The 140,530-nt window shown below is 37.8% G+C and overlaps 3 protein-coding genes and 1 long non-coding RNA gene across 17 annotated transcripts in view; 3 read left to right on the top strand and 1 right to left on the bottom strand.

Moving 5' to 3' along the window:
* Window positions 1–7,900, top strand: part of SPI1 (Spi-1 proto-oncogene) — a 20,098-nt gene extending 12,198 nt beyond the window's left edge. The window contains exons 3-5 of the mRNA XM_026093276.2: window positions 1,857–2,044; window positions 6,347–6,503; window positions 7,197–7,900. Coding sequence (XP_025949061.1) covers window positions 1,857–2,044; window positions 6,347–6,503; window positions 7,197–7,513 — 662 coding nt within the window. The 3' untranslated portion in view covers window positions 7,514–7,900. The remainder of the gene's footprint in view (window positions 1–1,856; window positions 2,045–6,346; window positions 6,504–7,196) is intronic.
* Window positions 7,901–19,126: 11,226 nt separating this feature from the next.
* MYBPC3 (myosin binding protein C3) lies at window positions 19,127–81,689 on the top strand. The gene is made up of 33 exons (XM_026093232.2): window positions 19,127–19,151; window positions 28,627–28,893; window positions 31,571–31,666; window positions 31,930–32,016; window positions 32,166–32,314; window positions 33,645–33,762; window positions 35,134–35,182; window positions 36,709–36,753; window positions 39,159–39,215; window positions 39,913–39,915; window positions 44,236–44,259; window positions 45,006–45,172; window positions 45,952–46,084; window positions 46,338–46,340; window positions 46,796–46,920; window positions 47,511–47,616; window positions 51,661–51,827; window positions 52,230–52,395; window positions 53,348–53,454; window positions 53,786–53,815; window positions 53,976–54,112; window positions 55,644–55,721; window positions 56,928–57,087; window positions 58,491–58,595; window positions 61,634–61,822; window positions 63,857–63,991; window positions 65,186–65,353; window positions 66,729–66,817; window positions 72,118–72,313; window positions 77,125–77,264; window positions 77,927–78,086; window positions 78,662–78,798; window positions 81,450–81,689. The coding sequence occupies exons 1-33, from the start codon at window positions 19,127–19,129 to the stop codon at window positions 81,687–81,689; spliced, it is 3,858 nt and encodes a 1,285-aa protein (XP_025949017.2).
* A 1,374-nt stretch (window positions 81,690–83,063) lies between these two features.
* On the top strand, window positions 83,064–85,002 carry LOC135328654 (uncharacterized). The gene is made up of 2 exons (XR_010389616.1): window positions 83,064–83,154; window positions 83,899–85,002. It is a non-coding gene; the product is annotated as an uncharacterized LOC135328654 (long non-coding RNA).
* Window positions 85,003–97,233: 12,231 nt separating this feature from the next.
* MADD (MAP kinase activating death domain) overlaps window positions 97,234–140,530 on the bottom strand; it is a 73,710-nt gene continuing 30,413 nt past the window's right edge. For 3 of the 14 annotated variants that reach the window (XM_064512699.1, XM_064512701.1, XM_026093179.2), the window contains 24 exons: window positions 140,234–140,514; window positions 139,467–139,606; window positions 138,243–138,344; window positions 136,242–136,301; window positions 135,677–135,779; window positions 134,370–134,556; window positions 134,033–134,183; window positions 132,572–132,772; window positions 127,473–127,526; window positions 124,350–124,447; window positions 123,915–123,998; window positions 122,822–122,980; window positions 120,583–120,691; window positions 119,947–120,009; window positions 119,450–119,570; window positions 118,252–118,357; window positions 117,361–117,471; window positions 115,034–115,141; window positions 114,785–114,949; window positions 113,381–113,453; window positions 110,976–111,082; window positions 105,361–105,430; window positions 100,534–100,580; window positions 97,234–98,775 (listed from right to left, as the gene is read on the bottom strand). In XM_064512699.1, coding sequence (XP_064368769.1) covers window positions 98,668–98,775; window positions 100,534–100,580; window positions 105,361–105,430; window positions 110,976–111,082; window positions 113,381–113,453; window positions 114,785–114,949; window positions 115,034–115,141; window positions 117,361–117,471; window positions 118,252–118,357; window positions 119,450–119,570; window positions 119,947–120,009; window positions 120,583–120,691; window positions 122,822–122,980; window positions 123,915–123,998; window positions 124,350–124,447; window positions 127,473–127,526; window positions 132,572–132,772; window positions 134,033–134,183; window positions 134,370–134,556; window positions 135,677–135,779; window positions 136,242–136,301; window positions 138,243–138,344; window positions 139,467–139,606; window positions 140,234–140,514 — 2,808 coding nt within the window. In that variant the 3' untranslated portion in view covers window positions 97,234–98,667. The remainder of the gene's footprint in view (window positions 98,776–100,533; window positions 100,581–105,360; window positions 105,431–110,975; window positions 111,083–113,380; window positions 113,454–114,784; window positions 114,950–115,033; window positions 115,142–117,360; window positions 117,472–118,251; window positions 118,358–119,449; window positions 119,571–119,946; window positions 120,010–120,582; window positions 120,692–122,821; window positions 122,981–123,914; window positions 123,999–124,349; window positions 124,448–127,472; window positions 127,527–132,571; window positions 132,773–134,032; window positions 134,184–134,369; window positions 134,557–135,676; window positions 135,780–136,241; window positions 136,302–138,242; window positions 138,345–139,466; window positions 139,607–140,233; window positions 140,515–140,530) is intronic. The other 11 variants (XM_064512700.1, XM_064512705.1, XM_026093178.2 and 8 more) reach the window with 7 other exon arrangements.

Genomic DNA, 140,530 nt, shown 5'->3' with positions numbered 1-140,530 from the left:
ATCTATATATAGTCCACAGAAAGCACTATATAACAAAGCAATGAAATTACAAAGTCAATGCAATAACTCCCTGAGCACTTTTAAAAACACCTTTCTATCCCTTTCACATGCAGTGACTTGGTTTATCCATGATACAAAAAAGTAGGAAGGACAGAAAAGTAAGCCCTAGTGTGGAAATGGTCTGATAAAGCCTCCAACAAGTACATTTCTACAGGCCTGAGCCCTAAAGGCAGCAAAAAGAGCCTACAACTTCCCAGGTATAAAAGTGTATATTATGAATATGTCATCTTGAGACATCAGGTTCACTCTGAGAGAAGCCAAATTCAGAACCACTTTCCTGCTTTTCAAAATCTTCACTGGGTTAGGCCTAAATACGTGAAAGATAAATGGGGGAAGGGTGAGGAGATAGAAGCTGAGAAAAAGAATGAAACTGGTATTCAAAAACAAAAATATTCACAGCATGTCAGTATCCAGATAACATCACACACAGTAGCATCATATTACAGAATGAGACAGTTAGTCGTCCCTTTGCATCTTCAGTACAAGTGCACTGGGAACAACATGTTCAGTTCTGTCCATCATACTATCAGAAGGGTGTCAACAGATGGAAGGGAGTTCGGACAAGAGCACAAGTATGATTAGGGGGTCGAATGTACTGATTTATATCGAAAGACTAAGAAGGTAAACATGTACAACTGGATTAAGTGTAGTTTGTGAAGATACATAATAGCAACCTGAAAATATGTGAAGGGTGAGATAGAAGTAAATTAGAATAATAAAAGGGGAGAAAATGAGGAATAATTAGATAAAAATTAGAAATGTTACACTGAATATCATAAAGAACTTCTGACTATGCATAAAATGATGCATGAAAAGTTAAATTACAAAAGACTAGTTCCAAGCTCTGTCAGAGGAGAGTGCGTGATGCTGATTTTGGTTTTAAAAAACAGAGTGCACACAAATATGTGCATAATTATGCAGGCAGACAGAGTTTGCAAACCTTTAAATTTCCTCTAACAGATTTTAAATTTTGAGCAGAAAATATGAAATTCTGAAAATTTAGAAGAGGTTTATATAGAAAAGAAATCTAAAAATGAGAATTGTATGGAATTTAGTTTCAAAGTAAATATATCAGGAGACAGTATACTGATTATCTGAGTGCTTTATTATGTCTTTGAAAAGAATCTAAATTTCTCACACATTTCTAATATAATACAGAGATAAAAATAGTTGAGAAAGATTCTGCATCAGACATTTGCCCCACTGTACAAGAGTGTACACAGGACATTCCCAACAGTTTTTATCTTTTTATTCTCTGATATTGGTACTGAAAAATGTGTAACATAACACAAGATTAGAGGAAAAAAACAAGCAAAGTCCCATGCCTTTTCTGTAGTATTCCTGAAATTTTGATACCAGATTAAAACAAACGATGAAGATAATTAATTGTTAAAAGTGCTGTAATCTTCCTCACTTCTATACCATGAGGAAGACTCTAATGACAATCTGACTATATATAAAACAGCGGAATTTGTTGCCTCAAGAAGGAAAATGTAAGATTGACAGGGTCTCCTGTTGAGAAAGGTGCCAGCACTAGCCCCTTTGGCACTTTATGCTATATTACCACTGAAATCTATCACGGTTCCATTGAAGAGTATTTTCCTGGTGAAAGTTGCCTAAGTATCACTTGTGAGTCATGGGCATTTAGGAGATTAGGAAAAGAAAACTCTATAGGGATATCTATGGATTGTGACAGGGAGAAAGGACAGTAACAGGAGTAGGAGGCAATGAAGGACAGATAAATGCAATGTTTCTTACTTTTGTAATGACATACAAATTGTTTTTATTTTCCTTAGATCATTACTGGGAATATCATCCACACCACATGCACAGTGAGTTTGAGACCTTTGGAGATAACCATTTCACAGAGCTGCAGAGCGTACAGCCTCCCCAGCTGCAACAGCTCTACAGGCACATGGAAATTGAACAAATGCATGTCCTGGATTCTGCAATCCCAACCACACACATCGGACTCAACCATCAGGTATGGTTACCAGTTCTTGCTCAGAATTTATGACGATAGTTAAGGGCGGAGAACACGGTGCATCAGGAAGCGCATATTGTTATGACAAAGATGTTGATGAAATTAATTATATGAATTGTTACTGCACAAGTACTTGATATAAAACTCCTCATTCTGAGGACAAGTGTGGCTTAAGCATTCTTTTCATCTGCATAAAGGTTCACAGGTTGCCCCTTATTAAATGGGTCGTGCTCCTCAAAATGTGCATCAAAAGACAATTACATTTTGTGGAGGGTTTTGAAATTTCAAAATTTTGTTGAATTTGGAATCAAAATCAGCAGTTTTGAAATTCTGCAGAGGAATTGGACTTGAGAAGCTGTGCACTGTTATGGCAAAGGTATCCGTGACTCTCAAGAAGTACTCTGAGCCCCAAAATAGTAGGAAAGCTTTAAATATTTCCAAGCAGCCCTCACAATTTCACATGCACAGAATCGTACATGAAACACAAATAAAGACAAGTCACGGATAATTTTATCACCATGAAACATTTTGAGGGCAATCTACTTATGTTTCTACCTAAAAGTAGATAAGTCATGAGATAGAATGCACTGCCTTGTCACTACTCAGTTTTTAAATGGAGACAATCATCTCCCAGTAAAAAAATGAACTCCATTTTTCAATAAAGATAGTCATGGAAGTGCCACTGAGTACATACTAAAGCTGAAATTATAAGGGGTTCCCTGGTACTGCAAATACGCTAGCACAAAGTGGCTGTGGGAATCCCTTTTAACCGATGGGCCCACAAGAATATGCCCAAACTCATTACAGGGAACAATGAGAGAGCAATGTGATCTTGTGCTAAGGAGTTTCCCAGGACAGGCAAACTACTGATAATTTGCTGAATACAAGACATACAGTAGGACCGAGATCAGAGAAAGACCTGTTTACTGATTACAGTGCTGCTTATAATGGTGCCGTGGCTGAAGTTTTGTCAGAGAAACTGCTTTCATGCAGTTGTTATTTTGGATTTCTTTGTTCAAAGCAAACTGAAATTGTATACAAATACATAATTAATAAACAACAAATATGGAAAAAAAATCAGTGATTAATTTACACTATCAATAGGAAAATGACTTACTGAAAGCCTGCAAACTTGTCACCTTTTGCTGGGTGAAAAAATCAGCAACAGAATATAAGATGCAGATACAAACAAAGAATTAGGAACAGAAAGTTACAAATATAAAAAATGTTTCATGGAACAGCAGTCTGTGGGAAGCTTCAAGCCTTTTCAGTTGCTCAGTGTAACTGCTAGTACGTAATGACCAACCGTTACATCCAACCCAAGGCCAAGAATAAAACTAGCCCCATTATGGATTTCTTTGGAAGCACCACCAGAAAAAAATGGTTTTACTTATCCTACTTTATGCTACTCAGTTATTACCTTTCATTTCAGGATGAAAGACAGAATAAAGAGCCCTGCACTCCCTCTCCCATACCCCATGCCAAGCTGTAGATGATATGAGTAGTCAGTTCACCACTAGTCTCCTCTTCCTCACCAGCTGGGGATCTTTGGGTTTTTACTTTAACCTATAGCAACTCATGCAAGTGGTACTCAGCATGCTCTGAGGTTCAGACTCTGGTGTGTCTCAGCCACAAGCCTAGGCAACACATACTATTATCCAAGGCATCTTCAGGGAAGCAGAAGCAGGAAGCAAGCTTTAATCCTCGGCTGAATTTGCCAGTTACTAACTGCATCCATGGCTGTCATGCAATATCAGAGCTGCAGTTTGCAAATAAAGGAAGAACGTGCAAAGATATTTCTCCAGTTTTCTGTTGATACCACATTATTTTTCAAAATCAAATTTGAGCCTCAAACTATCCCTGGACAAGATTTCTTTAAAAAGTTTTGATAGCCGGCCCACAAATACTCTCACAAAATAATAAATGAAGAAAAGAACAGCCATTCTGACAGCAGAATGAAAGAAAAGGTAGGAAAACTGCGATGAGAATTAGAAACAGGAAAACCACAGATAGATGCCACAGAGTCTGAGACAGCATCAGAATATGGAAAGTAGCTAGCAATTTCTTCAAGTTTTCCCTTTCCAGAATTGTATTAATAACCTGGTCTTTTAAGCACACTAGCAGGTCCCTTGCAACTCTCTGTGTAACATTCTCAGGACGCTGTATGTATTGACCTACACTGAGTTTCAGACATTAGGAAAGTAAGTGTAGCCAAAAATGCAGCAGGTAAGGAAAGCAGGGACAGTGTGGGTGAAGCTCAGTCAGCTCCCCAGTTCAGTATCTGCACCCTCCTTTGCTCAGGAGTCACCATTCCTCCTCCCTCCTCCACAGCGCTCTCCCACCTTACCCTCCACCCTAGAAGAATCGTTCTCCTTTCTCCCACCCCACCCCTCAATGCACCGAGTTTCCACAACCACCTTCTTTCCAGAGGCCAATCTCTGTCCCTCTCCCCTGTATGACATTGTCCCACCGTCTCACTCCCCTTCCCCCACATTGTCTCTCCCTTCCTTCCTAACTCTGAGGCCACAGCTTTCTTAACTGTAAAATGCTAAAGGTGACTCTGTGGTGAGGGCTGAAGTTTCGCTCTTGGGGATCTGACAGGAAGCTTACACACACTCTTACCCAATCCTGGCCTTCCTGCCATGTTCGTCTCCAATCTGCCAACTCATTAACCGCCAGCTGCTGCACCCCTAAACCAGCCCTTTGCACACTCCTTATTGGGACATTTTAAGCTGGTGCAAAGCTCACCTAAAAAGCACCACCGAGCTGGACCTAGTATCGGGTGGGTAGTGTGAGTCATGAGGTGAACACCCACTCCCCGCTTTAGTGCCTAAGCTTGCATGAAGGGAATCATGCTCAAAGCATCCTTTCTTGATGGAGGGAAGAAGAGCAGTTCAAAAGGAGTTTGCCTTCCAGGACTACTGATCTCGGACATTTCATGAGAACCACATTTTATATTTGCTCCTGGGTTTGGAGTTATTTTTTCTAATATAGGAAGAATTGGGTTCCTTATTCCCCTCTCCCACAGGCTGATCTGTTTCTGACTCTGTAATAAGGAGCTGCAGTAACTCATGGCAACTAGTTGTGATCCCTAACAAACCAGAAAGAAATCGAGAATTTACAGAGTGGAGGTATACTCCACATTGTTCCTGACATGTCCCCTATAAGAGGGTGAGAGAATCTAGCACAGAAGATGGCTTGTAGCTTTCCAGATGAGAAATCCCCATCAGTGGGGAATTTTCAGATAGCTACATAGGAAAAGAGAACGCGATCCAGTATGATGTATTCTTTATCTTAGTGGGAAACCTATTCCCCTCCACAGGAGGGAATTCAAGACAAGAAGCTGACAGATCTGTGTAACCCCTGCTCCAGAGCTGGATGCAATCCTATAGGGATTCAGTGCTGGCAGAAGGTATTATATCCTAGAAAGAAAAAGAAGACAGTAGATCCAAAAGCAGTCAAAGTGGCTATGCTAGGGCTGAGCTGCTCAGCTCTGCCAAATTTAAAAGAGTACTTCCGGAAAGCTCCTATTAGAAAAAAAGTTGTTGTCAAAAGCAGTTTTGCACAGAGGATAGGTAACAGGGATCAGAAAGTCATTGGAAAAATGCTGTCTTGGTATACAATCACTGTACAGCAGGAATCTTGCAATATTTTGAAAGCAATTACAGTATTTTCAAAGCAAGTATTATCAATATAACTTTTTTTTCCCCTGAATGCCTGCCTACAAAATCTCATTTTAGGAGAATGTTCATACAGTAATCCATATATCAGGCAAAGGCACCTGTTAAATGAATAAAATGTCTGCGACTAGAAAAAAAAGTGATTCACAACCCGTTAGGAAATCTGGTACTATGTGTGACCGTTATCACCTTCTTCTAGGGTTCTCCTACATAAGCAGCACAGCTATCTCCACCCCCCAACAAGAGGAAATGCCATCTAAATTAGAAAGAGAAGGTTACTGCACTGGGGGGGGAGGGGGCAATATCACTTGCATAGGATGTAACATATGGGAAAGTTCTGACTTTCACAACCCTGTTCCTCCTTCCCTCTTGTAAAGACTTATTTAAGATGCATCCTTATACATGTATAAGTGTTAACTGTTAGCTGGATGGGTTTCTTAGCTGCCTAGTATTTATTTTAAAAGTCAACAACTAAGTTACTAGCTATTACCCTAAATAATTCCACATACCTGTTACTTTCTCCCCCTTTTTCTCTGTAACTCCATGACATCTCCTTTTTTCTTTTGATGTCCCACTCTCTGTCACTACCTCCTCCCTCCACTACTACTCTTCTCTCCCAAAGGTTTCCTATTTGCCCCGGATGTGCCTACCATACCCCTCTCCACCTCAGCCCAGTTCTGATGAGGAAGACATAGAAAGGCAGAGTCCCCCACTGGAGGTATCAGATGGGGAGACTGATGGTGTGGACCCTGGGCCTGGAATTATGCATGGAGAAACAGGTCAGTAAAAACTGTGGGACTTGACTGAGCTGTGTGTTGAGCAGCTGTTATGTCACTATGAGGATAATGAATAAAGCTGTAGAACTGCTGTGCCAGTATTTTGCCTTACTCCCAAAGCTTCACTTTCCCTGACTCCTTGCACTTTCCTGTCTTCAGGATCGTTTATGAGCATAACTGTGTCTAGATTTCAAATCTCATTTCTTCAAGCACTCCCACTTCCTTTTTCTGCTTTGCTTATTCAGGCTTCCTCTCAGCTATTGCCATTTCCACTCCCATTTCCATTAACAGATGGGAAAACCAAAGCAAGGAGGTCAAGGAACTGATTTTTAAACATATTAAGCTCTGTTTGTTCAGTACCTGAAAGTCAGGTTCTGTACAACCTGCCCAAATTAGCTTCAGATTAGCTTCAAATTAGCAGTGTTTTTCAATTAGCTTCAGATTAGTAAATTAGTTTCAAAACAAGGTTTAGGTCTTTGGAATTCCTTATTATCATTTTTCTCCTTGGTAACCAAACCCATTTTAGGTCCTCACAGCGTAACACTGTCTATTGTTATAAATGTTGCAGATTGAAGGAGTTAGGTGAATTCACAAGCCAGCTGGAAGTTATATGAACTATATAAATTCCCCTCCTTCATCAGAGACTATACACTAACACTTCTGTTCCACTGCCTTTCTCCTCTAACTCTCACACAGGCAGCAAGAAAAAAATCCGTCTGTATCAGTTCCTTCTGGACCTTCTTCGCAGTGGAGACATGAAGGACAGCATCTGGTGGGTGGACAAGGAAAAGGGTACTTTCCAGTTCTCGTCCAAACACAAAGAAGCACTGGCACATCGCTGGGGCATCCAGAAAGGCAATCGCAAGAAAATGACCTACCAGAAGATGGCACGAGCTTTGAGAAACTACGGCAAGACAGGGGAGGTCAAGAAGGTCAAGAAGAAGTTGACCTACCAGTTTAGTGGTGAGGTGATGGGAAGGGGGGTCAGTGATAGGAAGCATTATCCTCACTGAGGCCATGGGACCCTGAGCAAGAAAAATTTTAAGACCTCCTGGCTGGATATCAGCAGAGGAGATGGACACAACTTTCTCTTTGCTTCCTGTGCCCTCTTCTCTACCTTTAAAGGGCCTTTACCATCAGATGTTTCTGGTACGAATTCCCTTCTTCAGCATCTGAGAATCCTAAAGGTGACAGAATTCTTTGCTTCCATCCTACAAGTTGGACAGAGTTGGGAAATTTAAACAATGTACAAATATATTATTGTCAGGAAATATTTTTGATTGTTTTGTAACTAAAGAATACAGCTGATGAAGTTTTGCCTTCAAGGGTGGTGCTGTGTCATTCACAGTGACACTGCATGAGCTTACAGCTTTCAAACTAGCATTAATACAGGCTCTGCCGCAGCTCTCAAAGCTAGAGAGAAGTTTGCAGATCTTGGAATGATACTTGTTCTTTTAAATAGTAATAACATGTACATATTTAATAAAATTTGATATAATGAAGTCCTGGTGTTTGCATAATAAATGATTACTTCACAAACAAATCTTGTGTGCTTTCATTTATACAGATACAGCTTATGTTATGTGGACAGAAAGCAAACGGGGCTACGGGGCCTTATCTGTATTTCATCTGTCCCTACTTTTCAATTTACTTAGAAACATCACCAGCGCTATCGGACCAAGTAGCAAAGATAATAGGTGAGATGCATTACTGTAAAAGAGGCTACAATACTTAATCAATTTTATAATATATATAAGTTGTCCTTATTTTTGCCTGTGCAAATAAAGACCTACCCAACTGAATAATTTCTGTTCACTTATACCAAGGAAGTCATTTACAGCTCTATCCTGTTTAGAAAACAACAACTAATTCATTTTCTTCTGTGGTTTCACTATTTTTCCTGCTCTTGTTCTTTCCTCTTGTTTGTTACCTCCACAGTGATATCTTGCCTTTAGCTTATGAACCTTTCTGGGAAATAACTATTCTGTAAACATGTCTTTACAGAATTCTAGTACCAGAGGTTTTTAAGTTTTTAACTGTGGATTTTAGGCCTTACTGTAAAGCAATTAATAGTAGCTAATAACAGTTGCATTTTATAAATTACACCCAGAATGCAAAATAAGAGAGAATTCAACACCTAAGATACAATGGTAAAGTTACTCAGTGCAGCTGAACACAGAAAAGAAAATAAAGTCAACTGACACTGATGAAATTAACATTTTAACATTTAACATAATTTAACTTTTCTTGACTGTAGTTAAACACTATGAAATCAGGAAACGTCACCATGACTGAAGGAATGAAGCTTTCTTTCGCCATTTCTACAAGTACTTTGCAATAGTGTAGTTACACAGTTACAGACCATCAAAGAAACCAACACAATATTCACCCTGAACTCCAGCACACATCTGAAGTACCTGACACATAATTCACAAGCTATTTATACTCATGACATGCAGCGTATATTCATAGTGTGTGACCAATACTAATAGAAGAACTGTATTTTTGGAAGCCGTAAAAAAAATCAGTAAGCTAGCTGGGAGAGACTGAATTCCAAAATAGATGAGGCAAAATGAGATAGACAGGTCTGAAATAAAGAGAAAGTTTTTATTTAACAATATTAAATAGTAACAGAACATGCCAAATACAATGATGTGAAAGAAATGGATTAAGTAACTTGGAGCTTTTCTGAGCTTGCTCCTAAGAGTATTCTCCACTGAAACCATAAAGAGTTGAAAGTGATAAGCAGAACTGAGTTCTCTAAGTTACATCTAAATGTAATCACTTTTACCTACACTAACCATCTCACTGTGGAATTAAAAGTCTGGTGACATCACTGGGCTACCATGACTCCTTGGACCCAAACAGCAGGAAGCTCCTGCTTTAAAAAAATTCACAATGTGGTACTTCCCAAATCTAATTTATGAACATAATAAATACATCAGCCAATGCCAGGAATCAGCTGAGAATTAAAACTAGGTAAGGATTTCAGAACTTTCTCTATCAAAAGCAACAGTAATAAACAGAAATTTTCTTTCCCTCTTATAAAAAACCTTACAACCCCACAGCTCTATTAAAGAAGAAACTATTAAAGAAAAAATTTTGTTTTTAAAACTGTACAGTGACAAGCTACTTCTTATACTGTACAATGTAATACTCACAAATCAGTCTCTTATAAACTCCATATGCATCCATATTGCAACTGTAGGATGGAAGGTGAAGATGCTACTTCTTTTGGTCCTAAGACAGCCCTCAGAAGAAGATAAGAACAGCACTCAACTCAGTCCTGACATAGTCAGAGTTTCTTCAGTGCTGAGCTATAAACTCAGGATGCTGAGCTAGAAACTCAAGATTTTTCTGCTTGATTGTAAAGATGATTCTATACTACAGACTTGCTACTAGCAAGGGATAAAAGATATTTGCCCTTACCAGACTTGCAGACTTTCATATTCAAGAAAACTAGATGATTAATTCCCCTCTTCATAAAAAAAATCTTTATCACAAATGCAGTTTGAAAAGCAGAACTAATCATTCTCTGGCACTATTAATTCAGAGGAGAAGGATCATTTCCTCTTGCAGGAAAACTATGATGACTGAAAACAGCTAATTAGTGAGCTAATTGTGAAGATGTTTAGGATATCATATGAGGATAACTCATTTCAAGCTTGTCAAAGAGCCTTCTTAGATATCAGAGACCTCATCTCCTGCTTTCCTAGGAAGTCTGACATAGAAAGCAATAAAATGTTGGAAAAATAATACAAAATTAAAATAAATGCTCAAGCAGAAACACCAAGAACCTTTAAATGAATGATCTGACGTCTGTGCATTATTTTAAAATACTACTTTAGAGCAGCTGCTTGTATCTGAATTGAAAGCTTTTCATCGTATACCGGTTTTGGCCTCAAGCAACATGGAAATGGAAACGGAAGAATCTGAGGAAAAAATTTTCTGGGGACAGTATTATTTATGATTAAAACATTTTTACAAATCCTATTGAATGCACTTTAACAAGTAAGTTTAAAATTGTGTTTATTTCCAAAGTTGAAATCTTTTTCTCTTCCTCTTGTTAACTTTGAAATACTGTTTCTAAAAATATTCCACCTCCATCTGTTTCTGGTTAGGTTTTTCATCTGTGGCATAAAGAGTCTGAATAATCATGTGTCACAGCTGTGAAGGAGACCAAATGATGATGCTCCTCAGCCACAGTGCCATTTGTATCTCATCCAACTGAACTGTTCTGGAAAGTAAGCTGTCTAATCAAGCTGAATTATCGCCATTCAGTTGTACATGCAAGCAGAAGCTGTTTGGCTATTTTAGAGAAAAATACCATAAGAAATGTGACAAAACGGTTCAGGAAAATTACAGAGTACCAAGAATACCATCTTCTCTGTAAATGGCCCAGTCACAGACAGGCAGAGCTCGAAAAACATAGGTCAGGTCATTATCTGGAAAGATGACTCATGATTAGTACAAGCTTGCTGGAACATTTTGTAGCCCACTAATGTTAGAGATCATCAATCCCTCTCTCAAAGCAAGCATTCAAACTACAGCTGTATATTCTACTTACATATGACCTTTGCTACCTGCTTTAAAGAAACCAATGAGCTTTACTGGCTGCTGACGAGCTCCTGATCAATCCTTGCAGAAAGATATCATTCAGAAAACCATTACAGAACTAAATCCAAAATACTGAAACTCCTCCAGTATTTTAGACTCCCTCCAACCAGCTATCAGAGGTGTGGAAGGTAGCAAAATTGCACTTGCTTGTACTGAGGGATCATCTGCTTATAATAATACACAGAGATAGCATATCTTTATTAGTTCTACCCAGCCCAAGAAAGTTTTAGGCATCTTCAATTCTAAGTTGCTACTCTTCTGCATCAGACAGAACTGCAGTTAAAACCATTTGTTTTCTGCCTGATAACCCATATTTATCACATCCTGAAACCTCCCTCAAAAACACATATAGGCATATTCTAATATTTACTGTTTTTTGTCTCCTCCTTGACTAAATTTTATCTCCATAGTCTCACTTTCAGATCCATACACTGCCAGAGTCCTCTACTAAATATGTATCCCCATTTTCTATTACAGCAGGACTTGTGCTCTGTAGTTTGCCAGCTTTTTTTTTGCCTCGGCAAACGTTCTGCCTCAGTTTTTTTACTTGTATCTCTTGGTCTATTTTTTCTTTCTGACAACTCTGTCTATAGGGTTTTTTTTCCCTCATTCAAATCTCTGCACAACAAAAATCACTTCATAATCATCGAGCTTAATTCACCTTAACAGCTGTAACTTTATAACAAGTATATTTATCACATGACACAATTCAATTCAGTTTATTTAATCTATTCCCCTAATTTTGCTTATTATCTAGCTGCACATTATAAATTCAGAGAAGAGACTTCATCATTCATGACAATACAATAAATTCATATTTTTCTCTGACAAAGCCCAGAACAGTATCTTCTGCTTGGGGATCCCACTCTTAAGAATCTAAAATATATGGATTACTGGTTAAAGAGACTGTGATATGACACAAGCTACAGCAGTTAGTCTATGGGCACAGTCTGCATTTTCTAAGAATTTGCACTTATTTCTCATTTATTTTGTGTGTTAACTTTCTCCCTCACCTTTCCTTGTTCTAATCAACACTCAAAACAGATTTACATAATTTCACATATCCATATAGCTAAAACACTAAAAATGAAAATCTCCAGTAAAAAAAGTAATTCTATGGAAACCACTAATCTCATCCTACACTCCAAGTAAACAAAGCTCTCTGCTCCGGGAGGCCATGGTGACACAGCGACTTCACTAAGCTGCACCTTTCTTCTCCAGCAAATTTGCATGTTGCAATTCAGTTGGTTCAGTTGTGCCTGTAGTATGAGGGAGGCCTGTATATAACTCAGGTCTCATCACAGTCCTGTTCTGCAAGCTGGGGAGCATGAACTGCTTCCAAAGAACACGAAAAGAGCAGTGGGCTGCAAACACTCTTCCTCATTTTCTCTCTTAACTCAGCTGTGTCTGCTTTAGCCCCACTTATTTCCCTCACAACCCCTCACATCAGAGTTGCAGAATAACTTAGGTTGGAAGGCACCTCTGAAGGTCATTTCATCCAACCCCCTACTCAAAGCAGGGCCAATTAGATCGGGTTTCTCAGGGCAACTTCCTTTCAACTCTGTTTTTCTTTCCATTCTCTCCACTCATACAGCCACACACCCCCATCTTTATGCTTCTGGTTCCCCACAGGGTTACTTTTTACGCTTGGGGAGCCAAAGGAGTACGTGAGAATGAGCAGAGCAGTCTATGGACAGGAGAAGAATGAGGATGTGGTAGAGCAGATAAGGTTTAGCAGGAGGTGGTGGAGGAGAAGGAAGGGTGGGAGGAGGTGTTAGGGAGACCAAGGTTATGCAAAGGATTGGGGAAGCGGCTTTGTGGTAGGAAGGAATGCAGTTTCTGTGCTTTAAAGGCTCCCTCTGAGCTTTTGTTTCAGCTCCCCAGCAGCAGAGCAGTAGCGCTCTTCAGTGAGAAGCCCGTTGACCACTGATGCCTTTGTGCAGAATGCTCGGATGCCTCTGCTTTATGCAAAGTCAACAATGTTTGGGTGCTGAGCTGGGCATTTGCGTATACAAATCAGTTTGGGTTTCTTTTAGGTTTAACTAACTAATTTCCTGAGTTTTAAGTGCTTGCTTTTGGAAACATAATTATAGAATTCTTCTTTAGACATTCTGTCTTTCACTTTTTTCCATCCACCATCACTCTGTTCCTGGTTCCTTTTTCAGCTCCCAGTTATCCACTCCCAGATCTTCACTCAGCTTTTCTCTGTCTCTAGACCCAGCCACCAGACAGCTCCCTATTAGATCCCTGTCGCCTTATCCTCAAGGTCAGCTTTCAGCTTTTGTCAGCTAGTCTTATTTCTTCCTCTCATACCAACTTTTCTCACATGTGCCTCCTCTTGGCTTCTCTTTATGTGAATGGTTCTCAGTTCCAGTACATTTATTCAGCCATTTCTAGTTTTCCCATCTCACATCCCCTTACAGTTTCAGTCTCATCAGCTACTAACTCCCAGTTCTCTTCCCTCCCTCCCATTTGTACCCCAGCTTCCCACTCAATATTCTTGTTCTTTGAAGATACAGTTCAAATCCCTCCCACAACCTCTAGTCTCAGTTTTCTTCTTCCCACCCTTACCCTTCAATCACATATTGTTATTTCCTTGTCCCACTCTATCACATCTGTCCCCTTCTCTCCCTGAAGGGCCAATTCTTTGCCCCCTTCATTCAGATCAGACAGCTTTCCCTTCTATTTTATCTGAGACTGAAAGAGATGTTATTTGGAACACAAGACATATATGCTGTGTTCTCTCAGTTCAAATGTGAGGCTTTAACTCAAACCCCACAACAGCCCGGAGACAAATGCAGGGAAAAAACTTGCTGAACCCTATAGTGGACCACAACTGATACAGTCAAAATGTTCAGAGGATAAAATCTAAGAAGTTTTCACTAAGCATGCGTAAACTGCCTTTTTTTCTGTAGTTTATAATGTGGAGCAATTCAGGTTGATTTTCATGTAGCCAGTCAAAGGTAAACCCCTGAACTAAAAGCTACTTAAGCATCAAATGTCCAGAAAGATCCAAAATATAAGATGTACAGTGTAGGGATATAAAATGGCTGTGCAGGAGCAAGCTGTAATAAGCAGGATCAGCATTAACTCAGGTCTAGAAAGTGCTTAGAGACCCTTGTTCTGTAATGAGGTCAAGTGCCTTTGCACCATATGCCCCAGAGCTTCGTGTTTCAAAAGCACGGACTAAGCACTACAGCACTACTAAGCACAGACGGCACTAAGACACCAAGTTCTTCCTGGAAACACTCTGGCTGGTTTCATGGGGTGCAGCACTTGAGCGAATGAATCCTGCTAGAGCTGTGCCCTGCACACAGCCAGCTCAGCCATCCCAGCGTTTGTACCACTAAACCGGCAACGCAGAAAACTGCAAGTTAATTTTACTAACCTTGTCCTCAGACACTACTGGACTGCTGAGGTGGTATTTTCACAAAACAAACTTAAAAGGCAGAAAGACAGAGACAAAAAATCAGATGGTGTGACAGAAACAAAAAGCTAAAAATGCCTGAAGTAGACAAGCAGTATATATATTTTCTGCCTGAATAGCTAAATTTGGTCAAAGTAGTAACTATCTAAAAACATATTATTTTAACGGGAAGTTGGGTAGTCTTATTAGAAGGAGGTGCTGCTAACTTTGTCTATAAATAATAAATCCTTGTGTTTCTCTGTGTAAGCCATGCTGTACCTCTCCAAAACCAGGAAGATACATCACACAACCTGACACTGCAGGTCATCTATTACTGTCATTTTTAAACTTGACTCTGAAATACATGACGAAAGCCACTGTCTGAGGCACAGAACAATAGTTTCAGACTTGTAAAATTGTTCCTCTCACAAGAAAGGACACCCTTTTCCCTTTCATTAACTGTTCTAGCAAACCTTCAAAGATATTTATTACATCTTTCTTTACATGTTTGTATATTAGTTTCACTTCAGTAGAGGATGAATCTTCATATACTTTCTTAAAAATTGTTTAGTGTTGTGGTGTACTGATAAGAAGCTATCACCATCCATTACACACATGGATCTATTTTTGGGACAGCAAAGCAACCCCTATCATGTATTTCATTTGCATAGCAGTTTTGTTATTAAAAGTGGCCACATAAATAAATAAACAAAATATAGAAAATGCTAGAAAAAAGTTCATTAACACTACAACGCTGCCACCTGGTAACCAAAAGTGTAATAGCAGGGAAAATATTCGTTTTGCTCTGCCTTGAACAAGACATATTTTAAGTAAGATATTTAAAATCACAAAAACTGTAAAGTTATAACCGTGGAACAGGATCATTTCCCTATTTCAGATGAAATAATCTTGTTGCTCTGTTTCACTAGGAGAATAAGTAACTCATACCCTCTCAAAATTAAACTTGATTCTAAAACCTGGAAAGTATCTAGGGAGAATACCCAGCTAAGGGACCGAGTCAGCACAGTACTTGTATCAAATATGCCTAATTCTGAGCACAAAAGTAGTAAAAATGAAGTCCACATTGAAAGTTATTCAAGCCCTTCAGTAGCTTGCTGAATTAAAACCACACCCACTAAATGTTTACAAAGAGAATCGAAGATATGGAATAGATTAAATGAAATCCTGAGCAGAGATCCAAAGAGAATAAGATGGAAGGTGTTTTACGTAGGTGAAAAATCCATTTCTGAAAAGGAAAATGATATATTCACATTAAGTAAGGAATAACTATTTAAACACAGATATACATATTTATAGGTTGGGAAGCAAGAAAGGCATTGGGAAAGGGTTCCCAGGCACACACAACAGTCCATAACTCTTCAAACCTAAAAAAGTTTCTAAGCATCTATCATAAATAAGCAAGAGAGATTATGAAACAGAAAAAATCTATTTACAAATTCCCAGAAAGCACCACAGGGATGAACTCCTGTACACTCCACTCCCAGCATTAACACAGAAATGCAGAGTATATTGTTTAGCTTTCCATTCTAATACACAGTGGGAATACTCCATCATCTTATTAAAATGCAGAGTATATTGTTTAGCTTTCCATTCTAATACACAGTGGGAATACTCCATCATCTTATTATATATCCTTGGTGACCTATTATTCTATTATACTTTATTTTTAAGATTAGTATAAACTTCATTCAAATTCCCTAGGAAACAACGGCTTAATGACAGTTACTACCCACAAATAACACACCCTCAGAATTTAATCTAATGTATGACTGTATTGCCTTTGAAAGGAAACATGGTTTAGAGCACCCTATACAACTCCAAAGGGGAACACTCACATGCAATTCTTCTATCAGCCATGAGGCGGCAGAATTAATTCCCCATCTACCCTAGGGGACCCTTACATCACTTTGGAGGTGAGGCAGTGATCTCTTTTACATACACACTGTCATCAGAGGTTAAAGTGTTTTATGTAGGCCTACACAGCTTTATTTTTTTGTCCTAAAAGAATAGGAGGTGCTATGATAAAAGTACAGACAACATTCAGACACTGAACGACAAGTTCTGTTCCCCCAGAACAGGAGGATATTCAATTTAAAGGTTAAGACATTCAGAATCAGCAATGGAATTCCTATTTTTACAACATGTGTTTTGACAGCGGAATCACCACAATTGGAAACTGCTGAGGAAGAAATAAGTATCCAGGTGAATCAAGAATACTGAGACTTCCAAGAATTTCGAAGAAATATTCAAGATGTAATTAAGCCAATCTCTCCTAGCATTCAGGAGGAGATTTGTGTTAGATATGAATTGACCCCCACTTCACTACTCCAGGGTCTCAATTCTTGCTTTAAAGCATCTCTCACTGGACATCCCTACAGAAAGAATACAGGTTTGGAAAATATGCTAAATCCTACATGCTTGTATTTTAAAGATGTTGTGTATAACTATGTATTTCTTTTCAAGCCATATAAATGGCTTTATTTCCACTTACATTAATTTAGTCAGTGCTAATAAAGGCCTATGATGCTAACTGTAAAACACCTTGATGGCTGAACAATCTCTTGAATCCAGATCAAGCAAAAAATTTCAGTGTATTATGTATTTTATCAATCAAGAACCTAAGGCATAAGCATGTAGGCTTTCAGTAAAAATAATTCCTCACTTAGGAAGATAATTATATTCTGATGGCGATTACAAAAGGTTTAAGTTTTAAATATTGCAGAGGTGGCTTCCAGTCAGCTAATTTTCCTTGTAAACATTATTTCAAGGACACATACTAGAGAGGCAAATAAATTGACCTCTGACCACAGTCTAACTCTGGATACTCTGTATTGTTTCTTTCTTTCCCTTTCTATCAAGTGGTAATAGTTGTGTCTCCATTGTCTAAGGCTGTAAGAAGCCAGCTCTCTTTAATGAAGGGATTTTGATGGGGTTCCAATAGTACGATAGGGATCAGCTCTGGAGAGAAGAAGGGGTTAATGGCAGCTCTCTAACAGGGAGAAATATTTAAGAAAATAATAATAATCTTCATTAGTCAAGTGACAGATTTTTCATACTCTGGCACCCAAGCTCTCAGAAAGAGTTCAAGACAAAGAAAACAGCCTAGATTTCCTGATTCTCAGTGAAATGCCCCAGGACAAGGACAGTAGGTCAAAACTATACCACACTGAATTCTGCTCCTTGAGAAACAGAGGCAATGGAAAATGCACACAGGGCACATCCTGCCCATCTTCCTTACTCATGTGTAAAAAGCTCCTTATATAAGCAAGGGGAGGAAGTATTTGGCCCAAAATCAGGAGAGGAATAACAGCAGTCATTCTTGCATGTTCACATTTATCCTATCAGTCTACCCAGAGAGTCAGATGTGAAGGACGAAGTGCAATGAATGATGGGCTGCATGCAGACCCCATCCATTCTGAGCTCCTTGACAAAAGCAGAAATCCTGCAGATTCATTTTTGTACAGGTTAGTACAACAAGAACAATTAAAAACACAATTAATTTTTTTTTCAATTCCAAAGGCAGCTAAAATGTGCTTAATGCAGGGCCTACAAAGTTTCTCCATAAAGCTCAAAATCCAAACTAAGAGACAAAAGTGTCAGGAAATGAATGTCCCACAACGTTAACAGGATGACTGTCCACAGTTGCTATTTTGATGTATGCTAAATGCACGAATAAATAAGTGGCAATGATTGGTGCATGAAATGGCAATACCAGAATAATTTCCTGGTGAGATACCCTAAGATCTTTTCTATGTAATTCAGCAAAATGAAAACTTCTAGAGGTATCTAATAAAGGCCTGAAACCATTTTTCAAATGCTGCTTAAAAAAGAAAAAAAAAAGAATCTGCCAGTTTTCAAGAGATTTATGCTGCAGAACAAGTGGGTGGATGGGGAGGGATGACTGAAACTATTTAAGTAGTGTCATGCTTTCCAGTTGTGACTGCAAATGTCAGTAATGTACAAGTGTCTCTGAAAAAATAAGTTCCTTCCCAAAGGCTCACATACAGTTCTACAAACATTGTCTTCAGTAGGAGAGAAAAAAAAAAGAAAAGAAAAAAGCTCTCTGAAGAGCTGTTCAGGTCTGACCCAATTATAACAATAACAGAGCCTGAAACAGGCAGCAAGTATGCAGGCAAATGATTACAATAAGTATAGAACCAGCATACAGGATATATAATTGTCAAATCTAGTTTACAAAATGTGCTATAAACATGGGCAGTGTAGGAATTCTTAATGAATTATATATATGTGAGGACAGAAAAAGTATCATATGCATGTGCAGCATCAGATTGTGCTCCAGTTTGTACCAACAGATCAGTGGTAGCCAGTCTTGGGTGGTTTGAGCTCTCTGGCTCCTGGAACTTGGCTATATTTATCCTGGCTGATGTAGCCTGTCAAGTGTGTCCCGCTGTTGATAAGGTGCCGTACTTGACAACAGTGGGGGATCAAGGGGGAGGAGCAGGATGGGGGCTTCCACTCAGTGTTTCTTTAGGGGTCTCAAAAGCCCTGCAGTCTCATTCTTGTTCAGCTCAGATCCTGCCTTCTAGATACAACTGGGAGCTTCAGCAGAAACAAAGTGAAGATGCCAGAGCCTGTAAAGAAAACAGGTAAGGATCACAACTGACAGACAAAAGTTGAGAACAGCTTCGCAGGCAAAAACTTTGGGCTAGCTTTTGTACACTAGAGAAATGAGATGCCTCAATAACAAAATAATATAGAGAAAAAAAGAGAGAATATTTTACAAACTTATTATAAATGAGATGGTGAGTGATCTTGTAGAGAAATCAGTAACTAGTTTGGCAACCCTCAGTCACACAATTATCTCCAGAGACTTTGGATGAGGGGAGAGGATAGAGGTGAAACTTATTTAATTCTCTGATTATTTGGGTTTCTCATCTCCTCTCCCAGCCACCTTCAGGGCTGTGAAAGAAGCTTGTGGTCTCTCTCTTGGGCATTTTGGGCAGTATAAACATCTCCTGTTTTTTTTTCCTGATACTTACCAGGAAGTATCAGTAGCAACATTTGATGGTATTTTTTGGTAGTGAAATCTCTATGAAAATTAAAGCTAATGGCAGCTGTTTCAGAATTTACCCTCTTTAAGAACTGAGGAGTCACTCAGGAGATGCATACACAGGAAAGAAGAGGAGCCCTAGAAAGTGTAAGATGAGGTGCAAGGTGCAAGGACACTGTGTCTGAGAAGGAGGAAGAAGAGACGGTGGGAAGCAGAGCTAGAGAGAGTTTGCCTGCAGAATACTTGTGTGTGGATAGAGAAAGATGGCTCAGGAGCATTCCATGTCCACAATTAAGTTTGAGAAAAAGATGTCGAAAAGTAAAGTTTTGATCATTTGAAAAGTGTATATACAGTACACAGTGATGGAGGAAACTGTACTAAATCTGGGATTCTTCACTTTTAGAGCCAGATTCTCATTTCATTGATGCCAATGTATACTCAGAATCACTAATACCTGAATGCAAAGTGCATGTCTTTTTGCAACATACCCTTTTCAGAGTTAGTCAATAATAGTTGTTGATACTTGTTACTGTAGGCCTTTGTGTACTTTGCAAAAGACAGAACAGGCATTGATCCCCCATTAGGTTGATCCAGGGTAAAATCTGCTGTGCCCACCACAACAAAAGGGCCTACATTTGTTAGGAAGATCTTTCATTTTGGCCAAATATCTGAATCAGCTGCTGCCAGAGAGAGATCACAAATCCGACCCCTGTCTCTCATGAAGAACCACAAAGCACTAAAGCATAGCTCATTCCAACAAGATTCTCTATGTCCCTTCTACACTGAACTCTGAAGCAACAGTGGTGTCACCAATCCTTCAGTTTTTATCACAGCTATCACATCATTTGATGTTCTTAGAGCTGCAGTTTCTGGAATCAGATGAAAGTGGAACCTTATATAAAAAATAAGTATATACCAGACCTCATGACTGTAGAGAAAACCTTGAAAACACAAGCTGTAAAGGCTCATCAGTCACAAAACAGAACATATTCATAAGCTTATTCTATTTTTAAAATCACATGATCTTTGAGATTTCTTGAAACGTCTAATGTTTGTGATTGCCAATGATGGCAAAAAGAAGTATGACTGAGTAGGTGAAATTTGACAGTGTAATCTCCTAGGCATTGTTACTTCTGATTTCTTATGGTTTAACTACCTTTGATATAGTAGTCGGTTTTTGCATTTGTAAATTCTTTTTACATAGATTAAAAACTTCAAATTAACATTTTGCACCTCTCTGGATGGGAGGTAATGGCTTCTCTGACTGTGAAGTTGCCCACCTTTGCTAGTTAATGGTTAAGAGAAATGGACCTTATTATTCCAGCTTATTTCTCCAAAGAGAAGAAATCTAACAGGTGTCCAACATCACTAGTCCTACACAATTCTTATGAACAAATGAGCCCAAACACTGTGATTATCACAGCAGGGGGAGGAAAAGCTCTTATTACCCACTCTGAGTGAGACAGAACCAGTCACATGCCCCATAACTTCTCCCAAGGAATATTAATCCCTTTGGATTTCATGTTGTTTATAGAGTTCAAGCCATTTCAAGATAGGATAATGTTGAGCATGATCTCAGGAGGGCTGAATAAGCAGTTCATTCTTTTACAAATCATAATTCCTGCCTTTCACATATCATGTAGTTTTAACACTGAACAACTCTATGAGATCTCTAGTGTGTATTACTGGAATTAGGGCATCCAATGTATAGGTAAGGGAAAATGCTTCAGGCCAAAGAACGATCAGCAATACTGTATCTATATCTGCTCTTTTAACAACCCCTTCACTATGTAAAAAAGAAAAAAAGTCTGTAAATGTTTAAACTAAAACAATGAAACAGATTTCTCAAAAGATATTCTTTTACTTCAAATTGTCCAACTAAAATACTTCAGGATGAGGCACTGTCCTACTTCTTTACAGAATATCAGAAAAATTGGAGTGGCTTTCCAGAATATCTATACGCTCCTCAACAGCAACAGCATTTAGAACACCTGCAACAATTCAGTTTCAGAGCAAACTATCACACATTGAAAAACATCACTTTCTGCAAAATTCAGTTGCATAAATGTTTTGTTCTTTTATCTCTCTCATTTAAACTTCTCACAGCTCTCTCTGTTCAAAGGCTTGCTTTTTGGAAGGTTTTGATCTGTTTTTTCTTGTGAAAAAGTCAAAAAAGGTTAAAACACCTCAACCATTTCTGTAACAATCTTTTGTGACAGTAAGAGGAAACAGCTGACTTCTAAACAAATCAAATTTAGTACATAAACACGACTTAATGGGAAATGTGGGCATTACTAAATCTGGAAAAAAAGAAGTCTGGCATTAGTCATCTTCTCTGAAAATCAGTCCATTTCTTTTTATATATTTTATGCACTGAGGAGTCTAGATTTTGCAGTTCAGATTAGGAAATTTTATCAAGGGTTTATAAATAACATAGCTGTAAGTGCACAGCAGCTATTGGCATTCCATAATAATAAACAATATTGCATAATAATGAGTAGGATGTACAATTTTAGTTGGAATATAAGCTCCTCATTTTACATTTGTAAGCATCTGGCACCATGAAGAACTTCTGTGCACTACAGTAATACAAAAATAAATAATAATTTATATAGATGTATTTTCATTTTCTGTAATTCAAGATTCAAAACAAGCCAAACATTATCATCCGCATTCTACAGAAAGTATGATGGACAAGCAGAGAGATAGGAGACTCTGGTTAGTGAAACTATTCCTCGCCTGTTGCTCATGTTACAGGAATTTACAATCTCAGCTGCTGAAGTAGGCAAAGAACGGTAAGATTGAGTAGCTCAATAGCTTTTGGATCAAGGAATGATTAAGCTTGTAATTGCAAGAAGCCACTTAGCTCCTGATTAAGGAATGCACAGCATCTTTATATAGTTCCTGAGCAAGGAATTTACAAGCTCCATTACTGGTCTGCTTATCCACAGTTTGGCTTTTAACTCAATGGAAAAGCAAATGGTGTAAAAGGAAAACTAGATGCCAAGAATAAGTATTAATGTAAAGATAAATTTTCAACATGAAGCCTTAATAAATTAAAGAAGTTCAAAAGCTAACAGCTCATTTTTTAATATTAATTCAATGCACTGGCCATATACATATTTCACTACCAAATACACTGAATGTGCAGTAAGCCAACTCAGTTCTGTGGGAGAAAACTTTAACTTTCTATTTTTTTCAGTTATACTCATCACAAATTCTGCCAGAGTTGTAGCCTGTGCATTCAACCAGATGCATGACATTCTCATAAAAAAACTACATCTTTAGTATTTTTTATTTCAGAAAGGCAGAAACATAATCTCAAAGCTTTATTCTAACACACATTCTATTAAAGTGCTTACATCCCTCTCCTCCATGCACATATCACAGTCACAATAAGCCAAATAATGATGAAGTGCTGAAGTCGGAGCAACCACTCTGAAAAGCAAAATGAAATTAAAAAAAAAAAAAAACAACAAGAACAGCAGAATGGCTCTCCTCTATCACTCTCAGGAAAATCATTCCTGTGGAATCCACACTTCTTCCTCACTTTGATTTCAGATACATCACACATACTTTGAAATTCAGTGATTGTAAGATAAGGTTTCCATCTCATGCTTGTGATTCTTAACAAGCCAAATTATTTAGAGAACATGGCTAGCAATTAAAATGATTCCAGTTATTTAAACATTATTTCCTATAAGGTTTGTTCCATTTTTTTTCTAGACAATCATCAAATAGGAGTGTGTCTTCTAGCTTTTAAAACTAACTTTTACTCTTATTAGGGATACAACAGTACTTAGGAGCTACTTAATGGCTAGTGGCCTGGGTAGTAACTTAACTGTTTTCCACATCTTTGCATAGGAAAGCATGAGGAAGTTTTGGAGGAGAATAGTGAATTAGATTGGTGGAGGAGGAGGCTGCTGCAGAGCAGGTCAGAAAGTAAGGGAGAAAGCATGAAAATGAATATGAAAAACAGGAAAGCATGAAAATTTAGTATGAAAATTTAACAGATGGCAGTGGTAGGAATGCAGAATACTACTTTCATGATCTCACTCATGAGAAAAGTTAGGAATATTGTTTTTGGAACCTAAATGGTTTAATTCTAGTTTAATCTGGCCAAAAGCACATATATTTTGTATTCCTTCAGCCTCATGATTGAAAGCCCCATTAATGAATTATTACTGAAATGCAATCTGCCCACAGAGCTCCAATTCATGAGAGCATTTTGTTAATAATTAATGAAGCTGTAACTTACATTACAAACACAAATGAATGGTTCATGTGTACAGAACCATCTCCAGTTATTACAATGCTCTTGAAGGATGGCTACCACATACAAGTACGGGCAGCAGCAGCAGCATGAGGCACAGAAATATTTTCTGCAAGACTACTTCAGACCACATGCTGCCAGTTTCCTGCTCTGCCTGGGGTAGAAATCGTGTTTTGCATCATTCAGAAATTATATGAAGTTCTTTGTACAATGGAAGCCAGAAGTGATTAGGGTAGTCTGGGATATGAGAAGTGAGCACTGAAAAATGAGTGGCTAGAGCCAGCCACAAAGTGGCTTTAGCCCCATTTCCTTTCATTAGCTCCATGTCCCTCCTCTCTTCCCATATGAACTCCCCACAGCAGTTCCCCACATACGCACCCATCCTTTTCAATAATTCCTGTCACCATCAGCACTCACATGTGCCTTTGCCCTGCCCCCAGAACTGCTATAGTGTATTAGTAAGAATGCTACCTCTTTCTCCCCTGGGGCAGCATGGCTTGGAATTGAAGGGGAAGTATAGCGTTAACAAAAAGGGGGGCAGAGGACATGGGCTATTTGGTCATTCAGTGCTTCATGCAATGGCTCCTAACAGCACATTTGTCCAGAGTCCAGCTGAACATGTGATACTGCCTGAGATCTGCTGGTGCCTAAGAGGTATAAGACATTCCACAACATCACATGAGAGGCATAGCAGTTGTTGGGTTTTCCACATTGATGGTGGCAGCAGTGTCCAAGACTGTTTTGAATATGGGTTGGATATCTGGAACTCAGAGGGACGTATCTGGGTGGAAACCAAATGCTGAAGTGAGAGAGACTTTCAAATGGGGAAAGTGTTTCTGACAGAAGCAGGCAAAAGTGAGGCTCTCAGGATGGACAAGAAGTTTTGAGTGGTGGTGTTTAGAAACATTCCCAATGGGGAAATAGCTGCATTACACTGGTGTGACTGAGTGCATGAAAATAAAAATCAGCTGGTGACCCTGGATATACTCAAAGTAGCAGCTACACTGAAGGAGAAGAGACTGGGAATAGCTGAAATACTAACAGCCTGACAGAGATTTAAATATTTTCTCTCACTTCTCTTTCTCCTGTTAAGGAGCCCATTTTTTCACCCAGAATGAAAAATGATGGGATTCTCCTCACATACTTGTTCAGCGACCTCTCTTGTGCAACAAAGTAATTTCTTCTAAAGTCTCCTGTTACACATCCCTAATTTTTCCTTTTCAAATACAAACAGTGAAGGATGAAAGGGAACGCAGATGGATATACAGAGAGCCATTACTTTGGAGGCTGTCATCCACTGACTCTGAACCTCAAGTACAGGAAAATGACTGTTAGAATCTCCTTTACTTGTCAGAAAATGGGTTCTCAGGAACTTTTCTTGCGGGTCTTATTTCTCATGGAAGCTTTTGGGCTTGTCCAATTTTATGCTTTAGTTGATGTATTCACGATCATCTTAAGTAGGAGCTGAAAGAAGTCTTTTGGCCAGGAAACAGAGAGAGAGAGAGAAAAGATGGAGAGACTTACTTTTAAACTCCTACATAGGAATTTATATTTCCCAAAAGCCAGAAATATGATGTGGTGGTGGAGATTTCTCACCGTGAATTTAGTTCTGGCCAACAATCTGTTTTTGTTGAGTCATCTAAAGTAAATGTAAGAAACCTAATCACTTTGCAGGGTGTGCAGCAGATCACAGAGTTACTTCCAAGTATGCATGTCTTGAAACAGTGCCATTTGTAGGCTGGAACATTTACAGGCCACATTGCTGTTAAGTAATTAATTTATTTATGGATTCTCTTGTGATAAATAGAAGAGTGATGATGATAGCACTCAAGAGACAAAAATATGCCTGTTTGCTGCTTTATCTCTAGAGCTAAAGGGAGGGGAGCCAGCTGGTAGATAATTCAGGAGTGGGCTGCAAACTGACCTGGCTCCCCACTGTGTGATAGTCTAGCCGCCTTTAAACATCTTTTGAATTCTAGCCATGAAAGTTGCTGTCTACAATAACTCTTGTGCAATTATTCATGATACCCTGCATCAAAGTATCAAGCTGTGGTATTTACTGAAGTACAATACTGTATCAGAGGATGTGCAACTGACAATAGGCATCTGAGAAGAAGGGACTATGTTCTCTTTAAAAACAATTACACCACTTTGGATACCAGGCCTGAGGATAGAAGAAACTCAAATAAAAGCATGCAGGGACATTCCACTCCCAGAGGAGAATTCAGACACTTTTATCTGAAGATGGAAGAAAAGCATGCAGAAGACTACAATAGCAGCTCAAGCCTATTAGGCCCAGCTGCAAACCAGCTTTCTTTTCTCATCAAATATATAAAATGATGGCAGGGGGGAGGAAGAAGAAAACCTATTTTAGGCTTTTTTATACAACAAAGTGTGGCAAAATAAAATACACACTAAATTCTAAAAAATTTGTAAGTCATTTCTAATCCATTAATGTTTAAGTAGCTTTGAATCCTTTGCAAAACAATGCAGACAATGTGCACTGTATTATCATTACCGTCCGAAGGCCATTAGGCAAAATATTTGCAGGTGTAACTCCACTGAAGTCAATTAAGTTATGCAATCTGAGGACATGCAATGGACAGATGGTATTATTAGTCATATCACATTCATACTAAGTTTATGCTAAAGCACCTGTATGAACATGAATATAAACCATTTCTTTTAGAATAGTTCCATACTATGTTCCCTTCATTTTTAAAAAGCAGTATCAAAACTGTAAAGCTAATTATAACCATTGTTCTTGTGTTTAGGGGAGTTACTACTGCTGCCCAAGTAGAAGAGACACTGATAATTTGCAAAAGATGTGACAGATTTAATTAAATGTGATGAGATTATTGTTATTTTATAAAAGCACGGTTATGAAGAGGAAAGCTAACAAAAAGATGTCATAATGATTCACAAAAAACATTCAGTGTATGAATCAGAATGTTAGTAACTTGTATTTTTGTACCTGAACATAGTTTCTGCCAATTAGCAAAAAGATAACGAATGCCATTAAGGCCAAAATATGAACATAAAATGGGAAATTTGCTTCAAAATAAAGTTTAAAAAAATCTAAATAAAGAAATCAGGGTAAAGGACTCAGTAAAATAAGTTACCTCAGAAAAAACTGATCCTGAGAAAAATTAGGACACCAGTGGGCCAAAATCAGGATACATGGCTTGCTTTCCACATTCCCATCTATTGTGCTACTTTGATTATATATGAGTCAAAACAGAAGCTTTACACTTCTTCATCCCGTATCTTAATCATTTAATTAATTCTCATCAGCAGCCCAAGTGCTTTTTAACACATAGAGGAAATATTCTGATCCATCTTGTAACTAACTAGAAAACTAGTTTTTGCAGAATACTATGTAGGCAAGTACATGCTGCTTTTAATACTGAACTAAATACTTGAATGCAAACAGCACTAGATATTATTTTAGCTGGAATAAAATTAAAAGGACCATCATAAATATATGCTTCTCTTTCCACAAAAGCCTTGATCAGCCAAAACAGAAGGGCTACAGATGAAACATTAATTTATTGTAGCATATTAGGACACGGGTTACTGCACTAACTGCAGTCTTGTTGGAGGAACAGATCCTGAAGCAGAGGTCCTTGATTTATTGCATTATGGAAATTACTCCATTTCCTACAGAAAAAAAAATCATCTTCCTCTAAGTAAGCAAAGGATAATCTCCAAAGAGACTCCAAGCCATTGTAATCAGATATTAAACTAAATATTCAACATAGAAAGAAAATGCTACTTTGAGATTTTTTTCCTTCAAAACCCAAACATCAAAAATTAACCACCAAGTTATATATAATCTAAAATTCTAGGTGTTTTAACAGAAAACTTTATATCCAGAATTCCAAGCTTATGTACTTTTGGAAACTATTAAACCAGTAAAACTTCTTTTTTCTGTGGTTATTTAAAGCAAATAACCAGGATTGTATTCTCTGAGATCGAAGGAAAGTCTCATTGAGCTTGTCTTTTCACTAGACAGTGGTTAAGGTGAATACTATGGATGCTTGATTTCTCCTCAAAACAGACCATCATAATGACTTCCACCATAGTGAATGGTGTAGAGCTCAGGTCCAGGCCCTCAAAGGTATCTAAGTGCCGTATCATTATTTAGGCTCCTCACTGATTCCCACTGATATCAGTAAATGGTAAACGTCTTTGCTGATGGAGGTCTTAATCACTAATGACATGTATATATACTGCCTTTCACTCCCAAAGGACTATATAATTCAAGACTAAATACAAGTACAGACATATACACAGGCAGAGACACTTCATTGCCCTATTAAACTAAGTTAACTTGCAATGCAATGTTATATCTGCTTAAAAGCAATATTATGCAACTGTTAGGACAGAACTAAAGAGAGACTCCTCTTTATAAATAAAACTGCATGGTAAATCAATGCAGAGAGCTTTGTATATAAGAACACATATCATACCATCTTGTCATAGATCACTACATTCACTCAGAAAAAATCAGAACTCATTAGGGGGAAAGAAATGAGAAGAGGGACTGTAATCTGCTTTCAATCCATTCCATTTTAGTTCACGAAAATGTGGAGAAGATATGACATCTCAGTCAGAGGCAGAACTCAGCAAGTACAAAGACAATTCCACAACTTCTCTGTGGAAAGTGTTGTAATTTGTGTCTTGCATGGGCAGGTGGGAGTGAAAGGAGACAGCTGTTGCAGCCACAACCACTGACTACGACAGATATGCCACAATTGCAAAACCGATTTTAGTGAGTCCTCTCTCTTTGTTTTAGTTTCTGCATTTACCAAGAAGCCAAAGACAACAGAGCTGACAGCCGGAAGCACAGCTGTGTTTGAGGCAGAGACAGAAAAGGCTGGCATTAAGGTGAAGTGGCAGCGAGCCGGCACAGAAATTACTGAAAGTGAGAAATACATCATCAAGGCAGAAGGAAACAAGCATTCACTGATCATCAATAATGTTGGAAAAGATGATGATGTGACATATGCTGTAATAGCTGGAAGTTCCAAGGTCAAATTTGAACTCAAGGTCAAAGAACCAGGTACAGTGTTTCCTAAACAATTTAAATTTCTTCAGTATTTCCAATCCTAGTTGTTCTAAACTCATGAGTGAGGCCCATGGAAATTAGCCTAATTTAAAATTTTAAGATTACTCCACCAGCAATATGTCTGCTTTGCCAAATGTTTTGACACTGTAGTAGGTTTCTGAAAGATACTCACTAATATTAAGCTGGGGAATACCTTTGCTGTGGATAAGACATTCTGTTCCAGATGACAGAAATCCACACAGTGAAGATCACAGACAAAATCTCAGCTCATTTCTCAAGCTTTCCTATGTAAAAGTAGCAGGAGTTGAAAAGCTAAGCAAAGCAAAGCAAAGCAAAGCAAACCAAACCAAAACTAATCTAACTTAACTTGAACTAACTTAAGATTATTTTCTTTAAATATAAAATTGAAAAAAATGACATCATCCAAGTTAGTTATGTTGTAATGGTGTTTAAGGAGTTCCTATGTTCCTACAAATTCTCAAAATTACCTGATAATAAAAGCTCATACTTAAGAAGGTCTCAAGTACAAAGAGTAACCTTTGTACTATTTGTTTATCACCTACTACTATTACTTCTGTATGCACTAAAAAAAGTTAGATGGAAAATGAAAAAACTTCCTCAGGTTTTTCCTGAGAAGAACCATAAAGAGTTAAACTCTTTAAGTAATTGCTATTCCTGCAATAATTTTTTATGGAAAATGTATGAAGACACTGAGGATAGATGAAATCACTTACTTTTAAAAAATTTTGACCTTCCTGACCCCTCTTTTTTCCCCCAAATTTTTGGTGCCCATTAGGCATTTTGGTATTTAATTTTTGGTATTTTCGCTTTATATTTTGGTCACAGGCCTTAACCTCTGACTGTTTATATCTACTCCTCCCCATTGCTATCATTGCATGTTTTGGCAACTGTACCATGACTTTAGTGAGATCTTCTGGTCATTTGAAAAGATACTAAAGAATATGTAACAGGAATAAATTCTCAGGAGACAAGACATCCTGCTCGAGAAGAAAAAACAGCGCATGACAAATTCCAAAGTAAAGGGCAATCCTAATATGGCTGTCCTTGGACTACAGAAGGCTTTGCAATTAGCACTTCAGAATTCCCCTTCAATCTTAATAGTTCCCAGAGCATATAAAGTATATTCTTACTGGCTTTCTCATGCAGAAAGTGAACAGGTCCATACTATCCTAGTTATATCTTCCTCATTGTCTTTCAGGTTAGTTCCAAGTAGAGCTCGTTACATGTAACCAGCTTACAAATAGCAGAGTTATTTAATATGGAAGTGTGATCATTGTCTCAAAGCAATGCACTTCTGAAAACCACACTTCAGTGAAAAGGGTATCAGGATGCCAAAGTATCGATACCTTTCCTGTATACATTATGTATTGATGCTTCAAAATAAGATTTTTCTAAACAGCTATGCACCCAAGTTATGGGAGCACTTACGCTAGCTCCACAGTTGGAATAATGTTTAGTTCTTTCTAGCAAAAAATGAGTTGAAATTTGCTTGGACAAGATCCAATGGGATACCTTCTATTTTTTATACTTAAGTATTAAAAAAAACAACTAAAATGACATTGTTTCCTCTTAAGACACAGATACAGTTTGCTATAAAAGTTAGACATAAACTTTCTGAGAGTGGGGGAAACTCATATTTGTACATTCACAGGTACTGTCATATTTTTCAGACCCCACTAGATTGTTGAAGAGTGACTGGACTATCCAGTATTATTTTCACAAATGGTAATCATTTCAGCTCTTTATTATCATAAAAATGGAAAATGTCTCCTCATCTGCCCAGACACAGCCACCTCTCTTCATTATAGAGGAGCCCCTCAAAGAAATGATCCGGGATATAGCATAACAGAGTCAGAAATCTCTGATGGAAAGATATGGCAAATAGCTGGGGAATAGCTGGAAGCTGTGAATGTGACTTGTGCGGCAGGAGAAGGCAGACAAGGCTCTTTGGAAGTAGCTCTGGTACATATGGAAAAAACCCGAAAACTTTCTTTCAGCAACTGGTTTGTTCCAAGAGCTTCTACCTCCCTCCATCTGCCCCAGTTGCTCACTCTGACTCCATTTTCATACATATCTACCCTCTCTATTGTGACAAATGAATTTGTCTGTGTGGCCATGATTTAACTGAGGGGGCATAAACCTCCATGAGCCGGAGGAGGAAATGATAGAACAATTTTAAAAATGCTTTTTTTGCATTGATTACTAATTGTGTTTACAACTTTTCCCAAACTGCATGCAGCAATAGCACTTGGAACAGTATCTTCCAACAGTAGAGTTAAGCAAACTCTCATGAATAAGTATATTGTTTGGAAAAATCATAATCGCATCATTTTTCATTGCTTTTTCTATTTAGACCACTGAAGTCAACAGTTAATAAGTGTTACTTATCAGCCTACAAGTTTCTACACATCAAGACTATAGTATTTAAAAATCAGCCATCAGTTCTTTCCAAGCTCAGCCAAAGAAGAGCCTTGTCATCCTGCTGTCAGTAGGCCTCTTCTCTTTCCAGCACATTTCCTAAGTTCTAGAAAAACGTAACTAATTCCTGTGCATTTTGTAATATTTATAATAGAGTGTTCTTTCGCATAATTTCTTCACAGATAAACTGGAAACATAGCTTTCTCTTATTTTCATTTACCTTCATTCCCAGAAAAGACTGAGATAGGCCCACCTGCTGAAGCTGCTCCTGCTCCAGCTGCCTTAGAGTCGCCTGCTCCATCAATAGAAAGTAGCCAAAGCACAGAAGGTAATAAAGACTAATGCTGTGATAAGGGGTTCATTAATAGAAAGGAAGAATAGGAACAGGGAATCCTTACAGTAAATGGGGGGGCGGGAGATGGCAGCTGAAAGAAGACCGCTAGCGATGAATCACAGAGAAGAATAAGGAATCTCAGAAACAGAGGAAAGATACTGAGAGATCTTTCGAAATGACTTAATAAGTTTACAATATAGGCTATAACAGAAGCTGATGCAGAAAGCTGTAACTAATAATTCTAATGTTCATTTCAGCTCCATCTGCTGGGCCTCAACCAGAAAAGCCTCTGGACCCTATAGGGCTCTTCGTGACACGACCCCAGGATGGAGAAGTTACTGTCGGTGAGTACACATCCTGATTCAAGAGATGTTTGTAAACTTCACCTGTTACTTGACTCTACATTTAGCTTTCCAGGCACAGAACGACAATAGTGATCTAAGAGATACATTAAACACTATTTAGTCTCATTTCAACCTACTTCTCTTTCAAGGTGGAAGCATCACATTCACTGCCAAAGTGGCAGGTGAGAGCCTACTGAAGAAACCTTCAGTGAAATGGTTCAAAGGAAAGTGGATGGACCTGGCAAGCAAAGTAGGGAAACATCTCCAACTGCATGACAATTATGATCGAAACAACAAGGTATAATTGGCAGAGTAAGGTGCTCAGTCTTCTAAACTGACTTTGAATCTGGGGAAAATATAAGATAACATAGGAATGTTTTAATACAAAGGTACCCAAAGTTATACAGAATGGGATATTCATGGATACAACTCTCTGTTTTGAAGATATGGGCGAGAGACAAGTGCTCCGTACAGATTGTTGTACACCTTATCTATGATGAAACAAGAAAATGTTTGGAGGACTGGGGGGGGTTGGGGGGGTGGAGAGGTTACATCTGCTCAATCTGAAAGAGAGAATGAAGAAAAATTTCATAGTTATCTTCAGTGCACAATGTCGTATCAGAAAGCTTTCACTTCTAATGAAAACAGAACAGAAACTCAGCCAGGGAAAACCAAACAGACATATAGAAAAGCCCTCCAGATTTATAATGCAAAAAGTGATCCACTAAATACAGTGATTGATAGTAACCCACAAAAACAGGAATAATTTAAAAGCTACAAGAATACAGACTTGTACTTCGGTACAAGCCAAATTCTAATCTTATCTAAAAAGTATAAGGAATAAACATACCCTTTTTGCAGTGTAATCCATTACTATCTATTGCAGGATTCCTTCTACCTTTCCCTGAAGTAATAGGTACTGGTCATATTTAAGAGAAAACAATAAATCAGACAGACATTTAAGTAGGATCTATCTTCTTTTTACATGGATCAAACACCCAGCTATTAGTGTTGGAATTTACTGTTTTCTTGCACTGGCTATACTACTTCTAAATAGCTCAATAAAATCCATTTCTGCCACAAATGTGTCCAAGGATACACAGGACAGGAGTACAATAGAGTCTGTGCCATGACTTCTCATGCTGTGTGGTATATGAAGCCCTACTACCCTCTCCTGGATGGAATACAACAGACTTGCTCACATGCATATCAGCCACTCTTTTTTGCTTAATTTTTGAATTTCCTGCATTTACTCTGGGTACTCTGGGTAAAAAGCGCTCTTCCTGTTTGCAATGTACATGCAGTTACTATGTGTGTCAGCTGCAGCAATGTGTGCATGATCCAGACCCCAGCACCCCAGCCCCATTTGCTGATGTGACATTTTATCCTCTGGAAGACCTGTACTGATAATGCACCTTAGCTGTTTCCACTGAACGGGGAACATGTAATCTTTATGATAACAACACAGTCAAACATTCAGGAGGTTCCTACTTCTAAAAGGATGCAGAAGTATAGTTCATCCCTTGTCTACCTCTCTTTATGTCTTAATATGCTGTATTGTCTCTCCGTATCTATTTTATCATTTCATTTTCTAACTTACAAAGTGTATTCACTGGTCTCTGTTCTAGGTGTACATCTTTGAAATGGAAATTATAGAAGCAAAAATGACTTTTGCAGGAGGGTACAGATGTGAGGTGTCTACCAAGGCCAAGTTTGATAGTTCTAATTTCAACCTGACAGTCAATGGTAAGATGAATTCCATCCAGCTTGATTTTTACTTTTTTCTTTCTGTACACCCAGCAACAATTCTTTCTGATACATAGTGGCTACTAAACAAGATGTAGATCTGAGGTACCAGAAGAGCTGTAGGTATACTTACAGGGACCTAAAGGGGGGGATTTGGATGGGGTGGCAGAGATAGAGAGCATTAGAAAGAATACTTGGATGTCACTCAAGTCAGAACTGTGATGCACTTAAAGAAAGCAGATGGCAAGGTGCATATCAGTCCAAATTATCTCTGACTTTATCCTGATCTCAGCCCCATTCTCTCATGATATTTAAAATCAGCAGAATGAAAAAGAGGTCCATTTTTACTTCAGCAAAAGCTGAGTACTGAAAATTAATATTTGAGAAGAAAAAAAGGAAAAAAAAGTTTTAGCCAAATGACACTGTTACCACTTCCTTTCTTCCTGATAAATTCAAGTCCTGCAAAAGCTTCTGGTGGTATAAAATTGCTTTAAGATTAGCTGACTCATTTTACATAGCGCTGCCCTGACAATACCTGTACTGAAAAACTTATCAGTGATTAAAAAGGAAGTACATTTAACCAACCATTTCTCACCAGTGGAGAAGAGTTGAGGTAAAACAGTGTAAGCAAGCACGGGCTGCCTAAAAGAGTTGAGTGTTTAGGTAATTTTGTGCTTGGGTGGTTCTGTTAAAGGGACTACAATATTGTTTTGTGTCCAGCAACCAATGGGCCTAATGGGCAAAGACAAAAATGTATTGAAGGTACCAGCAATGTTCATTTTTCAAGGTTCACTAGCTGGCTGTAGAACTCATAAAGCTGAGGAGCTGGGACTGAGAACAGTCTTTCTTCAAGGAGTAGCGTATCACCTAGTCATACCAGCAGAAACTTCAAACAGAGAAATGAAGTTCTCTCTATGCAACATCCCACATGGAGTTTCTGTACATCTCTGCCTATTTCAAGGAATTTACCTTTGCTTTCAGAGGATGGATTACAATTTATTACTAATAATAAAACTCAGTTGATATCCAGTGTTTTTTTCATGAGGGTTTAAATACCCTGTGAAGCCAGTATTGAAACTAAATTTTACCAGCAGAATAACTGACAAACAATAGATAAAACAGTTTGTCATGATGCAAATTATTATATTCAGTTACACATTAAACACTGGATGCTGAAAGCTTGTTAGTGAAGGCTACATGTTTAAAGAGGCTGCTTCAATCTTAATGTATGTGATTAATCAAAATTTAAAATATAAGAACTTTGGAACAAAAATGGCTGTAAAGGAAAAGCTTTAGGAACAGCACTGTTTTGACTTCTGCATTATTTTTACTTGCCCTCCCATTCTTATTCATCACTCTCTGTCACATCAGAAGCACCAATAACCGGAGACTTGGATATTCGCTCTGCCTTCCGACGCACGTGAGTATATGCAGTAGAAACTTATGTAGATCAGATGTGAAATTCATTGTTTTCCTAAACAAGATTAACTAAAAGGAAAACTACCATACAAACAAGCACAAAGACAGGGATGTCTACTAAGAAAATATTTCTAAGATTAAAATGCTATATAATTCCTAGAAATCATCTAAGAGAGCTAAGACTTTGTACTACCATAATAACTATGCTTGTGTCCAGTTATACAATTGATAACGTGTATAACTTTACCAAGAACTTCAGCAGTCTTTTTTCCAGAGCTGTAAAGAGTACTCCAGAAGTGACCAACAGAGAAGAAAAAGACTGTGTGTTGTGCCTAGCCTTGATTTGGTCTGGCTTGAAGCACTACATATATCTTAATACAAATATTTGCTAAACAAAGATCTGCAGTTTGATGTGAGCCTATAAGTAACACATCACTGATAACATTAATAGAAGCATTCCGATTTTATTTGTTTTCATGTTATATAATTACATTAATTGAATGCAGACAATGATACTGTAAGTGGATGTGTAAAAATTCAGATATAAGCAGATCCTAGATATTAAGGACTGCAAGGTATTGCATCAGTATTGAAAAGACAGTTCTCCCCATATCTGTAATATGATCTCAGCTGATACATGACTTCATGGAGTAACCTTCCCCTCTACTAGTAAAATTTGCAAAATTGTTACAGATTTTGGTTAAAATTCAGACAATAACAACATCTTTTCTTGTTATTGAGTATTTCTTTCCCCTTTGTGTAAATCAGTTTCTGTTTTAGCTTTTGTATACATTTGCAAAGTTATTAAAACAAGCTTATTACAACTGACATCAATTTCTGTAACACAGGAGACAATTTGGTTGAGGCAACTGCTAGAGTTTTTCCATATAAGCACTATTTTTATGAGAGATCTGATTTTACATTCTATTCTATCACAAAGAACTAAAAAAGGCTTGCAGAATTTATCTACACTCAAATCCATCTATAAGCAGCTGGTCAGCCTCACTGTGATGCCTATTAAAGAGGTGACATTAAGGGCACAGCTACATTGTGTTATTTCACTGCAGGGGAATTAGGCTTCAAGAGTTTTTCTTCTAACTAGCACAATTAAAAGAATTATTTTAGAATCTGTTCAAAGTGAGTACAGTGTGAGCAGCTTCAAGATTTCTGTGGACAGCTTAAAGGAAGTTTGATCAAAGCTCTCTTTCCAAACCACATTTCTGCTTAATGACTGGCAACATGCAAGCTCCAGGCAAACACTCTTATAAACAGGGCTGGTCCCTGTGACAAGCTAGGAAGGACCAGGAGGGCTGGTATGCCTGAGCTACCATTCAACTTTGTGGAATAAAGCACAATAACTTTCTTTAAAATAAGATGAGTTATTTTGGAGCTGCACAAGTATTAAAATTCTACCGTGCTGATAGGGGATATTAGAGTAAAGATTTTTAGTTTGTTCTTTAAGAAGGAAGCCAAATATTGAGCTGAAATGTTTAAATCTGAAGCTCTGTGTTTGATACCCTCACTCAGGAGCCTGGCAGGAGCGGGGAGACGGATGACTTCAGCCTTCCTCAGGTAGACTCCGCTTGTGTCAGCAGACAAATTCAAGTCTTACAATGAACTTGTCTCTCTCTGACCAGAAAAAGAAAAAAAACCCCACAGAACTAGCTGCAATTTTGATTATGAACATTTAAATTCTAAATAAATCATGAATTACATAAATACTTAGTATTTGTATGAGGCTAGAAAATGAAGTGGTAATGTAAGATGAGCATAAGATAATGGCAAGAATAGTTCAGTGAGAGGCAGGTTCATTTACAGGAAAGGCATGTGTTTGGTAAGTGGCATCGTCTCACAGTTGTTACAAGGAGAAAAGTAATCTCAAATTATATGCATGTTTGCCCCTCTATCTTACACATAATCCTTCTGTACGGAACACATACTGACTAAAATATCAAACAAAACATATCATCACACTTCTGTATGAAAATCTATCCTTTCCTGCCACACTCTTAATCCTAGTATCATTAAATTTCCCATCTTACCCCTTTTGGTCCCAATGTCTTCAACCACAACTAAAATGGGAACTCTGAGATTAGACTGAACTCTGAGCATGTTTCAAAATGCAACTATTAAGGTCTTATTTTTCAGAAAAGCTGAACATACTGATCTTTGAGTTTTCCTCAAAATCTGATTATAAGTATCACTTGGGAAGCAATAAGGTGTCTAGTTCTCCCAGTTGTAGATTCTGATTTCCTGAAAATTTGATCACGAGAAGCCCTTTTCAAACCTGGAAATATGCTAGTGATTTTTATGTACAGTTAATGCCAGCTGCTATCGAAAGTCTTCTGAAAGCAGAGAACAAAGTGGCCAAAAATATACTTGGCTGTCTGAGCAGCCATACCCAGGAAATCATCCTTTGCAGTATTATACTATCTTGAAAGCAATCACAGAAGTAAAAATGGTATTATCTTAAAGAAAAGATCTCTCCCCACAACATATTCAAAATTATACTGATTCAAAATAAAAAAAAAATTTGAATTATTGCTTATTCTCGCTAACCCTGCATTGGCAAGCAGCACAAAAAGTTTGGCACTTTATTCTCTTCCATCTTTATTACCAGTATGGTTAAAATGCCAATCAGTTACTTGTTGAGGATGTTTTCTTACATATTTTTGTATTTGTTCCTGCCATACTGAGTTTTCCTGGCATTCCAGTTTGTGCTTCTACAGACAGATTCATTCCTCAGAAGCAACTAAAACTGTGTGCTGCCAGAGACAGCATTATGGGCTACCTGAACCACTAGTTCAACTGAAGAGGGTAATTTCAGTTCAGTATAAGGTGTCACTGATGGAAGAACCTGAATGCTGTGAGACAGCATCACCAATTTCCTACTCTCATGACAACAGAGATGTCAACAAGCAGCTGAATATTGACAACAGGAGACTGACTGAGATGAAGAAAATCCATTTTGACCTTCTAGACCCCTTCTGAATGGAAAAAAAAAAAAAAAAGACTTTTTTGGTAAATTGAACACACCTTTTTAGAAAATAACAGATATAGTAACCATGGGAATCAGTGTAACTTCCAATACTTCCACATAAAATTCCTGAAGTATTTTTTTAGAGACTAAACCCACTGAAGTGTTTTAGTGACTTTACCCTAAGTTTTCAGGGTAGGTCTGTACTTCAAATGTTCAGAATCACAGCTAAAACACATCTGATTCAGAACACCAAAAATACTGTTGTGCATTCCACCTGAGTTCACCATGTATATCGCACTGTATCACACATCAAAAAATGTCTGCTTTTAATGAGATTGCTTCTCATTCTCCTGAATCCGTTCCTCACACCATTGCTTGCCGTGCTGCTTGCTGAACATTTGCTTGTTGAACGTCACCTCAGAATCAGTCAGATCACAAAATTCCTCCTTTAACTCTCCCAAGCATCAACAATGTGACACTTTTTTCAGGCTACTGAACTCTGTAATCACAAAGATCCTTAAGAAAGAATTACAGCTGGGCTAATACTAGAAAGAAATTGTGACCCTTAAAATTTTAAAAAGTGCAACCAATAGGTTATTTTAATACTGGCTCATACTACGAAAAATATCCATATCCCTGAAATTACAGCTTCCCAAAGCATTAATGATTCTAAAGGAGAATTTCTGCAACATTTTTATGATAATCAATTTATTTTAGATCAATAGAACCACCAAATTAGTACCCTGCACAATTTCCTCCATAGTCGTGACATAAAAAAATACAAGTTCAATAAATACATTTCTTAAAGCTACATGAAAACCAATATGGAGAAAGATAGCCTAACTAAACGTTCACCTTCCCTGTCAGCGCATATTCTAAGTCATTATAAACCTATCTACTACTCCCCTCCACAAATAATCATCTTCCTAATGATACAGTCACACAAGCCATTTCCATTTCCTTCTGAAACTAATTATGTTTTTCTGTTACTGCACAGTACTGAGGGACTTGAAGAAACTGGAGAGTTGAATTTTAGTGCCTTACTGAAAAAGAGGTAAGTAAAAATCTGTAGTCTTTGAGAAATAACCTAACGATCTTCTGTAAAATAACTCTGAAAACAGTAAAACTATCATAAATGAAAGTTTCATAAATTCAGAATCCTTGTAGTTTTCCTAAAGCAGCTCTAGCTGGAAAACCGATGACAGGAAATTACAGGAAATTCCCAGATACTCAGCACTTACTATGTTCTTGCTGGGTTTTTACTGGAGAAAAAGAAAAAAAGATTGATCTTTCCCAAGATAGAAAAGGCTAGGACTAGAGTAGTTACATGCTTCTACCAGCAGTTTCATTAAAAAAGAGAAAGGAAAAACAACTTACAATGCCTGTCTACAATGCTGCCTTATCAAGAACTTTCTAAGTTTTCACAATGCTTGGCGTTAGAAGGCCAAGAAGATTAAGTCTTTTTACTAGATATCTAAATATTACTATCATGATTATTTTACACTATTATATATATTGCACATTACATGCCTATTTATTATATAGAGAGATATTCTATGCTGTATAAATTGTTTACTCCTCCAATTCTAATTCTTATTTCCAGCTTTTATTTTTTCTTATTTGTGTGTGGAATTTCTTCTTCCCATTGTCATCTTTCCTTGACACCTCTGTTTTCATAACCTGTCTGCTTGTGTTTTCTCTCTTTACCACCATCTTAATCTGGATGTTTTGGATTCCACTGTTGGCAACAGAGAGTAAGATTTCTGTTTCATCTTACTATAAAATGCATGGGTCAAACTGAATATAAGAGCCATGTGGTTTGAAATAATGCATGCATTTTATCTTACATATTGAGCATGACAAAAATTAGTGTAGAAAAAATTATCAACTGGCAATTTCTGAAGCAGAAATGCTTTTAAAAAGTTAGTAGAGGTTAGGGTAGACCATTCAATCCAAATCAGTGTATTTTTCTGAAAGTTCTTTGTTTTTGATTATCACTTTCCTTTATAAGCAGTTTTAAAGTGTGCTTGGATTTCCAGACTTTCTCAGTAACATTTTGTTTTAAATTCCCATTGTTCTACATATTAGAGACAGACAAGACTTATTTGGTCATAACTAGATCCTTCATATAATTTACATGCTGGTCCCAACCAAATATGCTCTAATGTTTTGTTCCATCCATCCTCAAACATTTCACATGAAGATACTATCAGAGTGACTTATTCCATAAATGTTCAGATTTCAATGTAAAAAAATATTTCTTTTTATTCCAAGGAAAGTTTTCATTGGTCATTATTACCCTATTATTCTGAACATGCTTCTTTGTGTTTGCTGACCACGGCCACTCCCTCAGTTCCTCAATTTATTATAAACAATTGCCACTAGACTGATGCTTTGCAAACCTAAATGTACTCAATTTAAGTTTTACAATCAGCTACTTAGGTGAATGTGCTGGATCAGTGTTTAGTCTCTGCTCAGGTATTGGTATCACTGTTTATGAAAAATATCATACAGGACAGAGCCATGAAGTAGCCTGATTATAGCAGGCAATAAAGCCATAATAGCCTCATGTATCACACTGGTTAACTTAGCCAAATTTCAGTACGGCAAACAAGATCACATAGCTATACAAAGCCCTGTATTCTCCAATATGCAACATATCCAACTAGAAGTGAACTCTGGCTTCACAGTGATACTACAACCTGACCTTCAAAGGCAGGGGGCACCTAGAAGAGGCAGAAACGGCAACTACCAAAACTTTCCACAGCTGGCATTGATATTAGTTTCTTGTTTCATCACAAACCCCAGAGACAAACAATGCATTAGAAATTTATTATAATTGTAAATTAAGGAAAATAAGCTTTCTGGAAAAGTGCAGTGACCAAACCTGTACAGGTTTGAGAGCTCAAATACAGTAGTTGTACACACATTGTAATCTCTGTAGAAAATGTAAGGCAAAGAAGGATTGTTGATCACTTTTTAAATTTCAAATAAATGGAGCCCAACATGAAAAGATTTTCATAATTTCATACAGTGACTCCAGCTGGAAGAGACGTGTTAAGAATTACAGATCCCTCTCACACTGCCTTTTCCTTCTACTTTCATAATTAGTTTTGAGCAGATACAGCAGACAGAACTCTAAAAAGTAGTAAAAATCTCCAATATTCCAGAAACTTGATTTAACTATTCATTTTTGTTAGTAAAAGTATAATTCATTAGAAGCTTAAAGACTTCACTGCATTTTGTTTTATCAGTGTTTTTGACCTTGATTTACAAATCCCTCTTTAGTGAATTTAAGCATACTGCTAAGTTCACTGCACCTAATTGCTTTTCACAGCTGCTTTACAAGTAATCTGTGGATCCTTAGGACTCTGCACACCACAGGTTGAAAACAACTGTTAAATATTAATGAGACCTGAAAGCAATAAAAACTCATTGTGTAAGAAAAGCATTCTTCATTAGAATACAAAAAGGGATATCATGCTAAGGAACTCTCCAGATCTGTGCAGATTCAAGTAGAATTGAAGATTATTCTTTTTTACCACTTTCTGCTTTTTCCCATCTAATTTACAAGTGCACCTCAATCCAGAGGTAATAAACATTCCCACTATAATAGAGAAAGCTTTATCTTCTATCCTCTGTAATTTAATTAACTGGTGTTGACATACAGATGTCATGGGCTGAGGAGAGGTCACTGGGAAGAGGAAGGGAACAGCTGTCACAAAACTATTAAATGGGATAGTGAACAGAGACCTTGAAGGGGGGTGACAGCTGACAGGGTCCAATCAGTTGACAGTAACAGGATAGGAAAGAACCATCTCTGGGATGTACAAAACTATTTTTAACCCTCCCACATATGTTTAAAACATATCAGCTGCATATTACATTTACAACAGGCTCACTGAGCGGTATCTTAAAGTCCCCAAGTACATAGTTAACCTATGAGGTGACCACTCTGGATAAGGATCATCAACATCAGGGAGAGTAACTTAAGAGTGGGAGAGACTTTAGGAGTCCAAGTTCTCTACTACTTTTCTGACGCTGCCTAGTCCCTGTTGGTAGTGGAAGAGTATAGTCTAACCATGGAAACTCTATATCTTGACTGAATCTGAGACAATCTTTTAAAAAATACAAAATGATGAAAAGGAGTACTGGGATCAGAAAACTCTTGCTCAGAGGCAGAGAGAGATTTTTTTCTTTTTCAGAACTCAGTTCAACATAGTACAAATGATAACCCTCTAGCTGTACCATTTTACTACATACATGCGACTTACAAACCTTTTCCTGTAATCAGAAAATATTAGGATTTATAAGAAAGAGCCTACATTCTCGTTTATGCTCAGATTTCTTGTATTTCAGTTTGTGTGCACCGAAACAGTTTTGTCAGACATAAAAATGTGATGACACTGAGTAATGGAAAAGTCAAAACAATAATTAAGGAAGTCTTCTCAATAGTGAGATATATTAGGCTGTGCTTGGAATTGCTTCCAAACTGGAAAATTTATCTCATGATGTATTCAAAAATAGCTCACACAAAATATTTTAGAAAAATCCATGAATAATCCCACCTGCACATTTTCAGGTAAAGGAGTGTTTACAGATGGGCAGATAAATAGGTAGATAGACAGAGAGACCATCAATATTTACATAATGCTCAATGGAAGATAAGAACACTTGAATCTAGTAAGTCTTTCCTGCCCTCTATGATTTTGTATTTGATTTTGAGATACAGCTCACACTACGGAACATTAATAGTGCTAGTACAGACAACTCAGTATGTATTAGAAATATTTTATATTCCTATTTTTATGTATTTAAATATTTATTCCTATTTATACATATTTAGAACTATTTTAAGGTTGCTTATTGATAAGATCAAGGCAACCAGGCCAAGTAGTGCATATGTTCAAAAATCTTGGTCTATTTGGCAAGTCAGCTTAGCTGTCCTGCCTTCAGCCAGGCAAAACTACACACCATTTGTAGCTGCTCCAAGTAAGTGACAGATAGACAAAAAATAGGAATTCTGATTAAATTTTTGGTTGATGTTGATGCACTGTTATGGATAAGCAAATACTCGGTAGGCTGCACTTGCTGCAAGGAGCCCAAACTTCAAACGCACCCATCAGTCCAGTGAGTGCTAGTGAGTGCTTACTGAATGCTAAACCAGTCCAGAGACATAAGACATCGTATGCCATATTTCAGCTCAAACTCACCGAGCTGAAACCCTCTTGTCTCCCTACTCTTTTCAAGAGGTACATGGATGCTGGAAATCCCAAACCTTGATTGCAACACTGTAATAATCACAGTGCCCCTGTTAGAAGCAAGCCCTTTTTGGGCAAACACAAGAGTGCGAGAAAAGCTTGGTTATACTTGATGTCCAGACTGAGTCCAGTCATGATTTGTTGTTTCTCATGGACTAAAGGTATTATTTTTTTCCTGAAAAATGAAAATACAGCCCATAATCCTCCAATTTTCTTGCGTTACTCGCTGCATAGCTTGCCTGCTTGTTGGGGTTTACCACCGAACATGGCTTCATTACATGGGCGTGTTCTGTTGCACTGGAATCTGCTTGGTCGTGGTGATGCCAGGAACAATACCCATTGGGAGTTCCTTTACCTAAAGAAAGTTTTAGGAAAATGTTACATCCTTCAGAGTTGCCAGACCTTCTCTGTTACACTTAGGGATTGGCTACATCCTTTCTCTTTCTACCAAAATGTAAGCTATGACAGGCAACAGCTCCATGAAGATATGGCAAAGTAGGGCTGCTTATTCCCTGTACAGCCATCAACCATAATTAGCAACAAGCTGAAGTGCTTAAGTTTATCATATAAATTACATAGTGGAACTCTACAAAGTGTGGGAGTGTTTGATTTCACCAGGGAAGAGCATTTTCCCTAAGCATATTTCAGTGCAAGAGCTCCTTCATCTCCCTGCTACTGAAGCAAAGGCTTGCTCCACTAAAGGCAAAGATGACATTGATGGCTCTTTTGTATTAACACATGATGCTCTCTTTCTTGTCCATTGGGATGCTGCACGTTTTTCCAAACGTTTCTCTGCATCATTCTGGAGTCCAGCAGTTTCCTGCGCTCAGTAAATCGGTAAGGTTTCATCAATTTCTATTTTCTATTTGTAAACATTTAAATAAAAAAGTATGATGACAAGAAAAGAATGTCTTTCTCAAAGCCATACAATCTAATTTTCACTTGGTTTTCCTGAGCCAAAGATTAATTCTGCTATAATCACTAGTCCTTTAGTTAATCTATGAATTAAGTAGTCCATTGTAAATATCTTCTTTTTTGCCAGTGTCCACCAATCTAAGTATCCTTATGTTTTACAGCTGACTATAGCCCACATTTGCCTTTACAATAGCCCAGATATTTTTAATAATTTGTGATTCATTTTACTGTACAGATAAAATGCCCAGAGTAGAAAAGGATTTGCTTCCTATTAAAACAAGCAGACTACTTTATTTTTAAGGCATTCTCAGGATGATGGTTCAGTTCCTCGCTTTGCCACATTTTACGTATGACCATCCAGGAAAACCAGTCTCACAGTGTTTCCATTACCCATTGTTAAAAGGGAGTTACTATTTATTTGCTTTGGCTATTAGATGGTAAACTCTTCAAGACAGGATTGTATTTTAATAGCTGTATGTACACATTTAAGAAAAATTAGTCCCTAGTTTCATTTCATTATTTTAGGTATTAATAAAATAATAAGTTAGACTGCTGAAAACTTAATTAAGAAACAGCTTCATCAAGCCAATATGTAGTTTGCCAAGCCTATGGCTGTTTTGAACTCCCTTCAATAGCGGCAATGAAATATTCTAATCTTTCTCTGCCAGAGGTGAAGCAAAAACTGAATCCCAGCCTGATGTTGATGTTTGGGAAATCCTGAGGAAGGCTCCTCCTTCTGAATATGAGAAAATTGCATTTCAGTATGGTATCACAGATTTGCGTGGGATGCTGAAACGTCTCAAACGCATAAAGAAGGAAGAGAAAAAAAGTACAGGTTGGCAAGCCATACTTCTTCCAAATAAATGTGTTCATATCTCGTTGTTTGTGGGTTCTTCACATATTAACATCAGCTGGACAGCAGCAAGATACAAGAACAGGATAAATATGAGTGTGATACAGTTTACTTTCAGCTGATTGCCAAAGATTTAAGCTCTGCTCAGTGCTGTGGGCTATCTTAGTCCTAAACTCTGGAAATTCTGAACCTGATCATTTTACTAGTTTCTTCTGCTCTTCCCCTTATCCTTCCCTTAAACTTAACTTAACTTAAACTTAAAAAAAAAAAAAACTTGTATGACAAGTTGTATGACACATTTGGGATTCTTGAGCTTTTCTAGTCTTGTCAGGTATTAACTACCCTATTTTAATTTTTGTTTGTTTGTTTGTTTGTTTGTTAGTCTGAAGTATACTGCCTTTTAGTAGTACTAAGATCAGTATCATTTCCTCATGGGCACACTTAACTATAAACCCTGTTTGGGAAGTGCTCAAGGACATATTCACATCTGTGCTAGGTTTAGAATATTTTACTTGGTTGTTTTAGTTAACATCACATGCCTTTCCTCCTATGCTATAGTATCACAAAACACAGAATAAGATGGAGATGACAGAAAGAAATGGTTAAAAATGCCAGCAGGGATACAGGAAGGGGGAATGTTTAAGACAGTAAGCAACAGGAAAGGGAATAAAGATTTCCTTTCCTGACACAGGATGTAAAATAAAAAAAGATGTTAAGAATAAAAATCATGAAAATACTTCTTTAACCATTCTTCATCATAGCATTCCTCAAGAAACTTGATCCAGCTTACCAAGTGGACAAAGGACAGAAGATTAAATTAATGGCTGAAGTTGCCAACCCAGATGCTGATGTAAAATGGCTGAAGAACGGACAGGAGATACAAGTGAGCGGCAGGTAAACTAGAAATCTGGGATATCCAACAAGGAATGTACTACAGCTTGGATAAAGTGGAAAACTAGCTATCCTTAGAAAGAATGGAGAAAAAAAAAACAGGGAGAAATAGGAGCTGAGAAAGAAGCTGAATATGCTTTGGTTTTTGGTCTATTAAAATGAGAAAATATTCAGTTTATTGTTCTCATCACTGTTTCTTTTTCTTCCCTGTGCTCTATATGGACATGGAACGAAATGCTCACGTCTACCTACTTAGCAAGTAAGTCTCAGATTACACTTTGCTGTTTCTGTACGCATCTCAGGGTCAAGATGACTTTTTTTCTCATGATGCGAGATATACTTCAGTGTAGCTCATTTGTGAAACCAAATTCCAGTGATTTTGTGCTGAAGCCATGACATGGCATTTTTAATGGTATTCAGGTTTGTCGTATGGCTGTGTGTTAGAAAAGCATCCAGAGCAGCCAGCATTCCAACAGCATTCACAGGTGTCTCTCATTTGCGTGAAGATTTCTCCATAATTTCCTGACCAGTATTTTTCAAATACTGCAGCTGTCCACTGCACCACAATAGGGATACAGGGCTAGAGTCTTAACGAACCTTTTCACTAATGTCAGAAAAAAAGTGGAAACCTTTCTTCTTTGCCAGGCAGGGGGAAGCAGTGGATGGGTCCAAAAGAGATACTCTTTGATAATTACATTTAGATTCTCTTTTCAGATACATTTTTGAGGCTGTTGGGAATAAGAGAATACTGACCATAAACCACTGCTCTCTGGCTGATGATGCAGCATATGAATGTGTGGTAGGTGAGGAGAAGAGCTTCACAGAATTATTTGTAAAAGGTGAGCAATGGCAGCAAAAGTTAGGGAAGAGATCTTGTCTTTTCTCAGGTTAGCTAATCTCATAAGAAAAGAAATTCTCAAACATATAAACAGATTCTACTATCTACTGCAGCAGGTATTTTTCTTAAAAGATTTTCCCTATAGCTGCAGCTGAAAAAGCACATGAAAACAGCACAGTCGTAATTATCATTAGTTCTCATTTGGAAAGTGATTCTTGTTTTCTCAAAAATAGGGCTAGAAACTTACTTTAAAAATTAGATTTTGCTTGAGATAAACATGTGCCTCAAGCTTTATAAGCAGATCAAATGGTACAGAAGATTAATGCCCCCGGTTTAGGATTTCAAACAGTAAAAATGAAAACTGATTAATCCTCTGTTTGTATTCTGTCTCATGAAACAAAAACCAAGAGGTCAGTTGATAGCACTGGCAATGTGATCTGGCATAATAAATTTTAAATTCCAGCTTGGAGGGTATCAGCAGGTATTTTGCCAGGAGTTCTTCCTGTGGAACGCAGATAGACTGAGTGAGGTCTACGTCTGGTGTTCAGTCTTTCAGAGTACTATTTTTAATGAAGGCCTCTCCATTTCCAGAACCTCCAATCCTGATCACTCACCCACTGGAGGACCAGATGGTGATGGTTGGAGAGAGAGTGGAGTTTGAGTGTGAAGTATCTGAGGAAGGAGCAACTGTGAAATGGTAAGGAAACAGGAAAAGAAAAACCAGACTATATCCTCCATGGGACATTCTAGGACCGAAGACTGTGGAGAAGACCAGAATTAAAAGGCTGAAGGCATCCCACATCACCTGGTTTCAGAAAAAAGAGAAAGACTGAAACTCCTCTTATATGTCAAAGCTTGAGGAGGAACTGAGAGGCCAGAACATTGCAGAAAACAAATGAGCGAGTGTAGATATTTTATAGTGCCTCCAGAACTTCTTGTTCTGTTGTTACGGGATGACGCTGATTCTACTGAGCTGCTGGCTTTAAAATTTTCTAAGGGCTTCACGGTAGTGCCTAACTACTGCACGAATTAATTAGATCTGCATTGTGATGACCTTGTTGTACTTCATGGAATCTTCTGGTCTTCTCAACTGCAGGGTGACTTTTTAAAGTATTTCTTCTTGGGTAAAAAGGTGGTGTCTCTTAAGATGGAGAGGAAAGGTCATTGACTTATTTTAACATAGCTGTTGTTATGTTGCTCCTGCAAAGCCAGTCATTGTGCATATGCAGCAAGCGGGATTAAAATGACAGATACTGAGTCCACAGAGTCCACTTTGTTCGGCATTCCAGCAGAGGGGAAGCTGGAATGCTCACACTGCTCGGGCAGGCACAGCAGGCAGCGCTCACATACCAGTCCTTATGAACACTGTTCTCACTTCATTTCTCTAACAGATGAAATTCTCTTCTGCTTGTTAACAGCTTCAGCCACATGGTTACCAACTATTCCCACAATGCCCATTACATTCCTGGAAAGTGCTATTTCTCATCCGCTCTCTCAAAGGAAGGAACCGAGAATTTAAATAGAGCCCAACAGCTAGTACAGAGTATGCATTATGCTATTAAAACCACATTCGCAGGTGCACACGCTATTGTGCAGGGACTGCTTACAGATGTCTCGTCACAAGAGACGGGGATAACCGTATCTGTCCCTCTCAGAACACAGTGCAGCTGCCACACTTTGATCCTATGCCTTTGAACCACTCCCATACATCTCGCAGAACTGCTGTCTGTGGGATGGGCATTTGGCCTGACAAGGGCAAAACGGCAGCTGTTTCTGCCTGAAATGCAGCAGAGAAAGTCTTCAATGCATAGCAACAGAAAACCGAGTAGTCAGATACACACTGCATTTCACTGTTTTTATTATGTGAGACTCAATCAATGCTCTTTGACAACAAGGACAAGGGGGAAAAATGTAAACATCCAGGGAAAACATGAAAGATGGTATGGAGAAAGGGAAATGCTCAGCAGCTCAAGCCAAGTAACAGGCACTAACTGAAGGCAGCTGTTACAGCTCTCAGGCCCTTTAAACCTTGGAGATGGACCAACAAGCACATGAATAGGAGCAAACATGTGACTTGCAGAGGACAAATATAAAGCTTCCTGCCTCTTAGACAGGGCCATTGGACTAGAGATTGGAGACTTCATCATGTGGGTCTCTTACAGTAATCAGGAAAGAATGTTCTCTTCATCACCTGGGAAGATCTTGCATGATTATTACACAGATCTATGGAATAGTTATTTCTAAACTTGAGATTGTCTTGGAAATAATGCAACTCTTGAAAAAAAAGACAATGAAATATGTAGTCTGGACTTGACTTTTCCATTTCTGGATGCTGGATGTACCATCTGATCAGCTCCAAATGAAAACAAACTACAGTAATGTAATAATAATAAATCTGTGTGTTCCTGTTATTACACCGTGCCAATGTCAGTGGTGTCTCAGAAGACATTAACCAATTTATCCTTACAATATATACAGGAAATAGGAAATCATTTTCATATAAAGAACAGAGGTAGAGTGGCAAAGTTGAGAATAGATCTTTGATCTTGCAAATGTTCAGGACTTGGATAGACAAAAACATGGCTGACCTAGCACTGGTCTAATTCTGCTTCAAGCGTAAGGTTGGACTAGATGATCTATGGAAGTCCCTTTCAACCAATGTTTCTATGGTTCTATAAAATCCTCCTCTTACACCTTATTCACAGTTGTTCTTTTCTGCTTCATTGCTCCAGTTACCAGGGCTATATTACTTTACATGATGTTTTTCACTTTTCACTGCAGCAGTGTATTATTTTATGTAGGTGCTATCTGGAGTTCTCTCTTGAGGTTTATAGTTTTATCATTCCACTATCTGTCAGTAAACTCCTCTACACACACTCTACTCATTATACACAGCATCAGCAATGGACTAGTTGCTAAAACAAACACAAGTAAAATATACTATTCCCTTCCTGGGTATTTAAGACACTACTCACTGCAAATAATCTATTTTCATTACTTAGACAAGATTTCAGTAAATCTCTTTCTTATCAGTAGCTGAGTAAAACATTCAAATATCTTTGATAAGTCACATGTCAAAGTGTATCACCAAAATATAAATAAAGTTCATCAAAACATATCACCAGAAAACAAATAAAGAAGTTCATTCCTGGAACACTAGCCCCAATGCATGTGCCTGCTTTTGTCTCACCAGCATGTTGATCTTGTGGATTACAGTCCATTCTCAGCAGTTCAGCAAAAGTTTATGCATCAAAGTGCTTATTCCAGAATTAATCTGCATCCACAAGAATATCAGCCTAGGGGAACATCTTGCACGTGACCTCAGACACTTGCCACTTTGCAATCAGGAAATGTTATCCTGGCATAACACTAAGCACTCTGCTTCATGTGGCTGTTACAAGCATTCTCTGTTTCCTCCCTAACTAGTGTTGTAATCCTGTGATGTGGAAGGAAGGCCGGTGTTTTTTTAAACCAACTGTAAATTCCAATAAGCTGTGCTTTGAGGAACAGCTAGAGGGCATAAACTGCAGGTATTTTGAAATGAGTTTGAAACAAAGTTGCAGAACGTATATCTAAATCACAAACTGTAGGATTCTTACCTTCCGTTTAAAGCTTTGATCTTGTGATTTACTTCAGTAGACTCGTACATAGGCAAAAGGTTTCCCTGCATACATCTACTTGGAGATTAGAGCTATAGTATTTTAATGAGCCCCTAGGTAACATTCCAATTTGCTATTCTGTGAACACATTTGATAACCTGAGCAGTCATACTGCAATACTGGTAACAAATAAGCAAAATAACCCAAGGGAGAAAGAAATGTCTTACTCTATTAAAAGCATTTTTTACTACTTCTTTTTTTCCATGTGAATAAGGATCAAAGAGAAAGATGTTTTAAGTTACAAATCTCAGTGGTATTATTCAAATAATAATGAAAAATATAAAGGCTGAAAATGAATAGTTGAAGAAATTTCAAGTTATTTTATTGTAATTTATGTTATTTGCGGATTACAGAAGGGAGAGCTTTAAAAAGTCATATATATTTCTGTGTGACCTTGACTAAACAGCATGAATCCTCTCTGCTTGGTTCCCTCCATGATGACTGGAAATTGCAATAATTAAATTTCCTCCCAGGCTGGGTGGTGAAGCTTAATTTAGTAATGTCTTAAAAATACTCTGACATCCTGGAATGGAAAGGGCTACAAAAATCCAAAATGAATCTTCATTTAAATCCATTCTAAAATCTTTCTTCTTCCTGATGGCCACAAACCATGAATTTATAACAACTACAGTTGACATCAGGAAAATTAAAACTTTTAATCACTTTCCAGCAAGTCCTGTTTTCCTTATGGCACCTCTTAAGTGAATACATTCATTGCTGGCCAGCTTTCTCATCATCACTGTATCTTGCACAGCATTTAACCTACTCTATATCTCTAGGGTATAAATAATAGCAATCAAGTAATTCCTTGTGAATGAACTCTCTTGAACTAGAAGTCAGATATCTAGTGGAAAATTAATCGTCAAGCTAGTAGGATTCTGCTGCCTAGCAGTTCTGGTTCCACTGACATTTGTGAAATGGTCTCTTTTTTGCTAACTTGAAATACTAAAATCAAAGATTGGGTTTATCTTGTGTCTTCTCATCTCTAGCAACATTGAGCTGACTCTTAATCCTCCTCTTCCACCCAGAAGAGAGAGCCTGAAGTTTACAGAAGAATGACTCAACATTATTTGGCATTGCAGGGAAAAGGATGGAATCGAGCTGACACGGGAAGAAACATTCAAATATCGATTTAAGAAAGATGGAAAAAAACAGTATCTAATTATTAATGAGTCAACCAAGGAGGACAGTGGACACTACACTGTGAAGACCAATGGTGGGCAATCAGTCGCTGAACTAATCGTACAAGGTAGGCATAGGTAATATCACATAAGCAGGGAAGCTAAAAATGAAAGCAAGCTAAAGGTAACCTTCTCCGTGCTAGTGCATAGGGGTAGGATATTCCTTATGCCAGGGAAAAAGACGATTTAATAAATGGCATAAGGGTTCATCACACAGGCCTCAAGGAGAACTCAGACCTGTGTGCCGGATGTAACAGATAACCCCATAGTAACAGGTGCTTAGCCTTAACCAGTCCTGTTAAAGCCCTGCATGCTGTGAATTTCCCTTCATCTTTCGCCTTTCCACAAACAGCACTAGCTGTTTCTGCTCAGCCTCAGGTTTTTCTGCTCAGTAACATCATATCAGCTGTTTACTTTACAGATCTATTCTGATTTGTTGATGTACATATCAATTATTCCCACAATATCAGAGAAAAAGCTGGAAGTTTACCAGAGCATTGCGGACCTAACAGTGAAGGCACGTGACCAGGCAGTCTTCAAGTGTGAAGTTTCTGATGAAAATGTGAAAGGAATCTGGTTGAAAAATGGAAAAGAGGTGGTTCCAGATGAAAGGATAAAGATCTCTCACATTGGCAGGTGAGTCATGCTTCAGAAAGCATGTACAGCTTTGGGTATTGCATTACAAACTACAAGAATTATTATCTCGGAGGACAGGAATATAAAACTAGATTTTGTCTTGGCTCCAGTTAGAGGGAAAAAGTTAAAACCTCTTCATGCACAGTCAACATGTAGACACAACTTTGTGTTGGTACATGTGCAGTTTTCCTGTGCTGGTACATTTTGCATGTATGATATCAGTGGAAATTTAGCAGAATTCATCTTCAGTTTTCACTTGGATTTCATGTTTTCTTGGTATTGAAATCATCTAGAAAATATATCGCTGGCAACTTTAAAATTAGCAGCAGTAGTTAAATAGATACAGCACTTATGTGTAAGCCCCTTTACAAAAACTACTTTTTAAATAAATATTAATATAAGTACAGCTGTACAGTTTAGCGTTCGAGTTCCTTAGAAGCCTAGGTATTACTGTAAATCAAGATCAAGAAGATTCATAAGATACACAGGTATTACATCTATTAGATAAACTTTTCCTTGGTACTCCTTTTCTGTATTCTGTTTTAAAGTTACAATAATAGAGGGATGGAGTATCATTCTTTGGCTTGTTTTCACACAGTTTCCTTTATTCACAATCTGATTAAATGAAAACAGTAAGCGATGTTACAATGACCTTTCTAATGGTAAAGGACTGGGCTAAAGCAGAGAAACTGCTTCCTGTATTTGAGCCAGCTCAGCTTTGAAGCATAATGCATCTACCTTGACAAGAAAAATAAACTCATAGACATCACACTGCGATGAACTTACTTGAGTATTAAAAGTAGCACTGTCCACAGGCCTAGTGGCTGTTGACTTGATGTTGGGGAAAGGGGAAAGGAAACAGTAATGTCTCTCTGTGAACACAATCTCTTGATATAGCCCTTTTTCTCCTGGAAAGGTAACAGTGTTGAACATATTTATTCGTGTTTTCCAGAATCCATAAGCTAACTATTGAGGATGTAACACCAGGTGATGAGGCTGACTATTCCTTCATCCCCGAGGGATTTGCTTACAACCTTTCTGCGAAGCTTCGGTTTTTGGGTGAGTTATCTTGGAATATATAATGGGAATTCCATAGGGGTAAAAAGATGGAACTAACCATGGTTACACCAGGAAAGGGTATGGAGAATCCCTTTCCTGATATCAGAAGATAGGCACATTACATTGCTTTGTCTGATATTTTGTGTTGTTATTATTACGTTATTTTATAAAGTCTGTCTCCCACTTCATTCATCTTTTAATTTTGATCCATTATGTGATTCATTTATATCCATTATATATATTTAATGACTGATCAACTTTAAAATTACTTTTTGTGTGCAGATGAAACACAAATTCTCAGTTTTTCCACACCTTTTTTTTTTCCCCCCAGAGGTCAAGATTGATTTTGTACCAAGAGAAGGTAAGAACAACAGTCATTATTTTATATGCAAATAAACATGTTTACAATAGCAAAGGATACAGAATATTTTCATTTTTAATGTAATGCATGAGTATTCACTTCTTTTCATACAAAACACTCAAACTATATTTAAAACTTATTTTCTTTGCCTTTGCTATAGAACCTCCCAAAATCCACCTTGACTGTCTGGGCCAGTCTCCTGACACTATTGTCGTGGTGGCTGGGAACAAATTGAGACTGGATGTTCCCATATCAGGAGATCCAACACCTACTGTCATCTGGCAGAAAGTAAACAAGGTAATGTGTAGTCTGACATAATAGCTGAGGCAAGGGAGTCACAACAGGAAATTTATTTTCTTTCTCAAATCTGACTTAGATTTTCAATTCTTATCTACCAGTATTTTCATCTTCCTTTTAAAAATAGTTTTTAAACTCAATTAAAAAAAATAAAAAGCTGCAATGCAGCTGTTAAATTTTTGAGATTTAATTGTTTCTGGAGCCATCTTGAGCTGTTCTTTTTCTGAATTGTTCCCTTTTTGTCCATTCCAAAAGAAGGGGCTGAATAGTAGATACGCATACATGCAGATACAAGGATACCACACAGGTTTATTCTATTCCTACCTCAGAGAAAACAAAAAAAAGATCATCTCCTGAGAAGATGGACATATTCTGGAGATAGCAGTTTCTTTCATTTCTTTCCCAAGGGCTTTTCTACAGTTTGTGAAGAAACTATATTCTTAACAAACCACTGGCGCTGAAAGGTAAAACTCTATTTAGTATACTGAAAATTTAGAGTTTGAGAATTTAGAGGACACTTACTATTTGCCTTATCAGAGTAATTGCAAAACATCAAAGAAAAGAATTAGCAGCTAGACATGAAATGCTAGGAGAGCTCCCTTTCTGGCTATCTCAGAACACCCCCACCCCTCATCAACTGTGGGTTCTTGAGCTTTAACTAGCACAAAACACAGAAACACCCTGCATAAGATTCTTCAGCATCATTACACTTTCCATAGGTAGCATGAAAAAATGAACAGATACAGACAAAATAAGTTGGCCAATTATGCTTACTTCCCCAATTTCATTTCCTCATGATTCTGGAGCATTCTTTGTTCAGGTGAGCATACTTAGTAACACTTAAGACTTCCTTTTGCAATGCAGAATTGGTATGGAAACAAACAGAAAACACTTGCCTGACTGTCAAAAAACACTTTTCTAACTGTTGTGCAAAAGTCTCTCTGAAAAATGAGGTCTGGTTTTCAGATAAGTCTTACACCTTATTATTCTAAGACATGAGATCTGAAAGATGAGAGTAAGAAACTAGGCTTGATTTGAAGGAAGGATAAGATATACTAATGAAATATTTTGTTTGATGTGTGTTACAGATCTGACTGCATTTCCGAGCATTAAAACATCTTCATAAACTTAATTCCATTATTACAGAAAGAAATAATCTTTGTTTTGGTAGTTGCATGAGGTCAGTAACTCTATCACCACAGGACACAGAGAGATTCACAGCCAGTTACAATTCTGCAGGGAAGTCAGGCATCTTTGTTTATGAAGCTGTAAATTTGGTTTTGCTGATTTATGTTTCCTTTAGTTCAATGCAGTCTGATAACTCTATTTCCATTTCTGCTTTTTGCTTCCATATCAGTTGCTCTCCTTCCCAGCAATGCTTGCTCTCATTAGCTCTTCACTTTTGGCACACTTCTGTATTCAAGCCCCCGTAATATACCCATGGATTTTTCTCCTCTGTCTTGCAGAAACAACTTTACTGGTCTGCTCAGTAAGATTTATCTGACTTTCTCTGGTTTCTTTGCTTATACAGAAAAGCAACCTTGTCCTAAGCAATGATGATTCCATGATTCCCTCAGAAAACAGCAGTGATTTAAATACTGATAGTAAGGTAAGCTCCTTATTATTTATGCAGACACACAAATATGCTTAGCTTTTTCCAGTTAAATGGTCCTATTCAGAAGAAAGTAAAATTAAAGTTGGTAGGTATTAAAATGGATCAAGCAAATATCACATTAAGCCCAACATCCAGCCTCACAATGGCTATTATCAAACACATTGACCAGGCACAAGAAATCTGGAGAGTAATTTTAGAGTAAGATACTCATTGAGGAAGTTTTGTTCTAATCACTGTCCTTTGGTGGCTGTATTACAAAGATTCAAAATATATATATATTTTCAATGTATTTGTGAATGTCCAGCTGTATATATCTTGGACAAAATCATAGAGGACACAGGGAAAGGTGACAACGGGTCAAGAGAGTGGGTTATGTATGTAGGAAAAGATGAATGATTTTCCAATAAGCTCCTTTTATCATACATATTTTGGCAGAGCCAAAAGTAGTTTACAGTTTATTATGCAGCAATACACAGGCATGTTTATCAGGGCTAGGATTCTGCTGGACTTGTCATACATATGTTTTGAGTGGTTCCTGTTCCAAGGCTAAAAATACAAGGGCAGATAAAGAAGAAAGGGCATTATAAACACGCAGCAAAGTACTGGTGATTATGTTGAGACCTCTTAGCTCAAAAGGGAGTAGAAAAAACAAGAACCGATATAACAGTCTTGAGTGACAGAAATCACAGTGCTGCCACTAACAGTTACAGAGAAATATGGTTAATTGTATTGACAAATTGTTCAAATCAGTGTTAGCTGATGCCAAACGTAGATACTGTTGATCAAGAATGTTTGCTCAGCCATTTGAAGCTGAATTTGCAAAACTTCTTGCATTTACCTAGCAGCCAATTGTGATCCATGAAACTCTACACTGATACTAGCAATCATCCCATGTAGGAATTCGTAGAAGTACTCAGTAACTTCTTTGAAATGTAACTGAGAATGTGTAATTATCAATGAACTTAAGGACCTGCAGACTTTCGAAGCCAGTTTCCCAGAAGTCATTTACTTTATCTGAGCCTTGTGGTTAATATATTGTCTTTTACATGTAAATAGAACCTGAGTGACTGTATTTATAGCTTTTGAATAATTTCAATAATATTCAATGCTATGAAGCTTTTCATTAGCTACATGCAGGTTCATCAGGCTGTCCCTGGCAGAGCTTAAAATGACTTTATCTGTTACTTTCACTGCCCACAGCTTCTGTTTGAATCTGAAGGCAGAGTTCGAGTGGAGATGCACGAAGATCACTGTGTCTTCATCATTGAAGGAGCAGAAAAGGAGGACGAGGGAGTATACAGAGTTATAGTTAAGAATCCAGTGGGAGAAGATAAGGCTGATATCACAGTCAAAGTTATTGGTAAGCAAAGGAAGGAAATAAATAGGGCATGAAAATCTCTCAAGTTCAGTGGAATTCACCCATCTCTAAAATTGAAGCAAAGTGCCTGCTGTGTGAAAAGGAAAGAACAACTCCCAGTACAAATCCACATACTTTCTTTTTATATTTTTTCACTTTCAGGTGATCCTATCATTTATATACGATATTCCCTTCTGAAGAGTATTCTTCATGCTAATCTGAGATGAGAAATAACTTCTTGTCATTTTGTTGTTGTGCTTTATTTTTAAACAAAGATGACTTCATCTATAAGTAGTAAACGGTTAATGGAATGAAGAGTTATACTATGTATCTGACACAAGATAAATGTAACTGTGAGTCACAGAGAAGCTGGAGGGGAATGTGATTCTGAGTCCGTAATTTTTACAGAATTTTTCATAGGATTTAACACCTTTATATCCTGCCACACATATGACAAAAGGTGTTAGGTTATGAACAAACTTAGAAATGATAAAAGAAAATCTTTTTCACCTACAGTATTATAATTTGGAATTCACTGCTTTTTTAAGTCATCAAGATGAATACTAAGTCTGTTTTCATCTTTTATAAATCTTAAGTCAGGATATATTTATTACAAATATCTCCATAAGTAACAAAATATGTGAGACATGCAGCCATTATACTATATATAAAGTTTGTTCTAGGCAAAGTAGGAAACCCTGGAGTGAGCCTCTTGTTACATACACGAGAACAAATTACTAACAAGTGCGAATTGTTACTTCTCATTTGGCTGGAGGACTGGTGGAGCTGTTTTTTAAAATACTCAACAGTTCTGTCCTATGGTTTTAGGTAAAAGATCTTGTAAATGAGCATGATGTCAAAATTTATTTCCCATTAGATAAAATTCAGATAGGAGCCATTTCTTGTCTGCAAAAGATCTCTCCACATATCAAAGAAGGAAATACAAGTGTTGCCTCTCACTAATGTGGGTTCTGGGGTTTTTTTGTTTGTTTGTTTGTAGCATAAATACATGTCAGTCATGAATGACTGGATGCTGATTATCCCTATTACTATACAGCTGATTATCTTACATTTTATAAAGAGGTGGCTATGTCTGGGAAGAAGAAGAGATCTGAATAATCAAATACTACTTAAAGGAAAACCAACCTAATTTGGAAGCATCAAAGAACAGCATTCACTCTGGACTAAGTAATGAATTTTATATGATATCTACTGTTTCAATCTGACAAATCTGCATCATCACTTTAGAAGCACCATGGTGATGAAAATATCCTGTCTTTAATACTGCTGACTAGGAAATTCCTCAGGATGTCCGATTTCTTTTTAAAGAGACCATTTAGATATTCAATATGGAAAAATATTAAATAAAAAATGTTTCATTGCATTCATTCTCACATATTCTTCAGATGTTCCTGACCCTCCAGAGGCCCCCAAGATCAGCAACATTGGAGAAGATTACTGTACTGTGCAGTGGCAACCCCCTAAATATGATGGTGGACAACCAGTACTTGGTAAGAAGTATTAAAATACAAAGTCCCCAGCAGTCTCATTTTTGTTTTTTAATGCTCCTTTAAAATGATTCAAAGTGACTTTATAAGTTTACTCACTCTAGGAAAGATGACCTTCAGAAACTAACTGCTCTAGGATATCAGTCCTTCAAAACTGTTTAGGTTCTTGCCCTTCAATATTAGGGATAGAGTGCCCTCTACCTGTCCCATTGAAATCAGAGAAATATTTCAGTAACTACGTTAATTCTCCCCTTAGATAAAAGTACCAAAATAAATAGGAAGTATCAGAGCAGGAAATGATGCAAAAGTAACTAAAGTTAAGTACTCCCTTTCAAGACTGAAATTTTAAGTCAGTGTACAGGACTTTGAACTTGCTTAGGAATACCGAAACAGAGAAATAGCCACTTTAGTCATCAATTCCAGTCCTCTGCAAGCTCAAGCAATCATGCAATGCATGTTTCCTTCAGAGGACTACTTCATAATTCTACTTCATCCAAACCAACTACCTACCATAGGTCACAAAACACTTCTCAATCTCTGTAATGACCTTAAAATCTGTTCTAGAGGCCAAAATTATTATCTGTTACAGAAAATGAGCAGAGATGATCAAAAATATTGCTAATACCATGATAAATGCCTACTGAGCATGATATTTGTTAAATAAAACTCCCTGTGATCCCAGTAAGGAAAAAAAAAAAAAAAAAAAAAAAAAAAAGGCAGGGTCTTGGCCAATTTCAGGGAAAAAATCCTCTAGACTCCAAATCCAGCAATTTGTTTAATAAAGACCATTGGAGTTTGAATTTCTTTTTTTAAATACACTGAAACGTATACAGAGTCCCATGCAGATGCCAGGGCTAGAAATGCTCTAAAATTCTTCTAATTTCCTGCACAGTACCTAGGAGAGAACAGTTTGTATTTGCTTTTGGATATTTGGACTTCATTTACTTCCTCAAGAATAGAGTAACCTTATTTAATTCAATTGAAGTTATCTGTGCAGGAATAAACAGGGCCACTCCTTTGTTGTTCCATCTGTTCTGAGAGGAAGCAAGCAAGAAATTAACAACTTAAACTATTAAGTTCTAAGCTATCTATCAATAGCTGTTGTGCTACCACAGCCAAAACTTCCCAGTGTACTTTGACTAGGCAAAACTCTTGATTTGGTTGTGTTTAGTTGTTAGGGCACACATGTTTTGGAAAGCACACTCGCATTTGGAAAACACACACAGTTTGGAAAATAGGAAAGGCATGATTTTGTTAATGTCAGTAGAATAAAATAGAATAAATTAATAGAATAAAATAGAATGAAATATCTGAACAAAAGCCAAGATGTTGTACTATCCATCCAAACAAAGCTATAAAAGCATGCTAAAAAGGTAGGGGGAAAAAAGACAACTGCAAGCCAGGAGGAACTTTCTGCATTAGAAACAATAATACAGCCTGTCAGCTCGAAGGAACTTTTGCCACTCGCTTCCCAAAACATTCTTTAGACACTCGTGCTCTTCTTGAAATTCAATATAGACAGGAAAGGCTGCTGCAGGATATCTGAACCTACAGCACGTCAGCAACTCTGCCTATTGTTCTCCACCTCCCTTTAGACCCCGTAAGTGCAAACCATACTGCTCAGGTATACCAAAGTTTGACAGAGACAACCTTTGTCAAAAGCAGAGATTAAATCACTGACCTACAGAGCTCAATTCACAAGCCTTAACAATTTTTTATGGTAACCTATACTACCTTAGCAAATCACTGCCACAGACTTGCATCTTCTGTGTACTAGGTGTAGAGATAAGCGTATCTTACATATAAATATACTGAATAGTGATTTACACATATCATTCACTTCCTGATGATTCTGATGTTTCAAAACAAATCTGTTTAAAAGAAGTCTATGAGCATCACATGCAAGTGTATCATCAGTAGCAGGTCACTGGAAAATAATGTAATACAAACTTTTCCAGTGTGTTGCACAACTATCCTTCATATCTATTGAGAATCACAGACAATGTTCCCAGTCTGGGGAGAAGAGCAGTTTATGTTGAAAACTGCTAACCCAGTCTGGCTTTGACATTCTGAAAAATAACACAGTGCTGTGGAAAAGGCTATGCACGATGAGGGAGTAAGGGGACCACTATATTGTGGTGGGGGGGAATGACACTATTACTAGGTACCTGGACCCGGACTGCAGGCATGCAGACTACATTAAGCTATACTGTAGATATGTTCTGCCTTGCATCCCACTGGCCTGGGTCTCTGTAATCATGCAGGTTCACTTTCCTTCCCAAGGAAACCAGAGCAAGGAAAATGGTGCATGTCCAGGACTCTGCTACAGGCCTGAAGAATAGCAGGGGTCTGGACTCAGCTCTGGGGAGCGCTCCATGGTTCCAGCACTTAGGCATGGACAGAGATGCCCAGCATAAGTTCTGTGATAACTCATTTAAAAAAAATGAAGGGAAGTGTCAAACTGTTCTTCCTGCTAATTTTTTTGCATTGAGATTGATTATATTAGTCAATAAGAAGAATAGTGAATTGCAGCTGAACGTAAGAAAGTATTTTTTTTTAACTCTATATCTTATCTTACACAATTTAAGGCAATTTCTCCTTCACTAAAAGCGCCTTCTGATGAACTGCTGGGTGTCATTCATTTGTCTGCCATTAGGAGTGAATGACAGCACTTACACCAGAAAAGATTTATGATTTGTATCAGTTCTACTAGTATCTCTATTTCGCATGCATCTAAATAGAGTAATACTATTGTATAACATGCAAAATATACTTAAAAGCCAAATAACACAGAAAGACTACTCCAAATGGGTTCCACTATGAAAAGTATAATTGTTCATGCAAGAATGTCACATAGCAAGAAAGAAATACAAGAGGAAACTGGAGGAAAAAAACAAAGCTTCACACAATTCAGTCATGTGCGATAATTCTGGATCACATTTGGATCTTTCATGCCATGGAAGAAAGGTGATTTTCTCTTCTCCTGTGTGTGAAATAATAATGTTGCAATGCCTTTACACCATAAGAGATGTCCTTTCCAGGCTATATTTTAGAGAGGAAGAAGAAGAAGAGCTATCGATGGATGAGACTGAACTTTGACCTTTTAAAAGAGCTATCCTATGAAGCCAAGCGAATGATTGAAGGAGTAGTTTATGAGATGCGGATTTATGCTGTGAATTCTATTGGCATGTCCCGGCCAAGCCCTGCCTCACAACCCTTCATGCCAATTGGTGAGTTTTACCACATTGTATATTATTGCTAGGACAAAACAAAGACAGGACAATTTTCACTTCCTCACTTCAACTGTCCTTATACCCAAAACAAATATATTAAAAAAAAAAGACGCTGCTGGCCATTGCTATATTCTGTATTAATCAACCTTTTCATTTGTCATCTTCCTCTTTTCCATATCTCATTCGCCTTCCTGAGAAGCACAGAGGTTCCAGTTTCATGAAATTGCTGATGAATTTCTAGTTGTTATAATTAGAAGTGTGAGAGTCAAGCTGGGTCTGGAAAGCAGAGGAACTAATTGACAGAAATTTCCCTGTCCCTCTCAGCTTCCCCCATTCCCTAATGAGTGTAAATATCACAGTATCCCACCCAGTACTCCCTTAATCCTGGCCCCCTCTACAGCCAAAAGGATAGCTGATTAAGAAAATATTTGAGGAATGATTTTCTATAAATAATCCTTCCCATCTCAGCAGTCAGTGTCTCCCGCAGTTCATGAGCTGGGAGAAAACTGAAAGAGTCCTCAGGAAGCCTGCCTGCTAAGAGCTTTAAAAAGAAGAGCCACAAAAATACAAATAGCTGGAAATTAAAATGACTAGAGTTGCCAAGTCTACAAATATCAGTGAAGGAGGACAGCCTGCCGAAGTAGACAATGTAAAGACAGATGATGCAGTGAGTGGGTCAGAAGGAAAGGATAAACTGCAAGAAGGGTCTGCTAATTCCGGATTTCAAACACCCAACAGCTGGTCTGCAATGAAAGAGGGCAAACGGGAACCATCCAGAGGAGCTACTGAACCAAAAGGTCCAAAGTTTTCATGGGATAGGCAGAGAATTACTCGATTAAGGATTAAGTTCACACTCTTGCTTCAGAGAAGAGGTTTGGGGTTTTGAATGTGTACTGTGTGGTTGTGTACGCACACAACTGCCTTTGCCTCCTATATGTGGCTCACAGTCCTTGCTCTAAGTTCAATATGAAAAATTTTGACATAGCTACAAAAAGAAAACTGGGTGATATGTTTATTGTAATAATTTCAGAAACTAAGATCAATCTCCATGAGTGGCACAGTTTATAAAACTGTATTTAACTTACTTTATATATGAAATATTTCTAACATGTAAAATTTGTTAAGTATATTCAAAAATGTTTAGTATACTAAACATGTATACCATGTATACTAAATTATACCATGAATACTAAATGTTATGTTCCAGTCATTCCAAACATTATTTTGAACAAGTTATCTTTCTGTTTGCTTTTTGGAATCAATGATTTGACAGTAGCATTTATGTGTATGCAGGCTTTGGGATTCTCCAGTAAGGGCTTTTCTTGTTTATTTTTTTAATTAGTAAGCATGTCATGTGTAAGAATACAGAATGCAGCTGGTGGTCCTGGTGAACTATGGAATTAAAAAGAGCAAGGAGACTCCTGTTCTCAGAAGATATGAAATAGCTGTATGCAACAAAAAGTGAAATTTTTTAGCCCCAAAATATTTTTCTCAGATATGCCTCTATTACAAATGCACAAAATGGATCTAGTGTTTTTGTAAATATGTAGTCATAACTTTTGGTCATTTTTACCATTATTAGAGGAAAATGAGGTATATCAAATATAGCCACTGATGAATTTGGTCCTCTGACTATGACAGTTTTGTCACCTTGATTAAATTCAGGCTGTGGGTAGATCATAGAAATTGCATGCATTTTTATTTTGAAACTTTTCTGCTAATTTCTGCTGATAATTTGACTCACTTGTCCATAGCTCTTCCTTTTTCACCAGCTTTTATTCATAAGGGAGCATATGTGAAGGGCAACTACTACCTGGACCTCTTGTTCCTTCCCTATTATAGGAATCTTGTGTTGCACTTCTATTAAATGAAGTATTGGGTGTTACAATTTACGACTGTGCTTCAATTAAATTTATTTCATTAAAGCAGATAGTGCTACGTAATTCAGATACTAATCACTACTTCTAGTCTTTGAAATCTCACAGTTATATTGCTATATCTCAGAAATTACTTTTATGTATCTCCTTATAGCTCCTCCAAGTGAACCAACCCACTTTGCAGTGGAAGATGTTTCTGACAGCACTGTTGCTCTGAAGTGGAGACCCCCTGAACGGATTGGAGCAGGGGGATTAGATGGCTATATTGTGGAATACCACAAAGATGGATGTGAGTAAGCACTAGCACTAGGTAGCAGCAACTGAACATTATTAAAATACTACAATTGCACTAGTTTCACTGCAGTATCACAACAAATAACCATATCCAGTATCATCAAAGTTTAATTCTAAGCTATCAGACCTACCACAACATAACTGTAACACCATGACAGTCACATCAACCTTAATATCTTCACAATCATTATCTTAAACTTTGATACAGAAAAGTACAAAAATAAGTGTAGCTCTATAGTCACTATTACCATACTTTTGTAGCATTCATAAATTGCATATCCCCTAAAACCAATACAATAACATGACTATAACACCATTAGTGAAACACTGCAGTTATTTTCACGTAACTGTCACCTAGTTCCATTTAATACTTGTAGTCTGATAACAGAAAGTATAATTGCATCGTATCTACAACATCCAATTTACTGTGATGTTACCACATAACTTTAATCTTTTAAATCATACCTTTAATCACTTTAATTACAGTGTTTTCTCTGTCACTAAGCAAAATTGCCATATAATAAAGGAAGGTTTTCTACAGGGTATAATTTATCCAGAAGTAATTTCTAGTCTTTAATGAGATGTCATGATGGAATCATTAGAATCCCTATGACCTCATCCTAGAAGAATGATTTTATCAATAGCACTTCTGTGTTCTTGTAATAACTAAGGAATGCCCAGGAACACTGCTCTATAGTGTCAGAATGAACTGTTGAAATTTATTATCACTTTTTATGTGCTCTATTATTGTTTTCAGTACATGTGTCTCCCACCATTTCATCTGGACACCCACAGGAGAAACATTTATTCTATGCAGAAATAAATTAAGGCTTCACTTGCTCATTAACGATGCCTTAAAAATACTCCCCTCCCCTTCTTGCTAATGAAAACAAACATAGAGAAACTCCACAGCTCTAAGCTACCTGAAGATGTAAGACTGACAAAGAAACTACCCTCACCCTAAGCCATTTTGATTAAAGCAAAGTTTACATATTCCTGAACTCCATGTGTAAACACACTTTCTGGAACAAGAATTCTTTTTCCAGCTTAGTTTATTTTATTTTATTCTAAGAGTGGTATTGCATGTTAAATTCATTTCACTCTAATACAAATTCAGTTTCAATACTAGACAGGGCATCAGTTTGGGAGGTTAACAAATTATTATATTATGCATACCCTGTACTTGCAGCTACAGAATGGATTCCAGCTCTTCCTGGCCTAACTGAGCGTACAACTGCACTGATTAAAGACCTGGTCACAGGTGACAAACTTCATTTTCGTGTAAAGGCTATAAACCTGGCTGGTGAGAGTGGAGCAGCAATAATCAAAGACCCTGTTACTGTTCAAGAAGTTCTGCGTGAGTACCTAGAGTGAGTAAACCTCACTCATCTTTCTCCTTTGGTCAAAATCCTAATCATATACACAAAGCAGAAAAAATTCTGGGGCTGACAAGCCTACACCTTCTTCCGAGTATAACATACAAACAGTTCTTTCAGTTTGATTTGAAAAATCTTCTGATGCTGAGAACATTATTATACTGTCCAGGTCTTGTATTTCTAATGAGTAGCTTTTAAAATAAAATCTTATTTCTTGCTTTCAAAAATATGTAAATTTCCCCTCCTGAAATAGTGCTTTCAGCATTTAAGAGACACAATTTTTCAGATTTACTTTTCTGTTGGAAGAGTTGTTATAATAATGCAAAATGATCACATTGTATGGAACAAGAGATGAGGGACTCTTCAAATAAAAGCAGTTATTTGTATTTGATTCTCCTAGGTTATTAATTAACACCCTATGCATCACCCAACAGCAGTAGATTATAATTCATTTGACTGGAGTCCAAAAGATATCAAGAACTGCTAACAGTGAATTCATCAACCTTGACTCACATGAAGTGTCTGCCAGAGTCTCACTAACAGTAAGAGGACCCAGTGTAAATGAAACAAAACTCTTATGCATTTCAAAACCAAGTGGGCATAAAGACAGCCACTCCAACTGTACTTCAAGAAATTATTTTTATAAAAGCCTGAGGAAAGAATAAGGGACACAGAGAGAACACAGAAAGCCTCCCAGTGAGGTGGAGGAAAACAGAGACTTAGAAGAAAGAGCATAGCACTAAGAGCTGCTATGAGAGACAGTGCTAAGATCTGCTTTTGCTAGTGAAAAGTGAGCTGATACTCTGATATTCCACTCCTCCCACCCCAATGAAAGATCTATAATTGAATGAGTGTAGAGAGGAAAAGAAAATCCACTGATTGTACTGCTCTCTGAACAGGTCTGTAAACATCTCCAAATGCCAATTTACAAGGAGCTGCAGCATTAATATAGCAATAGATTAACCATAATCCATAACCACTCTTTTACCTCAATATACCCTTTGTCCTGTCCCCTCTACTGTACTGACAAGGCTCTGTAAAGAAATGAAGCCCACACAAAAGACTTGCGTTCAGTGAAATCTTGCATTGTGGATGCAGTAAAATTTCACAAGTCCTGCTGTCAATGGAACCTGCACAACTGCAAAGAGATTTGCTACTTAATTTGTATCCAGTAGCCATTTGAATACACTTAGAGAACTGTCTGCTCCCCTAACCGCATAAACAGTCTTTGCTCAATTATCTTATGCTTGCAAGAGTTCAAGCCTCTCCTATTTGGTGTTTTGTCTTATTTCTCCTATAAGTACTATTTAAAATAACATAAAGCTTTGTGTTTAACATACTAATTCTTAATTGCAGAGCGTCCCAAAATCTGGCTGCCACGCCATCTCAGACAGACTCTGGTGAAGAAAGTGGGTGAGACAATCAATATTGTGATCCCTTTTCAGGTATGTACTGGTTTCTATTTTGTTATGGGTATTTATCATTGCTTATCTAAAATACTGTTTCCCTTATGCAAGCTCCAATTGCTTCACTGCTTAAGCAGTACTTAAATAAAATACGGTTGATGATACAGAATTTTATCTCCTTCCGGTTCCTCTTTTTTTTTTTTTTTTTTTTTTTTTTTGACAAGTCATATTCTTGTAATAATTCTTACCATTTATATTGATATAAAGACAATTAGCCACAAGACCAAGCCTTCAGCCTTGACCCTGTGTCCATATGGTAACACCTGTGCCATCCCAGGGGAAACATCAACAAGGAACTGTGACTTTTACAGTTACAGTTTCTTCCATGATCCCTCCTTCTGGAGAAGAAGAAAAAGTAACTGTAAAAAGAGAAAGTAACTACTCTAGAGCCCTTTTTGCTTATTAACCATAGAATGCATCTTAAAAAGAGAAATTCACAAAAACATAAGAATTCAACCAATGACTCTTCTGGAGCCGAAGTATATGATGTTACTAGGACACTAATTAGCCAAAAGTGTTTATGTGTATTTCTGTAAGATGGACTATGAAAACTAGAGTTTGTATATAAACAGACTGTCACAATTGGCCCTGTACAGAATCTGTGGATATAAAAAGAATAGGTTGGGTATAACTATGCATGAGTTTAAGGTGTAAAAAAGTGCACTGTGGCAAGATTTTTCAAGAGAGCATGCATGTAACTACAACTGCAGTTATGGCACGCAAAAAATTGCTAACATATACGCACAGACTGGCCGAATACAAAACTTAACAGTTACCCTGTCTTTGCATTTGCTACAACTATATAAGCAACCACATCTATATAAGCAATTATAATGACTGCTCTTAAAACACCACATGCATTTTTTCAGATGCAGTGCTATAATCTCGATATAGTGCAAGAATGAGTGTATGAAAGGAAAAAGGTCTTCTGAGTAAGACACAGGAATGGAAATTAGGAGCTGCAGATTCTGGTTCTGATAGAGATATCCTGTGTAATCATAGATAGATCATTTCATCTGTTCTTCATTTATAATTTGGAGAAACTAAAATTTCTCTGCTGTCCACAGTTGATGTTTATGAAAATGCAATCGGTGTTATTAGTAAAGAGTTTTGAAATTCTCATGTGAAAGATGCTGGAGATATGCAAAACATTTTTCAGCAAGGGAGACATACAGGTATATATTACCTGGGTTTTTTCGTTTGGGTAGTATCAGTACAAAAAATCAATATAAGAGCAAAACCTATGTAAAAAAAATATACATGTCTTCTGCCTTGCGGTTACCAGGTTACACGAACAGTTGCTTTTGCACAGAGATATATCTAATCAGTAAACAGTTGCAAACCAGTACATTGAGTAACCGCCCTGAATTGTATGCTTGCATTACTTTAACGTAATTGTATGCTTATTTTTTTCTTTCATGTTTCTTATCTCCAAAATTGTTGAAATGGCTGCTTCACTGAAGTCTAATCATATGCAAAACTGAACATTCTACATATGATATTTCTGAGTTAGTGTAAGCCTTTAAAAACATTTAAACATTAAACAAGCAGATATTTTTGCTGCTTTGATGTCTGAAGAAAATTCACACAGATACTGACAAGCTGTTCCATAAACAGAGGAACTGATAAAGTTGGGGGTTTACAGATTTGTGTCCTGTATCCCCTACATCACCATCTTCCCAGCACAATAACCCACCTCTTTTGGTTATGACAGCCTCACTGCAATGCTCCCCAAGAACTGCCAGTCCTCAGTTCCCCGGGCCAGGAAGAGTATACACAGCAACTAATCCAGAGCTTCACTTGCCATGTCCGATCAGCTGTTACCAAATAAAATGGGTAAAGACCAAGTCTTCCCTGATTTTTACTTAGTGTGGACACTAATTGAGGTTTCTGTGTTCCACCCTGTCACAAATTTTCACAAAACTCTACTAAGCTAATCTTAGAGATTTCTAGTCCACTGTTGAATTTGGCTGAAATGAACCAAATGATTCAAAAGCTGAGCTGACTGACTGGCAAACAAGCCATGCAACTGTATAAACTCTGTCTCCTTAAAGGTGAGTCTAAGAAAAAATGGTAAAAACTACATGAGTAACAAATTTTAGCCTGAGACCAAAACCAGAGGATTTTAATTCAAGAGATTTTTTTAAACTAGCAGAATAAATTCATAACTAGTATTGAATTGCAGCTATAGCTGCAGTTTTTAATACAAAAAAGCTACTTAGTGTACCCAATACTGAGCATTTTTTTAAAAAGCAAAGCAAAAAGAACATATTACTATTTATATTTTGAAAAAGCTTAAGTCATTGAGCATTTCTACTGAGGGAAAAGGCCTCTAACTAGATATGCCTGCAATCTTCAAATTACAAAAGGATAGAGGAGAAAATACATAAATACTAGAATTACTATGAAGTCCTGAGTCACATAACACAAGCAAGAAGTAAAGAACATTATCTAATCAAAGTATAAATCAGTGTCTTCTATTTACAGTTTCTGTGCAACCCTGTCACAATCACTTGTCCTCTATGGTCTCTGCTTTCTCATGTAACATTGAAATTCTATTAAATACCTTCCCAAGGTATCCAAATCCCATTTGCAAATATATTCAAATCTTCAGATGAAAATGTACTGAAAAAAGCAAAGTAGAACATTATTATTAGTCCGTGTCTTTTTCTCCTGAGTGCCTATAAGCACATGGGACATGCTGAAAGGAGGGGAATTGACACGTTCTTGCTTCAAAATTAACCACAGGGGCACATGATTAAAGGGATTTTATGTGCTACCAGTGGAACAGATTCACACTATCACTGTATTACAGTAATTCAGATTCACAGTATTACTGAGCCTTGCCCATCATATATGCGTGAATATAAAAACCTAAAAATATCATTTAAATTTGTTCTTTCCTTGCAGTAAAAGCCCCTGAGGTTTCTCTGGTGTGCTATTTATTCATTCTGCTACCCACTATTTGCTCTGGGATTACCTATTACACATTACAGAAATCCAGTCCCCTGGGATATGTATGAGGAACATGCTTTCTGTATGTTTAAGCTTTTCATGGTATAAAAGTATCTGAAAACCAACACTGCAAACACTTGCAATCTTCTCAAATAATGAGTTATAATGAAAATATCTGATTAACCACACTAAAACACCAGTGGCTGCAAAGCTTAATCTATAGCAAAGATGTTTCTTGTGATCAAGTATAGAAAAAAGAGACTTTATAATGCTATGATTTCTCCTGACAATCTTTACCAAGAAATTTAGGGCCAAATCTGCTATCCATTTTAAATTATTTCATCTTGCAAGCAGTCTGATAAACTAGCCAAGTATCTATCTGTAAATGCCTTGAAAAATTAGAAATGTAAACCAAAAATCTCTCTTCCATGTAGTTATAACATTGTAAGTGGGCTGTTTTTATTTTGAAAGCATTCTCCTAGCCACAATTAGCAAACAGAATCTTCATACCATTTTAAAATATAAAAGTATGTGGAAAGTAAAGTAGAGTAAATGATTTTGTCAGGATCAATAATCTGTCATGAATTGGAATAAACCCATTTTCTTTTACTTGTTCAAGAACTTCTACTATAGCTTCCAGCTGAAGGAGGGAAGCCACTTCTTCCTCCAACCGTTTTTTGTAAGAGCATTCCATGAAGTGAGACAGGCGTGTAGGTACACTTGAACTGGACAAAATAACCTTGTAGCTAGTATTTCAGAGTTACTGGCCTGAGGTAATTCTACTCCTTGCTAGGAAGCAGTAAGAAAATCAGTTACCAAATGAGAAAGATGGAGAATCCATGAAAATTTCTCATCCAAAGTTCATTATCAGCCTTGACATAATATTGGTTTTGATACTACATTTGATGATTCAGAAGACAGAGAATGAGTGTCTGTTACAGAACAGCATTTTTAGGTGGTTTTATTTAATAAATTTTTCTAATACCACAGAAAATATATAAGATGCCATACAGACTTTCAGAGCAAACAGCAGACAAACTTGAAATAAAGTAGCAGCAAAACACAAAGGCTTATTTTTATTCCACCTACCCTTAGGCACCTAAACAAACACCTGAGTATCCCAACCTCCCTATGTAGCCTAAGGAAAAAGATACAGACTTAATGGAGTATGTTCCAGACATGTGGTGAATTGAAGAGCCTTTTAGGAGGTGCTTTCTTTCACTGTTTACTAGAGATGGAGAGCAATATGTGTCCTAACTTCAGTGCCTCAGACTCTAGTTCCTACGCTGATCTAACTGTTGGCTTGGATGATCTCACTTTGGCTTCTCACCCATTTGTGTTACTTCTGGCATTCATCTAACCTTGCACTGTGCTGTTTCATAATGCTAATCTGACAGAAAATTAAAAAACAACCAAGTGAATTATTTTCTGCTAGAATAACTATGAACAAGGTTAAAAAATATGATCTGGCCCACATCTGATTTCTTGGGATTCTTCTTTTGGAGATGTACTGTGGCAGTGGTACTCAGAGTACTTCTGAATAACTAAATATTATCTACCACTTCTCCTAGAAAAGACTGACTTGATGGTGACGTAAGCCACAGATATCTTACTGATTCTACAATGTCATCTTTTATAGGTGTGGTGACACTTTGTCTGTTTAGACTGACAGTCACCAAAACAATTTTTGCAATGCAGAAAGAATTATACAGTATGTTTTACATCCTGCGACTTCAAGATATGACAAGAATTTTTTGTAAGACTTTGACACCTACGGATAGAGAATCAAATGTTTTAAGGAAGGCAGGACAAGGGGACAAAAAATTCGTAAACTCTTCACATATTAAAGACTTCTTTTAAATAAGAGTAATCACATAGATTCAGATCAACTGTCCATCTAATGCAGATTCACAGATGCATAGGAAAGAGTACAAGAGCAACATAAATACATTGTGATACTTGCTCCCAGCTTTTGGTTGTCCACTTCTTTATCCTCTTCTAAAATTAATGACATTAAGTTACTTAATTTCCTTAATGAATCCCAAATAGCAAGTAATATGTTATTTTTTCAACATCTGTTCTCAGTATGATTTCAGTCTTCTAACTAAATGGTGTCCTCAGGGCATGGTGCCACCAAACTACACAGATGAGAGCAGATACTTGCCTGCAAAAAAAACAGAAACAGGAAAGCACCTGGAGAGTCTACTATTGCAGCACCGTGTATTAGATTATGCTTCCTAGATTTACAGAACACAAAAAAACCCAGAAAAGTAAGAAAAGAAAATCTATTATAATCTAAAAAAAAAACCCTTTTTTCCCCCCAGGGTAAACCTAGACCCAAAGTCACTTGGATGAAAGATGGTCAAACACTAGACTCCAAAGATGTGGGAATTCGGAACAGCAACACAGACACAATCCTCTTTATCAGAAAGGCAGAGCTTCATCACTCAGGAGCATATGAAGTCACTCTTCAAATAGAAAACATGACTGATAAAGTTGTGATAACAATTCAAATCATAGGTAAGAACCTGATGACATAAGCATATCATACAAAACAAAATAACATCCATACTGGCTCTATGCAAAGATCCACCTACCCCAGAACCTTTGACAATGCTAGATAGCAGATGACTAGGATGAAGGTAAGAGAAGGCCTAGCATGTTGTGCTAGCTAGTGCATTTTCCCAAATTGAAATGATCTGTGTCCCAGAGACATCCTGAAGGAGGGGGATTATCTGTTTTGTCGAATAGCTTTTGGTGGATTTTTTCTTCCATGATTTTGTCCAGCCAGTTTTTGAATCCAGATCCAGTTTCAGAATCCAAACATCCTTTCGTAAGGAATTTCACCATCTAAGTGTATATACAACTGACCATTTGGTTTGTTTTGAGTCTCTCTCCTGATAATACTGCTTGATATCCATACAGTACTGTATCAGAAAGACCATGAACAATCATTTACTCGCTTTTTCCATCCTACTTGTAATTTTATGCCTTAAGTCATACTCCCCTCAGTTAACTTTTCCAAGCTGTAGCCTCCTTGTTTGTTTAGTTTCTTCTCGTTGCGTATCTTTGACCATCTTTATCATCTTTCTATCACTTCTGCTTTGACCATAGTTCTGCATAGAGCATTTGAGAGTTCTGATATTCTTGAGAATAGCCATATTGTCCCCAAAGTAGGAAAGAGAAATCCTGGAATAGAGGTACTCTTACTGAGTTTCTTCAACACATAAGTACTGTGAAGATAAAATCACTATACTAACATACCCCTACTGTTCTGACAGTTAGAAATAACAGTCTCGTGAATTTGCAAAATTCACATTTAATGCATCCACAGAAGTCAGGCATAGAAAAGATTTTTTTGAACTATCTAGTTAGCTTAAGGCTTAATGCAGGCTTGTTCTCTATTACACAATTTCTAGTCTGTTTTCTTGTGTCATTTTATAGGGATGGACTGCCAGAGTTTCAATAACTCCCCTTGGGATTTTTAGAGATATATTCTGGAATCTTGACTAATAAGAAGATTTCATTAATTTTCAGCCAGAGTTCAATTTCTCCTCACAACTCTATCCAACATTCTAGCCAATTTTTATTTATCTTTCCTTGCTCGTTCACACTGCTATCCCGAATTTCCTCCAATGCAGCAATATTTTTTCGGAATGAGTATTTTTATACAAGTATAGTTTTTAACATAACTCCTAAAGCTTTGGAATTAAAGATATAAAGCTGACTGTATTCTGCTTAAAGTTTTATAAGGTAAAGTTAGCAGAATGCGTATGCAGTAGTGTTAAGAGCAAACGAGAGACATAATGAATTGGGTCAAATATGTTTGAATTCCACCAGCTGCTTCTGCCCAAGAGGAGGGCTGTAGTTCCGCAACAACAGATGGCAACTGAGACAAAATAATCCCAAGGGACAGGGATAAAGGGGAGTTGTGCACTTTAGGCACCAAAATACCTTTCTAAAACTGGATAGTGATTCTAGATACACAGGATATTGTTATTACAGCACAGTACCAAATATCTTCTGTTCACTGTTTAGTACTGTAGAAAGACGTACGAACACATACATGTACCAGTGGTCAAAGAACAATTTCATAAAAAAAATATATGGCTGAAAAAAAAGCAAGTAATCTTACCACACAGATTATTATGTGTCAGACTTGGAGGACAGGTATTCAACTTGTAACTGCTTGGGTAGCTTGCTCAATCAAAAGGAAATAAATAAATTCCATTTAATTCCTGACTGAGAAGAGAAAGGGCTTGAAACATGCACAGATACTTCTGCAACAGAGGCATCTATTCTGATTTTTTGATTCTCTCACTCTTTCATCAGAGCTGCATCCTTTCATTTCTATCAACAGCACTTTCTGCTCCTCAGATTTTGTATTCTCTTAGCAGGAGGGAAATATGGGTGATTCAGGCACCTTTTTTTATATTAATGGCAATGCATTAGCTGCTGTAGAGAGGCATGCATAGGTCAGCTGAATGGCTGAAAAGCCAACCCAGCTTTCACAATAAGTACAATATTGTACAATAAGTACAATAAGTCAAGCACTGACCCTTTGAGAATTCTGTCAATCAGCTAACTTTCCTTAACAGATGTGTACGTGATGAGGGAATAATGCTCGTAGCTTCGTGTCCTTATCCTTTTTGGAGCAGGGCAAGAATGCAGGTAACCAAGAGCTCTGCTGCAATGGGGGTCAGTACTTGTCAGTTTGAAACAGGAGCAAACATTTCTACTACCACCACCTGCCTTTACTGCCAAAACAATTGCTGCAGTTCACTCCAGCGATCTACAACGTATGGACTTTTACTATGGAAATGCAGTAAATTTCAAGCACTTAAAGAAAGATCTTAGATAATACAAATCTCTCCAATCTCTGAAAAATATCGTTCCCCTCAAATATTCTCCCTCTAAAAGAAACAATAAATTATGTCTACCACTATGATCAAAGCAAACCTCATACTTTTTACAATTTTTTACTGTTCTGATTTATTGTTCTGATTATTTATTTGAAATAAATTACAGTAAATTTCAGTTTCTTTTTGAAAGATGGTAATTCACCCTTTATCTCTTCTTGCCATTCAACAGAAGTTAGTACTACACAAAACTGCTCAGAAAAGTTGGTGCTGAGGGCAACAGAATATTCTGAACTCCCTGCTCAAACACAGTGTCCTACGGAGAAAAACAGTCTGCTAGACATATCACTAGGATTGGCTTTTCCTATCCTCCCATCAAATTGCTAGAGATGCACTGGTTAGTACTGAGAAAGGAACTTTCTACTGTTCTGCAAAGGAATTTTGAATATACGTTCTTGCAGATTGCATTGTCTCATAAAACCATGAAGATCAAGAATATAAATATCCATTTAGATAATTTATCCATGCCCACCTTTTGTAAGACTGTCATTTACTGTACTGGGCCCTTTAGCACACCCTTTTTCTTTATTCTATCTATACCACCATGGATAGATCTGTCCTTTTTCTAGCTATCACAGAGAAATCTCACCAGTGGGCAAGCTAACAAGCATTGAGGGAAAGGGAAAAAGAGTCAGTACAGAAGTCTAAATACTACTTTAATCAAAAATATGTATTTTTCAGAACAATTTCACATACCTATTAAAAGGCTGGGACAGAGAATCGATTAGTCCAAACGATTTTTCAGATAGAGAAGCAGATTCTCATATTCACTAACGGTGTTAATCTTGAAAGGATGATCTGGAAACGCTTCCAGCACTCCATAGCTGATTTGAGATACACCTCTAAGGCAGCACAGTCCTAATCAGCAGTATCAAGTAACACAGATTCAAACATCCCAACATGAATTCCCTGCTTCTGTGGAAAACTTGATCAGCCTTCGGTGCCATCAATATTGTTTTGATCCCATTACTTGGTATGAAAACTAAGTAGAAAGGCTCCACAGCATAGCTGGTGGATAGCTACGCTTGGTGGCAACACATACCTAGATGACCACCACCTAAAAAAACAGAGTCCAACAGACAAGTGATACTTGTGGTAAAGTGCATGGACAGAACACAGTTTTTAAGAGCATCTTACAGAGAGGTTAGCAGATTTCCCTCTCCAAGATAATACAGAGGCTGTTGTTGTAAGAGTCTCTCCTCCTTTTTTTTTTAATAAGCCCGTGATAGCAGCATGCTAATCGGCTTGTGAGTCAGATTTCTTCTAACAGTCCAGGAGTTTCTTATTTCAAGAATGAGTTATATTCCACAAAGAAGAAATACTATTTCCAATTTAGTTTCTGTTCAGCACTGTTGTCTGAAATGTTTCATCCTATCTGCAAACCAAAACTCTGAAGTAAAGGGGCAAACTATATAATCCTGAAGTATCAGTAGCATTGGCCAGACTACTGTCTCAGCACATCCTAAAATTTAACCAGAAGGTGGTCAAATTTTGTCTTAGGTGCAAGCGATAATCATGGCCTTCCTACTAGTTTCAAGTTCCTGCAAACTCTATTCTTGAGAAAGCTTCATTTTGCAGGATAAAACCTCTTTCCTTGCTAATTTTAAAATATGAATGACAGTGATCTAGCATACGGATGTCAAAAAGGTATAGATAACCACAGTGAAGAGAATATTTTAAAGTATTTTCTAAAGAAAATCTTAAACTATTTGCTGCTGATTAAATAAGCCTATGCCCCTATATATTATGACCAACTCTAAAGCATGATTTGGTGAAATCTAAGGAGCTTAAGGCCTTTCACCTGGTTTTCAGTGATGACTCAGAAAATGACATTTAGAGGCTGGGCAATATGCAAGACTTCCAGGTTTGTTTCTTCAAACAAGCTGTAGCCCTGTTCTTTCTTAAGACTATCTGAAATGTATTTTCCTGCCAACAGTAACAAGTAAAACGTTCATGCATTCCCAAATGGCTGGCCTTCCTTATCCAAGAGAAATGCACCTCCAGTTGCCTATGTTGTTGCTGTTTATGTTACTCTCATGCACCTAAATGACTGAGAAATTGTACTGATTGAGTAAAACTACACGTAATAAATCTGAAAGAGTTAATCACACCCACCCAAACAACATAGTTCTTATCTGATTTAAAGGAAGAGCTTGTCTGGTCCTCATGTTAGTAATTCTACTGTGTTTTTTTCTCAGTAAGCTTCAGGCCTGCCAAAAGAGTATTAAGAAGGGTATTTGAAAATTTCCCAACTTTCCTGTTTACAGTTTCAACTTCACATAAATGAAATGCATTGCTATGGAACAACTATAGATCGATATAAAGTTCTATTTTTCCCCTGCATGGGAAGAAATGACAAAGATCACAGATATTGAACCAGAAGGTAAGATATTTTTCATGTCTCCTCTGCAGACAAGCCTGGCCCACCTCAGAATATAAAGCTTGTGGATGTGTGGGGATTTAATGCTGCCCTGGAGTGGAAACCTCCACAAGATGATGGTAATGCACAGATCTTGGGCTACACAGTCCAGAAAGCTGACAAAAAGACAATGGTGAGAAATTGTGCTGTCAGTGATTCTGTGTGCAGTTAAAACTACTCCCTGCTCAGGGAACAGAAAGACTTAAGGAAAAAAGTTAAATTCCTGACCCTCAGTTATGTGCCCAAGGTGTCCTATGGCACATAGGAGACAGTTAAATATTTAAGAATAGGATCTAAAAAGAACCAAAAGGCTGGGTGAAACCGTTTTTTTGCATTATGATACTTTCGGCAAGTGCAGGGAGAAACCAAAGGGGAGGGAGGAGGTGTTAGACTTGAACTCAGCTGCTGGGCTCCCTAGCATGTATACTGGGGAGGTGAATACTGAGAGTGGTACGTATGTCAGTCAGACTGCAAAACATCTCTTTCATGAAAGTCCCCATCAAGCAGTCATGTCCTGAGAATACAGCACGGATCTGGTTCCCCCGATATGAGTAGGGCTAAAATGCAAAGAGTTTTTCTTCAAAATGCAAACATCCATACAACTATCATGCTAGCCAGAGAATATATGTAAGAAAATTGATTAGCTAATCTTTGCAGGAAGCAAAATAATGTTCATTTCGCAAGTTACTGTTAAACACCTGTCTTTCCCTTGTAGCAAGAAGGGTCTCCACCCCAAAACTAGCACCATGGCTGACCTTTCATAGCATCTTTCTAAACAGTACAGTCTTGTTACAGGAATGGTATACTGTTTTTGATCACTATCGTCGCACAAACTGTGTAGTGTCAGACCTGATTATGGGAAATGAGTATTTTTTTCGAGTCTTCAGTGAAAATTTCTGTGGATTGAGTGAAACTGCTGCAACCACCAAAAATCCTGCCTATATTCAAAAAACAGGTAACATATTCTTCAAAATAAAGGTCACAAAAGTCAATAAGTACTACAAGTATTACATTAGTAAAGGGAAAATATAGTATTGCTAGTTGAACCAATAGAGATGTTTTCATTACTTAGTAACTAGCACTTACAAAGTATTTTAGCATGAAGACACCTTATCTAGGCAGATCTCCTGTACTAACAACTATGTGTTTTCAAAAACTGTGAATCACACAGTCTTCCTAAGCTGTATTATTTTAAGAAAAGAATATTAAGAAAATACTACAAGTGGGTGGTTATACTTGCATTCTGGGATTAAAATTTTAAGATCAGTGGGGTCCAGGCTTCCTCTGCAGACATATTATTTTCATATTTAATACAAACTGAAATCTCACGATTCCCAGGACCTTTTACTTCAACTAAAGCATTAAACACGAGGTGTATTTTAAAGACAGAGATGTGTTACATCACTAATGTCATAGCTTTCAGGCTTCCCTGAATCACACAGGCAAATTAAAATGACAAGTAGGTTGTACACAACTGAGCAGAATTTAAAATTATCACAATTCTTACTGTCTCGTTTCTTTGAATTGCAGGCACCACTTATAAGCCACCTAGTTACAAAGAACATGACTTCTCTGAACCTCCTAAATTCACTCACCCTTTAGTAGACCGTTCTGTGATTGCAGGATACAACACCACACTCAGCTGTGCTGTACGAGGAATCCCTAAGGTACTCAAATACTGTTGCAACAAGCCAGGATGGTAGCTTAGAATTCATGCCACTTCAGTGGAATTACAGTGCAACATGACTATATCAAGAAATAGTACATCTCCCCCAGTCATTCCCTACCTCAGCCATAATTAATGCTTAACCATAATGGACAGTACAGGTTTGTGTGGCTGTGCACAGAACCAGAACAGGGGAATGATCCACAGGAATATCTTTTCTTCTTTTTCCTGGGTTATTTTTTGGCTGTTTTCCCTGATCTCATTTCCCAAACAGCTACACTAAGTAGGTGGGGCAAGACAGGAAAGGAGACAGACGAAAGGACAGTCTTTGCTTACGCTCACACTACCACTGAAAATGTGTACAGTACGTAAAACCTATTCCCTAAAGGAGGTAAAAAATTACACATCTTGTCACAATGCACGTTTGACTCTCTTCAGTCTTTCAGGAAAAGAGCAGCTAATGTAATATACTGTTGAGCTAACACTATAATACATAGGAACAACAATTTTTCTCTTACATCAATACAGCCACTTAACTATTTGAGAGTCTAAGTTAGATAGCAAAATTAGCTAGCATATGACCTATTATGTGTGAGGTTTTGTGGTGGGGGGAGTTGAATCTCACAGGGATATTTTCTCACTCTAAATATATTTTTGAACTCTCTTCGGAGAGTACAGAAAGATATACTTTTGTAAGAGTCAGGAACAAGCAGAAAAAACTGTATCAGCTAGGAGCTAAATTTAGATTTCTCAAAAAAGGGAAATAGGCTCTTTGCAGTGAAGGAATTTACCATATTATGACATAATCTTGTCATAAATTTAAATTAGCACCATCCCCAAAATTGCAGTACCCCTTTTCCTTCCCCTTCTGGCTATTTATTTCCACCTTCTATCCCTTCTTCATGACAGCACAAGCCTTTGATAGCTAGATAGCAAAACATGTAAGGTAACTGGTCCAAGTTCAAACTAACGTAGGGAGAAAAAGGTAGTCTTAATGCAATCATTTGCTGCAGTTCAGTGGATGAAGAAGGAGCTCCAAACAAAACTCAAATATAAAAAGGAAGCGTGCTTACATAAACAGCTGCAAAAGAACAAGAACAGGAAGACAATAGAAACACCAGCCAAATGTGAGCAAAATCCATCTTCCAGTAGCTGCCTCAGCTTAAATTCATCGTGAAACAGTAGTATAAGTAATGTTCCTTCTCGGTTAACTGACCTTTTTGTGCATCTCTACCTAAACACTGCATTCAGTTGCAATAATTTTAAATAAGATTAAAAAAAACCTTTGCATTTTACAGCTGTTAAATACAATAGTCACACCTTTGAATGCCAGCAGGCCAGCTCTTCTTTCTGTATTAATCCAAAAGATACAAATAGTCCTCATTCTTCAGCACACCAAATACTCTTGAAGCAGCTTTTCCAAACATATTTCTGTAGTTGCATTGCCCAAATTAATCTTGGCAAAAGAAAAATTCTATACATACGGCAAAACTCTGCAATAGGTTATTTTCACAGACAGTAGCTGCTGTTGATAGACTTTTCGAATTCTGAATGACTGTAGACTATGAAGTATATCTAAAATATGATCTAAGTAGTATGAAAAAGTCACTGTTTCAGCAGAGCCAATATTCATGCCCTGGTTGCAGTGTTGAAATAAAACATATATACCCAGAAAGAGAAGGAAGCTATAGAAGAAGATGCAAAATTTTTTGAGGCAGGAAAAATTCCAGCTGGTATCTTTAAAAAAATTAAGCATAACAACTGGGATGCACTGAATTGTGTATCACAGGCCAAAGACACAAGTGATTCAATAGATTTGAATGCACTTTATAAAACAGTGCAGCAGTTGTATTCCTTCTTTATAGGCAGAGAAATAGAAGGAGAAGCTGTTAAATCTGAAAGTAAAACAGATGACCCAAAGCTTCACCTTCTACTTTTTAAACCGTAATTCTTTGCTATAGGTACTAATGAGCTGCAAAGGCACAAAAGCAGTATGCCCTAGATTTGTTTTTTCATTTTCAAAATTTTGTTTATAAAAATAAAATAAAAGTTTTCAGAAGTTTACTGGAAGTAAAACACATTGGCTTGAACTGCCATAGAGCCAAGTATTTTATTGCTCAACTGATGGCAACAGAAACTTTATTCTGAACACTAGAATTGCAGAAGAGGTACTAAAACATTTGGAAAACTCTTTCCCAGCCCAAACCTAGGCTTCCCAAGTTGACCATCCAACCTTCATGGTGCTTTCTGACAATTTTGCTGTATTAATCTGTGCAGTTTAATTCCCCTTCTATAAAATGGTACTTGAAACACCTAAATGTATTTTAATAAGCACAATAAAATAACCCATACAGAAACAAATTTGTAGCCAGTGCAAGATTTAAAAAACTTGCAATAAAAATAAGGTACAGAGCTACGTGCTTTACATGCTATTTGAAAGTTAAAGAAAATATTGAACACTTGAATTACTACTTTCATGAGCTTGTATTTTGAATGAGGAAAGGTTCCTTGAAAAATTAACATTGCTATGTAATATTTACTCCTCATAATACATACACCTTTGATGGCTAAATTAAAACACTAAGATTAGTCATAAGTCTTTCATTTTCTAACTGCTATTTTTTAAATTCTTTTTTTGTGTGTGTTCTTCAGCCAAAGATATTCTGGTACAAGAACAAAATGGATCTGTCTGGGGATGCCAAATATCGTATGTTCAGTAAACAGGGTGTGTTGACCCTGGAGATCCGGAAACCAACTCCATTTGATGGTGGTTTTTACACTTGTAAAGCTGTTAATGAGTGTGGTGAAGCTGAAATAGAGTGCAGACTGGATGTCAGAGGTAATCAGATGAATTTTGCAGATAATATTAATTCTGCAATGAAGAAACAGTAATGAATTTCTCAAAAGCTAACAGCTTCCCATTATCTAACACCAACTTATTTGGTATATACAAGCTTTGTTAATTACAAGCCCAAGGAAGATTGTGTTTTTCATGCCACACCGTTACGACAGAATTGGGTTACTTGCCAGGAAATGCAGGACTGAAGATTGACAACTATTTTGCTCCGAGTTAATAATTCTAGAGAAGAAATTTAGCACTGGAATGGAGGTCTGTCTATAAACCGTATACTGTGGATTATACAATTATCCTTTAAGCTATAATCTGTAATTGAAAGTTTAAAATTCCTAGAAATGACTCCAGAGTCATTAGCTGCAAGAACTGCTAGAAATATGTAAAAGGTAGTGCGTACTACATTACAAATAATTTTTAGGTGAACATTGATAACTTACTTTGCTTGTCAAAAAGGCCAGGAAAAGAAGGTGTACATTTACAACACAGTAAGAAATATTTTGACTAAGATTTTTGGGAAAGTCACTAGTAATGTACCTATTTGACAACATAAACATGCATAGCACCATTGTAAATGCAGGTCAAAAGCAGAAACATCTGTGAAAATGAGCTGTGTAACAGCCACTGGCAGAAATCTGGCTTCGCAACACGGAGACTGAAGGTACGTCTACACAGCACAGAGTTCGAGATACTTTGCTCAGAGCTCACTCTGTACTGTACTGTACACGGTGCACACAGCAGTGCGGGCCACCAAGATCCTTGTTTGGGTCCTGGAAGCAAGTGCTACAGCTGCATTCCTACTGTGATGAACTTGGGCGAACAACTCTGAAATGCCCAGCCAACACATGCAGCGCCTTACTAAGGCAGCTGTGCTACTTCCAGTTGAACAGTTAGCTCAAGTATTTCTGTGCAGTGCTGTACTGTGCAGCGTGAACATTGCTCAAAAGCTATAGCCAGAAAGATCTCTTCACTTAAACAGTTAATATACTGTCACATTGCCCACCTAAAATGAACCACAACACTGAAGATAACGTACCATTCATTCTGTAAATGAATACAGATCATGAGAGGACACATAATCTGGTAATCTGAACAACAAAGTAACTGCATCTGTTGCAATTCTAAAGATGACACTAAGCCTTTTCTTCTAAGAGATAGTTAAGACCACCACAGAAGTAAAATGCTTCCTAGTGATTTCTCATGAGAAAGCCTCTCAACTAAAATTATGGTAGGCACATGAGTTTTCACAATTAAATGTGAGAAAGGCAGTTTAGCAACTGCAAGTTAATATTATCATCTTCTGAGGACTGCCTTAGGAACATTAAATCTTCCTAAAATTGTTACAGAGAAAAAACAAGTACTGCAAAGCATCCGTATTTCACCTTCAGCACCAGGTCTTGATATTTTTTAATTAGCTTCCTTTAATATCTGATTGTATCTTAATTTTTTTTTTCATCCTCCAGCACCTCAGTAAAACTCTGAATTTCAGCTCATCTGCAAGTCAAGGTATGAATCCAAATGATTCAGCTGGACAAATGAACTCTGGGTGTTTGGTTAGATATAAGATGAAACAATGTTTAGTTTTTCACGGAAACAATGTTTAGTTTTTTACAGAGTTTATGGAATTTTGGTAATCTTGGAGGGGTGCTTGTTTTGTTTTGTTTTTGTTTTCTTTTGAATAATTATACTAAGATCACATTCCTGCAAGGCACCTTTATTTGATTTATATTGAAGTCAAGATTTGATATTCTCAATCTTTAACAGGCTGTGTGCAGTGTGGAAATCTGTGAGAACAATGTAATAGTTTGTTGACTCTTTTTCCTTAATTCACTACAAGCACTCCCTCTAGGATGCTGTTTGCTATTTATTAACAGAGAGCTAACTGGTATCATTAATCTGTGTACATTATTTTAACCAAACAAACACACTTTAAATCATCCATCTATGCATCTTTAAGTGATGCATCTAAAAGTGTTATGTACCTTCAGACTTTTTAAAAATAACTGCTTGTTTCTTATAGCCATTTAAGTGTGTTTGACAATAAACCCTTCTCCCCATTCTCTGTCTCAGCATTGGGAATGGAACTTGAAAAGACGAAAAACGAAGAGATGAATGAAGGATAATTTCAGTTACATTTAGAATCCTGCTTATCTTAAGTCATTTAATACTTTTGTACTGGGAGGAGAGGTTATAGTGTAGTGTCGTACTCAGGCAGCATTTTTTTCAGACAATATTTCTCTCTTCCCTTAGGTTTCTTCTAGTTACATAGCCCCAGTCTCCAGGTGAAGAAATCCAGGGAAAACAAGATAAAAATTTCTCCCCATTACATACATAAGACATGTCTGAAAAAACAAACGTTACAATTACACATGAAATCAATCCGTTCCTAAAGTCTGAAATGAACATGAGCCCTCAATTCTGCAGTTCTCTCCATTTGCTCTTCTCAGAATTCTGAGATGCTTCATCAAAGTTGCTCAGAAATAGTGAAATACTAACAAATTATTTGTAATACTCTTTCAACTTCTGTTATACTGATTTCTGCACAACAGAAAGTAACTTTCACTCCTGCTCTTATTGCTAATGGTTGAAATACTCACTTCAATGCTCTTGAGCAGATCTTTGTAGACCCATGTCTGAAACACACCATTCAACAATCGCTGGCTTAAGCTACTGTTCTGCCTTATATAGAAAATTGTTTCTTTGGTAATGACTCACTATTGTTTTTCTAGTTTTGTTTTTTTTAAGACACCAGCATAAAGATCCAGTTATTAGATGTTTCTGCTACTGATTATAGCTATCACATAATAATTTACAGAGATAGTTCTGTCCGCTGGACTTCTGTCTAGTGGATATCATCAGATGAAACAATGCAAGATGTAGTGAGGAAGATTATTTGCACATAAATAAAATTTTCAAAACAAAAAGTCTGTGATGAATGCAATAAACTTACTATAATCTAATATCATGAAAGGCTTTTGAAAAAAATCTATGAATGGTTACATATTTTTCCAGGTAATTAAGTCAAATGAAACTACAGAGTTTCTGGCTTCTCACCCAGCAGTTCAAATAGGGATTTGTTTGGTTTTTTTGACCTGCAGCAGTAATTAGTTTCTGGCTAGAAATTGCTTTTCCATGAAACCACAGTACAACAGAAGGTGAGAAGACAAAATTAATCCAGGAAGCATTGCTTTTTGGAAGAATCAGCACAAATGAACTGAAGTAATACTCCAGACTTCAGCTGCTCTCCTGCTGCCAATATGCTAGTTGAGATGGGAAAGTGTGTCTGACACAGCATTTTAATTGTACTAAACAAGCAAAAAAATCTTCATAATAAAAAACACTTATGCAATGAGATATGTATTTGTGTTATTATGGTATCAGAACACAGAAGGATATTCCTCTTACATCATATTCAACTTATGCAAGGTGAACATTTGTCTGCTATAGATCGTTATTATTCCAAGAATAAATAAAAGGAGGAATGAAAATACAGAAACAAGTTTATTTTCTTTCTTTTTTTTATTTTTTCTGGGCAACAGTATTGTTTTAAAAGCAAGGCATATACCACACATAAAAGTCAGAGACATGCTCTACATCATAAAGAACCTACTACCAGAATGTGAAGTGGAGTTAGAGGATCATCCCAGCATTTGTATGACAGTTTCTATAGAAAAGCAGAGATTGAATTGCAAGAGTTTAGATTACAAAGGACAGTTTATCCTAAAGAGAGTTAGATGCTTTAACAAATATATTCTGTTACAGAAATGTGTTTCATGAAGAGAGTAGACTTTCGTGCTTTAATATGACACAATACTGGAAGGGCTCACAAACGTAAACCAAGAGTCCTTAAAAAAAAAAGTGGCATTTTCCACTCAATTATTAGCTGTTCAACATGAATATGACTATTTGTGCGAAGAGCAGTATCTTCACAACTGAGCATTTTTTTCCTCCTCGGCTGTTGGAAGTATTGCAAATTGATGCTTTCCTTAAATGTTAGTTCATGTTTTCAAGAAATTTGATTGTTTAAGCGGTCTTCAGGTATAAAATTCCACTGCTTGTGTATACAAAGATCATAAATTTTCAGTACTCACAAGTCTACTTTCTACTGCTTAAAAGTCCTTGAACTAATGACAATCAAAGGTCTCCAAAAAATTGGCTGAGGTGCTACTTTTGGAAGCATACTTCCTGCAGTATAGCTCCAAGAAGTTAGAACATAACTTTACAGGGCCTTCTAAGATAATTCTGCACTTCTACACGAAAAAACATGAATTAGTTTTAACTTGTAAAACTTTCAAATGACAAAGAGCAAACCAAATCCAAACCCGAACAGTTACAGTAAAGAAGCACACTCTCGTTAGGTTTCTGAAGATTATTTCTAAAAAATCTGAATTCTAAAAATTCAGAATACCAGCCACTCCTTGCACAGTGAAAAATGCAGAAAGCTTGATGTTTGTAAAAATCATACACAGAAAGGCTGTACTGCATGACTGCCAATGACCCCTAGTGTGGGGTCCCTGTATGGCCTCCTGTTAGCAAAACGGCAGGGACAGCAACAGCTCTTAGGACAGGAATATGAGTCCAAGAGTGTGTGTGAATGGGGAACAGGCGGGGAGGGCGTTTCCTCAAACTGATAATGCTGAAGGGGAAGGTGACTGTCAGTGAGATTAAACAGTAACCAAGGAACTACAGAGACCTTTGAAATAATGGAGTCGTCATCTCGAAAAGAACTATAAAAATAACAAGAATATTTCTAACAGTGGACAGAGAGAAGAGATCACTGCCTCTGTCGAGGCCTGTCAGAGCTGCCTCAGACACAGTGAGCAGCCTGCATGCAGCTAGTGGGCTGTCAGTATGGGGTGGAACAAGCAGAGACCCACCTGGGGTGCGTGCAGCAAACAGTGTATATTATATAGTGTACCCCGTAACGTATCGCAGTTTGTAGGAAGCAACACTGAGCTAGAGAAATCCCATCTCCAGCAGAAGGCATGGGTAAGCAGGGCCACCTGCACTCCCAGAAGATGCGGTGTGTTTGCAACCTGCATTGCCGGCGTGCACATAACTGTTGGGGGGGGGGGGGGGAAGAGGGGAATGAAGAGGGGAATTATTTATAGAAAGATATAGAAACTTGTAGGTGTTTATTAATGTTTTGGAGGTGTCCAGTATTGTGTTTCATGTGTTCATTGCTGACACTGATCCTGAATGTATAGTTCACTGATTGCCTATTAATTCCATGTTGTAAATAAATAAATAAATAAATAAACAAACCACTTCAATCCTAATCTGATTAAAATACGTAAACTGAGCAGCTTTTCTCTGGGACACAACACCATCACATAAACCTAGCTGGCTAAGAAGAATAAAGTAGCTCACAATTTTTTCCATCACATAGAAAAGGTTACTTAGTAAATGATGATAAGGACTAATCTTTTTCATGTGCAGGATCTCCTTTTCTGCAAAATTAGATGGACTTGTGGTCTCTAAATGTCATGGTAAACATTCTTACCTTGTAGTCAGCCCCAGGGTATCCTCTGTTGCTGCTCTCTGTTCTAAGGAGAATTTTTAAAGTAGCCAAAATTCACATGCACTCTTATTTTTGTTTATTATTGTTAGAAGGGTAGCAGGAGGCATTTCCCTGTTTTGCAAATGTGCATGGTAAAAATCAATAATAAAAACATTATTAACATTTGAATAGACCATAAAATTTAAAACTCTTACCTACTTACATTCTCTTGCAGCATATTTTTAATACATTAAGCATCTAACACAGCTGCCTGCAACTACTATCAAAAAACACAGTCCCATTACACCAATCCAGTTACAAAAGCCCTTTTGGTCATTTTCCCAAGACAAACTCCATTATTGCTCAAGCAGAAGATATATAACTTAGACAAACATAATAATATATCACCTTTTCAGATCTATCATCCAAAACTAAGTTGCTAATAGGAGGAAAGTGATAATTCTAAGACAGAAATAGAAGCACTACAGAATTTGTCTTATCAACAAAAGGAGCCAATGTTAACAAGAGTAAGAAAGAGAACTCGAGTTGGGAAAGAGCTAATAGCACCTGCACTTCTTTTAAGAATATTATTTCTTAAACTTTTATTCTTATCAATACAGACAGGTGCTTTTAAAAGCAGAGTTATCAATCATGCATGAAAAACAGTAGTCCAAGTTTTCTCAATTTTCTACAGCAGCAAAGCAGTTTAAGATGTGTGCTCAAAGCACCCTGAGATACAGATTTGAAATTCCATGTGAATGAGTCATAAAGTTAGTGTTTTCCTTTCTGAACTACCTTCACTGCCAAATTAGGATAAAGGAGAAAGTAAATTACTTGCAGTGGAGGGCTCTAAGTTTTTCCTCCCAAATACAATCAAAATGGATTACATTTTTCCTTTGGACCTACTACTAGTTCACTAAGATTTCTGTCCAGTAGGATGTGAAACTGACTTTTACTTTTGATGCTACCACAATTCCAGAGTTAAATTAATTCAAAGTTAATGCCTGCTGCCCGGTTCAGGGTATGTGTCCCTCCTTTTAAAAAATTACTACTAACTATATACCAGAAATGGAGATATTTAGATAATTAGGATTAATGTAAGACTCAGCTGAAGCACTGGGTTGCCGCAGAGTATTTGTATTTCATCCTATATTTCAGTATTGTCATCTAAATGGTATAAGGAAACAGACTCTACTCACTCCCAACAAACAGAAGTTTCACTTAATAATCTTAATAAAAAAACATGAGGCAATAAAACTGACAAATGCAAGCAAACCTTACCAGAACTTTCTTTACTTTCCTCAGTTACTTGAGACTGCCTTATTGCCCAAATCCTGACCATCATCATTCTACGAGAGAAAAATAATAGCAAACTGAGTTAGTGCTTGACCAGTACTTCATCACAGTACAATAAAAAGGTGTATGAAATCCTCAAAAGCCTAAGTGTAACTAATGTTTTTTAAAAAAAAAAAAAAACCACTTTTCAACTGTAGTTCTAAAATTGAGTAAACTTCCAGAGATAAAGGATCGGCTCTTCCAAGCCTCCGTGAGCTATTTTCCTACAAACTAATCTGCTTTCTTTCAAAGCAGCACCCATGTCTTATTTAAGAGGTACAAAACCCAGGCTGCCTTCAGGCCACTCACAGGCTTTACTTCAGGGCAGCGACCTGGCTTTTTTTGCCCTAAATGCCAGCATCTGAACGCAGGACAGCGGCATTAGCAGGACTTGAGCAGGATTTAACACCCCCCGCCCCCAAACCGACGCACCGCTGAGGTGAAGGTCTCCTCAGCGCCAACGGTCGGAGGGCGTGAGGCCCCCCCCGCCCCGGGCACAGCCCGGCCTCGCCTCCGCCCCCGCGCAGAGCCCGGGCACACGCACGCGGCTGCCCCTGGGCCGACGCCCGGCCCCGCACGCGCCCTGACGCCGGCGGCGCGGCCGTTGGGGCGCGTCCAACGGCCGTGGCGCGCCGCGGGGCTTTGCCCGCTTAGCGGCGGGAGCTCGCCCGGGCGCGGGTGGCTGCGCTGGGCTGGGCCTGGGGGCCGGAGCGGTCGCGGCGTGTCCCGGGAAGGTGCACGGAAATGCTGGCAGCTGCGGGCGGCTGTGGAGCGTCGGAGCAGGTGGCGTGCAGAGACATGCTGCTGCTTTCTTCGGGCTCTGATGGCAGTATTGGAGTCTGATTTGATTTTTGCAAATGGAAGCATGCTGAATTACTTAGTGCATGACTAATTAGATAGTATTTCCCTTGTCTTTAATGCAGTGCTTATTCACAGAGCACACTTGACAAAGGATACAGATAAAATAACACACCAGTGACCCCACACCAGTTGGGTCAAAAGGTTGTTAGGTGGATTTTTCAGCTTAAAATTCGTCAGGTTTTATCCTGGGCATGGGGAACACTGTTTTGATGTGCCTTTTTCGCTGACGACTTGGTCCAGTTTTTGTTTGGCGTCTGACTTGGGGAGTGCTGCGTGACGGCACTCGCTCCGTTAGAAACCGCTGTTCGTGATACATGTTGGGTTTCACATTTTTCTTTCCCCAAATCATTTACATGAATGAAAACTCACCAGGAGGCCACTAGGGGTTTGATAGATAATTGCCCAGGTTTGTAAAGCCTGAGGAAATTCATTTCAGAGAGTGGGGATGAGGTAGAGGGGTAAGGTAAAGCTTGCTGGATTTCGTCCCATTCCTGTTTCAGTTTAGCTCAGCTTGTTTATATAGGAGTAGTAGCCACAGGTTGCATGTGAATTTACCGATGGTCCCCATGGAAATACTCTACAGCAGCTCAGTGCAGCATCTATAAATCATAAGGAAATGTTTTGACTTGCTTTCAGATTCAAAGGAGTCTGGTAATTAATTCTCCCTATTAACAAATGAGAACTGGAACAGCTAGGGCTAAAGCCAGGATAACACGTATGTCTGTACATAAGTCCCGATGGTGAGTTTTGTGGAGCTTCTCAGGTGGCAGCCCATTCTGTAATCTGTGCTCTCGTAAATACGTAAGTATTAGTTTAAAACTAGCAAACACATATCCATGGTAATGGCTGCAGCTTCAGCATGCTCTTTGTTTCTTTTCTGAACTCCCTCCCTTTTTATTTTTTTCCCCATCTAAAGTATCAAAATTACTGACATAAACCTCTGTACAGGCTATATGCATAGGAGTGCCTCATTTGGCTCTTGGAAAACAGTGGCTCTTTGACTGTGCAGAAAACTACAATGAAAGTGATAAGGAAACAAGTTCAGCATATTGTATGAATGATAGTGGGCAGGTGATGGAATTTGACCATCATGAAAATGCATTAGACTTCTGACTGGCTAGTGTGAATGTATTCAGTATCTTGTCCCTAAAACCACTCTATATGCTGTAGCACTGGATTAGAGCTACCCTTGTAGAAAGGGTGCCAACTAGTATTTTTCCTGATATCCTCAATGCACATGGCTCATTGTACAACCTGGATGAATATAACCTGTGTAATAAGAAATGATACTTGTATCAGTGTAGGTAAATTGTTGCAGATTACATACTGATGCATTTTATTTAGAGATTCAAATTAGGATAAACTGCACCAATGAATACTGGCAACAGAAGGTGCAGTAGTTTAGTTATGCTGATATAAATACCCCAGGATGGAAAAGTCCTGAATTTTCACACATTCATGTATTTGCTGATAAATCATTGTTTTGCTTGGAAGATCATTCTAATGTAAGGCAGAAAACAGGGTAATGCAAGGAAAACTACTCATATTGAGTAAAATCCTTAAAACATTTTGCTTTCCTCCATAGCTTGTAAGCTCTAAATCTCCTTGAATTGTTTCAATTTGGATAAGGATTTCAGTCAATGCATGACCTCTTGATTGTAGTGCAAGTTGATGATCTATGCCCCTGCTTTCCTACCTAAAGTTAAAATACTGAAGTGATATAGCAGGGTGAAATGCAGATGAAGCTGATTGAGCTCAAAGTATCCCAACAGAATCTTTAAATGGCACAAAGTGCCCTACCTGTCATGAGTTTATTGTCCCATTCCCCCAGCAAGAGCTCTTCATTGACTTATTCAGATTTGTCCATGCTTATTATATAAAATTATTTATATAAATTAAATTTTAGTTGTTGAAAATTACAGTGAGAGGTCAAGAGGTTTGCAGATATATTATTGTAGCAGAGCTTTTCTACACAAGGCCAGACAGATATTTAAGTTAGCTTTAGCATGTCTCGTCTGCAGGTCTCATTCTTTCTAAGAAAGGATTATTATGCTAACCATTCCAAGGGAGATGTACAATTAGGCAGAATTAATAAAAACAGAAGAAAATATTAGGTTCATGACACTTCTTTCTTAATTTATTCGTACAACAGCCATTCAAATGACAGCAGTAGTGGAAAAGATGTTTCTGGAATTTAACAAATTAATCTACGTTGCCTTTATCACAGAGTTTCTTAGAAATATAATCCGTATATGTGTTTAGGAGAGAAGTTTGTCAGTTACATATTGTCTTGGAGCAGGTTTAGAAAAAAGAGCCATTCCTGTCTCCTCTGCAAATGACATAGTCACAAATGAATTTCATAAGAAGAGTCTGGCTTAGATTAAAAATAGCTTCACTGATACCTTTCAAGTGCCTCCCAGCAACAGAACTCTATTTTAGGGAAACAAAAGCTGTCAGTGAGATATCTTTTACTTGTCTTTGGGCAGGATCCACACAGCAGTGTGCGTAAGTAACATATCTTAAAACAGGTTGAACTGATGAAAGTTTAAAAGCAACAGATAAGAAAGGCTTCATTCACTAGGTCCTGATTTGGAAAAAATATCATCTAGCACCTATTTTGTTTTGTTTTGTTTTTTTTGCCAGGCAGAAATGTTGACAATAAGCAGTCCTAAAACCAAAGATAACTATCCAACTACCTATGAACATATTTCTGTCATAACTATATATTGGGATAGCTTGATAGAGGATGAATAATCCAAAAAAGAGAGATTAATCCAATACATATAAAATACCAGTGGATAGGAAAATGTATGGAAATTCAAACATGGCAGGAAAAAAATAAGTGGTTAAGTGTGCCCCCCTTTTTTCACTATGGAAAATCATTTGACCTTGATTTTATATTCATTATGGTTTATATAAAAAACATTAAGATTATCAAGTATAGTTCTCGTCCTTTGCTTGCAAGTAGAAGTTGTGGGACCCAAAGATATGAACTCAGGATGTAGAAGAAAGTAACTGAACCTTCAGTAAGGCTGAATTTGCTCAGTATCTGTCATAAGGCTAATAATTGCTCCAGTAATCCAGATCTATTTCAGGAAAGTATGATCACTAAAATATGAATTATGAATGCAACTCAAATACATTTTTGTTGTTGGTTTTAATACACCCAAACCAGCAAAAAAATCCACCAAAAATCCAGGGTTTTCTTCTTCTTTGTGGGTCAGTTCATGTATAGATTGCCATAGAAAACAAGGTAGATTTTAATCATAGGAAAGTCTTTAAAGTTTCTATCTAGACACAGGACTTTTTCTCCCTTACTGTTGTAATGAGGGATAACAGTACTACATATTTGGATTGCATATTTCCTTCTACTTTTTTTTGTTTCCTATATAACTTCAGAATTTTTACAATTTAGACACTTTGCTAGATTACAAAGTCTGTTTCAAGCAAAAATTTTTTTTTTAATATCAGATGAAATCCTTGAGCTATTTCCAACAAGGAGCACAAGAAAGAATATGTGAAGCATTGCAAAAGCTTTCCTTTGAAGTTTCTTGCATCCTGACCTAATCTGGATGCATGTGATGGATATACTTTTTTGTTACCTGATGAAAATACAACTTAAAAAAAAAAAGAAAAAAACCCTCAACAGCTGTAGGAAAATGATTTTGTACTGGTTCTATAGAGATTTGATTATTTTCTCCTATTCAACTTGAGCAGATATTTTACCTAATAGAGCATGCATAAGCTTTTCATACCTCCTTGTGCTAGCAGGTGCCAAGATGAACAGGCTATAGGACTATCTACAAAAGACTTAAATGCTGCTGGGAGCTATCACTGAATAGCAGAACTAAGACTGGAGAGCCCCTCTTTTCTGTTCCCTCAATAACACTCATTAGCACTCCACAAAAAATAATTTAAGTGCAAAGGGAGTAAGAGTGGAAGGGGCCTGAGGGATAAAAGAATATGAAAGAAGATGACAGAGAACTTGGCAAGAATTGGAGATGAGGAAAAGGCTATGACTGGAAACTGAGACCAGAGACTGGTTGAGCAACAGGCTAGGAAGCAGGAGAGGCCTGGACTGTTTGGGCAAAGAGGCTGGGAAGTGATGACACATCATAATGCTCAGGGAGGTAAGAAGAATGTATGAAAACACACTAAGGGAAACAGAGACCTCTGAGGAGAAACTGATGTGCAGAACTGAGTCTGACTGACAGACTGGGAGTGTGGGACAAGGAAATCAAGAATAAGAGGAAATGGCAAGAAGTCAAAATAGGGAGACTGGAAGAAATGGGAAGAGGCAGCTACTCTGATATCCAGAATGCTGTGGATGAAGACTGGTACTGGCTGGAGTTATTCAGATAAACTGAAAAGGCAAAAAGGGGTGAAGAAAAAAAAAGGAACGGAAATACAGAACCAGAATTTTCATATACTTGAAGGAAGCAACTGTTTAGAGTTTTACTGGTGTTTTTCCTGCCACCGTTTGTTCCTTTTTATGTATAGCTATTTTGGGAGAAGGGGATTTCTATTTCTATGTAGGTTCCTAAACCACATTTATCACTATAGTAACTGTTGTAGATAGCAAAAACAGTATTTGCCCTTGGCATTTGTATATACAAGTCTTTCTTTGCTGGATAGACATTTTAAAACAAAATTAGTCAATACTAACTAGTATAGAAACTTCAAAATGTTGTACGCATGTAAACAGAAAATTAACTTACTTATATTAAGCTCGGTATAACGGTTGAGATGATTTTATCATATCTGAGCACAAAATCTGTCTGAAAGAGGTCTCAAGTTATATGAAAGGCTGAAAGAGGTCCTCTCTGTACTCTACTGCACTCAAACCTCATTCATCATCAGCATGAAGCTTTTCAAACCTTCAGCTACAATCCTGGAAAGAGGGGTCATATATCATTGTTATTTAAAGCGTCATCACATTTCTACTGTCTTAGTGAAACGGCCACACTGTGAATGGCATTAGGAACTCAGAAGCTGTTGCTCACATTGAACAGTTTACAAAAGTGTGACAGGGCAGAATTGTACAAGAAGCCATTGCTGGTAGCAGAAGCAATGATTGGAAATGTCTTGCCCTGGAGAGAAGCAGGGATCTCTGGCTGAATTCTGAACTCTGGGAGAGCCAGAGGCTCTTAGCCATCACCTCTTGGGGGGCAAGGTCCTCTCCACAAAGCTGCTGCTTCTCACTCCTAATTCCTAGCTCTTTAGGAGTTAGGAGATGCCATCTTTAACTGAGACCTGGCTTCCTAAGGGCAGTGACTTAGTGCCTAAGCAACACTGAAGTCAGTTGAGCAAAGTCTTTTCCTCTCACAGAAGCAGAAGCTCACCTGAGTCAACATCTGATTTACAACCATTTGGCAACCAAAGGGAATTGATCCAAGTATTGCACTTATTGAGAAGCATGGCCACTTAGGCTCCCGTTGCCACTGAATTCAGAACTAAGTCTGGCCCAGGGGCAAGGGGCTGGTTCTTTCCTGTTCTAGGCAGCTGCTTCCTTGTTAGCATACTCAGTGGGAACCAAAAACCAATGTATAGCATGAGCAACAAGAGGCTAGAATTACTATCTTCAATATCTTTGTAAGAGGAAGCCTCCTGAGAAGGCCTAGAATCATAACTACATTTTTCCATCCACTTTGATCACTAAGATAGCATTTTAGTTAGAACTGAAATTCTTCATGAACTACTAGCAGCTTAGCTTTTGAATGCCCAGATGAATATATTTATCTTGTATGCCCTTCTATCCTGAAAGCAAAGCTGGACATTAGGGTTTATCTGAAACTAGGAATCAGAGTGTAGGAAGTTTTTACAGTGGTTTTCTTATTGAAATGAACTCTTTCCTTCAGCAGTTGACTTCAAAGTCTTTCTAGAGATATCTTCAGTAAATATGATACCATTGCCCTGTGACACTCCCTTAGGTAAAATTCTTTAACCTTTAAAATAGGGACTCACTCACATGAGAAAACAACACTGCATTAATAAACAAAACACAGATAGCTTTCTAGAGCAACACAATGAAGACCTGTGACAGAGAAGATGACAGTTATGAACCCCAGTTCCCACTTTGAATACAAAGTTCCCACTTTGAACTGTCTGGAAAATTAGTCACAAGCCCCAGTGTTTCCAAGGAACATTTCAGCAGTCATTTTGGAAAACCAACTTCCACAAACAAGGAATTCTACCAGAAAAAGAAACTTGTTCAGGATAAGCGAATACCAGAAGGTTTTGGGCAAGTTAATGAATCTTTGTCACATAATTACAGCATTCACTATTTGTGTAAGTGCCTTAGAAAGATCACAGGTATTAAAATGGTTGTCATGTTTAGAAATTTGAACACTATGACACAGGCTCCTCCTAGTGGTAAAAACAGTATTCATTTAGTTGTATGAATATTCTAGCACTATTTATTATTTTAAATGGAAGTCTTACATTTGGTTTTGGAAGGTTGTTGTTCTTTCTTCTTACCTAAAGATCAAAATATGGGGGAAATGAAAAATAATTATAGTAGTTTGCATGTGGTTATTTTCTCTCCAAAGAAAAGTTTACATATCTTTTGTGACCTAGGATGATACAGTGAAGATGGAAAGGATGGAAGATCTGCACTCTGAAAGATTTATGCTCTGCTGTTAGCTTTAAACCTGACTTTCAGATCTGTATTGGTATTCAGATAACACCACTGTGTATTTGGTAATGGAGGTACTACAGAGCATGCCTTTGCCTCAGATTAATATGCTACATTTCCACAGTCAGCAGAACACCTGCCAAGTCATCAAGTACAAGAATAATTTTGTACATTAAGAATTTCTTTAGTTTTTAAAACATGACAGTGTTTCAGACGACATGCTCTCATCTGAAAAATAGAATCTGAGTGTCAGTCTACTTGCTGGATTTTTTACTAATTCTTAGTGCATGCATGTGCACGCGTGTTACATGATGTTAAATGTTACTCTACAACTATTTAGCCACACCTGTTCTTCGATTATGTCAAAAGGGATGGAGAGCTATTTTTATTATAAGGCCTTTAAAGTCTTATTCTAAACTGCAGTTTCTCAGCAGCCTAGAATGTACTTCACTAAAAGTTTATACTTTATTATTGTAAGCCACAAAAAAATACGCTTTCAGAAGTACAGCTCTTACAGGGAAAAAAAAAAGCTGTAGCTAGCAAGTGATACTATGCATCTAATTGTTATTTTAAACTCTAATCCTCCCCTTATAATTTTAACTAGATTGAATATGTTAATAGGCCTGCTACAATAATATTTACAATTTTAAAATTAATATTCTTCACTTAAATGGGTGCCAGCAAGTGGAACACCTATTTTAGAATTAAATGATTTCACAGTTGTAACTGAAGGATTTCTACTTGTAATATACTAACATCCAGAAGAATAACAGATTTGCCAAAATTCAGATCTTGCTATAAGAAAATTTATAGTATTAGAAGACAAAAAAAGAAAATAAAATAAATACAAAACAGGATAACTTCAGGGTTTGTTAGTTCCAGCTTTGTTTTCAAATTAGGCAAGGATGAAAAATCCTTTACACATTGATTTAATTGCATGTGTGGGGGGAAAAAAAAAATCCGTTTCCATCACAACGAACAGGAAAACAGGATTTCAGACATGTCTGCTTTCCCTATTAATGTTTTTCAGACTCTTTCTTTTAAAGAAGTAACATTTATGTTATGACAGAAGAAAAACAAAAAACCTTTTACAATAGTTACAACTGTTTGTGTGGAAAAAAATGTAGATTCTTCCATTTAGAATTTGTTCTTTTTAATATTTCATTTGATTATATGATGTTTTGTATATGATTTCATTAATTTCAGAATAAGCTGCATCAATAGAAAAGCTAAAGCACAGGAGGATGAAAACCCATTGCTGGTTGAATGATATTTTATTTTCACATTCAGACAGCTGTACAGTTTCTATAAATAGATGTGGTATGATAATATTTACATCACATCCTCACCCATGACTAGTATATTCCATTTAAAATAGTAGACACCCTAACCAAGCCAAAACAGGGTTACTTCTGGGTGCATTTACTCAGAATCCTATGTCAAAACATACAATACATCAGTTTGCAATCAGAGCATTTTTTTCAGTTATTTTACATGTAACATTATTTTCTCTAGACAGTCTCTCCTCCCAACATCCTAAGAGCTTTCCAGACAAGTGCAGTACAGTTCAAGAACAAAAACAGGATGCAAAAAATTCATATTCAGCCTATTTAAAATAAGGAATGTGATGAATACTTTTAACTGAGGGAATTTCATTACATAATAGCACAGTATTTGCAAGATTCCTTGATATATATAGGTATAGACTGACAAAAGCAATAGCTTAAAAAAATCTGGACCGATATAATCCTGTGGGCTTCTGAACATTTTCTGCAGATTGCCACAGAAATATCTTGTGTAGAGTACAGTCAGTCTCAGAACTGCATGGATTTGCCACGTGCTTCTGCCAATAACATTTTCAATTTTTACCTATCCTTATTTTCTACTCCCTTTGATTAACTGCTTTAGTTACTGCTATATGCATATGTTAACTCTACTGTTGAGATGTCTGCAAATGTTATCTAAACTCCCATTTGAAGAATGACACAATCCAGAAGGTGTCAGAGGTTTTCACAATGTACTGTCTTCAAAGTTTCTCTTCCTGCACTCCTTTTCCCACTTGAGAAGCAGTTATTTCCACAGATGGACTAATTTAATTGCCAGACTTCAGTTGCAGTTGCCACATGTGTTATTTTGAGACTACGGTAACTAAATTATTCATCTCTACCAAAAGGATATGATGAGCTATGTGATGAGAACTTCATGATGGTGAGTAAAAATGAACAAAATAAAAGGAAAACAATAAAACCACTACATTTAAACAACATGCAGGACCTGCTTCCACTGTGCACATACCAGAGAATCTGAAAGCAGAAGTCTGCAGTTGTAAAGTGATAAATCTGCAACAAGTATCACTAGAAACAACAACAACAAAAAAACTGAACTCAAGTTATGTTAGTCATCTTAAAAAATGGGATTCCAAGGAATGGTCAGAGTAAGTCACCCATAGCTGGATGCTGATGCTCAAAAGTGTCTGATTAACAGCTCACATAAAAACTCCATTAAGGATGAATTCAGAAGGAGACTGAGCAGTGATGTGTTAGATTTTCCTATGAGGTGAGACTTGCAGGATCATACATAAATAATCAAGTTCTCAGAGAAGACAGTAGAGTGAGCTCTAGGAACAGCAATAAAAATGGGAGTACTGCACAACAACGTGCCAAAGGGTAGATATTCTCCAATATTGTGATCAACTGGAAACTGGCCGAGGTGGTTTGCTTTTGTTTTCTGCCTCTTTCCCCCGTATGGCAGCCACATAAGAGAAGAGACACAGCACGGAGTAGCAGATCTCATGAGCCTAGAGAATTTAGAAAAGGAGATAATGAAATTCTAGATGGTTTAGCGCTTACAAAATCCACTGCACATTTTATATTTTTGCTGCATATCTTTCTCCATCAGACAACTACTCTGTCTACAATGGCTTGAAAGAGTGCCCCATGGTATCTTCTTATTGAGATGGAAAGGGATCACAAGCCTTGTAACAAATTAAAGACCTTTAGAATAAAAGCATTAGTCTCTTGATAGTATGATTGCTAATTGTCTTTAAAAACATACACTAGGCTATAAAATTGGCCAGTGCCAATTAGAAAAGCAACCTACAAATTTGCTTTTAGTTTGTTGTACAAAGCTATAAAAATTTCTGGTAAGGGTGGAAACAGCTAACTAAAAAGGCTGTAAAACTAAACAACCAGTACTGTACCTTGGCTCAGGAAACAGTAGGATTCTTCCTTATTTACAACTGTAATCTCTTTATACCCAGTAGTACAAGGACTGGCAATCCTTGTAATTTTTAACCAAAGCTAGAGAATTCATGGATAACAAAAGCTTTTATTTTTTAATATAAATAAATAGAACAACCACAACCACCACCCAACATTGCAGGTTTTATACAAAGAATACCAAACTATTTTGTCACTATCTTATAGCAGCAGTGAGTTTCACTATCTAATGATGTATAGCATTAGCAAAATTTACAATTCCTATTTTTAAATGATTAAGTCTATTATTTAACAGAGAATCTTCTTTTAGCATAGTGACTGGCAGCGCAATTCAGTGAAGATAGGACTTAGACTTGGTTTCCTTAGACTTGGTATTCTGGTGACCTTAAAAGTTCTTGCCTTGAAAAGTGAGGTTTGTATTTACCATCTTTCTAATACATGTAACATGTTTTGTTGTATTAGAGGACAAGCCACAAAAGCTTGTGTAAAATAATTTCGTCATTTTCATTAAACTTTCATTAAATGGTATAGGATTCAGCTATCCGCTTCTTAAATCATCTCACATGTATTCTAAGGATTTTGATTCTAACACATTTGTAGCTTCAAGTAATTTATTTTTTTCCATCTCCTTCCTTTAAAGGATGGTGAGCTTCCATACAATCACCATATGAACACACTGCACTTCAAACACTAAGTAACTGGAGAAATTCAAATTCTGATGATAATTATTGGCCTCTATTTCTCACTCACGAGCATACGTATGCCTATTACAATATTATGTGTAAAAGTGCTAAGTATCATCGTCAACTGTTGGTGTTCAAAGATTTTATAAAAACTGAGCACTAGAGCACAGCAATAACCCACCTCATGGCAGGAATCACTACTTACACCATTCTCTTGCATCTCACTGATCACTTTCATATGAACAGGCAGGAATTTTTCATAAACTCAGTGATCATTTTATGTCCAGAAATTAGTCTCCTCTTCCATCTATTCTGTGGATAAGGGATTGTGATCTGCGCCGTCACCAGTTTAGCAGTTTCATCAGCATTTAATGTGTTAAAATTCAAACCAAACTGGCTATCTTGAATCTTTACCTATCTTAATGAAAGGCATTACCCTTCCTTTACTACCCATGAGCTCCTCTAATTTCACAAAAGCAAGAATCACCGGGTTTTGGTGTCTTCCCTCAACTAAAAGCTAACATAAAAAGCAGCCTGTGTTTTACTGCAGTGCTAGCATCGCAAATCTTGCGATCTCAATGCGAGTCTTTTCACCACATGAAAATGTAAAGATACATCCTAAAGAACTACTAGAAGGCATCACAGGTGACTCACCATTGGCGTCTTGTACTTGTGGCTCACCACTTCTTTAGTTTCAGGAACTAAAACCGGACGGGCAAGAGACAAAACAAAAAGTTCAAAAAACGAGAGGAAAAGGGAAAAGAAATAGCACAATGTTCCCATAGGAAAAGGAAAGGATGCACAGACAGCAACTGCAGGAACAGCGCACCTCACTATCCCTCACTTCTAGGTGTTTTTCTTTCTTGTCATTTACATTACATGTCTCCTTGAAGATACTGGTAATGACATAATAGATAACTTAGGTTGACAAAAATATTCTGTTGCCTCTCTTTGGAAAACCATAGTAGATATTTGATGGTTCTTACAGCCTCTGGCTTTTCTGATAGTACTTATTCCTGTTAGATAGCAGAATTAATGACAAAACACACTTAATGATAAAATATGCTTAATGCCTACTACCATAAAACAAACCAACGACTCCTTAGAAATTTGTCAGTACACAATTCCTAAAGATTTTGCCTTCTAAATGTTTGAATCCTTCTCTGCTGCAAAGCAGATCTCAAAAGAACTGTTGGACACTCTGGTAGGAAGTTAGTGAAACCAGGAAAACAAACAAAAAAAAGGTAAGGGAAAATTTTCAACACTGGAAGACTGTTTCCCAGCTATGTCTTGAGAGTTTCTGAAGACATTCTTTCTCCTGTCTGAAATGTGTGCGCTGATATTTACTTTAACATCTCAAAGATGTTCATTGCTTTTGAACAAGTTGCCTTAAAACAAAATATTCATTTCAGTTACATGTATTCTCAAAAATATCAGGCTTTATTTGATTTCTAGAGGACTTACATATAAAGAGAATTAGGGGACTGATGAAAAAATTTTTATCCAGAAAATGTCATCTTGCTCCCTTCACTGCCTCAAACTAACAGAAGGGAAGCGGCCATAAAACAGCTAAAGAAAATTTGCCTTTTGCTCTCATTCTGGACTGCATTAAAAAGCAAGCTGCAACCCTCCCATTAGTGTGCACTGCATCTGAAGTGTGCCTTTGACCCACACTTGGTCTATAAATATTGTTGTGAACAGATCCCATGGGAAATCAACAGGAGAGAACAAAGACCACACTAAGAACATACAAAGGGCAAATTTAAAATGTTAAGATCAGTGGAATAACAAGACCAACTTTGAATACTTTCCTTCCAGAGTAGCTGAAATTTGCCATGGAATTTCTGTGTCACAACAAAAAAATTTAGAAGTAGTAATATAAAAGTTATGCAAAACCAAATCATACCAGGCTCATAGAGGAAGAGTGAATGTTTTATTACACACAGTACTAGTGACAGAAAAAGAAGCAGAGGCAAATGAGTTCAGCATGAATAACTAGAAAAAGTCCACAACAAAACCTATCCATGCAGATGTCATCTTTTCAACTATGATATGACACAGCTAAACACTGGGGAGGAAGAAGGATCACACTCTAGGGGGCCAAAAGTAGACAGTGCAGACTGGGTTTGAGAAAATACTCCAAATATAAATCGATGCCTACCAGTTCCAATGTGTCATGATATTGTTATTCCCAAAAAGATGAAGTGAAAAGTACAACTTAAAAAATAATAATTACTTTTATAATCATAATTTTAAACTATCCCTTTTCTTTGAGAGGGGGCGGTTACATTAAGGACCAAAAAACAGTGAAGTGCACACCCAGGCTGCACTGCCCCAGTGATACCAGTGACTAGAGTTGGGACGATAATGAGGTGCACATCCAAGCTACCTTACCCGCTGGCACCAGACGTTCCAAATTAACTCCATGTCACCAGGGGTTAAAGGTGGGAGTGAGGCTGATGCACAGCCAAATAGGGTAGGATTTTACAGCTGTGTAAGTCTCACTGCCCACTGGATAACATACAATTGTTCATATACTCTTCAGAAAGCAGGAAGGGGAAGCAGTAATGACCTTGTGCCATAAGGGATGGAGAGAAGGGAAGTTGTAAAGTCCTGTACCATAACTGAGAATAGGAAAAGAAAGAAGAGGAGACTATCTAGGCAAGGTACTCTCTCCCCACTTCACAGTTGCCTTGTCTTTAAGTGAAATACTCTTTCAAAGCTCTTCCAGTTGGGAAAACTGTCCCGAGAGCATTGAATTAGGAAGACTTAGAGAAGTCAAAGCACTACCACTGCAGAATAAAAAAGCCTAAAATTAAGAAATTACCAGAAGCACTTTTTCTAGCATTAAAACTTAATCCTGATGTTGTTAAACTAAGTGGATGAAGGGAGTAAATTACTAAGCACCATCCTGCAGCCTTTAATCCTGTGAATGAAAATAAGGCACTAGCAGAGAACGAGTTCAGGGGACATCACTTTACCTGCTGGAGAATGAAGGTTTTCATAGCAGCGGCAGTGAAGGGGCCACAAGAAAGTAAAGCACAAGTACACAGCAGTAACTCAAATTCCAGAGGGAAGAGCCTAACATTTTCTCACTTGCTTTAAATCTCCAGTTCTATTTGTGGGCAACGACCACTGACTTCTGCTTGCATTCTGCTCTAAAATCACAGGGTCAACTTCCACGCTGCCATCTAAACCCAATGTTAACACAAGCAAGCCTTTAATTTCCTGCTAACTGTGATAATGCTACAGTTGGAGCACTTATGCTTGGCAAAAATCAGCTGAATGAATCTTGCATTGAAGTACTTCCCATCAAACTAGAGCATACACACTTACCACTCCCTACTTGTCTTAGAGGAAATACTACTTCAGTTACCTTCCACTCTCTATATAGAATCCGATTGCAAGGTTCTGTAGGTGTAACATGGCTCAGTAACTCCATTCTTAAGATGTCTGTGAAACTTGATGAATATTATTTTACTCTTAGCAATTTAAAAGGTTAATTTCTCTTGAACAGAACAGACTGACATGTCTTCTTCACAGCACTTAAGAGCAGCTATGAGATAGTAACCCACCTCTGCCCAAGAAGAAAGGAATTGCAGAGGAGCTAACCTTTCTCCTTTCCACTTTCTCTTTATTAAGTGGATGGGCAAACTGTAAATCTCATTTGATACATGTAAATTGGTTCTTGTATGTGACCTCTGTATTAGCAGGTGGGAGGGAAAGGTATTTTTGATCCATAAATGATTTAATTTCTTAGCTTTTATCTGCAATGTTCATCTCCCAATTTATCTTTTTCTTAGTTCTTAAAGATACCTTTCTAGAAGTTTCAAATCACAATGCTAGTTTTTGCAATAGTTCCTTCCTTACAAAACTTTATTAAAAGAAAAGAATCTCTTACAGTTATTATTTAGGAAGCTATATTCCAGAGTTGCCAACAGGAGCTGACCAGGAATAACTAAGTCAAACATTGTCTTTCTTCTTGTACAATCTAAACAAACTATTGAAAGAGGTACTTTAAGTTATAACTACCTCTCCTAAAATGATCCCAAAAGTTCCTTTCTGCAAGTTAAACATCTCAGCAGCTGAAGCCATATTTTTAGCTAATTTTGTGGCTTCTGAACTCTCATCTTTGTGAAACTTATCATTACTATTTTACAACATTAAGCACTTTCTACCAGAAGTGAATCGTGCCAGTCAGTGTGAAAACATGATCTCAAAGGAATTCACAACTGTACAGTGTAGGAAATTTGAGTGTCTAAACTATCAGAAATTTTTCTAGGTGTTACATACACAGATTTGATCATTTGAATCACTAACAGAATTTTCTGGAAAGGGGGGAAAATTGTTCACCAATTGAAATCCCAGACTTCTGGAAGATCAGATTAATTTGTGACAAACAATAAGCAAACTGCAATGGCTGGAAAGGCTTTTTCATTAAATAACTCTATCATTAGAAGGAGACAACATATTATTAAGGACAAAGACCTTCAGTTTAGCAGCTTCATATTAAATTTCTTTTAAATTGTAAGAGAGAATCCATCAACCAGAACCTTTGACCCACAGCACCAAAGATCAATCATGGTAGAGAGAGCTGCTAATTTAGATTGTGATTAGTGACCAAAGTATAGATGCTGATCTACTACTGATGTGATATTGTAAATTTTATCTTCTTTGTAAATGTTTTATTCATGCACTTAAGACTTAGACAAATGTCTCATGGATGGGTGGAAGAATAAATCAATACATATTTGGAAACTATTCAAGAGAAGTATATGGTTCACTATTCTGGAAAGCTGCATCCGAAGTCACTCTTTTTCAGACACTAGTTCAGTATAGTCTGAATGACACTAACACTGAACAGTAGCCCAGGACTTTCCCAAACTAGACTGTAGACTGACTATATGTAATACCAATCACTGGCCTAACTGGCGCAAATTCTCCATTCTCCTTAATCTTTACTTTTCCATTCTTCACCAGTCATGCTCTGAAACCAAAAACCACAGACTAAAGCACAACCTGACCAAACATCTTCTGCCCCATAAAACAAAAATGAAACTCCACATAGAGCAAGGAGGAAATTTTGCTATTAGCACTAATACTCAGTAATGAAAGCATAGCGTGCTGAGAAGGATCAACTTTAAGTTGTGCTTAGGAAATGATTTCTGAGGAGAAAAAGGACCAAAGAAAACTCCTACGCACAGTCCTCTAAGATTAATTGCCGTTTTGCTTGCTTCACAAAACTCAAAACACCTTCTTTGCCTACTAACAAAAAGCAGCTAGGCCACAAATCTTAGTATGATGAAAATGAAAGTGTAAATTTCTATGTTACATCACCCATCTCCCAGTTAGGCAACTTCTCACAGGCAGCCTACATTCTTCTCCCATCTCTGAAACTGCAGTGCAACTCTGAATCTGAGGACTGGAAATTTGAGTTACTGCCATGTGAGTACAGACCTAATATCAAAATAATGTAATTACCAAATTCCTCCAGGACAAAGACTCCTCGCACAGTATTGCACTTTTTAATGTGATTCAGCTCTATGAAAACCTATAAAAACAGAAGGGAAAATAACACAAAATTAGTCAGAGGGTTTTAATTAAAAACAAAAATAAACAAATATCACCACAGCAGATATAACCTGGTGTTGTAGCATACCAGTTCATTTACAGTTTAATATATAAATAAAGGGTGAAATAAATATTCAAAAGACAAACTTGCCACAATGCTAGAAATCAACAAATAACTTAAAAGTGCTAAGAAGCGAAGACAGCAGAAGATGAAGTACCTTCCGCTCCTTGCAGGAGGAGAAAGCATGGAAGAGAAACGAAGGAGTTAGTAACTCTGACATATCCAACATTGCTACCCCTTCAGGCACTCAAATGAGTTATTGCAAAAAATATCAACACACCTGAAATACAACAGAAGAGGGGGACAAGAAAAAAGCTGGCTCCCAAATTTGGCATGATTTGTAGTCTCTGGTTCATCCCAGTTAGTTTCTGCCCCTCCATGCATCCTCCTCCAGCACAGAGGGCAGGTAAGGGGCACTGTGCTTCCCACCCTGACACTGATCCTCCTGAACTATCCAGGAGTCAAATTTAATCCAATGAGAAACCACTAATCCTCCTCTTCCCTGACAGCATTGCCATTTAGGATTTAGCTACAGTTTTAGGATATATAATGTGCGTGCTTACTCTTCAAACTGACTCTTGAAGAGTCAGTACCAATTTTCTGCTTCAAACAGCACAGGAGTATTTGGACCCTTCTCTATTGTTTGCTCACTTCACACAGTGCCGCTGAGAAGTCACTTGGAAAACAGAACTGGTTTTAACACGTTTTACAAACATGAACCCCAAAAGACAAAACAATTGAACTACATCACTAGGTTTTTCAGTCTAGAACCTAAATGCCACATTTGCACAAATGAATAAGTTTTCTGAGCATAAGGAGTTTTTCAATATTCAATATAACTCAAGATAAACAGTTCCTTCTCATATGCCCTGGATAGGTTACATCTCCAAAAGGGCAAGAAAAAGCACATGGATATAAGATGACACCATACAAAGCATCATAAGGAATCAATCCTATATTCCAGGTTCTGATATACTTGCTTTTTCAGGCAAGAAAAACACCAAGAATAACACTGACCTGCCATTCAGAGTAAGTCTCTTTCCAACACCTTAAAGACCCTAGCAAGACTATATCACAGTAGTCTGGATTGACACTTTCAGTTCCTACATGCTTATGAAGCCATGATCTTACAATCTTATTTAAAAAAAAAAGTTATTGGAGAAATTACATCGACTTGGAGAGAAGGGAAAGGAAATCTCTGCAGTTCTTTCCACTAGTAACATCCATCTAGCCCTAGACGATAAGTTACCTAAGAAAGGCAAAGGAAGCCAACACCAGAAATCACATCAACTGAAGAGTGTGGAGTGTTAAAGGAATAGTCTTATCAGTATCAGAGGTCAGTAAATGGGATCACCATATGTTTTGGAAAAGTCCCGTCGATTTTCAATCAGAAGGGTTTTTACTCTTGTTTTGAATCAATAGAGAACTAACAAATAATCCAGGATAGTTTTTGCACAGCATGAAAAACTAAGCTTTCAGTTACTTCATCAGAAAACCTGTAACTTCTCTTGCTTATATTCAAGTGCTCAGACAAAGGACAAATAATCCACCTATTTTTTGTCTATTTGTCTGCTTTCACCTGTGTTCTATGTCAGTTTACTTGGTAAAAGCTTTTTTTTTTTTGAGGGAGTGACAGAGGAAACAAGACAACAACAGAATACTTAATTTTTTATTGCACTCAGCTTTCGTTTTCTGCAATATTTTTCTGTGAAAAGTTTCTGCTGGTAGTCTAAAATATAAAATTCAGAAACTCAGTAGAAATGCTCAGGTGAAACATTGGTTGTTCTTATCTGATAAGAGTAAAGCTATCTGAAATCAGATTTGACTGCCCCAGATGGTCCTGATCTATTCGAGTGTAACATTAAGGAATACTGCATTTCCACAAAAGAACTATGGGTCAGATGGGAATTTATGGAGTTTTTCATAATTATAGTAAGTTATCAATTTTAAAACAGTTATACATATGGGTTGATGGATAATTTCTCACTATATATTTATACTGCTGCATTGTTCATGGGACAGAGATGCTCTCCTCTCAGTCAGGAAACAAGCAAGTGTGTAAAGGAAGTAACAGTTACTTACCCTATGGAAACTGTGGTTCTTCAAGATAGAGCAGTCAGTGTGGATCCTACTGTAGGTGGGCATGTGCCTGCTGCATTATATTAAACTTCCATCTGTTTTTACCCCAGCTGATTTCATAGCAGGGACAGAGCCACTGAGACCCAATAGTATAACATAATTTATAGAAGTAAGCTCAGAATTTTGTGAATAGTATGCCAATGCCACAGGTACACTTGATTCCTCCTTATTACAAAGGACTTCCTCTGACCTGCCAAGCACAGATAGACTGGAACTTTTTTTTTTTTTTTTTTTTTTTTTTAAAAAAAAAAAAAAAGAAAACACAAAAACAACTTACGAGTACTGCCAGCACGGTGAGAATTTGTGAACACAATTAGTGCTACTGATAGGCCAAAAGAAAACTATCATATGACAGTAATAGGCTGGCCCACCATACGCCTAAGACATTTCCTGGGGAATTTACACGAGGCAATGAGAAAGTATACACGTTGCAAATCAAGAGCCTTCAGAAATAGTTTGATGAAAGCAAGCACCATTCTAACACTGAAGCTTATTTTCAGCCTTCTAAAGTAGGATAGAACAGACTCCCCTTTTTTTTTTTTTTGAATGAAAAGGAGTAGAAACCCATATTCATATATTCTAAATGAAATATTTCTATGACTTCCAAGCAGAGCAACAAAATCCCTTTTCGTAAGAGGCCTTCTTGAAAAAAGTCTGTGGAAAGAGCACCAAGAAAGGGGCTTGGATATGGAGTAAGGAAAGGAAGATGAAGAGGCAGCTGTGGCTGATGAGGTCTTGTACGCGTTTGCTGGTCAGTATCTCTGCCCAAACTCAACAGAATTAGAAAGGCAATTTTCGACACAGAGAACTGGCTGTAGGATCCTGTTTTTAATCATGCTCATAAATATGTTCTCAAATCAACTGCCTCACGGAGCTTGATATATGATAAATGAAAAGGACAATTTATCTAGAGCAACAGACCTTTTATTAAGAAAGTAGTCTGGTTGGTAAGTGTTAGAATGAGAATGCAAATATCCTTTACCTCCACAGATAATGGAACTGGAGGGGAATTTTTTTTATATGGTGCAACCACTGACAGTGTTTTACATAACTGCTACAGTTCTCCATTCTGTGCAGACTCTCAAATAGCAGACTTTTGATGTCTGCCAAGACTCTTTGCTTTGAGATTGAAGAAAACCAGGATATACATTAGGTCCACTAAATAGTACTGAATACCCTTGCCAACTGGCAATGTAAATCAAATGGACCCAGGAGTTAAGCATATCAAAAAAAGGAAGTATATTTTCCAGAACTGTATTGTTTCAATACCTATTTTAAGCAATGGAAACTCATCTGGCAACAGCCTCATTGAAAAAATGGATGAAGAGGAAAAAAAAATCTTTCAGGTGGGGAAGAGAGCTGGCATTAATTCCTGGGCCTAACCTGACAACTTGCACAAACTGTCTTCCAGAATAAATGTGGTAATTTTCATCACTGACAGCAGATTAGAGTATCTTTCTCTACAAGGAAGGATATGATAAGACTACTACTCTAGAAGTGCTGGTGATAACATGGGACCCACTGTCTGTGGTGTCAAATTGAACTAGTAGCAGTCCTCTCAGTCTGACAGCAATATTTGGTACAAGATTTCCCTATGGTTTCTTTTAGGATGTCATTCCAGTCTTTCAGAAAAGAGAGCCTTTGAATTTGAGGACAAAGGAATGTTCTAGGATTTGGAGTCTATCCTCTGGACAGATATAATGCATTTGCTCAACATATACTCAACACATAGTGTCTTTGTCCTGTGAAGATGCCTCTTACACTCAAGATACCATCATAAATGATGATGTGGCTGCCTTCCTATATCTGATCTCACTGCAACTGCAAAAATGCCTGACTCCTCATCCAAAAAAGAGAGTCATCTCCACCGCTCAGATATGAGCAATTCAAGCTTAATACCTTTCTTGACTTAGCAGAAGACGACAAAGGAAGAGCAAACTCAACATTTCTTGTGGTGTGTCCTTCCCTGAGACAGGAGTAACTTCTATCATGCCCATCTATAATGATATCAAACTGTTGCTTGAAGAGCCAGTTTTAATCTTCAAGGGCTTTAGGCCTGCCATTTCCAATACCTAGGACAACTCATTTTGTAATACTGATGAGTCCCTCTTGCAGTTATTATTTTGGCATATCCAATAGAAGTTAAAATCTGAGTCATACTGGTAGACATTGTTTAATCACAAAGTAGAAATACTTTTGAAATACTACAGCAGGTCAGCTGTACTCCAGGTACCACCCTGGTAACAGAAAGGAAGAAAACTGAAGGATGTCCACAACCACTTCACCCCTTATACTATCACATAAGAGTCTAAAGAGGCGCATGGTGCTGCTGTGACTTTGGGAAAAGTATTAAAAAAAAAAGATTCTGAGCATTTGTGTTTGAGATGCATGTGCACTTCCAGCGGGATCTACACTGATACATACTTAGAGAAGAGCAAAGGGTTTTGGGGGCGGGGGGGAGAAATCTAGTCAGGAGGAAAGGAAAAAAACACTCCACAGAAGACTAAACAGAAGCTTTTCTTTCACACACACGCACACACAGAGACATACTCTCCTAAAAACTGATTCTATTGTCTAGCACAGCACGCCTTTAATAACATATGCAAAACAAACAAACACAAAGCAAAGGAAAAAACAAGGACCAAAGGAAGCAACAGAAACTGCATCCAGAAAGGAAGAAGTGACAATTCTAGTTGTGTTTCCTCTATGCCCATGGCTTCTGCTATTTGGAAGGAAAAAAGAATCAGTAATTTATTCTTACCTTTGTGCGTTACAGCAAGGGCCACATTCGTATTTTATTTTCATACTAGATTCTACAGATACCCCCTCATTTTTTAAAACAAGATGGATTAAAGATCATGCAGATGATTGCCATCTATACTCACAAAAGTCAAACACTATCTGTAAGGTTGACTGCTTGTGCCACCAAGGTATGTTCAGGATGTGATGAGTTACAGCAGTTTAGACTATTGATCACTTTTTCCTCCTTTAATATGCTGTCTACCATTTGTTTTGTGCCTAGACAATTCTGACACCAGAAGCAAGAAGTTTGACACCTGTATCCAATTTTTTTTCCTTCAACTGTTTATAGTTCTCCTGGGAATATCTCATTTCAGTGTATATATTTTATTTTATTTATTTATTTTTTTTTACACACACATACATATATATGTATGTACATAGAGTAAGTGTGTGACTGCATGCACACACACACAGTCACATTGCCCCTTGTTCTTGCTGATACAGTGGGAAGAGGAAACACAGACACAGGCGTGCTGCGAAAAGCTTCATGCTCACATAGTCTTGTCATAGATTTCCCTCCTACCTGACTGTGCATAAATTTCAGGTTAATTCCTTCCAGTGTGACCTGGAGAAGACCTCCTTCACCAGTTTTCATATCCTGCACAGGGAACTCACCACCCAACTCAGGGCCTGTAATATGTTAGCAAAAAAAAAAAAAAAAAAAAAATCCACAGAAAGCAGTCAGCCAAATGTATGTACAAGGGGAAATATATGCAAAAATAAAAACAAATTTTTCGTTTGATGCACATAGAAACAGGACACTACTAAGAACAGTAAGGAGCTTTTCAGTAGAGTCCATTAATGACAGCCTTCTGAGAACACAAGAGTTTTAATTACCATAACAAATTTCATCCTGGTTAACTGCAAGAGACTACATCTAGATCAGCTCAGTCTGTATTTATTGTAGCTTATAGCAAGTGAATTTTTCAGACGCCAGCTTTCATTTTTGCATGATGAAAGACAACAATTGCATAGTATCCTAGACAGTATACTATCCAGTACAAACACAAAAGCAAGCAAAAGCTAGGGTTAAAGTTTTGAGCTTGGTGATTTTATATGCCATTGTCTTATGATTACAACAATGAAAACGTCATTATGTTTACAGTAACAACCATTTAATAGAAGAGATTAAAAGACGAAAATCTAGGCATTTTCATCTAGTTTATTTTGCATCATTCATTTTAGCAAGAAAATACTTTTTAATAAATTTCTTAAATTATTTTTTGTGCAGAAGAACTAGGGGAATGGCTTGCAAGCATATCTTTAATACTACATTATTGCCAAATTCTTAAAATAGTTTTCAGAGACACTTTTGCCTCCTCTACCCCCAGTGAAAATGTCATCCTCCCCCCACTTCCTCAGGGAAAACTGGACTAACATCAGGATGAAGAAAATGGTGGCTCTTCCAAGCCCAACAGCAGGCTGAGTGTTGAATACTTCGGATGCTAAATTAAAACACAAGTCATTTTCTCAGTCATACTGATTCCAGACATAAATATACTGTAGATCCCTTAGATTCAGCATCATTTAAGGCACAACTAAAATAGGCTTGTATCTCGAAGCATGGCTCCCAGAGTCCTAGCATCCACATAAAGAAACAGTTGCAAAAACAAAAAACAAAAAAAAACAAATCTTGAAAACATGACCCAACACTGATGTTACCCTGAACTTGCAAGACTGCAACAAGTGAGAAGCAATCATCATAAGAACCAGGTAAAAAATAAGCCAGCTTCATGCTTAATACCCAAGTGGATACAGCACCTGCTGCTCTCTGGGGACTAACAAATGAAAAATTACCCACTCAAGAGCTCAAATAATGTTAATTTTCCAAAACTGCAAACTCACTTTTCTGATTTTTTGACTCCACGGGAAAAGGAAAAGGGTGTTTGTCAAGGAAAGTTTTATTATCCTATCAATTATCCTATCCTATCAATTATCCTATCCTATCAATTATCCTATCCTATCAATTATCCTATCCTATCAATTATCCTATCCTATCAATTATCCTATCCTATCAATTATCCTATCCTATCAATTATCCTATCCTATCAATTATCCTATCCTATCAATTATCCTATCCTATCAATTATCCTATCCTATCAATTATCCTATCCTATCAATTATCCTATCCTATCAATTATCCTATCCTATCAATTATCCTATCCTATCAATTATCCTATCCTATCAATTATCCTATCCTATCAATTATCCTATCCTATCAATTATCCTATCCTATCAATTATCCTATCCTATCAATTATCCTATCCTATCAATTATCCTATCCTATCAATTATCCTATCCTATCAATTATCCTATCCTATCAATTATCCTATCCTATCAATTATCCTATCCTATCAATTATCCTATCCTATCAATTATCCTATCCTATCAATTATCCTATCCTATCAATTATCCTATCCTATCCCAAATGATGATGCTAAACCAAAAAGACAGTCTACATGACAGCAGTTATACTGATACAAGGATGTTGGCTTAAGTGTACTGCTTACACGCAGGAAGTCTGCAGAAAGCTACAGATCCATCACTGCAGATCATTAAGACAAATGAACATATTTATTAGACTACACTCTCACCAGAAAATAAGCAGACCTAAAGGGTAGCTTGCCAGCCATGAAGAGAAAATGAAACTGAAGTTTCATCGGGTAGTATTTTCAAATTACCATTTTACTGGTAGCTAGTCCTCCTTACATACAACTCTTTATACAGGTGCTTGGCTTCTGCTTGGATTTAGAGTGAGGTATATGGGGGCAAACTAATGACAACAGTAAGTCTGCTGCATACGCACACGTAGATGACAAAGCTAACAGATTTCCAAATAAAATGACATTACGTTCAAAAAGGTTAATAGAAAAGATGGTTCATCACAGACTAAACAATAGAAATTCTCAACAGGCAAAAGTCTTTTACCTGGTTTAATGCTTTGCTGTCTTGCTGCTGCTCGCTCCATACTGTCTTTTACACAGTAGTATAATTCCCGACACTAACATACAGAAGAGTATCACAATGTTATTTTCCTAAATTACTAAAGGAAGAGAACAGTAAGATTCTACAAATAGAACAAGCCCCATCTGGTACATAACAGAAAAAGGCTATAAAAAGTTCAACCATAGCTAATTATTACATGGTATTTATATTTATTTTTTTCCAAGTTGTCAGAGAAGCTATTTCACACCCAAATAGCACAAGCTATTGAGGAGTTCATGCCTCAGCACATGCTCATGAGCAATCTAGCCAAATTTGCTCAGTTGCCCAGTGCAGAAAAAGCCTCAGAACAATATTACAAGCCTTCTCTTTTTCTTTGTCTCCAGCAGTCATGCTCATATAATCTTTGTTATTCATATCAGTTTCCTTATACCATACCCCTCAATTCCTCTTCTTCCAACTCCCCTCTCTGATATCAATGAATACTTATAAAAATTATTCTGAGATTATAGCTTAAGAAAAAGAAATTCTATCCAACCCCCAAGAAACGTAAACTGAGATTTCCAAATAATTTCTGTAACATATGGCTTTTGTCCTCCTCCCCTTTGTACTCCACACCTGCATTATGATGACCTCTTGATGATCCTGGTCTATGCAGAGTGAACTTTTCAGAGCAGAAATCTAATTCTTTATATATCTCAAAGATGCTCTAAAAATAATAACCCTTCGACATCTTACTTGCAGTTACAAATCTTCACCTTTTGTTTGTTATTCATTGTGAGACAGTTACTGGAATTCTCCTAATAGGTTTGATCTATTTTATTAAGCTTATAATTAACCATAAGGAGAAGAATAGTGCTTTCAAATTAGTGCAGAATGCAGAGTACATGAAATCAGCAAAACCAAAACGTGGGCCCACAGAGGAAAATTTTCCTGTATTCTGTCAGTTTGGCTTTGCCATTAAAAGTGGCACAACCAACTCAATTACTAAGATATAGTTTTATTTAGCTTCTTCCTCCCATGAACCTACCACAGTATTTTTACTATTTTTGTAAGCCTGCATGCAATCAGTAATAGTCAGGCTTTCTTTAATTGAGCAGAGGTCAATCAAATATTAGACTCCCTCTGCATTCTTCAAACAAACAACAACAAAAGTAAAAACCACTCATAATTTCTTGAAATTACATCCTGCTGTAGTACTATCTCAAAGTAAATGATAAGACATAATGCCGGCTTCAGATGTCAGTGCCGTTGAATGACCATTGCAGTTCCGCAATCACTACCGGAAATATAATGCAATTTTTTAATTAAGACAAGAAAAATGACATACCAAGGATTTGATTGCTTTGGTTTTCCCTCGGTATTGTGTGTGTTAAACAAGACATGTACCTTCTTGGTGTAGAACTTGTTCAGTTGTGTCTCCTGGCCATTCCGCCTCCAGAGGCACAGCACTTTCGTTTTGGGACAGTAAGTCATGTTGATGAGTTTCTCATACCACCAACGTTCATACACAGTTCCAATGTTACTTCTCAGCACAATGCAATCATCACAGACCTGGGAGCACAAAATTATAGATGAGATTTCTGATACTGTTTACTGAATGCTACTAGTTGTGTTAACATTTATTCTTGTCTCTACCTCCATGAAGAATATGTCTCCTGTTGTGTCTGTCCCAGCATGGACTACAAAAGTTTGCTTCTTGATGTGACGGCTGCCACTAGGTCTGACAGAGAGCTCCCGGCCACTCTAGAGCAGAAAATATGCAATCATTAATGAATTTTCATAATCAATTTCTCCTGATCTACTAAAAAAATCCAGCAGGTGACACTAGAAGCATTTTCAACACAGAAAGACAAAATATATATAATTTAACATAGCTGACTGGAAACAATTTTGGACAAAGCCTTACGCAAGGTACTCCAGCAAGTTTAGTTTCAACAAGAGTGACTACGAGAGTTATCATAGCATAAGACAACACTCAAGCCGATACTACACTCAGTGCATGACCGTGAGGTGTCTGGGTTTCAATAACTGTTAACACTGCAGTAAACTGGTTTGTTTTTTCCCTAACAATAAGAGCATTTCCTATCACGTCTGGGCATACAGCTAAGTTCCAACTGTAAAAATGCTCTGGAAAACTAGCTTTTGACGGACATAATTTGTATCCACCCTAGCGATGGCTGTGTTAATAGCTGGATAGTTTTATTAACTTATATGTTGCCTATGTTCTTAACAGGCAATACAGGACATAAGGTTTATTCTGCATGGCAACCGGTAGTGGAAATATTTGCATATAGAAACTGATCCCCACAAGTCTTATTCTCACCTGGTAACTCATGAAAAACTAAACACTTGTTACAGTCTTAGTAAGAACAAAGCTTTTTTCCCTTTTCTCCCCATTTGGTTGCTTTCTTGGTGAAGTTAAGGCCATCTAGCCTGTGGCCTCTTTGCTTAGCTGTTTAACCAATTTGGGTTTTCCAATGTTCATGCTGTCTACTTTTAAGTACCTCAAACAATAGCATTACCGTCATCAGAGTTTAATAAGTCTGACTGTGTTTTGGGACCCAGAGAAGGGATTGTTTGTGAGAAAGCTTGCTTTCATCTGTAATTGTTAGGTTAATAAAAGAGATTACCAGTAAAAGTAAAAAACGATCTAAAGACACAGATGAAACATCTTGGCTAAGTTAGCACTAAAAGTTTGTCAGGCCTCTTAATTTTTTCCTTTCTTGATTTCATCTAAACAAAAAAGCAACATAATCACTAAGGATGATACAATACTATCACTCCTACAAAATCATCTTCTATCAGATTGCCCTAAATCAGAAGTTCCCCAAATGTGTTCTGCACAGTGCTGCAAAGTTAGGCAGCTATATAAGCCAGCTGGCTCTGCCTGATTAAGCATAATTGTAGGATAAATACTTGAAAATGTAAGTATATCCAAACTTAGTAGCCCTCCTGCTGCCAAAAGAAGAAGAAGAAAAAGAAAGCTAAAGAGCAACAAAGCCAGCATCTTTAGGATATAATGTCTTAAAGCTACTGATGAAGGAAAAAATGTGATTGCCATAATTGTTGCAGAGAGAAAATAACCAGAAGGCAGTCTAAGAACACAACTGCAGGATACCATAATACCAGACTGATCCTGCACTGATGCGAGAACACTAGTTCAGAAACATGAGCTGCTCAGTTCATCAACTCTGAGACCTTCGACTGCACAATTCTGCAGCACTGAAAATTTAAAACAAATAAAACCCACTAGGAATGGGAAATAAGAGGGCAAAACTTGATTTGTGAATAGGAACAGCAATAGAACATGGGAAAACTGAATATTCATTTACTTGTATAGTAGAGTCATAAACTGGAAAAAAAATCCATTTAAGGAATTTTTTGAATATTGGGAATTCCACCTACTGGGAGCAAGAAATGTGGAACCAGTTGTTTGTATGCACAGGACAAAAGTTATTACTACTTCGTAAACTATCAGGTATCAGTTGCTTCTCTCCTCTTTGTGAGTTCTTAATTTGTTCATACAAGAAAAAAATTATTACTTTTTCATTAAATTGTTATTAGCCTACAATAATATATCTCATACGAAAGTGATACTAAGAGAACATTAGGACTGCACGGAACTTTGATACTAAAGTGTCACGTTTATACATATTTATCCTGAAGTTCTAATCGATAATTGCATAACATAATATAAACGGCACCATACAATCAGTCTTTATACTTTACATACAAAAATATGTATTATACACACATGCATTACATGTATTAAATATAAAAATATGTATTTAATAACTAAACTCTAAATTTATTTAACTCTAACTAGAGTTTAATAACTCTAACTAAAAAAATTAAAAATAATTAAATTGGTGTTGCACAGCATTCACAGAAGAATTTTCAGGTAAATGTTTTCCTTCTACTGCAGTTCCTATAGATAAATTATTCACTGATGTTTTGCTTACCAGATGGGCAAGCTTATCTAGAATATCGTTTATTTGCTGGCTATGCACCAATCCAATATGTGATTTTCCCATTAGACGACGTACCTTCTTCCTAATATCATTCTTGTTCACCTAGAAAGCAGATAAAAGACAGTTACCTACTTTTCTTTAACTATGGACAGCTCCTCTTCCCTCCCTAAATTAACATATCTTGGTTCCACTGTAAAGACAATAAAACAGCTGATCTCCAGCTCAGTCGTGCTAGGTCAAGCTGCTGCATTTGACAGCATACTGCATCACAATCTCTTACAGGACTGTTACAGTAGAAACATGCACTGCAGCTGGTTCTAGGCATGACAAAATTTTAGACTGATTTTTCAGTGACTTTTGAGGGAAGATTCAGACTCCCTAAGAAATTATTCAGATGAAAGGAAAGGTATTGCTAAGAGTCACCTAGAGCATTAAGGTGCATCCAGACAGTTGGGGGGGGGGGGGGGAGGAGCAGCACGGGGGAGTTGCTTAGCAGTAACTGCAAATTTCTTGTTGAGTTATTCGCATGCACAATCTGCCCACATTCTCCTTTTACCTCTAACTACCATAAGATGATTTCGAATTTGTAGTTGAAAGGAAGTGAGGTTAGGAGATGCTCTCTGCCTAATTTCTAACCCATGCTCTTAACAGTTAAGAGTATCCTCTAAAGGGCTAAAAAGTTTCCATTTCAAATGGCAATATATATGCATACCCATGGCATAGAACTATATAAACTCAGACAACACATCTCAAAGAATCTCCAGGCACCAAAACAACTTTTCTCATTTTGATCAGGAAGCATTTTATAGAATTCTGTCGTCCTACAAAATACCACCTATAAAAAGTACTGCTTGGGTCTATTAAAAAAGAAACAAAGATCACCTTTATCATAAGCATATAAGCAATCATATTATGCAGCAGTGTAGCCAACAAGCGGTCCTCATCATCCTCCAAACGCTTTCGATCATGTTCTCCCAGGGAAAGATACCTGCAAGAAGAGCTAGATTTGAAGTAGACTCGCAAGCATTTTTCATCCAATTCACTAAAGCACTGACAGAGATCAGAGCACTATTTATAAACAGTAAGGCAAAGAAAACCTCCAAAGACATTAAGCCAAATGGGCATTTCCCAATAAGGTGTTCTGATTGCTAATTAAACATACCCCTTAATTATTAAGCAGTTAAAGTAAATAATATACACTTAGTTGGAAAGTTCTTAGTAATCCACTGGGCCTATCTATTTCCTCTCTTCCATAGCCGCAGGGTCATGACAATTACAACTGCTTGAAGAGGACCACGTAACTCAGCACAAGAACTATTTCCTTAAAGTTTCATTTCTGCCTTGCAGCTACATCTAACTGATGTAGAAAGCAGTTCATCTTTGGGTGCACAGACCTTCTCTTTTTCAAACTGCATTCCTTTTTCATAAACTAACATCCCACAAACTAATTCTTATTTTGGCTTCCAGATCCCATTCTACATAGTAGCAATTTTCAGCTGTGGGCGGTACAAAGAGCAAAGAATGATCAGATTTTAACAGAGCTGAGAGAAACCAGCAAGCAAGCAGGCAGTGAATACAGACAGCTTAGAATTAGGCTAGCTTTAAGCAGTCACACAGGTATTTCTAGAGAGTGGTTTCCTCACTGTGTTTATTTTAATTAAATATTGTCAATTAAAACCACCTATAAATATCTTTGAAAACAGCATTTTCCAACATGCAAAGATATTTTACTCTTCCACTTTATCCCAATGCACTGGCATACTCCTTTTGCTCCAAATTATAGTCATCTTGCCTCAGAAATCTCTTGTTTTCTTACTGATCAGGTCTATTTCATCTATTCCTATTGTGAAATATCACCTCTCTACAAGTATTAAAAGAAACGTGTCCTGGCTGAAGATAGTATATAGGCTGCAGGAGATGCTGGGCAGCACAAAAACAAGTAGTTCATGTTTGAACTGTCAGTTATAAAAACAAGATTTTCAAAGTCACAATAGCATGTACCACAGAATTAAAGTAATTTTTGACTGTTTTAGCCCAGGTGAAATAATGAATAGGAAAAAGGTCTACCAAAGAACTTTACCTGTCAATCATCTCTTGGGGTCCCTGGTCCATCCCCATTCCTTCTCTCTCTAACATCACAGCATCCAAAAAGGCATCTTCCCAGAATTGCATCTGGTCCCACAAAGTTGAGCGCTCTTTGCCTGTGCAATGAATACAGGAAGTGAGCATTTATTCCAGTTAAACACTTGAAGATTAATTCCCCTTCCTTCCCACTCCTTGAAAATACCATAAGTCAACACACAAATAATCCATATTCAAAAAGACAAAAAGTCATTTTTTAAAATCACAAGCAATATCACAACAGAAGAAAAGTGAAAGAGAAGAGAGGACATATCTCCTATTCTAATGCAAGGCATAATCTTATCAAAACCTTCCACTAAAGAACCTCTCATCCCTACTCCTTAAGAACATACCTTCTTTCATCTGCTGTTAACACTGCGCCAAAGAGACAGGAATATCACACACAAACACAGATCATGTCAAACACACAGAGAAGTGGAAAGAAGAGATTATTACTCATAGAGAAGGTTTCCATTGCAGCATCCTCTAACTGGTCCCAGACAGATCCTTTATCCCTACCTGCACCATTCCAAGCAGGTAGAAATGAGAAAGAGAAAGGATGAAAAACAGGAAAAGAAAGAAAGCTCTGGATTAATGGCAGGTCCAGATGAAATACATTAAAAAACAACAACAACAAAAAAACCCCAACAACAATGTATTCCTAATTCAAGGAAACATTCAAAGTGCCATTAGCATTTCTAGTATCCTTCTTTCATGACTTAAGCTGAAGGATCTGTTTGCAAAGAACAGCAATGCACTTCAGCCTTCCACACGTGGTGAGCTAAGCTGCTTCTCCTTTTTCCTAGCAGTCTACAGCATTAATTCATATTCAAGAACAGCATGGGGCTTGGACGAACTACATTTTATGCAAATTACACCTCTCACTCACCTTCTCTTACTCTTATTCCATCTCCCCAGCAAATCTTTTTCTTTACTCTGAATAATCTGACACGCCCCCCCACTCTGCTAGCAGAGTAAACAATAAATGGTTAAAAACAAAGTCTTTGGGAACATATAAATTCCAGCCTGCCACAGATACGACTCCATTTGAACTTCAGGCCATCTCCCCACCAAAAAAAAAAAAAAGTTTACCCAAAAGCCCTTCATAGAGATAGACACGCTGGTTCCCATCCTCTGGACCTCTTCCTGGAGTACTGCCTTTGTTATCCTTCACACTCTGCTTCAGGTTATGAGACTTTGCCTGAAAATAATACAAAATATGGTCAGAAAAATTAATTTGGCAGCCTGCAGGACTGTTTCTTGCACCCCACTGCTGTAATTAACAAATGCAGCTTCCAAGCTATCTTTCATACACACTTTTCCCACAAACATTCACAGAAGAAAGATTGTTCTGTTCACAGAGGAAGGTAAAACACTTAGAAGTCCACAGTCAGACAAAGGTAAACAAAAAGAGACAGGCACAAAGAAATCAAAACACAGAGAAAGCAAAATGTTTCCCTAAGGGTAAACTGATGCAAAGCATAACAAGTGCAAATGGACAATCCCAGGCTAAAAGAGTACAAAGGACTTCACACACAACATAAGTAAGAATGCATAAAGCCCAAAGTGGTACCAGGGCTAGAGGAGGAAGTAGAAAGGGGGAAGTGAAGTTATTCAGAAGCCAATGAAAATTAATGAAACAGAACACTTCCCAATAGATCCTCAACATAAATGAGCCATTACTCAAATTATTCAGGACTGACCATGATGGTGCTGGACTGCTTTGTACAGCTGAGAAGCCATACAGTAGCTTTCATCACAGAAGCGTGTGTATAACAGATAACACAACCAGAAATAACAAAACCTCAAGCTGTTGCCAAGATCCAGAATGGAGAATACCATGTACATAAGCAATAGAAGATTTCCAGAGTCAGAACATGTAGAATGGAAACACTGGACAGAATAAAGGATAGTATCAAGGTTTGGAGTTCAGTGACAGATAAGCAGCTTGAATTCCCACTGCTTCAGATAAAGCTGAATATCACTGTCATTTTACAGACAGGGAGGAAAAGAGGAACAAATACGTGACCTTCTCAGAACTACACAGAACGTGAATTTTCACAAGCAGAATAAGAATACCCGAGTTATGTCTCAAATTCAACATACTTCACATATTTTTCTTTCATTCATCATTCACAAAGGTTCAGACACACAGTCAACTTACCAACATTTAACAAGTTACTACATATCAGCTGGTCTGAAGTACTGTAGGCAGGATCTATTAGCCAGCAACTAACGCAAGATAAAGCAAGTGAGCCTTTCCCTCTCTCTACCACCAGATAAACTATGTTGCAGTACTTGACATTCATCTCACATCACTTAATCCGGCTTCTCTGTTCTTAATCCCTGTTGCAGAGCTTCTTAAGATTTCACCTAGTTTCAGTCATCAGGTAGAAATATCCAGAAAACTGAGAAGTGTTTTTAAAAAAGTCCAACTCTAGAAATTGAGAAGACACCATCTTGCAACTAAATAGGCTGACATGGTTACCTCAGATTCATGCTCTTTGAAGAAACCTGCAGTGAAGCGTAATGATTTTGTTTGCTAATTAAAATTAGATGTAAATGACCATGTAAAGGTTTTTAACAATCCACTCAGGATTATAAAATAATGAACACAGACCAATCTTGAGGCATTGCCAGTTCATTTCATATCCAACTGACAGCTCAGGCTAACCAAATCAGGCATATAACTGTTTCCTTGGTAAGAATATGTATATTAGAAGTTACAATAGTCAAAGACTTTAAAAACAAGATGTGCTCTCAGACAGCTTAAACTTTAGCTCATATAGGTCCACCAAATTGGAACAGATACTTAAAGTGATGATGACACTTCAGACAGCATTAAAGTAACACTTTAAAAGCAACAGAACAGTTGCTAAACCTATGATGAGCCATCATTTTCCTGTAGCAAACAGCTATTCCTACAGAACAGGACCAGTTCCTCCTAGCTAAGGTCGAAAAATGGCCATCAATGTTGTTATGTATCTGAAAGTGGATTAAATGTACACTTGCTTGAGAGTAACGCTGAATGAGAGACTTAAGTATTGTTAGAATCTGTAACATCGGTTGAGATGTGAATCTACTATTCTCAAAGGACCACATATTGCACAGGAAATAAAAATGGTTCCTGGATCCACACAAAATTTAATTCTTTAATATTTTGGTATTGTATAGTATATATTTGACAGTGTATATTGTAAGTCAGTGCTGATTAACCCTTACAATAGAATCAGGGATCCTCTTCCATACATGCACATACATCGAAATGATTACAGTACAAGATTTAATTTAAAAAGAAAAATAAGAAAAGGAAAGTCTGGAGCATCCTTACAAAGATAGAGCTAGTAGCAGAGTTTGTCTCAATTTCGCTGTCTGACACAGTACCCCTTGACCCTGTCAGATTGCCACCATTTTCCACACCCAGGCCATCACCAGCATTGCTACTTAAGTCACTGTCTGCTCCTAGTGTCTCTCCAGAGCTGTTACTAACCTGTGGAGAAAAATAAAGCAGTTACCTTCAATAGACAAGACACTGTGGAAAGAAAAGGTGAAAGGGTTTCCTCCTAAGGCATAAAATAATAAGCAGTACAACTGAAGGCCACTTTCGGCTTCTCTCTTTTAATGATATGATTCTCTCACCAAATCCTGCTACGCAGAGCAAGATGAAGAGAGACTCAAAAAGCCTCTCGGGAAACATAATTCCTGGGTCCACTAGACAAAGACAGTCAGAGTATTATGCTTGTTCCAGGCTGAGAACAGGTCACGGAAAGCTAGATATTAACAGGTACATAGCAGTTTAAAGAAGGAAAAAAGCCAAAAAAAACCCAAACAAAAAAGTTTCTTGGGCTTTACCCTGGAATATGCCACACCAGATAACATGTGGGAGGAAACACACCCATTCCCTATCTCTGAATACATTCTGCTATTTTTTCCCCTCTAGGCCCTACAGTTAATCAGAAGCAAGCAGCAATATTTTGATATGGTTCAAGTGCTTTATGTTAATACCTCAGAAATTTTGCACTTGCTCTTAATGCATTGAACCATCTGCTTTTTTTACTCTCAGGTTACACTTTTAATCTTTTATTGTTCATAGGCAGTACTACACAGAACTAAGTCATATTTATAAAGTGATTGCAAACTACTAGTTCTAAAGATATATATATATGCTCATATGGATTGGTGACATATAACAGCAAAGAGCATCATATATGAAGGATGCAATCTGCTAATAAAACAATACGCATACTCTGACAGGCACACTTGCTTGCCACCCGCTCAGAGATTCCACGAGAGAACTCATCATAGACACACTATTATGTGCACATGGCAGTGCGCACCCATGTATGCACAAAACGTATGCACAGAATGCCCTCCCCCACTTTACCAGTTAATCACACCAAGCCTTCACTTTAGGCATGTCCTACCACTGTGCTAACTTCAGAATCCTGGCTTGTACTTCGGACCATAACTGCTGGTCCTCCACTGGGAACAGAGTCCAAGTCACTCTTCTGCAATTAAACATACAGAGGGGACAGGAACAAAAGACACATTAGTTCTTTTTTTTCCATGAGGGGAGAACACCACTTCCCATTCTTTTGGGTCTTAACACACAGGCCTTATGTTTCCTTGCTGCATGAAGCCAGTTAAAGAGACAATATTGTCTATATGTCAAATAGACTATGGGGTCACACAATTGAGGAGTTAGCAAAGATCGGCCCCCTGAAGGAAGGAGGGAAGAACTGTTACTAAATGAGCCTTTCAGGAATTCTCAGATTCTAGAAGTCTTCCCACAGTTAAGTAGTAACTAGAAGAATCCTTTACCTTGTCACATAAGTAAAACAAGCATAGGAGAGACTGACCTGAGAACCTGAGGCCAAACTGAGGCCACTGTCTGCACTGATTTGTGATTTTTTCTCATCTGTTTCTCCCAAATCAAAGTGTTTCACACCTTCTGGCCCTGAGCAAAAGGAAAAAGCAGATTATCGCACCAAGGAAAACCAGTATGGCAAAAAGCAAATGACAGACTGGAAGCTGGGACAATACTATGAAAACAAGTTTGCTTTCTTATTCCTTTGATTTCTTATTCCCTGGTAACTGTAAACAAGACGACCAGCAGGACACATCTGCCATTCTTCAAATTTTAGTCTGGATTTCAAATACTCCAAAGGCATAGCCCAACTGTGACCGTCACTAAACAGTACCTTTATTAGCCATTCAAAAGAGAAAAGAGGACAGACAAAGGTCAAATAGCTTCCAGTTATAACAGTACATGCAGAGCAGTTGCCATTCAACTCTGGGAAGCCACTTACTTTATTTCTGGTAAAATAAAGGACACAAGTCAGAATACTTTTCTGAACAGCTAATTTGCTCAATTTCTTGGCTGAGTTTGTTAGGTTGGCCATCAAAAAGTATCTAGCCAAAAATCAGGTAAAACATGGCATGAACATGCAAAGCAGAGTGGTAATTGGTGTCACACCAGTAAGAATTTCAAGGAAGAGGCTTGTATGATGTACTTCACAACACCTGCCAATTACACACCAAATGGCTCTCCAGAGTTTGCAGTCACATAGGTCAGTAGTGAGAGAGGGATTCAGCAAGCCTTAAGTCATGCATTCATTAATCTATCCAGTCTGAGAACAAAACAGGAAAAAAAAAAAGATAACTTGATGATCAGTTCTCCATGCAGTTCTCGAATAGCATTATCTACTGTTCTCTGATGGGATGGCAGAAGGAAAAGAAGGGAATGAAGGAGAGGTAGAGCCTGAAAATAAATTTGGAAAGCACTGTACGACGTAAGTAACAAGGCAGGAAAAGAATGCACTATAAACCGTACGCAGAAAACCACTAAGCTCAGAAAGGGGAAGAGACTGACAGCAAAACTTCTGCCATATCCATATCTGCCAACTATTCAGGAAGACAGGACCAGCAGGAAGACATGACCAGCAGCTGGAGTATTTGTATGATATACCCATGACTATATGCAGTATCTCTCAGCAAACAATGCCACAGTATCTTATAACCACTAATCACAACAACCTGGGAATTATGAATATGTTTATATTATGTCTAATATTAGAAAGGGGAAGACAGCAAAAAGGAAAGAGGGAAGGGAGGGGAGAAAGAGAAGGATAATATACAAAGATTTGTGGGAGTGAGTTTGAGATGGTATGTAACTTATGAATAGCAAAGCCATAAGCGGGCTGTGCAGATTGTACTAGCTTACGACTTAACCAAGAATTCTCCATGTAAAATGTTTTACAGAAAGTCTTTCATTTGTTATAGTCTTCTACATATAAATCCATATGCCTTGGTTACTGTAAGTCAAATTGTCAAAGATTCTAATGCAAAAGAAAAAATGTAAACAAAATTTAGAAAACACCAGACTAACTAAAAAATCCCAAGTTCTTAGGATATTTTCCACTGAAACATGTCACATTTCTAGAAGTCTCCTATTTCCAGTCATTCAAATGGCTACTGTTTCTAGTCCTGAATAACAATGCAGTGTAAAGTTTTATACATCATTACTTCAGCAAGAATACTGCACTCTAGTTGTGTGTTTTAAACAATTTAAGAGTTCCCTGTCCCACCAACATATTGACATTCTGTCAATTTGACTTTTAAAAAAGTGAAGCTGACTAAATCAGTTCATGAATTTGACAATGGTGGGCAATACCAGTAACAGAGTTTAAGGAGTGCATCAACCACAATCACATGCTGTCACTGTCACTTTACAGGCACTTGCATCCCTGCACTTGCATCCCTCCACTTAGCTTCTTAGCGGAGCTGGTAGCTATTACACAGGAAACACCAAAACCCCAATTTATCCCTTCTAATGTAGGCACCTAGCTGAAAGGCCCATTTTGGGAGAGTAGGTGTATGCATGTGCTATGTGCCTGTCTTACACAGGTCTCCTCCCTTGGCAGGAATCAATTTAAGATGTACTTGAGAGGTGGCCCATTCAGAATTGACTCCAGATGTTCATTTGCACTTAACTGAAGTATCTAACTAAGGAGCCTGAAGTTAATGTAACAAATTCAGGCCTAATCAGAATGCCAGGAATCTTACCTGTTCTGCTTACTATTAATCCTCTCCTCCCTCCACTCTGTAAAAGGGGCATCAGCTCTACAAAGTACAAATTCTGCTCTCTTACATTGGAAAACACCTACCACATCACAGCTGTTATAAACTATCTCTTGTCTGTACATCGTATGTACCTATTTATGATAGTGATAACCAAAACAACAAAATGTTGTACTGCATCTGCAGATAACATGTATATGTATTCCAATGGATGTTAAATTCCTGCAGATTTAGAGATGACTATTTAGACTCTGCAAAGAACTTCAGACTATCTACTTCACTCCTTTCTCTTAAAGATGTGATACAGAAACAAAATCAGGCTGATTCCTTGTTATGAAGTTATTCTCTAACAACCATCACTAAATACAGTTATTCACATATACCTTCTCTCTCCTCTTCAATAGCAATTTCCTGCTTGCAGATTGACTGCAGTCAGAAACTAACTGTTCATAGTTGACGCCAGGTACCAAAATTTGCCATTCCAGGGCTTGAAAGAGCAGAGAATTCTTCGCTCCAATAACATTCAATCAAACTACATATTCATGTCAAGTACTTGTTGGGCAAAAAACGGTCTCTCTGACTTTTCAAAGACATTCCATCTGCTTTCTTAAAATCATTCCAAGTATAGTGCACATAGTGAGGAGGCAGGATAACTGCTTCTCCTCCTTTGAAGAGTGTAACATAAGAGGGTAAGGGGGGAAGACATTTGAACGCAATTTCCCCACGGCAAATTGATCTATTTGGCCTCCTCTGCGATGCAGGCTTTCCCCTGGATGATAACCTTTTGCTCTTGTTGGTATAAAAAACATGTGCCATAGACGCAAGCTCACCCTGCACCTGGGGAGTTGGCAGTTATGGGGAGGCTGGGGGAGTCAGTTTCTGGGTTTTTATCATTTCCTTACTCGTTTTTTCCAAAGCTTTTTGCTTTTTCACTTCCTGGTGCTTGTTCCACAATTCTACCCAAGATGCATTGCAAGCAAGAGAGAGAGAGAGAGAGAGAGAGAGAGAGAGAGAGAGAGAGAGAGGAGAGAGAGAGAGAGAGAAGGAGAGAGGGAGAGAGAGGGAGAGAGAGAGAGAGAGAGAGAGAGAGAGAGTCAGCAGCTGGTCAGACAGGTGAAAATGGGAAGAAAAATTCAAACGAAAACCCACCCCTTCATCTCCAAAAAAAGCAGAAATTTATGACAACTACTGAGTAAAGGGTTAATTAACACCACTTTGCAAGATTTCAATGGTAGGAATAGTGCGCTGCATCATCTCTATTTTACAGAACTCAAATGTTAGAAATGACTTCATGCAGTGAACCAACTAAGCAAAAACAGCTATTATGAACACAACGTTGCAATTCATCTCCTTTCCTGAGAAAGGACTTTAAGATTATCAGATATTTACTCCTCAATATGCAGGCATCACAGAGGCTCTAATTAAACAGAAATGTTTCCATATCTTTAGTTTGTAACATTAAAAGAAAACAGCTGAAAAGCAGCAGCAGCAATTCCAAGAAAGTTAAAATTGTAGGTTAATACAATATTTAACCAACATCATATTTTTTAAAAATTAACACAGAAGAGTTTACAAGTAAAACGAATTATTTCTGACTCAGCAGTATTCTCAAAACATGCTTGACTCTGCCTATCAACCAGCCCTTCACACAAAAAGCTGAACTCCTTAGCATCCATTTGTTCCTATCAGGATATGAAGGATGGCAAAACAGGGAAGGAGAAAAATGAGTACGATATTAGTCATGCTTAATGCCACCTTCCAAAATTTGAATTAGGTCACAGCACTCCAGCCAAGTCAAGAGATTCTATAAGAGCATACGACACAGAGGAAAAAGGAAAAAAATCTGGAGTCTGCACGCACTCTTCATTGGAAGCTTAGCCCCGAGACAAATTAATGGTGAGACACTTGCACTTTTCTATCACCCACATTTCTCAAACCTCTGAAATGCAATCATCCTTTGTGCTCAGAAATATCTAGTCATTTCAGGTGTTGGCCTGTTGGTGCAGAGGCACTGTCACAAGCTGGCGTGCTGAACTGAGTCTGAGTGCTGGGTGCTGTCCTCTCTCACTAGGATGGTTGGGAAGGCTACAGAGGCATGGACACTCTTGGAAAAGCAGCAAAGGGAAGGGCAAGGAGAAGGGAGCACAGCGTTCTATTGCTCTTCTAGGGAACTTGTTACGCAATTAAAAGGCTACCAAAAGCATGTCAGGAACCCATCTCACCCTGCAGATGGCAGAAATTAAGGCAAGACAGACTGAAAAAAAATTCTGTTTGTTAAAAGGTCTGCTAAAAACAAAAGGATAGTGTTACAATTGCGCACAAAGACTCCAAATTACCATTAAAAGTATCATGAGCAAGAAAAATATAAAAAGGGAGAAGGACTAGAAAGATGGCTGCTAGCCAACCAATTTCTATTTCTGCTTTGTGATTGATGGATATTCCTTCAACTTTGATAAGCACACAGATGGATAGGATAAAATCGCTTATGGATCCAAACAGCACCCTTTAGGCTTATCTAGTTCAGCACACACTGACACACACCAACAATCCTTTTAAAAGATGTGCTCAATTAGTTTGTTACAAAGGCTTTGAAAACATCCAGCCTCTTGAGTTCTCAGTCTATATGGTTTCACTTTAAAAACCACCAGTCTGAAAGCTACAATACCTGCTTTCAAATTACTTTCATCTGACTTGCCTGTTAACTCAGCATTTCTTAGAATTATTCTGTCTCAGTGTTTACTCTATGCCAAAGGAGGGGTTCAGAATCTAGGGTGTTTCCCAGCACATTAAAAAGAGCCTAGGTTTTATTCTTAACTCCCTTGTAAAGGAGGAAAGGAAAAACCTCCAATAACCTCAACAGGCAGAAAATACTATGCCTATGCCTTTGTTATATGAGCCTGAACTGAACAGGACAGCACATCCAGAAAGGATCTCATGCAGACAATTTATAAAATAGGTAACACAACCTTCCCCCTCTCAAAAACCTGTAGAATATCCATTAAGCTGCAAGTATTAAACAGTTACTAAAAAAAATGCAGACTTCAGAAAATACTGAAATTGTCATTGACAGCTACTATAAGTATGCAAGAAAACTAAACCAGCCACTAGCACAAAGGGGGAGACTATCAGCTATCAACTTCAAGGCCACCAGGGTCCTGATGAAAGGTCAGCAATGCACGTAAAGACCATGGTAATTAGAAAAATACAAGAACCCTGGAAGCAAGCAAACAATTAGTGGTCTTTTAGGAAAGGAAGGATCAGAGACCATCATCTTCACAATCAATCTCCTAACTAAGCAATTAGGCATTAAAACAAAGACCAATCCTTGACTGATAAAAAAAACCTTCATTCTTCACCTCACAAATAAAAACAATGAATACCAACCACTTTCCCTCTTATCAGTACCACATACTGAAGAGAGAAACAGGCAGACAGATGCTTCCTGGAAAAGAACAACAAAAGGGCTTCAGCATGAACACATCCACCTTGAACTTTTGATAACTCTGCTAATCTCCTGGCTGTGGTTCCTATAGTGCAAGAAAACTGTACAGCTACCGTATCTCTAGATCTCAAAGATCCAGTTTGATTGCCATATTAACATACAGTGCACGTACAGCAGCTCTTAGGAAAAGGGGTTGTATATGATTTTACTTCATCATGCTGATGATCTACTTTTCATTCTGGCATTTCCTCTTTCAGATTAGGGCAAACGGGTAGTGTCTCTATTTGCATTTTGTCTACATAACACCAACTGATTTACTGAGAGTTTTATTTACATATCTTTAACTTGAGGCTGCAAGTACCATCCAAACTTCAAAAAATCTCAGAATTGCTGAGGTTAGAAGGAATCTCTGGAGATCATCCAGTCCAATCCCACTACTGAAAGCAGAATCAACTACAGCAAGGTGCTCAGGACCTTGTCCATTTGGGTTTTGAATATCTCCAAAGATGGAGACTCCAAAATTCATCTGAACAACCTGCTCCAGTGTTTTTTACGTTTAAACAGAATTACTTGCGCATATTTTGTTATTTCAGCAACATTTAGATTTTTACCAAATGCTTCTTCCCTAAAGAATAATTAGTTTAACTAAGAGGAGAACCTGCATTTCACTCTAGAGGAAATTTCGGCCTAGCTATGACTAACTCTGAGCGTGTATATCCAAGGTATTGTCATTTATAGAAGCTTCCGTAAATGACCAAAAAGGAATTATAATACCAAGCAGCTCTAAATGATCCTCCTGCAATGCAGGAGAAATTACCTTTACTTACAGATCCCAAGAGTCAGACAAACATAGATGCTGCATTGTTTTTACAGTAATTTCTTGAAGATTGACTTGCACAGTAGTTCACAGTTCTTGGTGACAGATGAAAGCAGTTAGAAAGAGATAAAAAGGGTTCAGAAAAAACATGGAAGTCTTTCAAACTGGCCTTGTCCAGATTTGGTGAAGTCATATCCTTCTTTAGCTTATTTCCACAGAAGACAAGTGGAAACCACGAGAGCATCAGAACCACCAATAAAAACTTTGCCTGTCCTTGAACACTGAAACTGTTTAAGACTAATATCCTGGCAACAGTAGCTCTAACAACATATATATGTACTACTTTTGCAAAGCACTTGTCACAAACACAAACTCTCTGGGGTGCCTATGATTTCCCCTTTCATGGAGTATTAACTTCCTCTGAGGGAAAGAAGCTGGCTGAGCAATCCAATCCAAAGCATCTCTTCACTCATCGCAAGGATTCTGGCTCAGAGTTTGTTTTATTCTTAGTTGTATCAGAAACATACCTGCCTTTTCCCCTTTTCTACAGAAAAGCAATTAAATAGCCCAGAGCCAATCAAACCACTAAGTTGAAATGCTGGAAATCTGAATCTTTTTAGCTCCCTGGGAGATTTCCAAACAGTGTGCAAGCCTCTTGTTTCTGTGCAATTGCCTCCATTACCTCTTGATTCAAGAAAGCAAATCAAGTCAGAGGGACTCAGCATCAGTTCAGAAAGGCTCAACCTGCAGCTATTACATGAGTACAGGAAAGAATGTCTGAAACTTCTGCACACAAGCACCCCGAGCACACATTCCCTCATCTTAAACATACTGGATGTATAGTCCCACTGCAGCACACTGCTTTTAGAAGGAATCTTCCATATAATGATTCCATTTAAAAGGTCCTTTAAACAAGACATAAGAAGCAATGGCTAAAACTTAACATGGCATTTTTGAGCTGATTCATGGTTTTCCTCATCTGCTGATGGCATGTCTCTCTTGTAAGCAGGTTGGATCCAACTTAAATCTTGTTTTTTCCCCCCTACGTCTACAAAGCCCCCCCCTTTTTAAAAAGGTAAAACAGAATTCTAAGTTTACCTCTAACTTTTTCCCCAGTCATTTTTTGTTTTCCAGCTATGGAATATGAGTGCAAAAGTTTCCAGTTACAAGCCTAGCAGATGCTGTTTAGAAGGGCAAGCATTCTATTTGCCATCACATAGAAGGAAGATCCATCAGTCCTAATCGCTGACACTACAAAGCTAAAATGCATACATATAGCAATGAAATCTTTTCTTTTTTTTTTATTACTAACAATTAGCAGACTCTGGGTCACACTTCTATCAGGATACATGCTTGATAATCCAGAGATTGTCAGGAATGAAAACTTTGTTTCACACAGTCCCTTCCATGCTTGCCCTTTCCAAAGTCCTACTGGCTCTGTTTTCCTTTGGCCATTTTCCGTCACTTGAAAACACCAGCCAAAGAGCAAAAAACAAACTTGTCTAAAGTGTAATGATATTCAAAAACAATTAAAACTAGAAAGCTCTGGGGGAGAAAACTGCCCTGGAAAATATTTTTCCAAGAGCAAGAGAAGACACACACGATTATTCCTTGTGATCCAAGGGGTGTAAATGAAGCATGTTACAGCAGCAATGTAGTGTGTTAAAATGAAGAAAAAGCAAATAGAACCTAATGCCAAGATAGAAGCCCCTCCTGCACTTCACATGCACCTCAGTACACACCAATGGAAGCAATAAAATTTTCTTCCTTTAGACTCCTCGTGTCAAACTCCCTTGGCCCCTTCCCTGCAGGGCTTGGTGCCTTTGGCATGAGCTGAGGCAGCTGCATCACAGGTTTCGGCTCTGCTCTCGGGGTTGATGCAGGATCCTTGCCAATTGGAGTGATAGCGCCATCCGTTGGACTTCTTTTTCTTTTTTCTGGTTCTTTAAAGGCAAAGAACAACAAAGTGTTGCAAAGAAAATGTAAGGAAGGAAAAAAGCAGGAGAAGACAGTCAAGAAAGAAAAGACAGCGGGAGGGGATGAGACAAACAGTTTCACCTACATCATTAAGCCTGGTACTGAAATAGCTCAGTCCCACATTTGATCCCATAGGTCACCATGGCTTGCAGATAGTCTGACACTGTGTCATGCAATAATGAGAGAAGTGCTTTAAAGATGTATCAATCCTATAAAAGTTTATTTCCATAAATTTTGTTGTGTGTGACCACAATTAATTCACTTTAAGCTTTATTCACTATCAAACTATGGTGTTTGGCACTATATCAGCAAGACTTCACTCCAAAGCCATTGAGTTTTGCACTAGCCGTTCCATAATTTTGCTTAGGAAAGGCTTATAATCACCAAGGTCATCCTCTATTCCACATTTGGGATTGCCACATCAGCACAGTCCTTCTGACCTACCTCAGCATTCTAACAATGCTTGGAAATGAATACCAGTAGCCCACAGAGCATCTGAGCTGATCAGCTCATAAGATCCCTGATGTAAGGCATCCAGATTGCCAACTATAAGGTGCTTAACAGATGCTACTCCTCTGCTACTGTGAAATAAATACTTTTTCATCATATGAGATTACATCTGAATCAAATATCTAATACAGAGGTGACATCTTATTATCTTTTGCCCTTTCCCCCATGCATCCATTTTATTTTGTCTTAAAATCAGATTTTAAGAAAAGCAGAAGAACAAGGAGGCATTACGTAAACCAGACGTTCCTCTCTAAGAGCTTTTAGTGATGTAAGAATTACTATGTAATGCAAGGTGGTTAGTACAATCTTAAAGTCTGCTATGATTCCACATTAGAATTATCTCCCTTCCTATTCAGGCTTTCTGGAATAACTTTCCAAAACAGTGGATGGGTCAGTCTCAGCTGAAGGTCCCCACTCACAGAATTTCCAGCATCATCTGTAAAAGGTTTTTTTGTTTGGTTGGTTTTTGGTTTTTTTAAATCATGCTGCGTAGTTTACATTTTCAACTGTCGGTAAGGCCATTATTTTGCTTTGGTCAGCTGCATGTGTGCAAGAGAATTGTTTCAATTTCTGCAAGGTTTCAGTAACAACGACACGGTTCTTATTTTCAAAGTGTGGTAAAACCCCTGAAATATCAAAAGCCACAAAACAGCTAACTTCACAATAATAATCTTGTTTGCCTCAGCACCCTATATTCTCACAAACACATTTCTTACCTTTATTGTAATAGTGAGTGTGTGCTATCTCTAGCAGGCCAAAAACACTGGCCATGCCTCCCAAGCCAGCATTTGCATATGACTGCTCCAGGCTCAGCACAGTGCACTTCAGCAAGTCCAACATGCCTTTGTAAACCTTGCGACTGATCTCCTACAATGAAAATCCCAATAGCATCACTATTTCAGAAGTGAGAAAGTCATTCAAGAACATAAATTCCGAAACAGTGCTGTAATGTCAGCTTGTAGGGGTTAATTTAACACATTGTCTTTAAAACCTTCTATGAACTGAATCTAGGCATACACCAGCTATGAGGACCCTGCTGAGTTCAGCACTGACCACATCCTGTATGATGTCCTGTCGAGCATCATCTTCTGACTGGATGGTGCGATTTAGCTTGCTTAGCACAAAGACACGGAGTTGCTCACTCTCCAGCAGACGCCGGACTCTCTTCATGTTCAGCCAACCAACACCCTGCCCATCAAGAACGTTGTGTACCACTTCCTTCAGGAATTGCTGGTTCTCACTGATGGATATATAGAGAGGGGGAAAAAAAACCAAAACAAAACATCAGGCAGAAGTTAGTCCTCTACTTCACTAGGCTTGCATGGGAAGAGAGATATGGCCAGGACGCACATGTAAATGCACTTTGTATCAAAGTTAAGTTTACAAGAAAATAACCTCAGTTTAGCTAGGCATGCTGCTAACATAACTGCACACAGCCCAAGCTGTGGTATCAAGCATTTTTCATTGCCCCTTATTTCCTGTAATAAGCTGTAATTGGCTTTTTTCCCCAGTGCCTCTATCTACTACTCTACTCCCCACCTCTGCAGCAATCCTTAGAATCCATAGGAATCTCTTATACCACCACCTTTGCCTTGTCCTATCTGTAGGCTTTCCTTGAAAGGTGAAGGGCAACCCAACTAACAGTACTAGTGCAGCAGCCTTGTTAGGTGTACTGCCTCAGCTTGCCTTGACAGGGCGGGGGGCCACACAGGAAGGAAGGAACTCTTGTGCAGCCTGCTGTGCCCCCTCAATATGAACTGCAGGTTTTGTCCTTGCTTGCCTCCCATCCCTATTAGCTTAAAGTAAATTTCACTCTACACATGGCTGAGGGAAGAAAGGGAGGAGAATGCACAGGCACAGGTCAGGTAATGTTTACTTGCACTATGCTGAGTCCCTTCCCAAGGCTGAGAAAAGCACTTGTGAACTCATAGAATCAAACTGCTCCATGTGACTCAGCTGATCCCCTGTGTGGTCTGCTAAACTACTAATGGCTAGACTACCTCGTTCACAACAGACTCAATTACAAAGATGAAATACTGAGTTAAAGCAGGGTCTTTCAGGACCTAGAATCTTTTTGGAACTCAGACCAAAAGAGGATACTCTGGAGCACACGAAAACACATATGTACTATTAACTGAAAGGCCATCCATAGGAAATCCTTTCAGACAATCAGGTGTGCAAGCTTAGGGCAACAGAAAAGTACTACATAGTTTTCAACAGTTATACTCGGCCATCTTTCCTCAGGAAGTTGGAGACCTTTGTAACAACACTTTATACTCCAAAACAAAACAAAAAAACAAAAAAACCCACAAACACCCCACCCATATATACACACACACACGCTCTCTCTTTCTCACTACCTGGAGTTGCTAGTTCGTCCTTGAGGTGATGGAGATTCTCTCTTCACCGTTGGGCTGTGCTTAATGACTGAAGACTTTTGATCCACAAGGGCTCGCCTGTTCCCTAAACAGGAGAGAAAACAGGGTAAGAGGAAGAGGGGTGGAAGGAAAAACAATCTGTTCCCGGAACAGTAACAAGCAATGCTAAGGTTGGCTAACACACCTATTAGGATTACAGATAAACAGACTTCGAACAAAATGGAAACTCCAAAAAGCAGAAGCATATATCATATTCTAGCATCACACATCGGCAGAAAACAGTAATGGGAGAAATGCAGAGAGAAAAAGAGAAGATGGTAATGGGAGCAGGAGGTGAAAGGCAGGAAAAGTTTGGCTGCTCTGCATGCAGTTCCACAACAAGAACCATCTTCAAATTAGTCACTATATGTAAAAGCATAATGCATTGGGGGTGACTAGTATAGATCATGTGATACTGGCTACCCAATGAGAAAGGTAACCCAAAGTCAGGCATAGGGAATGCTGGAAATTGGTGTATCATGCACAGCTCATGCTGTAGGGAACCCACCTTCATTGCTTACTGGGCCAGCTTCAGTAATAATCTCCATTATAGTATTTAACCCAAATACTGGGACACAAAATATACAATTAGTAGTGTACTACAATATCTACACTCCCCACCATCAGCATTAAAAAAAAGAGAAATATTAAAAAAAAAATCCAACTACCAGCTTCTTCCCAGCCCTCCCTCAAAACAAAACCCAGTAACACTAGAGCAGGAAGGACACTTGAAAGCCCAAGACAACAAGGGCCAGCCTAATTAATCTAACAGATAGTGCTTGACTTGAAATTTGGCATCATGGAACCAATGTATTGCATCTCCAAGAGCACTATTGTACATACTGCATTTCAAGGGCACTATCAAAAACATCTCCATCACTGAGGAAAAAATAATATTAATGGATGTGCATGAAAAAAATTTAAAAGGAAGATGAAAAGTCAAACAGCAGCAATGAGATGGAGTCCCAGCATCATTTCCCATTACAGAGTTACAAACACAGGGTATCACACACACTTGGTAAGAAAAAGAGTTACTCAGCAATTTTGTATCCTTACAACATAGACAAAAACATGTTTAAAAAACAGAGAAGTGCCCAGTGGGAACCCCAGTGAGCCAGCATGCGCACATAAGTGAACACAAACACATACACACCCTTGCACATGCACAAAACTGACCAAACAACTCCATGGAAATCTCATCCTCATAGCTGCGTACTAATATTAAAGGCCCTATAGCATTACAGTCATCAAGAAAAGAACACCAAACTGCGGAAGATGAGGCACAAAGCATGAACATGGAATGGCAAAACCCATCACTGTTTTCTTCCAATGCATGGAATCAGTCATTAAGAAGTTTACCCATAAAAATAACCCTGACTTGAAGTGTGCTTCTTAGCCTGCACAATTGGACATGAAAATGCAACTAACAGGTAGAATCTTGCCAAAAACAGCTGTGCAGAGTCTCCACTAGTGTTTTCACCATACCAGTCCTGTTCCTCCTCATTTTACACACAGGGAACGATTACTTGTCTCAAAAACAAAGTCCAAAGCAGAAACATAAGACTCAGCTTTTGGCCTTTGTTTCTACAAGGTCAAAGGTCAGCAAAACATCATACCAACCTTCATCCACATCCCTTCCCAATTCCAGATTAAAGTAATCTTTACCGATGAAAATGATGAGGAAGAAGAAATAAATAAATCAATATATTAAAACAAAAGCAGCAAGTTCTAATCAGATAGAGTAACTCAAAAGGCAAAATAAAACCTTCCCCCAGTTCACCAACTGGAAAGGTCTCAACACTAAAACACCACCATGTCCACAATCACCCCTTCTACCACCACATTCAGTGCAAGGATGACCAGGTTGACTAACTCCCTACTGTAAGAAGGTAATTCCTCTAGCCTCTGTTCAATCATGTTATCTAATGATACTGCAGACAAACGGAAGATGTTCCAATTAGAAGATTGTGTGTGTAAGTTAGGGATGGATCTTCACTCTGAATGAGCCAAAGCATGGGTATACTTTAACTTTGACCAGGTAATTTTCCATTTGGTGAACTGAAAAGACTATTAACACTTTTGAAACCTACGTAGACCTCAGTCTCCACGGGAGACAGGCAAGCATTATCCCCATTTATAAACGGGGAATCACTGAAACAAGTTGCCTAAAGCCAATCATGAAGATAGTGTCTGTGCAAAAGTAGAACCCAGATCTTAGTTCTCATTCTTTAGTTTTATTTTTAAGTACTTAGCATAAACAAAGCACCAAAAAAACCCCCCAACATTCACTCTGTATCCCCTAAGGTAGGGTAGACTAGCAAGTTTCCCATTCCAACACAGCCTAATTGTTGGGAAGAAGTCCATCTGAGAAACATTAGACCCAATACAAATACTAACCCAAACTACCAAAAATGCCTTTACCCCTAAAAATGCCTTTTAGGAGTAAGTCCTCAGATTGCTCAGTCAAAAGAATGCAAAGGCTGTAGGAGATAAAGGGAAAAATGGTTACCTTTTAGGCTGGGAAAGGGAGTATTCTTGTCTCTCCCAACTTTGGTTGGTAGGGCTAAGTTGGACAGACTGAAACTTGTGCTGTGGTTTCTGTACAGGCTGCCTACAACAGAAGAAAACAATTAAATGCCTAACACCCATTGCGCACCCCCAAACCTCTTAAACTTCCTGCAACTCATCTTTTTATTCAAGGTCCCTAATGATGGAGTACTACTTCATTATCTAGAATCTTAGAAGTATGTCATCTCATTTATGATGCAACCACATCTGTAATTAGATTATTCTGAACTGTAAAAACCCCACAATTCTTAGCTTTTATATTACAATTATTGCCATTGTATCCTTGAGTCTCGTACCAACAATGCACCAACAATATCTGCTTATCTTCCTGCACTTACACAGGTTACCTCATATCAACTGTGTCTTCTAATTTGATTCTCTTTTTAGGAGCAAATGAATGATAGGGACCACATGAGAAAACAGGATGGCAGAAAGTCCCCCAAGTATGTAAGTCTGAAGTGAGGATTGTGCACAGAGCCTCATGAAACTCCATAAATCTGCCACAGAAGTTTGCTTTAAAATAGAAGCTTTCTATTTATAGTGAGAAAACACAAGTTTTTCCTAGCACTGACAGATCTTAAAGAACTTAATAACCAAATGACTGTGTATTGTTATGTTAAGTCTGCAGACAGCCTGAAAGCATCTCATGTAGATCAACAAGTTGATTATCTCTAACACATCAGCATGTTCACTTAAAACATGAGCATAACTACTTAGTCTGCTTAGGTTATCCTTTTCAGCCTTATTTTAGTAATAATCATTTTACCAGAAACATCCAATACATTTTCCTCACTGCCACAAACTCCTTCCCACGTTCCCCACAATAGCACAAGGCTTGACTGGTCACATTTTCTTTCACTCATCAAAAAACTCTGTATTAGTTTTCCATACTAGTAGACTTTATTAAAATTCTAATCTGCACCTCAAAGTGCCATATAAGTCAAAGGCCTAACCATATAACTAGTGCTTTAGGTATTTTTCAGTAAGAACAACGTTGGTTATCAGCAGCATAAGTTAAATAGGTCCTGTGGCTCCTAACATGATTTCTGGAGACCTGGTGACAATTTAATAATCAAATCATCCTCTTGACTAGCCACCTCTCTACTGCAACTGTCTTTAATCTCTAACATAAAAGATAAAAACAACTTAATGTATTAGCACATACTGGCAAAAGACATGATGCCCCCAAAACCTTCACTGCTGTTGTTGGAGATGGTAGAGTTTGGGGAACTGGCCCTAGAGTCCGAATCTGCATCAGAATCATTGGCCAGTTTTAAGCTGTTTGGGCGCAGTAGCTTCTGAGACCTTTAAAGAAATAAGTACAACTGTTATCAGCATTTTTTTCCAACCAACAGCATCATCTCCCACAATCATACAAGGTGGTCTCATTCCTCACCAGTTTTCACCACACTACCCTTAATGTGGCAGCAGGGGAAGGGATTGGGAGGGTGGATGAAGAATATTTGTATTCAGGCTTTTATTACCTTTCAGGGCATACTGAAAGTGTGTCTGCAAAGGGCATCTGTGGATCAAGGTGGAAGGGGGTCTGCTTTGAGAGTAGTAACAAGATAACCCAATGTTATCTGTCACTATAGTATCAAAGCCCCTCACATCTCACCCCCAAGAGACAAGGCTACACAACCAAAATTCCTCAAATATTTCCAAGAATCAGCAGGTGATATCCTAGAACACTCTGAGGAAACACTGGTAATTCTGTTAGCTCCTACTGGTTAAATAAAAGCAAGGAACTGAGTGAGCTAAGCAACTGCCTGCAGTCAAACCAGAAGGGTTTGCAGAATTTCAGCATTAAATGGCAGTGACCAACAATACACTTGGTGCAAAGGACATGTGAGTGAATGAGGGTTAAACTACATGAAGCAAACCGAAATCCCAAAACTGCTGTACAGAAGGGCAAGCGATAGGGAGACTTGCCTGCTTCCATTGAGATTCTGGTTAAATCTTGGGGTGTAGCTCTCTTCCTGCTCATCATCCTCATCCTCTGTAGGAAATCCATATTGTGGTTCAAAATAGGGATTGTCGTACTCTCGCTTCCTCACCACCCCTTCTGCAGAGTTCATGCTGCCAGCTGGGCTGTCACTCTCACAATGGTCCAAGCTCATTTTGGGAAAGCTTGGTTGCAGTGGCAAAGAAGGGAGATGGTTTGAAAACCCAGCAACTATCTTCTCTTCCATCTCTGCTGAATCTGCTGACTCCTGCGGACCAGTCAAA

This window comes from Dromaius novaehollandiae, chromosome 5 (assembly GCF_036370855.1).
Source record: "Dromaius novaehollandiae isolate bDroNov1 chromosome 5, bDroNov1.hap1, whole genome shotgun sequence".
In the NCBI taxonomy this organism is placed as follows: domain Eukaryota; kingdom Metazoa; phylum Chordata; class Aves; order Casuariiformes; family Dromaiidae; genus Dromaius; species Dromaius novaehollandiae.
The sequence above is the reverse complement of the archived record's forward strand: the minus strand, read 5'-3'. Positions and strand labels throughout refer to the sequence as shown.

Bases quoted from the DNA above. Each gene is read 5' to 3' on its own strand.
- MYBPC3 (XM_026093232.2), top strand. From the start codon at position 19,127: ATGCCAGAGCCTGTAAAGAAAACAG. The intron at 57,088-58,490 runs GTAAGCAAAGGA...CATATTCTTCAG, and splicing joins TATCACAGTCAAAGTTATTG to ATGTTCCTGACCCTCCAGAG. The intron at 78,799-81,449 runs GTACTCAAATAC...TGTGTTCTTCAG, and splicing joins CTGTACGAGGAATCCCTAAG to CCAAAGATATTCTGGTACAA.